The sequence below is a fragment of the Oryza sativa genome, chromosome 4 (assembly GCF_034140825.1).
Source record: "Oryza sativa Japonica Group chromosome 4, ASM3414082v1".
Classification (NCBI taxonomy): domain Eukaryota; kingdom Viridiplantae; phylum Streptophyta; class Magnoliopsida; order Poales; family Poaceae; genus Oryza; species Oryza sativa.
In genome coordinates this window covers 18197252-18341430 of record NC_089038.1, presented here as the reverse complement: position 1 = coordinate 18341430, position 144179 = coordinate 18197252, and the positions used below count along the sequence as shown (strand labels likewise).

Below are 144179 nucleotides of genomic sequence, written 5' to 3'. Positions count from 1 at the left end.
GGCCCACAGGAGGAAAGCGGAGGAAAGCATTACCTTTTTTAAATAATACATTAAATCTAATGGTCTAAAATACAGGGTTCACCAATTTAAGTGAAAATCGATGGTGAGATTAAACAGTGCCATGTGGCGATCTAGGAGTGTTTCTAGGAACGCCACGTGGCGGCTTAGGAGCGTTTGTAGGGAGTTTAATGGACTTTTAGTATATAATAGTATATAATAGATAGATAGATAGATAGATTGGAATTCTCATCACATATGCAGAGTTAATAAAAAAAATTATTTCTACATGCTTCCACTGTATAGTAAATAGATTTTAAATTAAATTTATTCAGATGCTATGTGGAAAGAAATTTACAAATTGTATACTAATCAAGTTATGTGAAGACCTTACGATTTACAATGTGAACATGCTACAATGAGCACACCACTGTTGGCTGTCAGATGAACAACATTGGTATAAAATTTGTACTTTGGAAATGGTTTCATTGGCCTTGAATGATCTGATTGGGCAAGCAAATGCCTCAACTCTTTTTGCTATAGCTAATCCTATCTTGCCAACCCGAAGTGTAAAATCCAAGGTGTTTTTAATTATTATTCTGTGATGAACAATTGGGTATTGGAGATTATTGGTTTTGTTATTTGGAATTTATTCACGAAGTGGTTTTGGAGATGATTGGAATTTACAGGTGAATCTACAGGATATTGCTATTATTTCATGTGACCGGTCAGACCGGGCAGTGTGTGCCGGTCAGACCGGCGGTGATCGCGCGGTCGGACTGGCCAGCCCGCGGTCTTACCGGCCGACGCTGTGTCGGTTTCGGTTTTGGGTTGTTTGTTTAGATATCTGTGATTATTTCATGATTATGACTTCTAGATGGATACTATATGTATGTAATACTGTTGTTTGCTACTAATGAGTCAAGTTGGAGATAGCTTCTCGGAATATGGTTTCTTTGTTTATTTCATGTGTAGGTGACTCGATGTCTCGGGAGGGTATTTGCGGTGATGGACCGGGAGTCGGCTTGGGGATAAGACGACGTCCATGGTGGTCAGAGATCATACGGGATACTAAGGCTAGAGTTGATGCACATGGTTAATGGAGATTCCATATGGCATACGATGGAGGTATTGTGTGCGTATGGGATGCGGAGTCAAATTTGGAAGGAGTCCAAATTTGGTACGATTGGTTATGTAAAGTTTCTTTCTTGTACTAGAGGGTTTCCTAAGGTGTTTAGGACTCTTAGTATGAGTTTGGTTTGTGGCTTTAGGCTTCCTACATCGGGTATAAATATAGGGGGAGCGTGAGGCTTCCCGGTATCGCTTTTGAGAGCAATTGAGTTGAGTTTTGAGTTTCGAGTTTAGTCGAAATTTTTGTAAGGAGTGCTGTTGGTGCACTTTGTAAACACAGAGAGAATCAATAAAGTCGTCATCCACTTGAAGAGTTCTTCGATCTGTGTTTCACCGGGTTTCGGCGGTGTAACCGGCGATATACTGGCAGTCAGACTGGCGGCAAGCGGCGGTCAGAACGGCGGCATACGGGCGGTCCGACCGGCGGCGGTGACAGGCGCGGCAAGCATCTCGGTGGTTCGACCGATCGATCTACATCACTCAGACCGGCGGCATCCACTCGGTCAGACCGGCAGATTAATCTCGGTCAGACCGCGATCCGTTGAATTCGAGGGTAACTTTTATTTCCGTTAAAAGTTTTCGGTTTTTGGGTATACCAACCATTCACCCCCCTCTGGTTGACTTAGTTATTGTGATTCGATCCTACAAGTGGTATCAGAGCCTTGTTTTCTTCTTTGGATTTTTATCGATTTAGAGCTTCTTTGGATTTTTATCGATCTATAGTTTTTGCCATGGCTACTCCTGTTAGGTTTTCAACTAAGCCTCATATTTTCGATGGAACGGATTTTTCTCATTGGTGTAGTAGGATGCAATCTTACATTATGGCTGAAGATCATGATATTTGGAGAAAAGTTTCTCATACTTATGTGATTCCTGAAGCTATTAATGCTGCTGCTGAAAAAACTGCTTTTGAACAAAATTGCAAAGCTCGCAATATTCTTTTGAGTGGTATTTCTCGTTCGGATTATGATCGTGTTGCGCATTTTCGAACTGCTCATGAAATTTAGAATGCTTTGAGTAACTTTCATCAAGGAACAAATAACATTAAAGAACTTCGTCGTGATATTTTCAAAAAGGAGTATATTAAATTTGAGATGAAACCTAGAGAAGCTTTGGATGACTATCTTTCTAGGTTTAATAAAATTTTTAGTGATCTTAGATCTGTTGATTCTTCTCATGATGCTAATTATCCACAATCTGAGATTTCTCGTCATTTTTTGAATGGTCTTAATATGTCTATTTGGGAGATGAAAGTTACATCTATTCAGGAGTCTGTTGACATGTCTACTTTGACTTTGGATTCACTTTATACAAAATTGAAAACACATGAGATGAATGTTCCTTCTCGGAAAGTTGATTCTAAGTCAAGTGCTTTGGTTTCTTCTTCTTCTTCTTTGGATGTTGATGCCTCTTCATCTAAGCCTTCTTTTCTTGCTGTTTTTAATGCCACATCCGATAATCAACTCGAACAAATCGAGGAGGAGGATTTGGCTTTTGTTGCTAACAGAATTGCTCGAGCTATGAATAATGCCAAGAATAGGAAAAGAGGTGGTCCAAATCGTTGCTTTGAATGTGGTTCAATTGATCATCTTCGTTCGCATTGTCCTAAGCTTGGGAGAGGCAAAAGAGAAGACAAAGATGGTGAGAAGACCAACAACAACAAGCCAAAGGGTTCATCCCAAGGGAGGAAGCTGGAGAATCTCAGGAAGGCTTTTCAACAAGTTTGCGCCGCCTTCGAGCCACTAAGTGATGTAGATGGTGAAAGTGGAGATGATGATAAGAGAAAGAACATCTCCGATGTTTGCTTCATGGCACGTGTTGAATCTGACACAGAGTATTAAGATAATGAGGTAGTGCTTTTGAGGAAGCTATTAATATTTTGAGTGAAAAATATAAGAAGTGTGAGTAGATGTATAGAAAACAGGAATTTATCATTGAATCTCTTAAATCTGAAATTGCTAGATTAAAATATCTTATTCCTAATGATGATGATTGCTCAAATTGTGAGGTTTTAATGAATGAGATTTCAAAAATTAGAGATGTTAATGCTGCACATGATTTAAATCTGCTGGTATCATGTCTACCTTGAATGCATCTTCTTCAAAATCCAATATTGTGCATGCAAAACCTCCTGTTGTTGCTTGTGTTGCTAAATCTTCTAATGCTACCAATGTGTCTAATCATCGTGAAAAATATACTTGTTCTTTTTGTGGCAAAGATGGACATATTGTTGGTTTTTGTTTCAGATTAGCTCATAAATAGAAAAAGGAGAGAGAGAGATTGCTTTTACAAAATCAAAGTGGCAAAAATTGGGTTTTCCCTCGAGGAAACCGGTTAGACCGCAGTGGGTCCCGCGGTCAGACCGGCTACTGAGCATCGGTCAGAACGGGCACCGGTCAGACCGGCGGTACAGAGGCGGTCAGACCGGCCCCCGGTCAGACCGGCCATTGTACCTCGGTCAGACCGGCCTCGGAGGAATTTTTCTGAAAATTCTAAAATTGATTTTGCACGTGGATATATGCCTATTGGATCTTCTGGTCGTGTGTCTCAGTACTGGATTCCTAAATTTTTATTATGCTTGTGTGTAGGCTTTGGTGTCAAGGAAGGAGAACGTGTGGATCGTGGATTCTGGTTGTTCGTGGCACATGACCGGTGATAAAAATTGGTTCTCCTCACTCAAAAAGGCATCCAAGACTGAATCGATTATTTTTGGTGATGCTTCTGCAAGTGCCGTTCTCGCTACAGGTTTGGTTAAGGTAAATGAAAATTTTGAATTGAAGAATGTAGCTTTGGTTGAGGACTTAAAGTACAATTTTCTTTCGGTTTCACAAATTGTTGATGAAAATTTTGAGGTTCACTTTAAGAAAACTGGAAGTAAAGTTTTTGATTCGTATGGTGATTCTGTGTTGAATATTTCTCGCTTGCTGATTTTGAAAATCCTGTTTCACCTGTGATAACATGTTTGGTTGCTAAGTTTGATAAAGATGAGATGTTTTGGCATCGTAGACTTGGATATGTTGGTTTTGATCATCTCACTAGGTTAAGTGGTTTGGATCTTGTTCGTGGTTTGCCTAAACTTAAGAAAGATCTTGATTTGGTTTGTACACCGTGTCGTCATGCTAAGATGGTTTCTTCTTCACATGCTCCTATTGTTTCTGTGATGACGGATGCACCGGGACAGCTATTACACATGGACACTGTTGGTCCAGCTAGAGTGCAATCTGTTGGAGGAAAGTGGTATGTGTTGGTTATTGTTGACGATTTTTCTCGATATTCTTGGGTTTTCTTTATGGCAACTAAGGACGAAGTTTTTCAACACTTTCGTGGTTTGTTTCTGCAATTGGATCTTGAATTTCCTGGTTCTTTGAAAAGAATTCGAAGTGATAATGGTGGTGAGTTTAAAAATGCCTCATTTGAACAATTTTGCAACGAAAGAGGTATTGAACATGAATTTTCTTCTCCTCGTGTTTCTCAACAAAACGGTGTTGTTGAAAGGAAAAATCGTGTTTTGGTTGAGATGGCTAGAACAATGTTGGATGAATATAAAACTCCTAGAAAATTTTGGGCTGAGGCTATTAACACTGCTTGTTATATTTCAAATCGAGTTTTCTTGAGATCTAAACTTGGAAAAACTTCTTATGAACTTCGATTTGGACATCAACCCAAAGTTTCACATTTGCGTGTTTTTGGTTGTAAGTGCTTTGTCTTGAAATCTGGAAATTTGGATAAGTTTGAGGCACGTTCTACCGATGGATTGTTTCTTGGTTACCCCGCACATACTTGTTGCTATCGTGTACTTATTTTGGAAACTAACAAAATCGTTGAGACTTGCGAAGTTTCTTTTAATGAGGCTAGTCCAGGTACTAGACCCGATATTGCAGGTACACTATCACAGGTTCAGGGGGAGGATGGTCGTATTTTTGAAGACGAGAGCGACGACAACGACGACGACGAGGTCGGTTCGGCCGGTCAGACCGGCACAGGAGGTGCGGTTAGACCGGCCAGGGTCGTCGGCTGAGGGTTCTGTTAATGCTGTTCGAGATGGTCCTCTGGAGACTACAACTTCGACCAGTACTGATACAGAACGTGGATCAACTTCAAAAGTCGCTGCTCCTTTGCACATTCAACGACGACATCCGCCGGAACAAATTATTGGTAATATAGATTTTGCTGAGACTATGCGCAGGGAATTTGAGATGAGCATGATGGGTGAGTTATCGTACTTTTTGGGATTGCAAATTAAGCAAATACCTCAAGGTACTTTTGTGCATCAAACGAAGTATACGAAGGATCTTTTGAGACGGTTCAAGATGGAGAATTGTAAGCCAATTTCAACACCAATTGGTTCTACAGCTGTGTTGGATCCTGATGAAGATGGTGAAGCTGTTGATCAAAAAGAGTATAGAAGTATGATTGGATCTTTGTTGTATCTAACTGCTTCTAGGCCAGACATACAATTTGCTGTGTGTTTGTGTGCACGCTTTCAAGCTTCTCCTCGTGCTTCACATCGTCAAGCGGTCAAGCGAATAATGAGGTATTTGAATCATACACTTGAGTTTGGAATTTGGTATTTTACTTCATCTTCTATATGCTTAAGTGGATATTCCGATGCTGATTTTGGAGGTTGTAGAATTGATAGGAAAAGTACTAGTGGAACATGTCATTTTCTTGGTACATTATTGATTGCATGGTCTTCTAGGAAACAATCTAGTGTTGCTCAATCAACTGCTGAATCTGAATATGTTGCTGCTGCTAGTTGTTGTTCATAGATTCTTTGGCTTTTATCTACTTTGAAAGATTATGGTCTTACTTTTGAGAAAGTACCTCTCTTTTGTGATAATACTAGTGCTATCAATATTTCTAGGAATCTCGTTCAACACTCACGCACAAAGCACATTGATATTCGTTTTCACTTTTTGAGGCATCATGTTGAGAAGGGAGATGTTGAATTGTAGTTTTTTGACACCAAGTTGCAAATTGTTGATATTTTCACTAAATCTTTGGATTCTAATCGCTTTGCTTTTCTTCGTGGTGAATTGGGCATAATTCATCCTTTTGGCATGGTTTGAGGGGGAGTTTGTACCTCATGGTTTTATCAAGCAATAATATGACAATGAGAAAAATTGAGAAAAGAGAGCTTTATTTATGCATATGGTATTTTCTTGTGCATGCTAGCAATACTTTGAAGGTTTATTTGTCTCTAGCATAGCTTGTATGTATTCTAGTCTTTTCATGAGATCTAGATTTTGCTTTTAAGTGAGATGATGCATGACACTTAAATTCTATACTTGAATTAAGAAAATATGCAATGTCGATGCTAGCATATGGTTTGATCTATAAATGCTCTATATATATGCTTTATTGACTTGTTATTCCTCAAATAGCTTTAATTGCTCATTGTGAAAAAGAGAATAAAAAATATGAAAAAAATGAATATCGAATCCTTGGAAACAGTCTTGACGACAAGGACGTATTCAATATGAGCAAAATAATTGGTGCCGAATCCCTGGAAACAGTCTTGACGACAGGGACGTACCCGGAATAAAAGAGAAAAATATGAGCAAAAAGGCTCAAGAAAAGAAAAAGTTAAAAAATTCTCTTGGTTATTATGTGCTAAAGTTTATTTGAGAAAGAGTGATAAATGCAATAGGTATATGTGTTTAGTGTTTATTCTTCAACCTATGTGCTTGTTAAGATGTTCCATTATAAATCGTATGAAATCATGAATTTTGATTGTTGATTCAGGCTTAATTGTAAAATCTTTGGTTCATGGTTATACTTTAATGCATGCTTGTTATATTATAGATAGGTTTATCTTCTTTTTATTGCAACACATGACTTGATATGCTATATGTATGCTAAGCTCTTGAACATTAATGAACATAATTCCTATGCTTGATGAAATCATTGTCAAAATGGGGAGAAGTAATGTGAAATTTTTTGGACTTTTGGGAGAAGCAAGATGAATTTTTGGAGTTGATGAGAAGAGCATGTTGTTTTTGGGTTCAATTGGGAATTTCTTTCTTTTAAAAAGGGGGAGAAGTTTTCTTTTGGATTTTTGAGCACGATGTGTATGTTTGTACGAAGTATGCTTTTTACCACTTTTGTTTTTATTTTTCCAAACACCAAAATATTTTTATGAGTTTGCCAATGTGTTCATCAACGGGGAGATTGTAAAATCAAAGGTGTTTTTGATTATTATTCTGTGATGAACAATTGGGTATTGGAGATTATTGGTTTTGTTATTTGGAATTTATTCACGAAGTGGTTTTGGAGATGATTGGAATTTACAGGTGAATTTATAGGATAATGCTGTTATTTCATGTGACCGGTCAGACCGGGCAGTGTGTGCCGGTTAGACCGGCGGTGATCGCGTGGTCGGACCGGCCAGCTCGCGGTCTTACCGGCCGACGCTGTGTCGGTTTTGGTTTCGGGTTGTTTGTTTGGATATCCGTGATTATTTCATGATTATGACTTCTAGATGGATACTATACGTATGTAATACTGTTGTTTGCTACTAATGAGTCAAGTTGGAGATAGTTTGGTCTCGGAATATGGTTTCTTTGTTTATTTCATGTGTAGGTGACTCGATGTCTCGGGAGAGTATTTGCGGTGATGGACCAGGAGTCGGCTTGGGGATAAGACGACGTCCGTGGTGGTCAGAGATCATGCGGGATACTAAGGCTAGAGTTGATGCACGTGGTTGATGGAGATTCCATATGGCATACGATGGAGGTATTTTGTACGTATGGGATGCGGAGTCGAATTTGGAAGGAGTCCAAATTTGGTACGATTGGTTATGTAAAGTTTCTTTCTTGTATCCTGAGGTGTTTAGGACTCTTAGTATGAGTTTCGTTCATGGCTTTAGGCTACCTATCTCGGGTATAAATAGAGGTGGAGCGTGAGGCTTCCCGGTATCGCTTTTGAGAGAAATTGAGTTGAGTTTTGAGTTTCGAGTTTAGTCAAAATTTTTGTAAGGAGTGCTGTTGGTGCACTTTGTAAACACAGAGAGAATCAATAAAGTCGTTATCCACTTTAAGAGTTCTTCGATTTGTGTTTCACCGGGTTTTGGCGGTCTAACCAGCGATATACCGGCGGTCAGACTGGCGGCAAGCGGCAATCAGACCGGCGGCATACGGGCGGTCTGACTGGCGGCGGCGACAGGCGCGGCAGGCATCTCGGTGGTTCGACCGATCGATCTACATCAGTCAGACCGGCGAAATCCACTTGGTCAGACCGGCAGATTAATCTCGGTCAGACCGCGATCCGTCGAATTCGAGGGTAACTTTTATTTCCGCTAAAAGTTTTCGGTTTTTGGGTATACCAACCATTCACCCCTTCTCTGGTTGGCTTAGTTATTGTGATTCGATCCTACACCAAGAAGATGTAAATCCAGTACGAACCCAACAATAGATACAAAGGAAAAATCTGTACAGCAAAACTTCTGACTTTTTGGAAGATACAAAGGAAAATATAAACTCAGTACAACCTCAATAATTGATCATATGTTAGCTCTTGAAAAGTACAAGTACAAGGAAAATCAGAGGAATAAAAACCCTCTTGGAATTCAGAAGTTATACTCATATATCCTGTAAAATCAAAGTGTTTTTTGATTCTTATTCTGTAATAAACAATTGGCATCTATGATTATTGGTTTTGATATTTGGAGATTATTGGTGAAGTGGTTTTGGAGATGATTGGTTTTGCAGGTGAATAGGAACTGCTGCTGGAGTTTTGATTCGGTCAGACCGGGCAAGGGTTGCCGGTCAGACCGTGTTAACGACCAAATTTGGTAATCCAAGGATTGGAGATGAAGAAGAAATTGAGATGGAGTTCAAGATGGAGATCGTCCCGGAAACAGAGTAAAGATCGGCTGGAATCCGAATCGGCTGCGACCGGGATCGGCAGAGTTCGAGTTGGACAGGGTTAGCCGATCGAGCCGAATCTGACAATATGACAAGGCATATGTTGTCGGGTTAGGTTGATGTACTTCATGATGATTGCCACGCATGGATAGAGTCCTGAGAAGGCAATTGTATCTATTAATTAGGATATTTTATGTAATTTCCATAGAGATATGTTTGGGCAAAAGTCTGCCGCAAAGACTTATGGTATCTTAGAGTTTGTTAGAGATAAGAGTCGTGTCCGATATGGACATAATTTATAATCTCGGGTATAAATAGACTCCGAGCCCCATGTAATCAAACTAACACATGCTCAATACAATCTTGGCGCATCGCCACCTTTTTACTTTCATTTTGTTTCGACGAGTTCTTGCTTTCGGGTTGAGCTGCATCGGTTTCGATCTTCAACAAGAGGTAAAACTTGTTATGGCTGCTTGCGTTCTCGGGATTAGTGCTTCCATCTTTATGATACTCTAATCTTGTTTATGTAATTCGTCGAGTTATCATATATCTTATATAATCTTTGGCAATATCGCTATCTAACCTTTAATCGGCTAACATCTGTTGCTAGAAGGCAGCCGATTAGGTTATATATCGACGTTGATTTAGATTATATAGGATATCCACCACTCTATGAAACATCCAACGGCTTGATTGTCTAGATATTGTCCTTTTCATATTTATAGCTGCATCAGTTGAGTTTGATCTTATGAGTCGTGATTAGAATCTCAATCTCTAGCCTGTCTTTGGTTGCCGATTAGGGTAGTATCGGGGTTTCAGCCGATATTACCTGATTTAACTACATTTATCTTATATGCTTGATTGACATGTTAAATCTTCCCTTTATGTTAAGATCTTGTCGCATTTAAGTATATTGGGCTTTTGTTTGGTATATTCTACTTGCTTTAATATCTTAATATAGAGTAGTATCGGAGTATTAACGATACATGCTAGATCTATCTGATCGGCTATGCTATGAACATATATAGTCTTGTTGTTACTATATATTTCGATCTAAGTGATTTATATTGTCTCGGCATGGTGACCGATCTATCCCAATTACTTGATTTAAGTATATATCGACATAAGGATTACATATTGTTAATATCTACAGCCAACCGAATAGATTTAGTTCTTTCTTACTTATTCATGATTGCCGATCGATCCACATATGACATAGGCTCAAAGATAAATGATATGTCATCAGCAACTAGCTGATCGGCTATGGTTTATGGATTTAACCACGGTTTCTTTGTCTTTGTTTCTTGTTGATTGCAGGATCAAATCAACTGGCACGCTCGTACAGCCAGAGGCAAGTTTTGGACCTGCACTGGAGTTAAGCAGATCTCACAGGCCTCGTGTTTTTACATCAATAGACCGGCGCTATGCGAGCAGTCAGACCGGCCAGCCGTGGTCTGACCGGCCGATTTTGTGTCGGTTTCGGTTTCGGGTTGTTTGATTGGATATCCGTGATTAATATGTGTTTATGGCTTCTAGATGGATACTATATGTATGTAATACTGTTGTTTGCTAACAATGAGTCAAGTTGGAGATAGCTTGGTCTTGGAATATGGTTTCTTTATTTGATTCATGTGTAGATGTCTTGACGACTCACGAGAGTATTGCTAGTGATGGATCGGGAGTCGACTTGGAGATAAGGCAATGTTCGGAGGTCAGATATCATGCGGGATACTTAGGCTAATCTTCTCCGTACGTGTGGAATTTTTAATCTTCTTCCTTCTTGAGCATTGGCCTGTAGCATTTGGTAGTTGAAAACACAATCTGAAAACAAGTGACCATGATTTTCCTTTTTTGTTGAGTGACTTGAGCATTGGCCTGTCGCATTTGGTTTGAGTGATTTTCGCTGATGTGGTTTCTGATCTCATAGATGGGATTGCATTTTGGGGGAGGAGGAACAGGGGCAATGAGGAATCCGACGACGTCTCCTCCAACAATGAGGATCATGAATCCAAAGCTACGGTGAGGAACACCTGCAAACTAATGGGATCTTTCAGTTTATGAGTCATTTAGTTGCAAGCAATGACTTTGGTGGTTAGGAATGAGGACATATGGCAACGTGTTTGCTTCAGAGTAAATAACTTTTGCTTCCTCACCGGCAAACAACTCTGGTATTTGTTCACGTTATCTCCGTTTCCATTGTTTTGTATTGCTCTGTGGGCTCTTGGGGGCTGGGGCATGGCCTCTGGAGTGGTTGCACGGACTATGGTAATTAGAAAGGCATTTATAGATATAAGATCGTTTATTTCTACGCAACATTCCAACTTAAGAAGTAAGTACTATGGTTGTGTCAGTTTGACTTGGCCAGCTGGAAGGAAATAGTCATATTTTGTAAGAGTGATACAAATGTTATTGTGGCAATTTTTTTTGGCTCCGAATGTTTTCTCATTATAGATTGTAGAAACTTTGTTTATAACAAAATATGCCTGCTTTCTGTTCGATGAAATAACTAACTGTGCTTGGCAAGCTTATAACCTATGTTTGTGTATGGGTTTAATTTGTCCTAGAGCAGAGCTGCTGGATCGTGCAGTTCACCCTGGTAAATATGAAACTTTATTTGCAGATGTATTTACTCTATGAACATTGTTAAAGATTTATCTCAATTATATATAACAAGCTGCTTTCAATTTTATCATGAGTTACAAGGTTAACGTGCTGGGATATTTTTTTTCAAACTACAGGTCAGCATGTCTCAGCAGATGCAAAGACAATGGAATATATTTATTTGGTCAGTGTTAAGTTCCCTTCACATTCATTATGCATAAGTTAAAGGTTTTGATAGAGTTTTTGTTTGTTTGTCAAATCCTGTTCACTGAGCAAGAAGAATAGTAGCGTTTATTCAGTGCCATGCACCAAAATGTAGATTTAGCTCTATTAGTTATTTGGCTGTTCTTTTGACCTTTCATCACGCTTTAGTTCTCCCATGGCTTTGTAGCATAGTTATTAAAACTGGACCGGACCGGCGTTCGGACCGGAAAAAACCGGAACCTCTGCCGGGGGACCGACGGTCGGACCAGAAAAAACCGGAACCTCCACCGGTTTGGTTCAGTTAAAAGACCGGATATGCAATCAAGCCCGTATAAACCGGTTAGACCGGCCGGTTTTCATGAAAAACCGCTATAGAACCGGAGAAAAAACCATGGTTGAACCGGCCTCTGCCTGCTATGTGCGCGGGAGTAGGTGAGCAGTGGGGGGAAAATGATGGAAAAATAGGCTTTGGGGGTATTCGAACACAGGACCTCGCGGGAGAAAGGAAGTGCAGCTACCATGTGTTAGAATGAAATGGGTAATATATTTAATAACTATTGAACCGGGTTAGACCACTGGTTCAACCGATTGAACCACTGAACCATCGAACCAATAGCCTCACTGGTTCAATTACTGGTCCGGTCTCAATAACTATGTTTTGTAGCATTAACATTTTGAAACTACCTATATTTTAGTCCAATTCACTATATCATGGGGCAGCGTTGAGGAAAACAACAGCAGGTACATTGATTTCTGCCCATGCTCCCCGACTGCTTCATAAAATGATTCAATTTACTGCTACTTACTCATTGGTACTTGTAATACTGCAATGAAAGACCAAGAATCCTGATCGTTTTTATTTTCTGATACAGTTTAAATGATTTCTACTAAATTCCATGTGTTCCTTTTGATACTGGATTGACACTATTTCTTTTAACTCAGATCCATGGAAAGGCAGCTAGAAGGTCTATGACCCTTGTGTGGCCTATGAGCACCTTTCCGTGGCTTTTTTTTAATATTAGAATTGTACAAACCAAAATGAATGTTCTTTTTATCTATACTAATTCGAGTGTACCATTTAGTCAAAATGTTATCACTATAGTACTCTCTGGTTGCCGTTGTATTCATCATATTGTAGTATCGAAATTCTTAGTGGTCTCGAGGGGCATAATATTTGTGGAATGTGAACTCTTCACAAGACAATGGAAACAGTATTTGTTCATCCCAGTTCGCACTCTGGTAGGTGTTCACACTAACTCGATCAAACGAATGTATTAGTACTACAACAAATTAGCTTTTCAATCTCTGGATGTTGCTAGGGCTGTAGCCTAGACAGGTTCAAATATAACTAGGGCTGTATTTTAAATTATGTATAAAAAGATCAGATTGTATGAAGATAGCCACCGTGCTATTATTAAAGATGTCAATTCAAATATAATTTCTCTGGAATTTTTACTATGCTGAATGAATTATTTGGAATTAGATCCAGAGTCTTGGAGCAAGAAGCACAAGGTTTTCTTCTCCAGCAGTGCACTCCATCTTATATTGGCACTCTAGGAATACACTGTGCTGTTTTTTTTATAGACCTATACAAATTGTCATCCTACCATGGTCTATGAAACTCTATTTTTATCTGTATAATTTGTATGGAGTGCACTGCATAGAAAATATCTCATTTATTGTTCTATTTTCATATATATATATATATGTATATATATTGCGAAAACGTGCCTTGCACGTGCACGATAACTAGTATCCTGTAAAATAAAAGTGTTTTTTGATTCTTATTCTGTGATGAACAATTGACATCTATGATTATTGGTTTTGATATTTGGAGATTATTGGTGAAGTGGTTTTGGAGTTGATTGATTTTGCAGGTGAATAGGAACTGATGCTGGAGTTTTGGTCCGGTCAGACCGGGTAAGGGTTGCCGGTCAAACCGGCGCTATGCGAGCGGTCAGACCGGCCAGCCCGCGGTCTAACCGGCCGATTCTGTGTCGGTTTCGGTTTCGGGTTGTTTGATTGGATATCTGTGATTAATATGTGTTTATGGCTTCTAGATGGATACTATACGTATGTAATATTGTTGTTTGCTAACAATGAGTCAAGTTGGAGATAGCTTGGTCTCGAAATATGGTTTCTTTGTTTGATTCATGTGTAGGTGTCTTGATGCCTCGCGATAGTATTGCCGGTGATGGATCGGGAGTCGACTTGGAGGAAATTTGATGTCCGGACGATCAGATATCATGCGGGATACTTAGGCTAATCTACTCCGTACGTGTGGAAATTTTAATCTTCTTCCTTCTTGAGCATTGGCCTGTAGCATTTGGTAGTTGAAAACACGATCTGAAAATAAATGACCATGATTTTCCTTTTTTGTTGAGTGACTTGAGCATTGGCCTGTAGCATTTGGTTTGAGTGATTTTGACTTATGTGGTTTCTGATCTCATAGATGGGATTGCATTTTGGGGGAGGAGGAACAGCGGCAATGAGGAATCCGACGACGTCTCCTCCAACAATGAGGACCATTCACCCTCCCCTCTGGTTGGCTTAGTTCTTGCTATTTGATTCTACAAGTGGTATCAGAGCCTTGTTTTCTTCTTTGGATTTTAACCGATATAGAGCTTTAGCCATAGCTAACAAGTTTACTACTACGCCCCATGTTTTCGATGGTTCGGATTTTGCTTATTGATGTGATAAGATGCAATCATACATTATGGCTGAGGATTATGATGTTTGGAAAAAAGTTGCACAGCCATATGTGATTCCTGAACAGATTGACACTATTGCTTTGAAAACTTATTTTAATAACAATTGCAAAGCTCGCAATATTCTTTTGAGTGAAATTTTTTGTACGGATTTTTATCGTGTTTCGCATCTTAAAACTGCCAATGAAATTTGGAGTGCTTTGAAAAACTTTCGTCAAGGAACTACCAACATTAAAGAACTTCGTCGAGATCTTTTCAAAAAGGAGTACATAAAATGTGAGATGAAACCTGGAGAAGCTTTGGATGATTATCTTGGTAGATTTAATAAGATTTTGAGTGATCTTTGATATGTTGATTTTGCTTAGGATATTAACTATACACAATCTGAGGATTTTCGCCACTTTTTGAATGGTCTTGATATGTCTATTTGGGAGATAAAAGTCACATCTATTCAAGAGTCTGTTGATATGTCTACTTTGACTTTGGATTCGCTTTACACAAACTCAAAACACATGAGATGAATATTCTTTCTCATAAAGTTGATTCTAAGTCTAGCGCTTTGGTTTCTTCATCGACTTCTTTGGATGTAGGTGCTTCTTCATCAAATTCTATTGTCCTTGCTTTGATTCATGCCATGTCCGATGAGCAACTCGAACAGTTCGAGGACGAGGACTTGGCTTTGGCTGCTAATAAGATTTCTCAAGCTATGAACAATGTTAGGTACAGGAAAAAATATGGTCCAGCTCATTGCTTTGAATGTGGTGGTCTTGATCACATTCATTCGCATTGTCCTAAGCTTGGGAGAGGCAAGAAGGAAGACAATGGTGAAGAGAAGACCAAGGACAACAAACCCAAGAGCATGTTTGTTGGTATTTCTTACGACCACAGATAAATCCGCAAGCGCACGGAATACTGCTGTAGCGCTTAACCTTCGGGTGACCCCAAAAGGACATCGAACTCAAGGAACGTGTGTAATCTACCTAAGGTTAAGACTATCCAAGGACAACAACTGATGGTAGGCAGGCTAGGCTAGAGAGGACTTTCTATGTGTTTTAATTATCTAAGCTAAGTTAACGGTAATTTCCTCTCTGTTGCTTCAGGCACCGACCCCTGCTGGTCTGCTAGCGTGGTTCCGGCTATAGGTCTATGATATATCCGAACGTGGAGGATTACTAGGACGGGATTCAGGGCTGTCACCACCTGCCGTCTACCTCTGACAAATCCGTGGGATACACAACAAACAAAGGTAATCTCTAACCTAGACACCACATCTAAGTTATTAATTACTACTCTAATACTTGTACAGGAACTTCCTTCTCTATCCGGAGTCCTAGTACTAGAGCACTTAGTATGAATACTAAACAATGAACCCGCAAAGATAGAAATATATCTTACTCAGACTAAGTAATTAAATAACATAAGAAAGGAGCAGAGTGTACCGACAGCTCTGCTACTCCTCCAGAATTCCTGCTAGGAAGCTACACTCATCGAGGTAGAAGTCGGATGAGCGCCAAACTTTCGGGCACTCCTCCAGAGCTTCCTCTCACTCTCTACCTTATTCTAATGTACACAAGATACAATAGAGCCTCTTGTAATTCAGCTCAAAGTTGTGTGTTGGAAATGAGAGTGAGCTCGTCCTTTTATAGGCAGGTATGACGGTTACAGCCTTTGTGAAATAACCAAACCACCTCGGAACCGCCATCAGGAAGTAATCAGGGCCGTCCACGTCGAATCTCGCGATCAATGACCTCAAAAGTGGTTCGGCTGAACCCGGGAGGGCTCCATTCGGCCCGTTTTTCCTCGTGGACACTAATTTTGAGGCCCTCAGCCCATTGGCATGATGGTTGGGCCCATTTGGAGTTGTCTAATTGACTTATGGGGCCTCCAATCCATGTAAATGTATCCTGAATGCGTGGAGGTGCAGTTTGTCGCTTGACGGATGTGTTTTCTTCTCAAAATACATGCATACATGTATTTCACCAACACTAGTGGAAATGATTAGTAATAATCCGTACCACTAAGTTGGATACTATGTTTTAGTTCATAATATGCAGGTATTGACGGTCAAATATTATGATTTTAGGACCATCGACAGTGTTCAAAGGGAAGAAGACTAAGGAGAATCTCAAGAAGATGTTTGATCAAGTCTATGCCGCTTTTGAGCCATTAAGTGATGTAGATGGTGAGAGTGAAGATGAAGAGAAGGGAAAGAACATCTCCGGTGTTTGCTTTATGGCACGTGGTGAATCGGATTCAGAGTGTGAAGACAATGAGGTGCGTTCTTTTGATGAAGTTATTCTTATTTGAAGTGCAAAAAATAAGAAGTGTGAGAAGATGTATAGAAAACAGGAATTTATTATTGAATCTCTTAATTCTGAAATTTCTAGACTAAAATATCTTATTCCTAATGATGATGAGTGCAAAAATTATGAGCTTTTAATGCATGAAATTTCAAAAATTAGAGATGTCATTGTTACACATGATTTCAAAAATAGATCTGCTCTTGCTCTTGGATTTGTCTTGCATACACGCACTTTGAATGAGTTGTTTTTGATTAAAAAGTTGTTGAAAAAATATCAAATTGCTTTTCATGCTAGTTTGATGTTTAACATGATTTGTGCCAAAAAAGTTAAAATAAGAACATGGTGTTTTGGATTGCTCAACATGCACACTAAACAAGATGAAGCTAAAAGATGCATTAGGTCATGTTAAGTACATGGAGGATATTGTGAAGACCCATGAAGTGCTTTCTTGCCCCAAATGTCGTAAAAGCAAAGGTGTCATGGGTGATTGTGAAAATTATGTTATTTTGCAAAGGTTTCTTATTTGAAAAGTTCTTTGAAAAGATTTTTTTTGATGGTAAGAAACAACTTAACATGATTTTGGATCAATCTAAAGTGACTAGCTACAATAGGGGTGTTGGTTTTGATGTTCATGATTGTTTCACCAAAAATCAACCAAATGTTTTGAGTGTGACTGAACATGGTGAAATTTTGACAAAATCAAGTGCTAAGAAAACAATTTTTAAGTCTGCTGGAATGATGCCCTCTCTTTCTACAACACTAAAAGAAACAAAAACAAATCTTTCAAAACCATCTACTTCTAGAGAAAAGTATACTTGTTCTTTTTGTGGTAAAGATGGACATCTTGTTGGTTTTTGTTTCAGATTAGCTCGTAAACAGAAAAAGGAGAGAGAAATTGCTTTTGCAAATTCAAAGTGGCAAAAATCTAGTTTTCTCTCGAGGAATCCGGTCAAATCGTAGTTGGTCCCGCGGTCAAACCGGTGGCTGTGCTTCGGTCAGACCGGGCATCGGTCAGACCGGCCCCCGGTCAAACCGGCTACTGTACTTTGGACAGACCGACCTTGGAGAGATTTTTCTAAAAATTCTCAAACTATTCTCAAACTACCGGTCGTGTGTCTCAATACTGGATTCCTAAATTTTTGTTATCTAACCCCAGTACTGAGGCTTCGACATCTTCTTGTGTGTATGCTTTGGTGGCGACGAAGGAGAACGTGTGGATCGTGGATTCCGGTTGTTCGCGGAACATGGCCGGTGAATCGATTATCTTTGGTGATGCTTTTACTAGTGCTGTTCTTGCTACAGGTTTGGTTAAGGTAAATGATAAGTTTGAATTGAAAAATGTAGCTTTGGTTGAGGACTTAAAGTATAATTTGCTTTCAGTTTCATAAATTGTTGATGAAAATTTTGAGGTTCACTTTAAGAAAACTGGAAGTAAAGTATTTGATTCTTGTGGAGACTCTGTGTTGAATATTTCTCGCTATGAAGAGTGTTTATAGCTGGTTTTGAAAATCCTGTTTCACATGTGATAACTTGTTTGGTTGCTAAGTTTAGTAAATATGTGATATTTTGGTATCATAGACTTGGACATGTTGGTTTTGATCCTCTCACGAGGTTAAGTGGATTTTCGATTTGATCTTGAATTTCCTGGTTCTTTGAAAAGAATTCGAAGTGATAATGGTGGTGAGTTTAAGAATGCTTCATCTGAACAATTTTACAACAAAAAAGGTCTTGAACATAAATTTTCTTCTCCTCGTGTTCCGCAACAAAACAGTGTTGTTGAAAGAAAGAATCGGTCGTTGGTTGAGATGGCTAGAACGATGTTGGATGAGTACCACACTCCTAGAAAATTTTAGGCTGAAGCAGTTAACACTACATGCTATATTTCAAATAGGGTTTTCTTGAGGTCAAAACATGCAAAAACTTCTTATGAGCTTCGATTTGGACGTCAACTCAAAGTTTCACATTTGCGTGTTTTTGGTTGCAAATGCTTTGTCATGAAATGTTTCTTAGTTACCCCGCACATTCACGTGGCTATCGTGTACTTGTTTTGGAAACTAACAAAATTGTTGAGACTTGCGAAGTTACTTTTGATGAGGCTAGTCCAAGTACTAGACCAGAAATTGCAGGTACGTTATCACTGGTTTAGGGGGAGGATGGTCGTATTTTTGAAGACGGGAGCGACGACGATGACGAGGTTGGCTCGTCCGGTCAGACCGGGCGCCAAGCCAGTTAGACCGCCGGCACACCTCCAGTCAGACTGGCTCAGGACGAGCGGTTAGACCGGCCAGGGTCATTGGCATCAGGTTCTGTTGACGCTGATCGAGATGGTCCTCTAGAGGCTACAACTTTGACTAGTGAGGGTACATAACGTGAAACAACTTCAGAAGTCGCTCCTCCTTAGCATATTCAACGACGACATCCACCGGAACAAATCATTGGTAATCTAGGTGAGCGGACTACAAGGTCTAAGGTAACGACTCATGATATTTGTGCAAGTTCTGCATTTGTTGCTTCTTTTGAACTCAAAGATGTTACTCATGCATTAACTGATGAATCGTGGATTAACGCCATGCATGAAGAACTTGAAAATTTTGAGAGAAAAAAAGTTTGGACTTTAGTTGAACCACCTTCTGGACATAATAAACAAGTGGGTTTTAAAAAATAAAAAAAATGAGGATGGTTTGATTGTGAGAAATAAAGCTAGACTTGTTGCTAAATGTTTTACCCAGGTGGAGGGTTTGGATTTTGGTGAATCTTTTGCTCCTGTTGCTAGAATTGAGGCAATTAGACTTTTGTTGGCTTTTGCTGCTTTAAAAGGCTTTAAATTGTATCAAATGGATGTGAAAAGTGCTTTTCTAAATGGTTTTATACAGGAGGAAGTTTATGTCAATCAACCACCAGGTTTCGAAAATCCTGATTTTCCCAACCATGTTTTTAAGTTGTCTAAATCTTTGTATGGCTTGAAACAAGCACCTAGATAGGTTTAAGAACTTTTTGCTTGCGAAAGGTTTTCAAATGGGAAAGGTTGACAAAACACTTTTTGTTTTTAAGCATGGTGATAATCAACTGTTTGTTCAGATTTATGTGAATGATATCATCTTTGGTTGTCCAACTCACGCTTTGGTTGTGGAGTTTGGTGAGACTATGCGCAGGGAATTGGAGATGAGCATGATGGGTGAGTTATCGTACTTTTTGGGATTGCAAATTAAGCAAACACCTCAAGGTACATTTCTGTATCAAACCGAGAATACCGATCTCTTTCACATGGTGACATAGAAGATGCGTCATTATATTGAAGAATGACGGTGGAAATATCAACTCAAAGCTGACAAGGCATTGCACCACGTCCCCCTGAAGGGCTGCTAAACTGTCTGGATTGATGATCTTCTACGAAATTGCGTTCATGAAAGCACATAGCTTTGTTATTGTTGCCTGGACATTATCAGGAAGGATACCACAAATTATAACGGAAAGCAATTGTGTCATCAACATGTGGTAGTCATGAGACTTTTGGTTTGTGAACTTCTTTTCCTTCATGCTTATCATTCACTTTATATTCGAGGAGTATCTAGACGGTACCTTGATGCTCTACAGGCATTGAAACATACTTTCCTTCTTTTCCTTGCTCAGGGTGTAGCTCGCTGGACTAAAGTAATGGCTTCCTTTCACCTTCGGTTTTGGATGAAGGCCCTCGAGTTGTTCCATATGTTTGAGATCATTACATGCTTTGAGTGTATCTTTGGACTACCCATATACATCTAAGAAGCCCAGCAGGTTGACGCAAAGGTTCTTAGTGAGGTGCATCACGTCGATTGCGCGGAGAACGTCCAAGCCTTCCTAATAGGGTAATTCCCAGAAAATAGAGTTCTTCTTCCACATCGCCACGTGACCATCTTCGCTTTCTATAGGTTGGCTGTTAGGCCCCTTTCTAAATATAACTTTCAGATCTTTCACCATAGCGAACACGGCTTTTTCGTTGCGATGTTTAGGCTTAGTACGGTGGTTTGCCTTCTATTCGAAGTGCTTGCCTTTCTTCCATACAAGGTGGTTTGCAACAAGGAATCAATGATGGCCCATGTACACAACCTTCCTGCAATGCTTCAGTTACGTACTTTTAGTTTCATCCATATAGTGAGTGCAAGCCTTGTATCCCTTGTTTGACCGTCCATATAGGTTACTAAGTGCAGGCCAACAGTTAATGGCAACGAACAGCAACGCTCGTAGATTACATTGCTCCTGTTTATCCTCATCCCACACAGGGATGCCTTCTTTCCTCCACAGCACTTTTAGATCTCCAACCAATGGTTTTAGGTACACATCAATGTCGTTACCAGGTTGCTTCGGGCCTTGAATAATGATCGGCATCAAGATGTGCTTCCGCTTCATGCATAGCCAAGGAGGAGGTTGTAGATGCACATGGTGACAGACCACGTGCTATGGCCGCTGCTCATCTCTCCAAATGGATCCATTCCATCCATACTTAAACTGAACCTTACATTCGGTGCATACTCTCCGAAGTCTTTAAATGCTCTGTCGATATTTCGTCACTGCGACCCGTCAGCGGGGTGTCTCAGCATCCTGTCTTGTTGAAGTTCTTCTGCGTGCCACCACATCATTCTAGCATGCGATTTGTTCCTGAAATAAATGTTTCAGCCGTGGTATTATAGGGAAATACCACATCACCTTAGCATGAACTCTCTTCTTCAAAGGTTGTCCGTCAACATCACCTGGATTATCTCGTCTAATCTTGTATTGTAGTGCTTTGCAAAACGGGCATGCTTCTAGGTTTCGTACTCCTCACCGCGATAGAGGATACAATCGTTCGGACATGCGTATATCTTCTGTACTTCTAGTCATAGAGGGCAGACTGCTTTCTTAGCTTCGTACGTTGTTTCGTGCAATTCATTCCCCTCTAGAAGAATGTTCTTTACGAGTTACAATAACTCGCCAAATGCCTTGTCACTCACACCATTTTTGGCCTTCCATTGCAAGAACTCCAACGTGGTACTCAACTTTTTGTGGCCCTGTTCGCAACCTGGGTACAACGATGTTTTGTAGCCCGCTAACATGCGCTCTAGTTTCTGCACCTCCTTTTCATTCGCAGTCCTCCTTTACGTCCCGCAACATCTGACCAAGATCATCTACACCGTCATTATCTTCAACAGCCCCGTCCGCCTCGCCCGTTGTGTTTTCTTCAAATCCACCGTACTAAGCCCAGTCTAGAATGTTATCGTCTTCTACTTTATCTTCTTCCACTGCAACCCCTAGCTCTCCGTGCGAGGTCCAACAATTATAGCTACGCATGAACCCCCACTGAAACAGGTGGGCATGAATAGTTCATACTATGGAATACTCCTTCTAGTTTTTGCACTTGTCGCATGAACAAGACATAAAACCGTTATGCTTGTTAGTATTGGCCACATTCAAAAAATAATGCACGCCGTTAATAAACTGTTTCGACCGCCTGTCTGCGTACATCCATTGCTGATCCATCAACCTGAAATGCATATAAATCGTAAAAATAAAATCTACAAAAGTAAACTAAATAAATAATCATACAATAATTTAAAACATCATCCTTAAACTCAAAACCGACGTTACATATTTTAAATGAATTTGGGATGACATGGAAGAAGGCGCCTATCGCAAGAGCGACAAAGATGGCGCCGAGACGGAAGACTATATTGTACTTATTTCTAACTATTCTAACGATTTTTAAATTAACTTAGGTTTGTATTCTTTCATCTTAATTTTCTATATTAGTTTTTTCCTTTGTCATTTTTAATTTAATGTACTTATTTATAGCTATTTAACTATTTTTCAATTAACTTAGTTTCCCATTCTTTTATACAAATAATCATAAAATAATTATACAAAAATCGCACATATTATTCATTTTTTCATTATTTTTAAATTTCTAACCATACCTTCAATGTATTGTACTTTTCTCTAACCATTTATTAAATTAACTAAGTTTTTACTATTATTTTAACTTAGTTTTCCTCGGCCTTTTCCTTTGCCATCTCTTTTACAACATATTTATCCACATTCTTTTAACCTAATTTTCCCTCAACAAATTTTTCTCTCTCATCATTTTCCACCATAAACCTTGTTGGAGACTATATTGTATACCAACAAAGCTATAAATGTAATATGCTAAGCATACATCATTAGTGTCACGCCCGGAATTTCTATCCAAAATTCCAAACACTTATATGTGCGTTTAACCCTCGTCCAAGAATCAGCCGAGGCACACAATAACAAATTGATAATAGAGTACTATCAAACAGCTAATTAATATTCGCAAAATAAATTATTACAGAGGTGGATAGTTCCTCTCATAGAATAAAATTCTAAGCGGCGGAAAATAAAACAAAGACTGAACAGCTATGGTGACTCCACTCCACAAGCAACTTGACCTGAACAACGCCTAATCCTCCAGATCATCACCTTCATTGATATACTCCTCCTCTGATGAATGAATATTGCAAGAATGAGCATATGACATACTCAACAAGCCACACAGCAAATATGCAAGTGCACAGGATAACAAAGAATGGCATAGGAAAGCTCATTTGCATAAACAGCATTTAATAAACATTTTAAAGAATAATAAAACAGTTGAATAATTAATCAGTATTAAATAAACACTATACAACACACCCGTGTTGCATAGGCCCAACCTCATCTGAACAACCAACCCCGGTTGTACAAATCAAATCTCCATACCAGGAATATACCATTCCAAACCAGGAGTCAAATTAATTAACACAATATTATCATTAATGAGAAGTGTGAGACTAATCACGAAAAACATTGTTAAACTCACCCATAACCGCGGGCACGACTATTCGAATAGTTTTACTCTGATCAGAGATGTACCACTGTACCCACAAGACACAACTCCACAACATGTCACCATGCGCCTCAGTACCACCACAGTACCTTGGAAAGGAACTGTGACAATACCTCTCACACAACACAACTCACCACAGTGCACCGTTCCTGGATCATAATCTCCCCCTCAAAACCAGAGGCAATGGACTCCCCAGCGACCCCCACGGACTTCTCGCCGCTTCACAGTCTGGCACCCCATAGTGAATCATGCTATACAAAAGGTAAAGCTGTTGCCCACGCTGGCTTGTGGTTGGCACGGTAAATGTTTCACAACAGTAGCTCGCGAACCGGTCCTTAATTGTCATGAGCACGACCTTCAAAACCATGTACTCACAACCCACCTTTAATCAGGTTTATGTGTTAATTAATTAACATAACATGATTAACCATCATGAGCTACCATTAAATAACCATAAATAATAATGTAATTTGATTAATCCCATTAATGAGCTAATGTTTCTAAGCATGGCTAAGCAATTATACCTATATATAGCCTTTAGCTGAACCAAACCAATATATAAGCTCCAAGCTAATTCAATTTATTACCCATAGGAAAATAAATTCATCATTGGCCATTAATTAATAGGGAAAAGCTCACCACCCGATGATATTCGAAAATAATGCATAAGTTGAAATAAAACATTAGCTTTAAATAGCTTCAACATGCTCAAAGGGTTGTTTGGGATCTTTGTGACTTGCCTTGAGCTTCTTCAAACGCTTCCGATCCTTCCTCAACAAAAACGCTCTCCTCCGGAACGTCGGAAACTAAAGCAAATAAACAAAATCAACAAAACAGTACAAAAACAAGCATAAACAGTACATGTGGATATTTTTAACATGTAGATCTTGATTTTAGATGAATTTAGCAACTTGAACCACCCGAATCGGAGTTACGACGATTTAGTTATGAATTTCCGAAGTTTTAATCGATTTTCATCTAATCCAGAAAATTATTACGAATTAAATAAAAGATTTATGACGTCACGATGACGTCATCGCCGACCTAGCACTGGACGACGCGGCCACCGGCGATAGAGAGCTCGGCCGGGCTCACCGAGGACACCAACGCGAAGAGGACGACGTCACGAACTCACCGGTGCGAAAAACAACGACGGACGACGACGAACGACGGCCAGCGATGAGGTTCGACGGCGGCTCGGCTCGGTTCCCCGACGGCAACGGCGCTCCGGTGGTCTTCGGCGGCTGCGAAGGGATGGCCGGGGTTCTCCTCCTCCGTGCGCACCCGACGGTGGCGACGGGAGGCGGCGGCGACGGCTAAAGCGGCGGCGTGGCGCGACTGGAGAGGCGGCGGCGGCTAGGGCAACGCGGTGGCGATGCTACGGACGACGAGGGAGCTTGGGACTTGAGGCAAACGGAAGAGGACGACTAGGGGATGCTATTTATAGGCGGTGATTAGAGAGATCGGACTCCAAACGAGAGGAATCGAGCTGGGAAAATCTAAAGTTAGTTTGGAGAGATAAACTCAAAACGAACTCGATTTGGTTTATCCGGGCAAAATTGATTCTCGAAACCTTAGGGGAAAGGAAGAGGATAAGGAGGAGATGCTTTCCCCTCAAACAATCGGACTCGGGGCGACCGGATAGGGCGAATTTGGAGGAGGGAGGCGGCGCTCGGGCTCGGCCGGCTCGGCTGGAGGTTGAAGACAACCTCGACATGTGGGCCCCACATGTCGGTGGCCGGGAGGAGGAGGGTGGGGCGGCTCGGCTTGCGCGAGGAGAGAGGGATGTTGGGCCGAAAACCGGCCCAACGGCTTAGGGGAGGATTTTTAAAACTTTTTCAATTAAAATAATTCGTGAAATGATGTTTCATTTATTAAAAATACTTCCCTTGCTCAAATAATTCCTAGAAAAATCTAAAAAATAGATAAACAAGCAAAGTATTTAATAAAATTTTATCTAGCTCAATTTTATGTTGAAATTTTTCATAGATTATTAGAGTTTAACTTGTAAGCTTTTAAATTAATTTCTAAAAATGATTTAAAAGATGAATTATTAAATTAGGCGATTTTCAGGACGTGACAATTAGAGAATGGAGTTGCTAACCTTATCGATCCCTTCAATTTGTATATTATCACCAAAACCATTTCACCAAAAATTTTGGTAGCACCTCCGTCCCTCACACCTCCAATTTGCATCAATGACTTGGGCTGGAGGAGGAAGAAGTATAAAAAGGTGGGTAACTTTAGTCCCACTTGACCGAGACTAAAGATCACCACTTTAGATCTTTAGTCCGGATTGGTGTTAACAACCAAGACTAAAGATCCCCGGCCCTCTGACAGGACCCTAACAGGCCCTGTCAGGAGGCGAACCGGGCGGTTAGTCCCGTTGGAGTTATTAACCGGGACTAAAAAAGTAGTTTTAGTCTTTTTTTTGGAACCTTGCTATTGTGGTTTTCAACCGATCCAGCAAAGATCAGTTCTCCGGTATCATAGTAACACTAGTACAGATCCTTTCATCTGTGACGGCCCATAACAAGACTGGAATTTGCGGGCCGTCACAAGGAAGTAATCTCAATCGGGCCGGAGGCCGACAGCAAAGCAATTCATGAACCCCCACCGATGAAGAAGAGCAGGAAGGCACACTCTTCCCCTCAGAGAATTACTCTCGATAAACCCGAAGCAAAGGGGAGAGGAAGGGGAGAAAAGGTGCAGGCCTCGCTTCTAGCTCCGAGGAAGCTAGATCTGGGCAAGGGCCAGGAAGAGACTAAGGGCAAAGAGGTCAAGAAGAAATACGTCGCTCCACAGGAGTTCCAACTAGGCATGCCATTGGTTGGAGATGACGTGCTTGCCGCAATGGGCACCGCTTGCAAGGACCTTCACTTATACTACATGGAGAAATCTAACGTCAGGAAGCCGAATAAAGCTACCGATATCCTTGGAGAGCACGATGGAAAGCCATTCCTTGGTTCAACAAATTATATCATGGTCTACTTTAAGGATCTTTTCGACCACTACAGGCTCCGAGCGGTGGACACAAGCCTCCTTAAGTGCTACTTCTTGTAAGTACTGTAGCCCAACTCAATCTGGTAATAACAATCGGTTTAACTTGCTTACAAGATCATTTATCCTGTGTGTAGGTAAAGTTGGCAATGGTGTCAGAAGCATGCACCGGAAGTTGCCTTCCTTGATCCACAAGTGGTCACTGTCACAAATCTCCAGAATGACCGTCAAGGAATGGTCAACTACATCTACGACACCTTGTGGTCCCGCCGAGACAAGGAGTACATTATGTGCGCCTATAATCAATAGTAAGTGTGTTAACTAAATATACACAACAGCATGACACATTCCTTAAGTACTTAATCAACTTTCACTATATTAATGCCGCAGTGCCCATTGGATCCTTCTGGTCATAACACCTAAGTGGAGTACATGTCACCACCTGAACTCCAGAATTGATAAGAACGCATTTGATTGGACCCCAATTCAACTAGCGATAGATGAAGCGTGGGCCCAATATGTGCAAAGAGGAGGCCTCAGGAAGACAGGACATGACACCCTCATCCACAAAAAAAGACTTCCCGGTAAAGTAACAAATAGGTGACCAGTGCGGATTCCATGTGTGCCACAACATGCGCCTTCTGTATAGAGAAAAGGTGAAGACTTTGGCTGAGTTTGAGGTCGGTGGTCTCAATTGTGATAGACTAACTACATTTTAGTACTTATATATGATCGATCAACTAATCTGGAATTATGACAATATAGGGCACAATAACCAAGTCTCTGCCTACCAGCTTTGAGGAGGTTCGCGAGGAGATAGCCAGCTTCATCCTCCGCGAAATAATTAACCCCAAAGGAATGTTTAGGCTTAAACTAAAATGATGAACAATGTTGAACTTTTATGTTTAGGCAATGATGAACACTTATTATGCAACTGTGATGATGTAACTGTGATGTTTATATTTATGTATATATTTCATATGTTTATGTTAAGACTTGCTAAATAAATATTTGATCCAACTAACTTGGTTTTGCAGGTGAAATATGATAAATATTTGAATGGATGTGAAATATGTGAATGGATGTGAAATATGAGATGGCTGTGAATGTGTGGTTGTGTGAAATATGTTGATGTTTGTGTATGTGAATGCATATGTATATGAATGGGTGATGCTGGAGAGCTGGGGATATTAGATATCTGTGTTTGTTTTTGTCATTTTTGTAGCCGGCATGGCTAGCAAAGAAGACCTGAGGCTAGCCAAAAAAAAAAATTTATTTTTTTTGGATTATAGTCATCTGTGACGGGCCATAACTAAATGCCCGATTGAGATGACGGTCATCTGTGACGGGCTTTAGTTTAGGCCCGATTGAGGTCAGGAGTCATCTGTGACGGGCTCTAGTTTAGGCCCGATTGAGGTCAGTAATCATCTGTGACGGGCTCTATTTTAGGCCCGATTGAGGTCAGCAGTCATCTGTGACGGGCTCTAGTTTAGGCCCGATTGAGATGAGTATCATCTGTGACGGGCTCTAGTTTAGGCCCGATAAAGGTTAGTAGTCATCTGTGACGGGCGCTAGTTGTGGCCCGATTGAGATAGGTCATCTGTAACGGGCTATAGTTTGACTGGGCGTCTGGGTCAAAGCTATCGGTGACGGGCTTTACTTAGGGCCCGATTGAGATAGATTCATCCGTAACGGCCGTTTGCCCGATTGGGATAACTTTTCACATCAGTGACTTCTAGCCTGTGACGGACGCTGTGCCCGATTGAGATGGGGCTTACCGCCCGATTGAGATGAGGGTATCCGTTCTAGTGTAACGATATTCATGTACGTTGCATAATTTTTTGATAGTTGTCGACATTTTAAATAGAAATGCGTAGGGACCAAATTATGCCACGTAATATACAGTAGAGCCGCAGATGATTTGAAAAGTCGGAATGAAGTTCTCTACGTACGCTAGGCGGCCGGCTTGCCGAGTTGCTCGCACGCGCGAAGACCTTGACCTAATCCTACTCGCGGGGAAGACTTATACTAGTCCAAGTATGACTTAATTATGAGTTATTATATTTCATGACTGGCATATGTGTATCATATCGCACGTAACTTTAATTTAGACATCAAGCACGGGCTACTGTCGATCTACATCTCTCAAAGGGAATACACCATATATATATACAAGACTCGAGATCACTCGAAGATAGTGCAGTTGTTGCAGCATTCGCTGATAAAGGCTAACTCGAACAGCACAAATGAGTAGTGAAACATCGCCCGTGCCATCTCCCCGCGGGATAACTAGAGCTCTTCTATGGCTTGCTGTGGCAACGGTGGCATGCCTGCCCGCCGTTGCATCTTCCTGCCGTAGAAGTTGCGGCGACGTAGCGATCCCTTATCCGTTCGGGATGAAAGACGATCAGCCAGGCTGCGCCATTCCTGGCTTTGAGGTGAGCTGCAAACGGGACGGCCTGCTGCTCAAGCCGTTTCTCTCGGATGACGTGGAGGTGCGCGGCATCTTGCTAGCAGAATCTCAGGTTCGGATAAAGATGGATATATCCTGGTCGTGCTATAACACGATTAACAGAACAATGGACTCCATAAATTGGTTTCTGTCCTTCAGGGATACACCATACAGATTATCTGATACTGGCAACAAGTTCACGGTCATCGGATGCCGAACACTTGCTTACATCACCATCACAAAGCCGCAACAGCTGGAAAGCAGTAGTTTAACCACCGGATGCGTGGCCACATGTAATAGCCAGGGCGACCTTGCAAGTCTCTCCGATGGAACCTGCTCTGGGATAGGCTGCTGTCAGACCACCATCCCAAAGGGGCTTCAGAACTATGGGATCTGGTTCGATGACCGCTTTAACACAGCGAAGATCTATAACATGAGCCGTTGCAGCTACGCAGCACTCGTGGAAGCATCAAACTTCACCTTTTCCACGAGCTATGCGATGTCATCAGCGTTCAATGACACATACGCCGGGCAGGCGCCGTTGCTTCTGGATTGGGCCATTGGGAACCAAACGTGCGAGGCAGCGCGGCGGAATCCCAATCCCGATCCCAAATACGCGTGCATCAGTAACAACAGTGACTGTTTCAACTCGTCTAATGGACCAGGCTATATCTGCAAATGCAAGGAAGGATTTCATGGAAATCCTTACCTGGATGATCCAGAGCTTGGATGCAAAGGTACGAAATGAACGATTTCTCTGTGTTGACCGTATCAGTATATGCCGCGTCAACCCCTTGCCTACTTAATTTATATAGGATGCTCCTTATTCTAACTTCAGTCTTCTGCTTTCCTATTATCAGTCTGTCTGATATTTTCTTATCCGTCATTCAAGCTAACTTGCACAAGACATTTACTACAGTTACATATACAAGCCATTTGCTAAACTTGCACAGTTGAAAAACTGCAAATTCGGTAAAAATGAAGTGCGACTTTAGTTTGGTTTCTTTCTAGATGAATTATTATACTTGTATAAATCATTATTTCTAGCTAGTTTCCATTCTGCTAAGGAGTTAGACGAAAGCATAATACTTTACCTTTTAGGTTACAACATTAATATTTGCTTCACCACAGGGAGAAAAATATAAAGGTACTGATGTAGTGTTTGAAAGTGATTGATAGACAAGAATAAACTTAGTCACGTTACAAATAAGATAGGTCCTTTTAGCTTTTGTAATCATATTTGCACGTGCTCAGATAGCCTCATCTTTTCGCGTATGCTTATTAGCCAAAATTTAAATTTTCAACCTTAAATTTGAAGTTGATTTTGGGGTTTTTTTCATCGAAATTTATTTTTCAGCCATTGTTTTTAGACCGCTAAGAACACGTATATGAAAGTTTTATTTATAAATTATTTTTCGTTTGCAAAATATGCCGTTTCGCTTATTCCCTCATATTTTTAAACATGTATTTGGTTGCAGATATCAACGAGTGCACTGATTGGTCGAAGTACCCGTGTGCTGTGCCTGGAACTTGCGTTAACACTCCCGGTGCATTCAAGTGCGTGTGCCCTCCGGGTTATCCGAAAGGCAACGCCCAAAATGGGACATGCGAGAGAGATCAACTACCACTCAGTTCTGGGGCAAAAATCGCTATTGGTACTATCATGCTTCCGTCTCATGCTACATGTTTGGACTGTTTATTTTATTTCCCGTACATAACGAGTAGTAATATTGTTCATTTTTTTTTCGCGAGCATATAATAGCATTCATTCTTTATAGTGTCTTCAATTCACGCTACTACATCTTCGGAGTCACTATGAGATAAAGTATTTTTGAAGGCGGACAAAACATGTTTTCACAAGCGACCGACTAGCAATGCCGCCTGTACCACAGTCCCGCCTGTACCACAATCCCTGTAGAAATCATGATTTTCCTAGGCAGGCAACTGGTCCACCAGCGAAGAGATTTTGCAGTGAAGAGATTTTGCTCAGCGTTTCTAGCCCTTACTCGAACATCGTTCTACCTTTCGCTGATTGTTCCATGTACCATTGATGGAATCGGTACATTTGCGTGGAGAGATTCTGCACCTGATCAGGCTTGACGAGAGGTTTACCCAGCTTAAATTGGTATTTCACCTCAGCCACTGGGATCTCTGCGTCGTTGGACTCCCTCAACTGGTCCAAGGATAGACCGGTTTCTTTCATGAATAGTTTGATCTGTCGTTTTTTAGGTGTAAGAAACGCGTCACCGGGATCCAGCTCGGGCTGTGGTTGATCTCCAAGCTGAGGGACTTCTTTGGACTGTCTTTTGGACTTTTCGTCAGCCTTCTTCACTGTTCGCTTGTAGTCCTTCAGCCCTACCTTTGCCTCGACCGGTGCTATCATCAACACGTGACAGTCATGAGACTCTAGATTCGTGAACTTCTTATCATTCCTGCTTATTATTCTCTTTATATTAGAGGAGTACCCAGACGGTACCTTGATGCTCTCCAAGCATTCAAATATACTTTCCTTCTCTGCCTTGCTAAGAGTGTAGCTGGCTGGGCTTAAGTACTGGCTTTCTTTCTCCTTTGGTTCCGGGTGGAGGTCCTCACGTTGTTTCATATCTTTGAGATCATTGCGTGCTTCAAGTGTATCTTTCGACTTCCCGTACACACCTAGGAAGCCCAGCAAGTTGACGCAGAGGTTCTTGGTGAGGTGCATCACGTCGATTGCGTGGCGGACGTCCAAGATTTTCCAATAGGGTAACTCCCAAAAAATAGACTTCTTCTTCCACATCGCCGCGTGACCATCTTCGCTGGCTACGGGTTGGCTGCCAGGTCACTTTCCAAACACTACTTTCAGATCTTTCACCATATCGAACACGGTTTTACCGTTGCGAAATATATGCTTCTTACGGTGGTCCGCCTTCTGATCAAAATGCTTGCCTTTCTTCTGGACAAGATGGGTCGCAGCAAGAAATTGACGATGGCCCATGTAGACAACCTTTTTACAATGCTTCAAATACATACTTTCAGTTTCTTGCAAACAGTGGGTGCAAGCCTTGTACCCCTTGTTTGACTGTCTGGATAGGTTGCTAAGGGCAGGCCAATCGTTGATGGTTACGAACAGCGGCGCTTATAGGTTAAATTCCTCCTGTTTGTCCTCATCCCACACATGGACGCCTTCTTTCTTCCACAACAGTTATAGATCTTCAACCAGTGGTCTTAGGTACACATCAATATCGTTACCAGATTACTTTGGGCCTTGAATAATAATCGGCATTATGATGTACTTCCTCTTCATGCATAGCCAGGAGGGAGGTTGTAGATACACATCATAAGAGGCCAAGTGCTATGGCCGCTGCTCATCTCTCCGAATGGATTTATCCATCCGTACTTAAACCGAACCTTACATTCCGTGCATCCTTTCTAAAGTCTTTAAACTTTTCTATCGATGTTTTGTCACTACGACCCATCGGCGAGGTGTCTTAGCATCCCGTCCTGTTGACGTTCTTTTGCGTGCCATCGCATCATTCTTGCATGCTCTTTGTTCCTGAACAAACGTATAAGTTGTGGTATTAGGGGAAAATACCACATCACCTTCGCAGGAACTCTTTTCTTCGAGGGCTGTCCGTCAACTTCACTTGGATCGTCTCTTCTAATCTTGTACCGTAGTGCATTATAGACCGGGCATGCTTCTAGGTTCTCGTACTCCTCACCGCGATAGAGGATACAATCATTCGGACATGCGTGTATCTTCTTGTCACACCCCAATCTGATACCGCCGTACAACGGCACCTGACAGGAGCGTGTCGTAGGGAAAACGGCGTGAACCGCTTCCTACGAAACCGCGATCTCGGTACCAGTCCCAGGACATAGTGCTGGTACCCACGGTGACAAAAATGAATCATAGCAATCCTTAAAATAAATAGAGGACTTATTTACCTTAGCTTAGGTTGCAGCTCAGACAGCCCGAGAATACAACCGACGACACGGACGAGGCGAACACCAACAACGGCAGCAGCAGCGGAACCAACGGTCTAACACCCAACACCACAGGCGACGGCTGGGAACCAGGACGAAACCCTAATCTTCACTTCACCTCATCTTCAACTTCAGGGCGGAGAAACTATATATATTTATATAGAGCAAGGGTGAGTACTTTCGTACTCAGCAAGTCACGGGAACTTAGGTGTTTAATGCAAGCTTGGAAGAGAGGCAAGGTTGTTTTACAAATCTTTTATTTGAAGACATTTTGAAATCACTAAGTGATTTATTTCTTTCTAAGTTTGGGGCGAAAAGAGACTTGCGTCTCGATTCGACTTTAAGAGATGCTTTTCAACAGCTCATTTAGTAATGTACCGACCTCCCGGGTCAGATCATTACTTCTCGGCTCCCAGAGCCATTCCACTTGATTAATCGGCTCCCAGAGCCTTTTTCATTTTCTCGGACTCCCAGAGTCCAGCTGCCCAGCAGCACAACAATCCGCTTCCACTCGGGAAGCCTAGTCTATGATGCCCGCAGACATCCCAAATCACACAGATTCGTTTCTGACCACTCAGGTTGTCCATCTGCCACATAGGCTGATTCAGGTTACGATTCCCACACAACAACAACTTTTCACAAAGCACAGGCAAACAAATCTACGCAACGGGAACCACCTCACATCCGCCCATGACCGTGGGCACGGCTGTTTGAACAGTTAGTTAACCTCTGCAGAGGGGTACACTTTACCCACAAGATACGAACTTATTCCGAACACCCGTCGATATCGGAGGTTCGCAACAAAGCCTTTCCCAAGCTGACCCAGGGTTACCTCATGCCACATAGAAGGATCAAATCCTCACATAAATATAGGCCATTTTAGTTTTCACAAATCAAACTCCAACCACCTCGATCGGTAATCTGGCAAGCTTCGCGTTCTGGCCTTACCAGGAACCCGGGTTGGCTCCAATCGACCCCGCCCCGGCGTTCCCCAACTATTGGCATGCGAGGTTTCCCTGAACCGACTAGTTACTTAGCTAGGGTGTCCCATTCCACCTTGTGGTTGCACTTTGATTATGTTTGATGAGTTTCCCACAGGAATCGGTCCTTATATGCGAATACGGGACAGTGCCACATAGGCACAACCCCCGCATCGCGAGTTTTCACAATTCATTTTATTTTCAAACACACCGACACCGCATGTCGGGTTTTGAAGGCTTCACAAACCCATTTCCCAAGTTTTCGACAAACAACGGTGTATGTGGGATATTTGGTATACGCGCTCAGAGAGCACGAATACCGAGGTACCACAAGGGTGGAGCGACAAGGAATCAGGGTAGTACGACCTACAGAAATTAGTGCGACTACTGGGTAGGTCCGTCGGTTTGGCACGCAAACCGAGGCCAAGCAAGTTAAGTGTGTGATTCTAATAATGCATGTTGCAAACAAAATAATAATGACTTTTCAATTATAGGGGCAATTGATCAAAGGGTGACTTGCCTTGCTCAAGGTCTTCATGAAGCTTCACGAATCTTCGAGAAAACCCGCGATCGACGAAAATCCGATAACCGCAACTATACGCAAACAATCGAAAACCTAAACAAAGGACCAAAAGAAAGATCCTATTTAGACTAATTAGTAGTGCCATTAAATAGATCTCAATTTTACGGAATTACTGGAAGTTGAACGGAGTCAATCGGATGAGCGGTTTGGAATATATGGATTTTCGAAGTTTATTGGATTTACTAACCAAAGGAAAAAGGATTTAATAATTTATTAAACCCTTTTTGGAAAGAAATTGAAGGAGGGATGGGATTTAGACTTCTTTGGGCGGCTCGGGCTCGACCCAAGGGTCATGCGCAGCGCGGTCAGGCCATTGGGCCGGCGCGGGCGCGGGTGGTCGGCCCATTAGGGGCGCGGGGAGAGAGAGGCCGACGCGGGTGGACGCGGTCCACCGCGCGGGACCCACCTGGCGGTGGTTGGGTTCACGGTGGGGAGGGCGCGGGCTTTATAGGCGAGGAGGAGAGGTCGGTTTGGAGGAGGGAAACCGACATTGGCGGTCAAGGGAGCTCGGCTGGTGTTCACGGGCGGCTGCGGCGGTTTCGTGGGCAGCGCGAAGGCAGCGACGGTGTGGATGCGTTGGGCGGCGAAGGCGGTGGATCGAACGGCGGAAAATCGAACCGCGGGAGCGGGAGGATTAGCGCGGGCTGGCGCAGTCAAGGTGGGGGCGGCGAGCTGGCGCTGGCATCTGCGTCTCTGCCTCCAAGCGCTAGCGGCCAAGGAGTGGAGGCGTGGCGTCGTTGCTTGGGAGGGAAAAAGAGAAAGGAGGACGGTGGGAAGGGGGGGCTTTACCATGCCGGTTTGGGAAAAAGGAGGTGGGAGAGGGAGTGCTCTGCCTCTGGGATTTGGATGGACGCGGGTGGAGCGGCTTGGGCACGCGCTGCAGAGCTTGCGGCAGGCAGCGGGGCCGAGCGGCAGCACGACGCAGGCGCTAACGGCGGCGGCGACCGGGCGGTTGCGCGGCGCAGGCGCGGCAGGGCTGACGGCGGCAACGACCGGCCGGTCGGCCACGCGCAAGCGCGGGAAAGAGCGAAGGCGGTGGCGGGTTTTGGGCGGCGACGGCGGGAAGCGGCGTCGGCGCGAGAGAGAGAAAGAGAGAGAGAGAGAGAGAGGGAGAAACAGCGAGAGCGAGAGAGACAGAGAGAGCGAGCGACGGCTCTCTCTCTCTCGGCTCGCATGCGTGCAACGCACGTGCGAGGGGGGGAGATGATGGGCTGGGAGGGGAGATGGGCCGGGGGAGGAGAATCGGTCCATCCAAAAACACAGGGTGGTAAAGTAGACTTTTACAGAGAAAACTGATTTGGATAGAATTGGAGAGATTTAGGGTTTGGATTCGAATTCAAATTTGATATTCAAACTCGAGGGTTTAGGGATGTATCAAGGGAAACTCAAGGAGAAGTCATGGAAAAGATTCAAAAGGAATACTTGGGTATTTGTTCTCGGGAACATAGGGTGGAGTCAAGGAAAGGATTCGAGGCGGGATTTGAATAATTCTGGATTCGTAGAAGTATTTGGCGAGGATTCAAAGGAAGGATTTGAATTTCGGAATTTGATTTTGGAGACTTAAATTGGAAGAGGAAATTTCGATGAGGATGATTTTGATGGCGACGAGAGGGATCAAGGACGGATTTAAACTGAGATCCACGGCACGACTTAGACTCGCACACAAAGAACGAAAATTTTCGCAATTAGGATTTTGCCGAATTAGTTTTTAACGCCTCACGAAAAGTGGAGCGTTACAGATCCACCCCCCTTACAAGAATCTCGACCCCGAGATTCGACGGTGGACCACACACACGAAACCAAAAAGGGATCTTCAGACTTCTTCACAGCTTCAGACTCTGCTAGTCTTTCTTCAACTTATTGTTGCATACTTGCCACAAAACGGTCTGGTAACTTGATTCACTTAGCATTCTTCATCTTACTGTGGCTTTGCTCTTGCCTGTGGAACCTGTTCTTCTCCTGCTCCTTCAACTTGCTCGAGATTCACAACTTTTTCATTTGTTTCTACTTGCACATGGTTCAGACGACCTTGTCCAACGGGCGGTGAGGTCAACGAGGCAGAACCACTATTTGGTGGCTTTGAACTTTTTGGTCCAGATACGTTAGGAAGGCTTGTTGTTGGTTGGACTCGTTTTGACTTGACTTTCTGAGGGCAGTACCATGAATAGTGTCCCATCTCATGGCAGATGAAACATTCGACTCCTGCCTTATAACCACGTCTTTTTGAAGGTGTAGGGCATGGTACGGAGTTGCTTCCTTTATGGCTATTATTGTTGATCATTGTGGCTTGCTGACCAGGTTCTGACATAGTCGAACGAGACGTAGAACCGGAACCATTTGAATGCTGAGATGCTTTCTGATAGTATTGTGCTGGCGAGTTTGTTTTTCGACACAAACCTTCTTTTGCTTGAATCTCTAGGGACATTACTTTGCGTCTCTTGTATTCTTGCATCTCTTGTTCTGCATCTTCTAGTAACAAGGACTTATCGACCATTTGCCGAAACGTCGGAAAGTCGTGAGCCAAAAGTTTCACTCGCAGTTTCGCATCCATTCCTTTTAAAAATCTTCTGATCTTCTTTTTATCAGTGTCTACACTTCTGAACCGCCAGTCCTAGAGGGCAGACTATCTTCTTAGCTTCGTATGTTGTTTCTGGCAACTTGTTTTCCTCCGGAAGAATGTTCTTCACTAGTTTCAATAACTCGCCAAATGCCTTGTCACTGACACCATTTTTGGCATTCCATTGCAAGAATTCCAGAGTTGTACCTAACTTTTTGTGCCCCTGTTCGCAACCTGGGTACAACGGCGTCTTGTGATCAGCTAACATACACTCTAATTTCTGAGCCCCCTTTTCACTTTTGCAGTCCTCCTTGACGTCCTGCAACATTTGACCAAGATCATCTGCAGCATCGTTATCTTCAACAGCACCTTCTACCTCGCCCGTTGTATTTCCTTCAAATCCACTGTACTGAGCCAGTCCGGAATGTTCTCGTCTTCTACTTCATCATCTTCATTTGAACCCCTTGCTCCCCGTGCGAGGTCCAAACATTATATCTCGGCATGAAACCCGTCCGAGACAAGTGAATCTGAATAGTTCTTACTACATAATACTCCCTCTGGTTTTTGTACTTAGTGCATGGACAACGGATAAAACCATTATTCTGCTTTTTAGCCTCGGCCACTCTTAGAAAATAATGCACGCCGTCAATAAACTCTTTCGACCGTCAGTCCGCGCGCATCCATTGCCGATCCACGAAAGTCAAACCAATTAAACATCATACAATAGTTACATATAATTAATCGTACAATCATTATAAAATAATAACAAAAAATATTCATGTTTTCATACCACATTAAAGTTTTAAACAAATATTGAATGTGTCAGGGTTACGGATAAGGTATACCCTCTATCCTTGGATATACGTTGTATACTGATACGGTATACCCGCGCGTATACGGATAGTTCCTGTATACATTAAGGAAATCTATCACGTGATAGAAACAGAATCCACAGATGCAGGGAGTCCTACTCGAACAAGACTAGGTCGTTACCATATCGTGAGGGGTCCGATATTTTCGAGTCCTACTTGGAGATCAACTGACCCGCGGTATAAAAGGGACCACCTGGGCAGGACCTAACGCATCGAATCTGACCGCCGACACATCCACCACAGCCTATGAAGTCAGAGCCTACAGGAGCCAAGTCGCCGGGAGATCTAGTCGGACCAACTCGACTACGGTCTCGCCGGTATCATCGAGTTCTGTTATTCCCTTTGTAATCTGTAGTTTCCATCATATAATCCCATACCAACTGGATCAGGGCTATTACCTACCAAGGGGTCTGAACCAGTATAATGCTTGTCTTTTGTTTGCTTGATGTCATACTACATAGATCCTCGTACCAGCGTACCCCAATACCCTTTATATCCGGTCTACTGTCACGCCCGGAATTTCTATCCAAAATTCCAAACGCTTACATGTGTGTGAACCCTCGTCCAGGAATCAGCCGAGGCACACAATAACAAATTGATAATAGAGTACAATTATTACTCTAATTAATAAGCGAATATAATGTCATTACAGAGGTAGATAGTTCCTCTCAATCAATAAAGATCTAAGCAGCGGAAAATTAAGATAAACGGCGCAGACGGCTCCACTCCACAGGCAGCTTGACCAAGGCTACACCTAATCCTCCACACCATCAGCATCATTGTAGAACTCTTCCTCTGATGAATGATTGCAAGGTGAGTATATGACATACTCAGCAAGCCACGCAGCAAATATGCAAGTGCACAGGATAACAAAGAATGGCATAATAGGGTTTCATTTGCAAAAGCAGCATTTAGCAAACATTTGAGAATTTAATAAAACAGTTAAGTATTAATTAAACAATATTAATCCAACGCTATACAACATACCCTGTTGTATAGGCCCAACCATTCTGAACAACCAACCCGGCTGCACAGTTCTATCTCTAAACCAGGAATATACCATTCCAAACCAGGAGCTAATCAAATTATTACCAATTATAGCACCATTTAATATGGTGAAAAGTGTGAGACTAATCACGAAAGACATTGTTAGACCCGCCTATAACCGCGGGCACCTATTCGAATAGTTTTACTCTGATCAGAGGTGTACCACTGTACCCACAAGACACAGCCCCACATCATGTCACCATGTGCCTCAATACCACCACGGTACCTCGGAAAGGAGTTGTGACAATACCCCTTGCATAACACAATCCATTACAGCGCACCTTTCCTGGATCATAATCACCCCCTTATAAACAAGGCATGGACTCCCCAGCGACCCCCGTGGACTTATCTCCGCCACTTCTCAGTCTGGTGCTCCGCAATGAACCATGCTATACAAAAGGTAAAGCCGTTGCCCACGCTGGCTTGTGGTTGGCACGGTTAATGTTTCACAACCGAAACTCGTGAACCGGTCCTTAATTGTCATGAGCACGACCATCAAAACCATGTGCTCACAACCCACAATTATCAGGTTTTAGTTGGCACATTAATTAATTAACCAATCACGATTGACCATCGTGAACTATCATTAAGCCATCATTAAATAATAGTGAGTCATAAGTTATCCCAATAGTGTGCTAATGTTTCTAAGCTTGGGTAAGCAATTATGTCTAATATCTAGTTGAACCAGTAAATATAAAGCTCAACTAGTCAAGTTTTAATAACCCAAGGTATCAAGGAATAAAGTAATCAAGAACAAAAGGGCTATAGCAAACAATAGATTAATTCCACCCAATGACATTCGAAAATAAATGCATTAGTTGAATAGAAACAATAGCTTTAAACGGGATCAACATGCTCAAAGGGTTGTTTGGGATCTGTGTGACTTGCCTTGCTGGCCTTGGAACTCTTCAAATTCTTCTTCTGCAAAAACGGACTCTCCGGAAACGACGGAATCTAAACAGAAAGAAGCAAAATCACCAAAACAGCACATAAACAAGCATGAACAGTACATGTGGATATTTTTAACATGTAGATCTCAATTTTAGAAAAACTTAGATACTTGAACCAACTAAATCCGAGCTAAGATGAATTAGTTATGAATTTTTGAAGATTAAATCGGATTAAAACACTTATATTGATTTTAATTGAATTATGACGCAATAATGAATTATTTTTGAAAAGGAAAAAAGGATTTATTGCGTCAGCGGCTAGGGTTTCGGTGGACCGGGCGCACGGCGGCGGTTCACACGAACGGACGGCAGAGATCGACTCATCCAAAACGGACGGCCGAGATCGATCGGTCTATGACCGGCTCACGGGAGAGGGCAACGATGACGTCGGCGATGACGTCACCACCGGCGGCGGCGGCTCGGACGGCGCACGCTCGCCGGCGAACGGCGGCGCTTCGGCACGAACGGAGGACACCAACGGGTAGAGCGCGACGCGGCGAACTCACCGGTGACCAAAGGAGCGGCGGAAGACCAACGGACGGCGACGGTGACGGCGACGAGGTTGAAACGGCGGCGGAGATCGGGTCGACGGCGGCGACGGTGCTCCGGTGATCTTCGGCGACGGCGAAGGGGCGGACGAGGACGGCGGCGACTTGGCGACCACGACGGCGGTCTTCCCGAGCGATGACGATGACCGGAACGGCGGCGGCGCACGCCTGGAGCGACGGCGGCGACGGCGGCGCTAGGGCACACGGCGCTAGGGCGTTTCCGACGACGAGAGGCGAAGGCGAGGGTGGCGGCGGGTAGAGGAGACACCGGGGAGCCTTTTAAAGGGGCTAGGAGGCAGCGGCGAAGGCCCACGGCGGCCGGCGACGGGAAGGAAACTTCGGGGTTCGGAGGAAAGAGGCCGATCCGAATCGAACTCGATTCCACGAACTTCCAAAACGAATTAGCCGATGTTTCCAAAAGAGAAAAGGAAGAGGAGATCGAGAAGATCATTTCCCCTCTATCAATTCGGCCGGAGAAGGAAAGGAGCGGCCGGATTTGGAAGGAAACGGCGGCGGCGGCGCGCTAGGGTTTCGGGCGGCGACGGCGCGACGAAGACGACGACCCTGACAGGTGGGGCCCACCAGTCAGCGGGAGAGAGAGAGGAGAGCGGCCGGCGGACTGGGCCGACTTGGGCCGAGGAGAGAGAGAGGGTTTTGGGCCGACTTTCGGCCCAAAGCCAAAAGAGGACTTTTTAAAACCTTTTTCAATTTAAATTATTTCTTAAATGCAATTCCATTTATTAAAAATACTTCCTTAGCTCAAATAAATCCCAGAAAAATCTAGGAATTATAGAATTAAGCAAAGTATTTAATGAAATTTTATCTGGCCCCATTTTATATTGGAATTTATTAATTAAAATTAGATCTTCTCTTCTAGGCTTTTTAAAAATTATTTCTAAAAATTCCATTTAAACAACAATTTATATATTTTGAATTTTTAGGGTGTGACATCTACGGGTATCTCCCCTGGACAAAATGTGTTGTACTTAATTTAATTTAAATTGACTTAGTTTTCTATTCTTTTAGATTAATCTTCTATATTTTACTTCCTCATCTCTTTTATCACAAGATTTTTTTCAAATTCTAAATAAACTAATTTGATTATAAATTAATACCACATATTATTCATGTTTTAATTAACAAATATTTAATGTATTGTAATTATTTTTGATTTTAAATTAACTTAGTTTTCTATCAAATTAAACAAGCATACAACAGTTATATATAATTATTCGAACAATAATTATAATAATAATAGCACAAATTAATCATGTTTTAATTCCACATTAAAGTTGTAAACAAATAATTAATGTGTTTTACTTAATTTAAATTAACTTAATTAAGTTTTATATTCTTTTAGATTAATTTTCTACATTACTTCATCCTTACACAAACTTTCTCTCTCATCATCACCCAATCCAAATTTCTAGAGGCAAAATAGTATACAAAATATATCTCTAAATCCAAATGCTAACAACAAAAGAGAGGAGGATGAAGTTGCTAACCTTTTTGACACCTCCAAGTTGTATATTATCACCAAAACAAAAAACCAAAAATTTTGGTAGCACCTCCCCTCAAAACTCAAGAAAATTTTGATGCCTTCTCGGGCTAGAGGAAGAAGAAGATGACATATATGGAGGGTAATTTTAGTCCCAGTTGTTGTTACCAACCGGGTCTAAAAATGGCCAAGATTTTTAGTCCCGGTTGGTAACACAAACTGAAACTAAATATCCCATCTTTTGTCCAGGTTGGTGTTACCAACCGGGATTAAAGATCCGGGGGACCTGACACATCCTGACAATCGGCAAACCATCTTTAGTCCCGATTGGTAGTAAAGATCAATTCTTCCCGTTGCATTTTTAAACCGGGAGTAAAAATGGTTTTTAGTCCCGGTTTTTTGTTGAACCGGGACAAATGTGGTTTTTGCCCGACCCGGCAAAGATCACTTCTCCAGTAGCGTATTTTCTACTTATTAAATTTTAATCAAAATAAAAGTATTTCTTCATATACCTTTTATATCAACCAATAACAAACATCCCCAATTTAATTTCATCATCTACTTTATTTTCTTAGCCAATTACAACTTTCTCCCAATCATCTTTAATAACTTTTTTATTACCCATGCTTAACTTACAAAATGTGTACATTTTACTGCTAGCCTTCTCCGACATTGCACATACAACATCACCCACTAGATTGGACAGGAAGACTCTTCAGATGCTTTTAATGGTCAATTTGCACATTGAAACAACATGTTAGTTCTTTTTTTTTTTTGCACATTAGCACTTGTTTAAGCTTCTTCCAATGTACTACTCCCTCCATTTTCTAATAGATAACGCCGTTGACTTTTTCTCACATGTTTGACCATTCGTCTTATTTAAAAAAATTATGTAATTATAATTTATTTTGTTATGAGTTGTTTTATCACTAATAGTACTTTAAGTGTGATTTATACTTTATACATTTGCATAAAATTTTTGAATAAGACGAATGGTCAAATATGTGAGAAAAAGTCAACAGCGTCATCTATTAAAAAACGGAGGTAGTAGTATTTTAAGCTTCTTCCAATGTTTACTTTTCCTACTACCTCTGTCTAAAATGACTTCATCTCTAACTATGTATATTGGATAATTCTCCCAATAGACTTTATTTCTAGTTATGCGTATCACATAGCTAGTCCAGGTGAAATGATGAAGCTACTACTAGCTTTTTCGCAGTGCGACAGCTAGCTTTTTTTTCTTCAGTCTTGGAGAGCGTAACGTTATTTTTAGTACAAACTACACCCTTCGTCTCGAAATATAAACATAACATTTTTAGCATAGTGGTAAGTCAACCATTTTTAACTTTAACTATTAATAATAAAGAAATTAAAAATATCAATCATATAGAATTGATGTTACTAGATTTATTATTAAACAAATTATCATAATATGCAACACTTTTTATTTAAAACATGCTATTTTTATAAATATTGTTGGTCAAAGTAGTATCTCGAAGACTGTGTCGAAGTCTAAAAATACTTATATTTTAGGACGAAGGGAGTAGTAAGAAACAATAATGTACGAGTTAGCAGTACCATGGTACTAGTAACGCGCATACATACATACATTGGTAGCGCTACACGGCGCGACACACGGGCGCAGCGCGCCAGGGACCAAAATGGAGCGACACACAGCGGGAATGTCCCCCCACTGGTGCAACCAACCGAACTCAGAGTTAAAAATTAACTTACATACAGTTGGTGATGGATTACGATGCCATTCGTGATGAGTTAAAGTTTAACTTAGATTTAGCTAGTATTAGTAAACGTTTAAGTTTTATACACATGGGTGGTCGGTTGTGAAGGCATTGTTGTGGAGTTAATGTTTAACTTGATACAGTTGGGATGTGGACTATGGTGTCGAGGATATTGAGTTAAAAAATAACTTGGAGTTTTTGTACCTTGCAAAAATCGATAGATCTTTTAATTTCTATATAGAAATAGGGGCCTGCTAATGTGTGTGATTAGACCGAGCCACGTATCTCGGATATTACATATACACATGCTAACTAATGTTTAATTCATCGGATAGAAATCAACCCCAAGTCATAGTAACTGGGAGGTTAAAAATGAAAATCGTAATGGTCCAAAAACTACATGATCCTAGCGTGTATTGATTCGGCATTAATTTGATAAGTGGTTAGAGGAGGCCCGGAATAAACGGTATTTTGTACTGATATTTTTATTTCACCAAATAAAATTGGTAGTAAAAAATTTCAACAATCACAACGTGGATAATAATTATTTTACGATGCATATTATTACAATCGATCATCACAACGGACATCGACGGTGGCAAGTCGTGTAGGTGCCCGCCGCTGCTCCTCCATGGATGCCGGAGGACAAGCTCACCGCCGCGAAGGTTGACACCGTACGCGTGGTGGCGGAGCAGCGGACGGATCCTCCGCCGTCTCGCTTGCAGCCCGCCGTCGTCACCTGTGCAGGATCCACGCCCACAACTGCGCTGGATCTGCACTGCTGTAGCCGGAACCACGCGCGTGGGACGCGGAGTGGCGGCTGGATCCGCCGATGTGCTCGTTGCCGCTGCGCCTCCGCGCCTCCCGCCTGTAGTCGCCCGTCATCGCCACACCCGTAGTCACGCCGGATCCGCCCCATCTTGGCCGGGTCCGCGCGCATGGGGTGCAGAGCGGCGGCCGGATCCGCCGCCACCTCACCTCCCATCCGCAGCCGCCCGTGGCCACCTCGCCCGTCGACGCTGCACCTGTCCACGCACCTCGGCGCCACCAAATCCGTCGCTCCTTCCCCTCATCACTCCTCCTGATCCCCGAACGGCCACCGCCGCTCCTCCTCATCCCCGAACCGCCGCCGCTGCTGCCGCTCCTCCTCGTTGCCAACCCATCACCGGAACCGCCTCGCCGCCACTCCTCATCCCTTAACCGCCGTCGTCGTTCCTCTTCTCTCCACGAGGAACCGCACGCCGTCGCAGATCCGTAAAATGTGGAGAAGGAGAGTAATGAGTGGGTGGACGGTTTCTTCGATGGGAATTCGTAATATATATACCAGATAAAGTCAGTATGTCGAGTTAAAAAATAACTCAATGTGGAAACACCGTTGGATCACAAGACACACATTGACTATCTCACTAACCGTTAAAAAAACTGGCTTCGTATTTAACAATTCATTGTATGGTTAAGTTAAAAAATAGCTCAATGTACGAACACCGTTGGATCACAAAGACACACATTGGATAACATCAAGTAAAAAAATTACCCGGATTATGGGAGTGGGGGAGGGGCGCAGGGGTGGGATTGAGATTGGTCGTCGGTGAGTTAAATTTTAACAGCATGCTATGGATTTAGTGGGGGCAGGGTGGGGAGTGTGTGAGGGTGGGGCTGGGGGCTGTATCAGTACCATTTAGTACGTAGCACCTTGTCGTGCCATATAGTAGAGAGTGTGTGTGTTAATACTGACTTAATTTCGTCTGCCATCTTCTCCTTTTCTAATAAGAGCATATAATCCTCTTGTTTGTCGTCCCAATACGTTAGGGAAAAGGGTCTGGGTCATTTTGATCTAGTCAACAGGGACTGTTCGATTCATCAATGTCAAAGTGACTGCTTATTTAAATTCTCGTACATACTAACAACTAATTAATCTTCACATCGACAGGAATCTCTGCTTTTGTTTTCCTTGCCCTAGCTAGCTTCCTCATAAGAGAAGTGATCCAGCATAAAAGAAGTATCAGAAGGCAAAATTTACAAAGACAAACTGATGAGTATTTTCAGCAGCATGGAGGCCAGCTCCTGTTAGAAATGATGAAAGTAGAGGGCAATGTCGGGTTCACTCTCTTCGACAGAGTGCAAATTGAGACTGCCACGGGTAATTTCAGCAAGACACACATCATAGGGGAAGGAGGACAGGGAACAGTTTACAAGGCAGATTTAGACGGAGTTGCTGTTGCGATAAAACAATGCAAGGAAATTGACGAGAGCATGAAGAGGGACTTTGTCCAGGAGTTGGTTATACTTTGTCGTGTCAACCATCCCAACATAGTAAAGTTGCTTGGCTGTTGCCTGCAGTTCAAGGGGCCCATGATCGTATATGAGTTTGTGCAAAACAAAACATTGCAAGAGCTGCTTGACCTCCAGAGAAGCAGGAGGTTCCATGTCACACTAGGAACTCGGTTGAGGATTGCCGCGGAATCCGCTGAAGCACTTGCGCATCTCCATTGCCTACCGCATCCTATACTACATGGCGATGTGAAGCCAGCTAATATCCTACTTGCCGAGGGATTGATCGCAAAGGTGTCTGACTTTGGGTGCTCAACAATTGATGAGGAAAATCAGGCTGTGCCCAAAGGCACTCCGGGGTATATTGATCCGGACTATCTACTCGAGTACCAGCTCACATCCAAGAATGACGTATATAGCTTTGGAGTTATCCTTCTTGAGCTTCTAACAGGTAAGAAGCCACTATCAAAAGAAAGGAGGAGCTTGACATCAATGTTTCAGGAGGCTATAGCACATGATACACTCCGTGAGCTCCTTGACATTGACATAGTTGATGAAGCTAGCATGAGGGTGATCTATCGTGCAGCGATGCTAGCGAGTCAATGCTTAGTTGTTCCAGGTACAACAAGACCAGCAATGACGGTCGTGGCGGAGGAGCTTCGGCGGCTTGCCCTAGCAGATGAAGTGCAGCGATGCCCACAGTCGCCATTAGTTCTTGAGGATCTGAGCTTTACGGATACAGGAGGAAGCACAGTGTCCATTTGGTACAATGGGAGCCAGACCAGCGGGGTTTACAACCTCGAGAAAAAGGCCGTTCTGAGTACAGGATTCGCCAGATGATCGATAGATCATATGCTATATTGTTGGCTTCCTTGTGTCATTTGTAGGTTTATGATATATTTAGTGTTCTTCCACACTTTAGAGGCATTCATTGTGAGGAATAAGAGTACACTAACATGTAAAATAATGTAGCATTAAGTGTACCGCAAAATTAATGACTGAAATTTAATTATCTAGTTTAACTTCATGCATGGTAGATCTTCTACTCCGATATGTTGGGAGTTAAACGTATCGTCAAGGAAATCCATGGCGGTCTCTTGTTATTCCCCATTTTGACACCAAGGAGGGTTTCTGAGAAGTCGGAGCTGCTACGTCGAGTATTTGATGAGCTTGGCAACGATGAATTGAACCTTTCGCTTGGTTTCAGGCAGGGTTTGGTTGTTGTCTTCTAGTGAAGTCGGAGTTGCTGCGCTTTTGTGAAATCGGGAACAATAACCCATGCCAGGCGGAGGCCGAGCATGCAGAGGAGCGCGGCAAGCTCTAGCTTGGTGAGACTCCCATCGACATCGAGCTTGAATCGGAGGAAGATCCTGCGCAGCCACTCGCGCTCATAGCCAGCCAGAGCGGGGGCCTTCCCCTTCTCCTTCCCATCGACAATGTCATCACCGCTTGCATCTGCAAGGCAGGCACGAAGCTGGGGTTCAAGAGGCAGGGAAGGAAGCGGCAGCGGAGAAGGCATGAATGGTGGGTCGATGAGGGGAGGAGAAGACGTCATCATGTGGGGAAGGGTCCGGTGCGGTGGTCAGAGGACTCTTTTCAATGGATGTCGGCGGAGGCACCTTGGGTGTTGCTCTCCATGTGCTTGAAGTCATCGTCAAGGGAGACGGAGGCGAAGGCGTGGCGGGAGGAATTAGTGTTGCCAAAGACACCGGGGAATGGGGAGGCGGAGGCTTGGCCGTACATGTCAAAGAAAGGATTAGGTGGAAGAAATGTTAACCATATTGTTTAACTAACACATGGGTCCACAATTTTTGTTTTAATATTAAACTATTAAATTTTGCTTCATGTACCACGTCAATGCCACGTTAGATGAAGACCAATTCAAATTAGCCACGTGGGTGCCACGACAGCTAAAAACCGTCATCCAAACTGTCCTGGGACCAATATTGCACCGGTTTTAATAGTTGAGGAACCCGTTGTATCTAGTATTGCGGTTTAAGTATGAAAATCATACTCACTGTCACAGAGTTGGCAAAGAAAAATCCTCCCACTAGGCCCAAAGCCCTTCGGCCGCATAAAAAGCTGAAGCGCATGTATAGACCTTATTAGGCCCTCTTCTAAGGGAAACGTTCACTTTGGATCCATTAACTGTTGGTCGAGTATCATACGTTGCCCCTCAACTATAAAATCAGATATAAAATGTCCAATAACTATTAAAGCTTGTACAAACTAAGTCTTTGAGACAAAAAAAAAATCCTTCTGATCAGCCTTCCTAAGTATAATAGTATCATCAGCATACTGAATTATTGGAAAGTCACTTTCTTCATCAGGCTGAATAGGCTTAGAAATTAAAACTCTATTGAAGCAACTCAGCCCCTAGAACAAACAAAAGTGGAGACAACGGGTCCCCTTGTCTGACCCTTCTTTTGCATTTGAAGGATATTCCAGGTACACCATTTAAAAGAACTGAAGTATTTGCTGAGTTAAAAATCATTTCTACCTAGTTTAAGCATTTAGCAGGAAAACCTATATGTCTCAATATCATCAAGATTGCTTCATGCTCAATTGAGTCAAAAGATTTCTCAAAATCAAGGTTTATAATAACAATTTCTCTCTTTGATTGCTGACATTGATGAATTTATTCAAAAGCCCATGCTAAACAATCTTGTATTGTTCTGCCTTTAATAAAACCATATTGATTTTGGTGAATTAAATCAGTGATCACTCCTTGTAATCTATCAGCTAAAGCCTTAGTTAGAAGTTTGAGACTTATATTCTTAAGGAAATGGGTCTAAAATTATTAGCTGATTCTGGGTTTATCTTCTTTGGTACTAAAGAAATGAAAGAAGAATTTATAGACTATAAAAATCTTGGGCAACAATGGGCCAACATTTAATTCTTCAAGAAATACCCATTAAAACCATCAGGGTCAGGAGCTTTATCAACAGGCGTCCACTTTACCAAATCATCTATCTCTTGAGAAGAAAAAGGATCCACCAAATAGGACAAATCAATTGTTCTTTGAGGAAATCACTCAGATTGAATGCCATGCTTGTTCCCAGAGTAGAGTTCGACTTTTACTCTATTTTTATGTCTAGTGCAACTATAAGTTTTAAACTGCAACCGATTTTGTACCTATATTCGGCACAAACTCTAACAATCTTCATGTTCTTCTCCCCCACTATCGAAATGTGCATATGATTATCATTGACAATTATATCAACTTATTTATGAAAACATCAAGGGGAAATTGGATGATTGTTTCTAATCCAATGAGAAAACTTGCAAAGCTCCTAACTACTTGTCGAAGTGTCATGTGATTTTATAGATTTTATAGTTTGTACTGAACTGTAACGTTGACAGGTTGGTAGAACGTGGAATTAATTCTTCTGTACAGATTTTTCGTCATTTTCCGTTAGTACATTTTTCAAAATACTAAATAATATATTTTATGTAAAAACTTTATACATAAAAATTGTTTTAAAATATTAGATAAATCTATTTTTCAATTTGTAATAATTAAAACTTAATTAATCACAGGTTAATATCTTTCTTGTTTTGCGTGCCCCCTTTTTAATCTTGGTCTTTAGGAGGGCCTATGTGTCAATTTGCATTTGTGTGTGATGAAACAGATGTTCTGTGGACAATGGACACACTCTGCCTCTAACTAACTCGGGAAAAAAGGAAGCAGTATTCCAAGCATAAAAGAACTTTGCAAGAATGATTATCTTGGGACATAGGCCCTCCTAATTGGTTTGCCATTGATCGATCTTGGGATAAATGGATGGACTTTTCGTTGAAAAAAAAGGGGAAAAGCGATGAAGCATTCAGAACAAAAAACTCCAGGTGCCAAACTCTGTCAGACTACGTGCACACTGCGACACCCAGAGATTAACTCGCACCTGCTGAGGATGCGACGCCGACTTGCCGTGGGCCGGGAGACCCAGCGAGCTCGGCGGTGGCCGGACATACGGCGGCTTGCCGTGCGACGTGAGCCCCTGCACCAGCATCCTTCACGAGTTCGCCATGGCTCTACACCACGTTGCCTAGGAACACCCCCGTGCAGCTCCGCCCGAGCGCCACCTGGTCTAGGCGCCACACGTTCATGGTGGAGAAGACGACACCCGCGACGCCGAGCAGGCTTCTCGCCGGAGCAACTACCGCCTTGTCCTCTTCAGGCAACTATAATTTTGCTCCAATCCAACAGGGTTCAGCGTGACGGCCATGACAAGTAGGCCCAGACATCTGCCACGACAAGCGTAAACATGAAAATTTTTGGGTCTATACTATCGTGTGACCAAGTTACATGGTTTTATATAGTTTACAGATTGAGATTTCTGCTATTGGCGCCGATAAGCAAGCAGGCAGAGGCGCGCTCGGCGCAGGGCGCAGCTACGGGCTGCTGCCATCGGCAGGCAAAGCCGCAGCGGCAGGAGCAAGTTGCAAAGGAAGCCTAGGAGCAAGGCAGAAAAAACCAGAAAATGGAAAGAATGAGGAAGAGAATGGTCTTGGCATTGATTGTTTTTATGATTGTCACAATGAACAACATGATTGTCACAATGTTATGTCCTACAATATCGTGCAGCGTGATTGTTTTTCTCCTTTATTATTGTTCTGTGCTAGCTCTTGCCATGAGCCACATCTATTTTTTTTCCTCTGCCGCTGAGTGGCGCATATGTGTGAGGGAGATGGTGAAAGTGGTCGAGAGATGTATCGGCAAAAAATGAACTGTAGCACAAAAGCAAGAGCTGAGAACTGGCAGCTCGGTGGCGACGGAAGGGTCAACCCTGTTGGATTGGAGCAAAATTATAGTTGTCTGAATTCCCTTTTCCTCTGTATTAATCGTGTTGGTTCCTGACAAACATCATACATTGAAAACTATTTATTGGCAGAAAACATGTTGCATTATTGTTTCTTACAAGATAGCTTGTGTGTTAGTAATACCTGATGATGTAAAGCTTGGCACAGCAATAGCTATCGGAAAACAGCGTTATCAAGGCCTCTAGCCACCAACCTCTCATTTTTCACAAGCATGTGAACGTGCGTTACAAATATGCTAAAAATCAAACAGCATTACAGCGCACAGGCTAACGCTACATAGCTCGATCGGAAGACAATTTCTTATTTCCCATCACACGTATTTGACATATCCGATCTGAAAAATCAAGTTTCAAATATTTTGTTCCAGATGCAACACATAGCTAAACATAAAGGTCTTTTAGAGACAGAATGAGGTAGCAGGCGACAACCAAGCTAGTTAGCTAGAAGATGCAGTACACAGTATAAAGAAGCTGAAAATTAAGCAGGATACAACAACAGCGAAGTAGCGAACAGAGGACAAGAGCTAGTAAAGTTGGGCGTCCGTGCGAGTGTACACCCCGAGCGCATCGAGGTAACACCCCGCGCGGGCGAAGAAGCCGACAATGCACCCGTCGCTCTCCCCCGGAGCCGTGAATGGAGTCCCTCCGCCTCCGGCGCCTTGCCCAAACGGCCCGTAGCTGAGGCATTGGTTCGTGGAGAACGTGAGCGAGGTAATGACGACTGTGTCAGGTGACGCTGCATCCAAGGGACCGAACGTTCCGGTGATCCCCTGAAGTGATTCCAGAGGCATCAGTTCAATCTGCGAGAGACAATGCAATGGGGTACGTTACATTCTACCCCAAGATAAATGTATATACTCTCTCTATCCCTCGACGCCGTTGACTATTTAAACATGTTTAACCGTTTTTCTTATTCAGAAACTTTTGAATAAGATTTAATAAACATGTTTAAAAAAATCAACGACGTCAAATATCTAGGAACAGAGAGAGTATATATCGATGACAGACCGATTGAAAAAATATATATATTCGTCCACTAACCTTATACGCATTGCCACCAGGACCACCCCATGGACCAACAACTTGCTCACTTCCGTCATGGTCGGCATATGAGAACTCAATAGAATCGATGACGTCACCACTACGGATAGTCACACTCACTAGACGATGTGGCTCCGGTGCATCGACGTAGTGGGACTCACCTCCACTTCTACCCCATGGCCCAATCCTGGTAAGCCCAGTCTAATTTACCAAAAATGAAGAAAAACGAAGGATTAGTGTGTGAGCACAGAGGAATGAGATAGATAGGAACAGCAAAATTTTACGCTACTTATATCTCTAGGTATCACATGCATTGCTATATTAACGGCCGTTTGGTTGGAGAGAATTTTTAGGAGGGATTGGGAGTTTAGAGGGATGAGACTATTAAGTGTTTTGTTTGGTTGGGAGACATGGGAATTTTGATGGGATGGAGATTGGGAATTGAGAAAGGAACTCCCTCCTTTTCAATACCTGGGTAGGGGCAGGTAATTGGGAGGGAATTCCTCCTTTACTTTTTCTAAGCAAATCTCATCCATCCGTTTTTAATAATGACTTAATCTTCAACTAAACTCCCTATTAATTTCCATCACCTCTACCAAACAAGATATTGGGATTAAGAATCAAATTCACATCTTAATCTCATCATCAATTCCCTCGTGTAAACTCCCAATCCCCTTCCCTCGAGTTACCAAACAAGTTATAAGTTTAATACTGAAAATTGTGACACTCCTTCTATTTTTCTAAAGAATAATGGTAAAAATAGCTATGTTCAGAATGTCAAATTGTAGTGCTAGTCATGCCTATACTTCTTGTTATTGATGGCCAAATAGGCTGTCTGGCCCCGCCCAGCCAATGCACGACCAGGCTCTGACCCGAGATCAGTTGGGCCAGCACAATCTGACCTAAACATCAGTCTAGGCCCACCAACGGCTCAGACACGACCCAATAAGACTCGGGTTGTACCGGGCCGGCACGAATGCACAGAAGACTGCAGTGCTCCTCGGTATAAATCTATTTTCTCCCTCATCTCTTTGGGCCGTATCTTATATACCTGGAATAAGTATATTCTTGCATCCTTTATATCTTCGGGCCGTGCCTTATAAGGCTAAAATAAGTCTATTTTGGGCTGTGCCGTGCCGAGCCAGCTCAGCATGCCGAGACAGAGGCCTAGTCACGGCCTAACAATCTGACCGGGCCGGCATGAGGCTTTGGACACCAGTCGAGCCGTGCCATATCTAGACTGAACCAAACCCTGTGCCCTGAGTCGGGTCGTCGGGCCCGATCCTTTCTGTCATTTGTACCTGTGGTGCCGGTGCTTCCTGCAGGTGGGGGTTGGCATAGACGCCAATGGCATGGACGAAGGAGTCCGCGCAGCCGAAGAAGCCGACGATGCTGCCGTTGCCGCGCATCGGGATCTGGAAAGGACTTCCTCCGCCTCGTCCGAATGGACCGCGCCTACGGGCGTTGGTGATCAGCGTGAGTGATGTGACGACATCCCTATCCGGTGCCTCGTTAAATGGGCCCATGGTCCCGCATATCCCAGTTAGAAACTCCAAAGGGCCAAGCTCTATCTGCATGGACAAAAAAAATTGTAAGAAATAAAATTGCATCAGGCTTGCTCTACGTCGAGTCTCGTGGAAGATAAATTTAAATCGTCCTCCGTCCCTAGATTATTCTTTTAGAAACACAGAATAAAATAAATATAGACGCTCACAACGCATACATAGTTATCTCTATTAACTCACACGCATATCCTAACTCTATGAGCACATACGAAACACTCTTTTAACGCATATCCTAACTTTGACTAAATTTATAAAGAGAACTATATTATTTGATATGAGATATGTATCATTTTTATAGTTTATTATTTGAAGTGATAGATGTTAATACTTCTTTTTATAAAAGTTTATCAAGCATTTACAAACACTCTAAAATCGTAGATTGGAGGGAGTATAAGGTGACAAGTTTCTTTTTTTTTAAAGAAAATACTAATCCAGCAATAGGAAAAATGGACTAGAACTTGGTGGGCTTGGTAAAATACATTTTAATGAGTTAAGCATGTACTCCCGAATCTATACAATCTATCTAGATTCATTGTATTAGGTTATGTCACATCCAATCTTAATTAGGTTTGTTTTTTTTTAGCGAAGGAAGTACGTGGTTAGATTTTTTGTACTAGGTGACGTCACATCCGATCTTTTTTTGTTTTTTGACAAATGGAGTGCTCACCGTATAAGCGGTTCCACCAAGACCGCCCCACGGGCCTATCGAATGCTTCTGCCCATCACGATCACTGTAGGAGAACTCAAGTGAATCGATGACATTGCCACTATGAATCGTCACGCTTTCCAAACGCCGTGGTGCCACCTTGATGTCCCGATGACTCCCTCCGTTCCAACCCCATGGCCCAATCTTCGCGAGGGAATCCTAACGAGTATATAAACATTCGATAAAAGTGAGAAAAAAAATAAAATCACATATAGATAGATGGAAACAACTTCTCATTTTAGAAGTTATATATATATTGATCACCTCATCATCATCGTCTTCTACTGTTTTCTGCTTAGGGTTAACATAGATACCAAAAGCGTCCACGTACCACCCAGCACGTGCAAAAAAGCCAACAATGCTGCCATTGTCCTGCACTGGGATGTGGAAAGGAGTTCCTCTTACTTCTCCAAAAGGTCCGTAGCTTCCCTTATTAGTGATAAACGTAAGCGATGTAATAACACCAGCGGGTGCCCTATCAAATGGTCCGATTGTCCCAGAAACTTCCGTTACATACTCTATAAGACCAAGCTGAATCTGCAAGAAAAGTTTCAAAATAACATAATACTACTAGTAAACCTATTATAAATTTCACTAGTTGTGTGCAGAGATAATGAATGTATACCAATCATTTTATCTAAAAGAAAAATGCAAGAATTGAATAATAAGATTCATAGTCACCTTAGTACGTTTGTTCCCTTTATTTGGGCCATAGCCGCCCCATGTGCCTGATGTGTGCTGCTGCCCACTGTGGTCAATGTATGAGAACTCAAGTGAGTAGATGACCTCACCGCTAGAAATTATCAAGCTTTCCAACCGGCGGGGTGCCACCTCAATGTCATAGTGACTGGAACCACCAGCTCCACCCCACAGCCCAATCTTGGCTACCTTAGCCTATGTGTTAAGCCATCAAGGGGAAAAAAACACATTGTGAACACCAAATATGAAAATAGAAGTTATGTATATAAATATTTAAAGGAATTATTTATTGGTAATTTTGTTAATGGTGTCGTGCAGACCAATCATCTGTTACTACAAAGTTATAACCCACTGCTTCCTCAAGAATACATGCAAAGATGACACATCATTATTCACTAACAATTATTACATTTAAGCATCATACAAACATGCTATATTGTCTATAATTTAATAATTTATTAAATTTTAAAGATTTTAAATGTAAGCATGTTAAATCATCCCACATAATCATAATATTTCAATATATCTCTCCATTATTTTTTTATAACATCCTATATACTATATATAGTTCATCCTCACTTAGTTCATGTCATTTTTCTTTTATCTTATTAAGTCATATCACATCAATGGTTCAAATTGTCTCTCTTCTTTTCTTCTCTCATCAAACCATATCATCTTACTTTTACATTTGAATCTTTATTCTACATACTATTTAAATTTAAATCGCATCAACTTATATAAAATCATGTTTATATAAGCTTATGTTATTTAAGTTATCTTACACATTATTTTTACATTATTTTTAGTTATTGTTATCATAATAAATTCCCGTAACAGCGCAGGGTTTTACCTTAGAATTATTTGACTGTCCCGTAGATAAATGTCCCATTACAAGAGAACAACAAAATTACTTCCTTCACTGATTCGTTCTCGGTTGGTTAGTAAAAAAGTTGTTCTTCGTGTGTAAATGAACTACTAGAAGTGTAAAATATAAGAGTACTTCTATCATAACGCCTCAACTTTCAGCTAGGGGAAGATTTAGGGGGAAAAGGAAATCCTAGAGCAATCAACAGTAGGGCTAAGAATTTTGATCCCGGTCCAATATATATATATATATATATATATATATATATATATATATATATATATATATATATATATATATATATATATATATATATATATATATATATATATATATATATATATATATATATATATATATATATATATATATATATATATATATATATATATATATATATATATATATATATATATATATATATATAGAGTAAATTTGTTTGGTGCTCCATGGTGCCCGGGCACCATTGTTGAAATTAAGTATATACCCAATTCAAATGAGCATGAAACTTTTTCAATTATTTAGGTATTAATATTAACTACTTTACTAACTAGTTGAAAGCAAGTTTGAACTGAATTTGAACTTGTTTTTGTTAGATTTTGATTCTAGGTATATAGCATCCATACATATAATTAGTTAGGTATGTAATCATGGATTGTGAAATAAAGTTAAATTTGAGTTGTTTTGTTGATAGGTATAGGTATGAATCGAATTCTTATAACTAGGTATATACTCACAATTTGAAAATTTTGAAAAATTTGAGTGATTTTGTGCATTTGAAACCATGGTGCCCGGGCACCATGGTGCCCCATATGAGTGTCCTATATATATATATATATATATATATATATATATATATATATATATATATATATATATATATATATATATATATATATATATATATATATATATATATATATATATATATATATATATATATATATATATATATATATATATATATATATATATTTCCTCCCTTTTTTTCTAGCTTTGACGTTGGTTAGTGCAAACAATAAGGGGTGTATGTAGTAGCTGAGAAGAGAAGGCTTTCAAAAGAAAAATGGTAATGTCATATGGACGCATGCATAGTTCACAAAGATACTATTGGTAACTATTAATATAATAAACAATGGGTGTGTTTAGTTCACGCCAAAATTGGAAGTTTGTGTGTGGGTGTGTTTAGTTCACGCCAAAATTGGAAGTTTGGTTGAAATTGGAACAATGTGATGGAAAAGTTGGAAGTTTGTGTGTGTAGGAAAGTTTTGATGTGATGGAAAAGTTGGAAGTTTGAAAAAAATGTTTGGAACTAAACACGGCATGTGTAGGAAAGTTTTAATGTAATGGAAAAGTTGAAAGTTTGAAGAAAAAGTTAGGAACTAAACCAGGCCAATAGCTTGCTAAGGGGACCGAGTTACACAAGGATTATTCTAAAAACATCCACAATGTATGCCATAAGGGGGTCTTAACCAATTAAGGCTTTAGGGTGGGTAGTATACATTATGAAATTAATCTTTATAGATGACCTTATGATGAGCTAGCATTAGGTATAAGGACCACCCATAAGGAATAAATAATTCATCTCTGTTCTCTCTCCTGCTCACTTGCTCACAAGGTTGTCAGTATCCCGATACGTATCCTAGTATCTTACGATACTACGATCCTACCAAGCCGAAACGATACCGATCCCACCTAGTATCCTAATTTTCATAGTATCTCGATCCTACTATTCATTAGTACACGATCCTACGAAATCTTAGGTGGTATCCCGATTCTACGATCCCTACGATACTACAAAATATTATTTAAAATAACATGGTATGAAAATAATATAAATAAATATGCTTAAATTTATATAAAAATCAGTTAAATATATCAAAACCAACTTGGTTTCTCTTAATAAATGCCTATATTTGCATGACATATACCATTACTACATTTTTTTATATAGAATGGCTACATATAATTAATATAAATATTAATTAAACTTAAAAAAAGAAAATCTCATAGTATCCCGATACTACGATACGATCCTATGATACGATATTACTTTGAGCAAAACGATACTAACAAGTATCCCGATACTGACAACCTTGCTTGCTCAAAACTCTCTCCTACATGCTAGCATTAGGTGATATTTTTATATCTGTGGGGCCCACCTTATTTCCTAACAAGTTCATACCATTGTTGGGTATGTACCACAACTAATATCACCTGTTGTAGGACCCATCTATATAGACCACTTGATCTCATATCCTAAATAAACGATAGAATAACATACCCATGCCTGTTTGCCATAGGAATTTAACACTTATCAATCATTATAAAAAGGGAAATTTAGTGTGCAATTGTAGTGGTGAAAATGGGCAGGTACGATTGGATTATAGCATTCGGATATCCTAACCTATATTTTACTTTAAATTTGGAACCTGAAATGGGTAGTGTCGGACAATATATCACTCATCCCGTATCCTATCCAATATTACTTCCTTCGAATCGGCTTCGGGTACGGATATCTATTTGCATCTCTAATTCATAAATATTAAATATAACGAACCAATTATAGTGTCAAAAGAGATAAATTACGGGAAAATTATACAATATTGCACGTGAGCTCGTAAAATAGTGATTAACCAATCCTTTTATCATGCATGTCCGTAGGTGGACTTGTAATAGATTTTCATATGTGTTCTATAATATGGGACATATGAGTGGATACAAGTCTTCTTGTATCATAACCCATTTTTTTTAGGATTCGAATTCAAACTTGGATAGTATCGGGAATCCTTATTTTCTCTTCCATATTCTTCCCGCGAGTCTCAGATCGGGCAAGCTATCTGGAAATACCCGTCCATTTTCACCCTATGCAATGGTGAATGCAAGTCCACAATTGTGAAATGTAATCAATTCATGCAGTAGTAGGGATGAAAATGATCAGAAACGATGTCATTATTTTATTACTTTTATGGAATCGGTCATGGTATGGTCGTAAATTTTTGGTATTCATGAATTTAACTATTTAGCATCAACTTCGATATGATGTTGATAAAAGTTAGAAAAAAATCTAAATTTTATATATGGCTAGAAATGAAAACGATCGGAAATGATATCATTTTTACATTAGTTTTATGAAATGGTATCGGTATGGTCAGAAATATATGTATCATTTTCACCCTTATGCGATAGTACTTACCACCAAAATTAGTTTTTATGGTTCTTTTTTGTACAAAGTAGGTATAATATTTCTGGCATTTCACCAAGGATGTACACATACGTATTTGTAAACATAAGGATTTCAATCATGGCAAGTAGAGTATGTATTATATTTCTGAGTGAATTTTTTTTTTGCATTCACTGACTTTTATGATTGTGGAAATAGTTTCACTGACTTTATATATGTGGCATTAAATAACTACTTCCTCTAATATTCCCAATTGATCATCATATATTTTTATGTTATTTTCAAATGATGATCATATTAGTATTCATTCACTAAGTTTATTCAATATCTCTGTGTGAGAATAATAAATATCTTGGTCTGTTAGTGCACTGCATTGATCGAGTTGTTACCAAATTAAATATAGTATGGAGAGTTATTGGCTTTTCTTGATTTTCATGTACTTCTATAAAATGTGTGGATCAATTAGAAATGGAATTGAGTATTTATTATCTCCCGCCTCCCGCAAAGCTAACATATACATACATCTCAATCATCGTCATAATTATGAATTTATCATACCTGGTCCTGTGATGACGACACGGCTCTAGTATAAATTTCTGTCTGTTTCAACTCATGGATAATGTCATTTATAGCAGGTCTGCTGTGTCTATCAACCTCGACGCAGCGTACAGCTATTTCAACGCATTTTTTCACTTGCTGGCACTCTTCTTTCGCGTGCATTGATGTGTCCCCGATCCTATTCCTCCAATTATTTGCAACCTACGAATCAAAATATGAGCAATACATTTGTTGATTGAGTACACATAGACATGGTTCCGCCATGCATGCATGGTGTCTGCTTAGATGAAAACTGAACTTGTTCTTCTAAGGGCACCCGCAATGGGCTCTCTACAAGATATCCATGTTAGTATATTTTCCTACATGGAAGAGATTAAATGAAGAGAGAGAGCAAAACTATCTACTAACCTGGAGATAGTCTATAGAGAAAAACGAGGCAATGCATTAGAAAGCTATAGATACCCATGTAGACATACTATTGAGGTGGTTTACTATTAATCTAGTCTATTGCTGAGATGCACATGTTTTATAGAGAGCACCTTACTTTACCATTGCGGGTGCTCTAAGGGCAGTCCCAACCCTCCACCTAGGATGGTGTCTATGGTATTAACTACATTGGCATGTAGGACTTTTAACTTATGTGGCACTATATTAATTAAGAGAGAGAGTGAAAAAAGAAAGAAACTGGGTCTCATGCAAGATACAGCTTCAACACGAGAACCTATGCACTAGACACTATCAAGTTTTGTATTGGGAGATAATAGTGTCTTCATAATAGATGAAGAATAAATATGATTGATAAAGAAGAGAGATGATGTATTTATTAATGGCCCATTTTAAGAAATTACGGGTTATGAAGTGTAGTTTCTATTGTGATGTCTTATTGACATGGCACCATAGACACTACTTATGGACACTATGGGTTGAGACTACCCTAAAGCTACGAGAGGGGTTGGCAACCTATCCTCCCCGTTACGCAAAACAAAGCATATATTATTGCATGATTAATTAAGCATTAACTATTTTTTTAAATAGAATTAATAAGATTTTTTAAAACAACTTTCACATAGAATTTTTTTTCAAAATACAATTTAGCAATTTAAAAAATTTGCGTGTAAAATACAAGAGTTGTGAGTTGGAAAAGCAGGGGAAGAACACAACCTACGAATAGACAAGTTCCGCTAGCCATGCACTTCTTTTTTACTTGGGATGGACGACATCTCTCTTTGAAAGGAAAGTTCTCCAGCTACAAAAGACCCGTGCTTGTTATGCCTTTTTTTTATTGGTCACTTTTGACTAGGCACAAATAACTAGGTAATCATAACTTTTGCACAATATGCTAGTTTCGGCATTGATATGATTATTTAAACTAGTACTCCCTGGATCCTAAAATATATAGTACTTACTCCATTTATTTTTTATAGGTATTTTTTTAAATTAAAAAAACTACTTTTGATAGGCATATTTCAATCTAACCACCTACCATCTTAATGACTTTCTCGTATTTAATGCGTTGCTCTCCATTCTTCCACTTAAGATTGGTTATATGAGCATCGAGAAATGTAAATATAATGAATTGCTTGTTTACGATGAATAACTAGTAGCATATTTAAATGGATGATAAGTAGAATTACTTATCCTTGGTCATTGTGACAAGAAGAAATATGACTATCAAAAATAGATGGGGGAGTAACTTTTAGCTACTAATCTGAACAAGGAAAACTGTTTGGCTAGATTCATATCTAAAATTTGTTATATTTTGGGACAGAGTGAATACATTGATGGGTTGGTGGAGGTGAAATTATTATTAGATAAGGGGTAATAATATGAAAAAAATTGCAAACAAATTTTGTTGTAAAAAATGATAAATAAACAAGAATAGAGGGGGTAATTTCTTACGAGATCGACGAATTGTTGGGTTGATGACATTTCGCCATATTTTGAGTAGCCTTTATGTCCCACCATTATCTGGATGATTATAATACCTAAGCTGAATATATCATTCTTATTTGATATTTTACGTTGTGCCAAGTATTCTGGTGCCATGTAGTACCTGCATCATATCATCAGTGATGTTAAACAAACACCATATCATTCGGTTAGTACTAATAAGAAAGAAAGAGGACATATCTCTTGACGTCCTCTCTACTTACTCTGAACCTACGCAAACTTTAGTGGTATGTGTATGCGAGCCACCGAAGGGCCTTGATACCCCAAAATCTGCTATTTTTGGCACCATGTTATTATCTAGAAGTATATTGGCCGGTTTCAGGTCCAGATGCAAAATTGGTTCTTCCAATCCTCCATGAAGGTAACTAAGACCTTCACAAATCCCCATAATTATTTTGTAGCGTGTGCACCAATCAAGCCCGCGAGACTCTTCTGTTAAAGTGGCAAAAAATATTCTTGAAATGTGAGGATTACTTTTTTTTGTTTACATGTTAAATAATTGGATAGAGTTCGCAAATTACCACCATACTCACCATGCAGATAATTCTCCAGGCTTCCACGCGGCAGATATTCAAAGCATAGAACTTTGTATATCATTTTACAAAGTACATCTTCCCCATTAACCTCCATGAGTTCATGTCTTGCTTCATTGCAATAGCCTATAAATCGTACGATATTTTTATGTTGCACCCTCATAAGGTTGCTGAATTCATTGCTAAATTGCACATCATCAAGTCCTCGCAAGTCATATAGCTTCTTCACGGCAATCTCTGTCCCATTTGTCAGCACTCCCTGTTGCAGTTGTATTTCGATCTCATTATTTCATTAATATGTATTACTACAAGGGTACGCCGTAAGTGGGTTATCGGAGTTCATTATTGATACCACTTGAAACAAAGATATGAGTATCATATCTCACAAACCTTGTAAACCTGACCATAGCCACCACTACCAACTATTTGGTGATCGGAGAATTTTTTCGTAATATCTTCTAGAAAATGTACCGGTAGATCAGTTGGCATTGTACTTGGATGGTTTAACTTCTCCTGTTTACAGATTTGCTACCTCTTCACCTATATATACACATGAATTATTAAAACTTTCGTATAAGAATATTTAGAGTTTACATACCTTAAATTAAGATGAGTGAATTGCACGTTATTAACGAAATTTTCACCCAAGCTAGATATAAAACCTAAAGATAAATATTTACATTTATTGTCATAGTTTCTGGGTAGTCTTTTAATTATATAAATAATATATATCAGGATTAATTTAAAACAAAGTTGTTCTTTTTATGATAATCCTATCTATTAATTAACCATTTTATGCTGTATTGGTCCCCTTCCTTCCCCAGAGGTCTCGATTTGTGTGTCATTAGAAACTAATTTGGAAGTTCCCAAGCATTTTGAAAATTTTATAACCTTTGATGCTGTAACAAAATTTGAAATTATATAAAACATGGGAATAATGTAAGGGAACATTTTACGAAAAATAAAATATCACAGGTACAAATTCCTATTAAATTTAAAAATATATTTTTCATTCAATTTTTTTGTTAGAAATATTCAGGATGCAAAATCTTTTGTACAAATATACCATCGGTCTCGCACAACCATTGCACGAGAATGACGTGAAAATGACATCGTGGCCGGTATCATACAGTGAAAGTGCGAGACCGCGCGGTCTCGCTCAAGCAATCAGCGCTATCGCACAAGCAAAGAGCGAAACCATTCCTAGCCGATTTAATTAGCGATTAATTATCCTGATTAGCGATTAATTAATAATTAATTAATCACTAATCTGGATAATTAATCACTAACTATTATTATTTAATTGTTAATCAAGTAATTAATTACTAATCAAATGGAGCCCTTTGGACAGTGTCGCTGATTGCTTGACCGAACCGTTCAGTCTCAGCTCTTTCATTCCGCGATACCGTGTGGTCTCACGCTGTTGCCGCGCGAGACCGCGCGGTCAAAATTAAACGAAAAGTATATTTTCAAATTTAGTTCTTCGTAATAGTGCCAAAATTTCCCCACCCGTTTTTTTATTTTTTTAAAAAAAATGTTGTAAAGACCCTTTTTTTAGAACTTTGTAAAGACCATAGAAAACTTACTAGGATGACATCTTTGGATCATGCGTAGAGAAAAGGTAAAATTTATTCAGTGCATACACTTTATTTGTTCTTATCTTTCGATCAATTGATGATGGTTTGAGATATAAACATGTGGTATGTGGATGTTGTACTAACCAAAGAAACAAATACACGAGACCACTTGCAAGTAAAACAGACCACACGCTATCTGCTAGCTGTCATATTGATTCAAGTGTATGTTATCGAGGCTAACTACCGTTGCATTAGTACATTTTCTTTTTGCTATAGAGTCTTTTGATGACTTATATTTTTTAAAAAATAATACAGTAATTACTTAAAATAAAGAATATATGTATTTACTTGAAAATCATCTCTACACTTTGCTTGTGAATTTACTCCATATAGTTTCTTATTTCAACTCAATCATGACGTAATTACTTCTAATACTATAGAGAGTTACTTCTATTACATAGCAAGGTTGCATAAATGTTTGAATATATTCAAGATCATCTTGTTTTGTCACATATTTTAAGGGAAGTACATGGTGCAAATAGATCATAAAAATAATATATGATTAAGAAGATATAAGTCATAAAAAGATTAAAAAAATACGTTTTTAGCTAAAAGAGAATTTAGTAGGTTGAAGTGATTGCCGCATTCTTTTCGGGCTATTGGGTTTGCTGATTAGCTACACGTAAAACGAGAAACATGATTAGCATATGATTAATTAAATATTAATTATAAAATTTTGAAAATTGAATTTATTTGATTTTTAAAGCATCTTTTATATAGAAAGTTTTTGCACAAAATACAACATCTAGTAGTTTAAAAAGTATGCTAATGAAAAACGAGGAATAGATAAGGTGAACTAGCTGTTTAGAACGCCGCCTTAACCAAGCAACGACCGGTCGCGCGCAAACTCACCTGAGTAAGACATCTCGTTGTCGATTAAGGCCCTGTTTAGTTCCCACGCAAAAATTTTACACCATGTCACATCGAATGTTTGAACACCTGTATGAAGTATTAAATATAGGCTAAAAATAACTAATTATATAGATTACGACTAATTTGTGAGACGAATCTTTTGAGCCTAATTGCTCCATGATTTGATAATGTGGTGCTACAGTGAACATTTGCTAATGACGAATTAATTAGGCTTAATAAATTTATCTCGTGGTTTGATGATGGATTATGTCATTAGTTTTTTTATTAATGCTCAAACACCCTATGCGACACCCTATATAATACTCGATGTGCACGCCAAAACTTTGGGCCTGTTTAGATCCCTGCCAAAAATTTTACGCCCTATGACTTCAAAAGTTTGAATACCTATACGAAGAACTAAATATATATAGACTAAAAAATAACTAATTACACAGATTGCGACTAATTTGCGAGACGAATCTTTTAAGCCTAATTGCTTCATGATTTGACAATGTGGTGCTACAGTAAACATTTGCTAATGATGGATTAGGCTTAATAAATTCGTCTCATAGTTTACTGACAGATTCTGTAATTAGTTTTTTTAGTGCCCAAATATCTCATGTCATATCCTATATAATATCCGATGTGATATGCTGAGACTTTACACTCAGTACATGTAAGCACCCTCTAATTCAATGCATCTGCAGCTGGATGTACATGCCTGAGCGAGAGCCCCACGCCAGCGCGTGCACTATGCGAACACGACCTGCCACTGGTACTAGGGTCAACAATATTTGACGTCAGTAAAGCAATCGGTTTGAAAAAAGAAACACCACTCCCTTTGGAGACTTGACACTTGTGATGGGACGTGCTCCAAGTCTGCAAACACGTACCGTCATCATAGCTCTCGTGACTTTTAAGGCTGTGGCTGTGTTTTGTTCGGTGCCAACAAATTTTGGAAATACATTTAAAGTATTAAACATAGACTAGTAACAGAATAAATTATAGATTTGAACTATAAACTACGAGACGAATATTTTGAACCTAATTAATCCATCATTAGGAAATGTGGGTTACCGTAGCACTTATGGCTAATCATGGCGTAATCAGGCTCAAAAAATTCGTCTCGCAATTTACATGCAAGCTGTGTAATTGGTTTTTTCTTCCACATTTAATGCTCCATACATTTGTCTAAACATTTGATGTGACAGAAAAGTTGGATGTTTGAAGGAAAAAGGTTGAAATCTAAACACAGCGTGTGTTCGGATGCCCCTTTTCCCAAGCTCGTTTTCCTCACACATGTTTTCTACACTGCTAAATGGTGTGTTTTTTGCGAAAAGTTTTTATACGAAAGTTGTTTAAAAAAATCAAATTAATCCATTTTTGAAAAAAAAACTAATACTTAATTAATCACGCGCTAATGGACCACTCCGTTTCCCGTTGCGCACTGTTCCTTGGGAACAAGCAATGGTGAACACAGCCTAAGTATATTACTTCAAAATATAAGAGATTTTGGTTCGATAAGATATATCCTAGTGTTTGCGTAAGATTCATAATACTAAGATATATTTCTTTCAACTAAAATATCTTACTTCCTATGTCCCATAATATAAGAATATTTAGAGGGATGTGACACAACCAGTAAAATACATCTATATGGAGAGCCTGTCCAGATATAATGTACTAGGATGTCACATCCCTCCAAAATCCCTTATATTATGGGATGGAGGGAGTATATTTTATAAATTTGTGCAAATGTAAAAATGAAAAGTTATACTTAAAGTACTTTAGATAATAAAGTAATTCACAAATAAAATAAATAATAATTCTAATTTTTTTATAAGACGAATGGTCAAACAGTGTAAGTAAAATGTCAAAATCCCTTATATTAGAAGATGCAGGGAGATTAGGATGGAGGAAGTATATGGTATTAGTGTTATTTACTAGTTTCATAATATATATAATCTGATAACAATTTATTTTTCTTCTATAATCTGATAATAGAATCGTATTGTGAATGTTCTTATGCTTTCCTCATGTACATCTTTTTCTCCAGATCGAACTAGCTAGTATCTTTTGCATTATACATCTAAACTAAATTATTTTCATTATAGTAGTCTACATATTTATCGATATGCATCTAGGTAATTTAAGATATACCGATTTAGTTTTTCAAGATGCTACTACAAGATTCCTAACTTTTACCAAGGGGGTTTAAGGTCGGCCACCTATAAAACTGTCGGCCATACATATTACTGAGTGGTTACCCTCGGCAACACGCACATGTGGTCGGTAATTTATCATATTGCCGAGGGTACCCTCGGTAACCATGTACCCGAGGGTTACGGTCGGTCTTTTTTTCCAGAGACCACGCATGGTTCTTTCTTGCCGACACATTTCCCGAGCGTATACCGTCGGTTATTCTTATTCTCACCGAGAGGTTTATTTTCCCGTCAAATTGAGAACCCTCGGTTTCTAATATACCCCGTCGGACACTAATAATCATTTCCGAGAGTTAAATTAAACCCCTCATTTACTAATATACCCCGTCGGCCACTAATAATCATTTCCGAGAGTTAAATTAAACCCCTTGGTTATTAATATACCCCGTCGGCCACTAATAATAATTTTCTAGAGTTAAATTAAACCTCTCAGTTACTAATATACCCCGTCGGCCACTTATAACCATTTCCGAGTGGTATCTTATAACTCTCACTCACTGATATATCCCGTCGGCCACATGCTAAATAGCCGAATGTTCTCGTAACTACCCTTATTAAAATTTCAAACGGTCGGCTACCTAAATCTTCCTGACGGTCTGTAGGATTTTTTGCTTGGACGCTTGGCAAATCTTAGGATTCTAGTAGTGAGATCAATAAAAAAAAGAGTGTATATGTTAACTTTAATAAATCTGTGTTCAAAAGAATGCATAGAGTTGGCGTCCAAGGCTGGCATTTCTTTTGGGTGGGGGCTCGTAGTCCACCGAGTTCATGTTCTTTCTTGGCAGGCACACAATCCCAAAACAAATCAGAACTCGAAACTCTAGCTAGCTATGTCCCATCTGCCGAAGACATTGTCGTTGTCGCCGTCACCGAATACCCGCAGCTCGTCATCACTATCTCCGTCGCTACTACCCCTCCGCCGCTAAATCTGTGCAGGGGAGAGCCGCCGCCACCGGAGGAGCACGGGGGAGACTATTGCCGCCAGATGCGCACGGGGGAGGGCCTTCGCCGCTAGATCCACGCGGGGCAAGGCTGCCGCCGTCTATGCGCCGCTCCTCTGTTGACTGTTGGCCTGCGCTTGAGCCCGCCGCCGCCCGCTCGCTCCTACCGTCTCTGCCTTGGCCGCCGGAGAAGAGAAGTGGGAGAGGGGAGAGGGAAGTAGAAGAGATGAGGAGAGGGAGTGGAGAGAGATGGCGTGGAGGAGTGGGGGAGAGAAGAAGAGAGAGAAAAAGATGTGGTAGAGAGAAAGATTGTTTTTAATATATCTGCCACACCGTTTACATATTGATTTTTTTTAATTGACGAGGGAGTGCGGTAGATCCGATGATCCTGGTTCACTCGTAGACGATAGATGACCACCCAAAAAGAATCTTGGTCGCTCAGACCGTTCAATGGAAAAACGATCAAGGCAGTAGACTTTTTCATGAGTTCTTGAAAGCAACTATTGGTTTTTATGGCCAATTTAATTTGTTGCAGCAAAAGTGTGGCTAGAAATTACTAAGGCTTGCCATCTTAGGCCTGGTTTAGTTCTCAATTTTTTTCTTCAAACTTCTAACTTTTTCATCACATCAAAACTTTCCTACACATACAAACTTTCAAATTTTACGTCACATCATTCCAATTTCAATTAAACTTCCAATTTTAACGTAAACTAAACACCCTTAGTTAAAGAATGCACTAAAATTGGTCTCATGGCATGTGCAACAGGCCTGTTACCCTATACCTATATAATAAATGAGTAGTCTGTTGGAACGTAAAAATTAAAAAATATATATAAACAGGAGAAATGTAGAAATAGAAAGTCATGGCATATACAATCGCCAGAAATTGAAACACTAAATTTTGTCGAACAAGTTGTTTGAATACTTCATAGGGAATTCATAGTAAAATTATAGGGATGATATTATTTAGATAGAGTTGAGAGGAAAGATAAAGATATATAGTGTATAGTATTGGATTTCTCAAAGGAAATCAAAACCAAGGTTTGAGCTTATATTTGAAATCCTAAAAAAAAAGGAAATGAAGGATTCCTATGGAAAATGTCTAGCCAAATCCAACAAAATTCCTATAAAAAATATCTTGATCCATAGGAAAATTTTCAATAGAATTTTAATATATTAGGATAGTGGCTAGATAGGATTTCAATCCTACAAATTTCCTATAAAGTCCCTGGAAACACAGGGCTCTTTTGGAACGCAACAATAAAAAAACATAGAAATACGATAGAAATGTACATGCAAAAACATAGGATTGAAATGTTGTTTCGAATACAAGAATAAAGTAAAACACAATATTCTTTCTAAACAAAGAAGTGTATATAGGGGTGTGTGTGTGTTTCCTTAATGTGTGTTCAAACCGTGATCATTCGAAGCGACACGCATTATGTCTTTGACTTCTTACAAGAAAAGAAAACAAGAGGTCCTAATGCATGCTGAAATTTCTATGAAATCAAGGCCAAACGAAAATTTTGTCTAGGCCCCGTTTAGTTCCCCAAATTTTTTCCAAAAAATCACATCAAATCTTTAGACACATGCATGAAGCATTAAATATAGATAAATAAAAAACTAACATAAGTGCTACAGTAACCCACATGTGCCAATGACTGCTTAATTAGGCTCAAAAGATTCGTTTCGCGGTTTCCAGGCGAGTTATGAAATTAGTTTTTTCATTCGTGTTCAGAAAGGCCTTCCGACATCCAATCAACTATCCGATGTGACATCTAAAAATTTTCTTTTCGCGACCTAAACATGCCCTAAATTTTCTTTACCTTTTCCCTCCAGTTCGAAGGATGCATGAATAGTAACTCGATCAATTCTGTAGTAACCGAGACCTCCAATCCTAGGGAAATCTCCAATTAATTTTCCTTTAGAATTCCTCCGATCGATCTAAAGGAGGCCTAATATCATGCACCATCCTAGCTATAGCATGGAATGCATGTTCATGAAGACATCGATTTAAAAGCTTAAGTTTGCACATATTTACAAATTACAATAGGTTTTCATATACTTGACATTAACCTGTCCTTCACGACGCTAGCTAAGCTCTCATCACGCACATACATGCATGAATAATATATATCCACACAGCACAGATCTAAATCGTTGCGATCCAAAAGATAATTAGGAGAACTCGTCAAATATAGGGAAACATTCGATATATGAAATCAACGTTCAAATATATATATTTATGTACTTAAAAAGGAAGGAAAAACAAACAGATCCTCACCGCTTGGTGGAGCTAGCAACCTTGGTGGGCGTTGGCGCGGAGGATGATATAATACGGCGTGCAAGCTAAGCTAGGCACGGCTGATCAGTGAGCAAAATCGATCGTCGAAATTAAGCTGGGCCTCTGTGCCGGGTGTGTATATATAGAGTGTACGTGTGTTGTTTCTGGTTCGGTCGAGTTGTACCCCCGTACCGAGAATCGTAACGAGCGATCGCTTGCGTGAGGAAGTGGATAGCGATTGGTTGGTGGGCCTCTCTTCCCAGTTTCCACTAGTTCCTACGTTGCTTTTTTTTTTACTGTATTACTTTCCTATTTCAGTAAGTTTATATATTTTAAGTTTACACATTTAAAGTTTGTACGGTTAAACTTTATACACATAGAGTTTATACGATGAAAGTTTATATACTGGATTTAAACTCGAATTCAAATTTAAATATATTTTAAGCAATCGGTTGGTGGGCCTCTCTTTCCAGTTCCCACATCGCTTTCTTATATTTTGGCACCACATTAATTTTCTATTTTAGTAAGTTTATATATTTTAAGTTTACATATCTAAAGTTTGTACTGTTAAAGTTTATACACATAAAGTTTATACGATAAAAGTTTATATACTCGATTTAAATTTGAATTCAAATTTAATTATATTTTATATAAAATATTTATATACACATAGTTTATATGTACAAAGTTAGCAATGTATATGTATATATATATATATAAAGTCTATGTAAATAAATAGTTTTTAGTGTAATATATTTTTCATTCTCTTTTTTCACACTTATTTTCAAATTGATTTTAAATTTACGAAGAACCCACGACTAATCGCCTAACGTCGTTGCCTTTTTTTTTTTTACGTGAGGAAACCGCGTGCGGGCGTGATTTCTGATCGTTGGCCTCCGGCGCCAGCGATCGTTCGCGCAGTAGCCACGGCCAGTTGTAATGTACGAGGGAGGGGAGCATCGAATGAGAGACGGGGGTAATAATTACTAGATTAATTAGTTGACCAAAAGGCATGGAACGAGACGGGAGTAATAATCAATTAACGCATGTGCGTCAGCACCGTAAGAGCAAGTTTGAAAGTATAGCGACTGCTAACTCTAAATCATCTATAGTCAATTTAATATGTAATTTATACAATAATTACCATTATAAATATATAATCCTACCTACCATATACACATTGTATCTTAGAGTCTATACTATAGATGAGTATAAATTTGTAGCCCGCTACTCTTCTCCCCTATTTTATCCTCTCAACATTTGTTTATAGCCACTACTGTACCTGCTCTAAGGTTGTGTTCTTCACCCTTTTTTCTCAACTCACATCTATCTTTTTCTGCGCCCACATTTTGTAAAATGATAAACGGTATTCGCCCTCCGCACCAGAATATAAGAAGTTTTAGAGTTTGACACAGGTATTAAAAAAGTAGGTAGAAGTGAATGGTGCAGGGTTGTGATTGGATGAGTAGTGGAGGTAGGTGGCAAAAGTGAATGGTGGAGGGTTGTGATTGGTTCGGAAGACAATGTTAATGGAGAAGTTGTTATATTTTGGGATAAATCCTGAGGGCTAAAAGTTGTTATATTTTGGGACGGAGGGAGTATGTTTTCCTAAAATTTTCTATGGTAGAGTTGCTTTAAAAAGTCGTGTTAATCCATTTTTCATGTTTTCTTTTGACTGGAAATTTTTCAAGTCTTTTAAGCTAATATTTAATTAATCTCGCTCTAATCTTCTCCTCCCGAACTCAGCCAGTCAGCCTAGGTAGCATATCTCGCCCAAGCGTATTACTAAGCCCGCGTTTAGCATGTACTCTCTCCGTTTCACAATGCAAGACTTTCTAGCATTGTCCACGTACATATAAATTTTAATAAATATAAACACATATATATGTCTAGATTCATTAACATCTAAATGAATGTGGGCAATGCTAGAAAATCTTATACCGTGAAATGGAGGAAGTAACTTATTATAATAACAAAAATAATGTAAATAACTAAGAGTCCAACTGAAAGTTTTAAAATATTAAAGTCGAAAGTTCTGAATTTTGATTGTTTCGACAGTTGAATTAAAAATTTTAAATTTTGAGTTGACAGTTTTAAAAATTCGAGTTAAATTTTCAATATTTTAAGTAAAAAAATAATTTTTTTTCAAATTTAGAAACTTTTTGTTGAAAAACGTCTTATAAATTTTTTCTCAAATTTTACAAGTATTTAAAAATAATTGTAGAGTTTAAATAAAACTCAAATTAATTAAAAATTAACTGTGAAAAAAATGTTTAAATAGCTTTCATTTATTGTAAACTGCTTAATATAAAAAAAAACACTTAAAGAAACGTTTGCTTCGTATCAGGCCCTCAACACAAACCAGCGCGTGGCAACGCAAGATTTAGTTTTTCCGGTCAAGCACGACGGTACCAGGCTAGAATTAAGTTTTGTGAATGTGCAAACATCCGTGTTGTACTGTAATTTGTTCTAAAGGAAAATAATAAAAATGAAAAAAAAACAAGAAGAAAAAGAAGGGAAAATCGCTCTCGCGGACAGCATGTTCGCCGTCAAGCGGACGGTCGATCGAAAGGTACGTACCGTAGACCGTGACTTTTTTTGTACGGAGGGAGCAGGAAATTAATATTTGTAGGCCTCGACTTGACTTCGAATCTTTAACACGACCCGCGCGGCTTCGCGGAAGCTTCCTCACTGAGTACCAGTAGCAATGTGGGGGCACATTACATGTGAACGTTTTCCTGGTGTCTTGGCGGCAGTGAGCCGCGAAGCCGCGTGGTCACCTTGACAAGGCCAAGTGGCCAACACGCCGCGCCCATGCTGTCACGTACGAGGATGATTCGCGGACCGGCGAGGCGGCGACGCGGACTTCCTTGCCTCGCCATCGACATCCGCCGTGTTTAGGCCTGGTTTAGTTACTGCTCTAAACTTTTTCCTTAAACTTTTAACTTTTTCACCATGTCAAAACTTTTCTACATAGGATTTATTTAAGGGCTGTTTGATACAGCTCCAACTCCTAAATATTACTCCAGGAGTTAGGTCTGGAGTGGAGTTATGGAGTTGCCTAAACCCAGCTCCATAACTCTAATATATTTTATGAGAGAGCTCCACCCAAACAGACCCTTAGTTTTAATAGAGCTGAAACTGTTTGGCTGAGCTCCAGCTCCAGGAGGGGTGGAGCTGAAGCTGAAGATGTGCCAAACAAACCCTTAGTTCACATCAAAATTGGAAGTTTGATTGAAATTGGAATGATGTGACGGAAAAGTTAGAAGTTTATGTGTGTAGGAAAGTTTTGATGTGATAGAAAAATTGGAAGTTTGAAAAAAAAGTTGGAAACTAAACCAGGCCACACGCAAACTTTTAACTTTTCCGTCACATCGTTTCAATTTTAATCAAACTTTCAATTTTGGGTGTGTTTAGTTCACGCCAAAATTGGAAGTTTGGTTGAAATTGGAACGATGTGATGGAAAAATTTAAAGTTTATTTATGCAGAAAAGATTTGATGTGATGGAAAATTTGGAAATTTGAAGAAAAATTTTGGAACTAAACTCGGCCTTTGGCGTGAACTAAACATATCCTTAGATTCAAAATTTTTTCTTCAAACTTACAACTTTTCCGTTACATCAAATGTTAGACACATGCATGGAACATTAAATGTAGATGAAAAAAACCAATTACACAGTTTGCATATAAATCACAAGACGAATCTTTTGAGCCTAATTACGCCATGATTTAACAATGTGTTTCTACAATAAATATTTGCTAATGATGGATTAATTAGGCTTAATAAATTCGTCTCGCAGTTTACAGCGAAATCTGTAATTTGTTATATTATTAGTCTACGATCAATACTTTAAATAGGTGTCCATATACTTGGCACACAAACTCAACACAGCCATCGAAGAAAAATTTTCCATTGTAACGTAAAACCTTTTTTCTTTTAAGAACCATAGCGTAAAACAGGTCCGCCGATAGCGTGGCATTCGCCTTGCAGGTATAAAGCGGAACAGTTTATTAGCGTGTGATTAATTAAGTATTAGCTATTTTTTAAAAAGAAATATATTAATTTAATTTTTTAACTAACTTTCGTTTAGAAACTTTTAAAAAAATATATATCGTTTAGCAGTTTGAAAAGCTGAAAATAAGAGAGAGTGGTTGGAAAAAAAAAAGGCATCCGAACACACCAAAGTACCGCACGGGGCCGGACAGGGGCGTCATGCAGCAGTGGTCCAGGCGGTATATGGTCGCGACGTCGCAAGCGCAGGCGAGCGCGCCGGCCAACTTGCAGCGCGACGACTCGTCCCTCCTGCGGAGCAAGAGGGTGGTGCCCGGTGCCGTGGTGGGCGATGTCGGTTGCGCCGCGGACGACGACTTTGCGCGCGGAAGACTTCGAAAATGTGAGTTTTTCTTTTCTTTTTCTTTTTTTAACGGTGGGAGTATAGCACTAGCTGTTGCGTGTGTCACAGGCCCAGCGGCAAGCTATAGATAGCCGGAGTTGCATCCATATCTAGAGCACCCAAGTGCAAGTTTTGTGTTCTGTACGAGACAACTTGCCCTTCTTCTGGTCCTCTCAGGTCTCAGCAGGTTAGTCAATCGCGAGAACTGCATTTTTTCCCCTCTTCCATGCATGCTAATCAAGCTGATCTTCTAGCTTTATCTTCTAGATAGCCTCGCCATTTCTTTTGCATGGTTTCCCCTATTTTTTCAGATTGATCATGCGAGAAATCCGCATCCACACTTTTTTTTTTGTTTTTCTCATTTCTCCTAGTCATGGCATCATGGGTACAATAGCTCCATCGTCCGGCCTTCATTGATGTGCGTTTCAAAAACAAATATGCATACAAGTACCCTATGAGATTGAGAGTGCAACCGTGTGTTATCAATTGTTTAACTATATACTTCCTCTGTTTTAAAATGTTTGACACTGTTGACTTTTTAGAACGTGTTTGACCATTCGTCTTATTCAAAAAAATTAAGTAATTATTTATTTTTTTTGTATCATTTGATTCATTGTTAAATATACATTTATATACACATATAGTTTTACATATTTCACAATTTTTTTAATAAGACAAACGGTTAAATATGTGCTAAAAAGTCAACGGTGTCAAATATTTTAAAACAGAGAGAGTATCAGATTATCCCCAACATGTAGTTATGAGAATATTGCTTTGCAATAGTTATGCTTACACACTTTATAGAAGGACAGTAGGAGATAAATGGATGACAAGGAGAACACGTTAGAGCATGCAAGAGTGATGCCCGTGGACCTTACATACAAAAAGTTAGAAGAAATTACAAATGGTTTCTCTGAGGAGCACAAAGTTGGCAGTGGTGGGTATGGAGTTGTTTACAAGGTATGGTTCATACTTGTATTTCTATTTTTTTGTAAGTAATACAATATATACTACCATTAATACTGGGCCACCAGAACCCTGATGCCATATATGAAACAAATTAAAGCCACTTCATCAAACAGGGAGTACTGGAAAATAACACAGAGATTGCTATCAAGAAGCTACATCAAATGGTAGGACTGGACGATGTGCAATTTAAGAAAGAATTTAATAACCTTATGAGGGTCCAGCATAAGAATATTATAGGGTTAGTTGGATACTGCTATGAAATACGACACAAACATATCAAGGTGGATGGAGATTACCATTTTTCTAGAATGGAAGAAAGAGCACTTTGCTTCGAATATTTGCACCGTGGAAGCCTTGACAAGTATCTTTCTGGTATGACATGCATACTTCTCAATCTACATGGACTATACATGTACTATTTTGTAGGTAAGAAATAGTAGTGCCTTGCATTTACATATATCATATGGTACTATTATTTTTGTTTATAATTATACAGATGAAACATGTGGACTTGATTGGCACACACGTTACAAAATAATCAAGGGGATTTGTGAGGGTTTAGATTACCTTCACAATGGTCGTCCAGAAGATCAAATTGTTCATTTGGACTTGAAACCTGCTAATATATTACTGGATGAGAACAAAATGCCAAAAATTGCTGATTTCGGTTTGTCAAGACTCTTTGGTTCAACACAAACTTTTACGACAAGAACTTTTATTGGAACAGTGTAAGTTATGCAAGTTGATTCATTGTGAAAGTTCCATTGATTTCTATACCCTTTTCTAATCATTAACAACATGCAGTGGGTACATGCCGCCAGAATACATTGAGAGACGCCATATCTCAATGAAGTTTGATGTATTCAGTTTGGGTGTTATAATCATAGAGATAATGGCAGGACAATCGGGCCGTTCTACAAGTGCTGAAATGTCTCCCCAACAATTTATTGATACTGTAAGAATTGTTTTTTTTTTCTCAAACTTTTTATCATTCACTTTCTACTTTCTGCTTTATTATTCACTTTGGATTTGCAAGGTACAAGAGAAATGGAAAAAGAGGATGCAGGAAATTTCGAGTCATACATCATCACATGAGGCAGATAGCCTAGAAGTCAAGACATGCATCGAAATAGCTGTAAGGTGTGTAGAACCCGACCGAAAGAAAAGGCCTACTCTGAGGGAGATTATTGATAAACTGAACGAGTTAGAAAATGTGAGGAAGGCACTTATAGGCCAGGTAACGTGACATTCGCCATCACGACATCGCGGTTATGTCTAATTCACCAGAAAATTGCGTATTTTCCTCCTTTCTTCAGCTTATGACTTAAATTTAATTTGTCAAATTATGCGGACTCAGCGTATATAATGAACTTGACATTTACTAAGGAAGAAATTAAAACAATGCTAGGATACATTTGTTGATTGGTAGCTAAATATTTAAGTAAGGACTTATTTGGTTAATCTCACCCACACCGCAAGAGGATTGAGAAAGATTTAGAGGGGAATAATTCCATATCTATTAAGGCCCTGTTTCTTTCAGTTTGGGATTATTATAATTTAGATTATTGAGTCAGATTACTATAAGCTAGATTGTTATAATCTGTAGTATAATAAGCGATTAGTTATTTCTTTCCTAGATTATTAGAGCCTAGATTATTGGGTTTGCAAGTCTAAAGAGGGAGTGGGGTGGCATGGTGGGTAATTTTGCACCCAATAATCTAGAAAAAGCTCACCTAAATGAGCTTATCAGATTATAATAAGCTGGGCTCCAGATTATAATAAGCTGGGCTCCAGATTATAATAAGCTATAGCAATAAGTTGTCTGTTTCTTTCAGCTTACTCCAAATAATCTGGATTATAATAATCCCAATCTGAAAAAAAACAGGGCCTAAGGTGTGAATTTAATCATATCCCCTCAATCCACTCCAACTCCTCCCTTATTAGGGCATGTACAACAGTTAGAGATAATATGGTTTTTAATCATTAATGTATCCAAATACTTTTTTTTTCTCTTCTTTCCTTTCTTTCACTATCATGCAACAAAATTTACTCTAATAAATGCTAAGAGTCGACTCTGAGCCGTTGTCATGCATAACAACCATACTCCTTTCTCTTTCTTCCATGTCATCAAATTACTTGCATGGCAATAGAGAGAGACCACTAATAAAAACCGTTGTACATGCACTTAGGATTAACTGAAAAAGGCCTAAGAGAGATTCTGGCAAGGTTCCACATTTTGTTACTCAGTTTTGCTAACTCACTAATAGAGAACCGATCTTTCGTAGATTAAAAACCGGTATTAAAGTTGCTTTACTACCGGTTCTAAAAGTCCAATTCCCTATAAACAACTTTAGTCTCGGTTGATGTTACTAACCGGTACTAAAAATGCCTCCAGAGTTAGGTCAAAAGGAAAACGTCTCTATTCAAGTCAGATGTGTAAATATAGTTGGTGAGATGGTTATACGCGTGAGAGATAAGGTGAGAGATCTTGAGTTTGAATCCTACATCCCACATATTTTTTTTCTCTTGCTATATGCATTTTTAGTTTTAACCGGTACTAAAGATCGACATCTTTAATCCCAATTTGCTCATCTCGGTTGCTACCACCGGTAGTAAATGTGGTTGTAAACCGGGAAAAAAAACGTTTCCCCTGTAGCGACTGTATAAACTACGAAGTGACAAGTGACTGAATACCAAATTAAGCCTAGACACAGGGACTAGTATGTATGGCAAGCTAGGTTTCTTCTTGAGTATATAGTATGATCCCTCTGATCGTTGTGACAGAGCTCAGCTGGGTGTAAATCGGAGCGCCTTGTGATCGACCCTCTGGAGGTGCGCTTCCCATTTGAGAAGGACAGGGATGTATCCTGCGTGCTGCAGCTGACGAACAGGTCCGCCGATCGCGTGGCGTTCGCCGTGCAGGTGGACGAGTCCAAGTACCGCGCGGTGCCGGACAGGGGCGTCGTGCAGCCGCGGTCCAGGCGGTACATCGTCGCGACGTCGCGAGCGCAGGCGAGCGCGCCGACCAACTTGCAGCGCGACGACTCGTTCCTCCTGCGGAGCAAGAGGGTGGAGGGCAGCGCCGACGACGACTTTGCGGAAGACTTCGAAAAGCTGATGGGCAAGGCGGTGGATGGGGAGACGATGAGGCTGCCGGTTGTCTATATCGCACTGCCTCTACCTCCTAGCAGTTAAGCGATTTATACGCAGCTGTCTGTCCTCATGTATCAGAGATCCGCTAGCTAGTCCGAATAATGTCCGATCCGTCGACATTTGCGTCTTAACAGCCTCGTGATTTATATATATGACTTTTGTGAAACTAGGAAGATAGCCCACGCATATGTGCGGGCATTTGTTTAATGTGTTTATGTGCAGTTGGTTTTTTTATTGAAATATCATTTATACTCTATTCAAATTTATTTGAGATTTCTATGAATGTTGGTTATGATTTTCTTCTAGCTTGTTACCCTTGCAACATAAAAATTTGGTAAAATTTGCTACGGGACATAAAAAAAGTGTAATTAGCCAGGGGATACCGGAAAAATATGTATTTGCTGGAGAACAAAAAAAAACTGGTAATTAGCTGCTGGACACTCGCGGTATTATTTTATTATTTCAGAAGAAAATAGAGAGATAAACAGCTGTGGAATTACGGTTTTACCCTTCAATCCAGTCAAGTTTCACTCCCCTGTGGGACACACCAGTCAGGGATCTTTTTTTACTTTTTCTCTCCTATTCTACTCCTTCCTTTCTTCTTCATGTCTTCTTCCACAATGGCCTGTACCTCCCCATGACCCCACCCATCGCGGCTCTCGTGGCGCCACCGCCGGAGTGCGACAACACGCAGGACCTGCCCCGGATGTTCGTGTTGCTCACCCCGACCGAATGCAACACGTCGCTCACCTACACGCAGTGGAAGGAGGCGGACGCCTCCATGCGCCACCGACTCTCGCTCAATGCTCGTGCCGTGCTCGGCTACACCGCGCAGAGGATCTTTGCGCGGTTCACGGCAGTCACCAAGCTCACGCTCAGCTGCGTCGGGGCTCCGGGACAGACAGCCTCTCCGACGACGCGGCATGCCAAGTGGCCATCGCATTGCTGTCCGAGCGGCTCGCCAGGCTCAAGCTCCGTGGCCTCCGGCACCTCTCGGACGACAGGTTCGCGTCGCTCGCTGGGGCCACACCGGTGATCCACAAGTTGTCCATCGCGTCCAGCAGTTTTGGGCCCTAGGCCTTCGTGGCGATCCTCCGGTCGTTCGTGTCCTCTCTGTCAAGCGTTCACGGCGTCCGGCTGGGAGCAAGAGCTAGAGAGTGGAGACCACGACGAGCGGCCAAGCATTGGCGGTGGCGTGGGAGAGGCCCACGAGGCCATGGATGCAGCCGGGGCTGGAGACGGCGAGGAGCAGACTGGGGGAGCCGATGAGGAAGGGAGTTGGTGAGGAAGCCGTAGGGGCAAACTTATCTTTAATGGATATTTCTCCCTCTATTTTCTCCGGAAATAATAAAATAATATCGCGAGTGTCCAGCAGCTAATTACCGGTTTTTTACGGTGTCCTCCGGTAGATATGCGTTCTTGCAGTGTCTCTTAGCTTACTACACTTTTTTAAATGTCCTGTAGCCAATTTTGCCTAAAAATTTGTTAACTAAAATTGCGTGAAAGCATGCAATTTTGAATTTATAAGAAAATATTGTGTTATTACAATGAAGTTGGTTTCTATGAAACTATATATATTTTGTACTATGGGTATTTCTATACTTTAAGTAATACTACCTCCGTTTCACAATATAAGACTTTCTAGCATCATCCACATTCAGATAAATGTTAATGAATCTAGACTCATATATAAGACTTTCTAGCATCGTCCACATTAATACAGATGTTAATGAATCTAGACACACATATGAATCTAGATTCATTAATATCTATATGAATGTGGGCGATGCTAGAAAGTCTTACATTGTGAAATGGAGGAAGTAATTGCTTTTATGCTATCTATGTCTTTGTGGATTTTAGGATAAATTAATTTAAGATTTTCTATTAAACATATAGCTAATAGAACTATGTCATATAATTAAAGATAGATTATACTTCGCCGCATAAATGCGAGAAAGTTAAATTTAGCATGCAGTAGTGACTAATTAGGTGGAAACAAAAGGGGGCGGCGTCTAGCAAAATCTAGCATGTAGTAGTGACTAATTAGGTGGTTCAGGCTCTAGTAGACCAATTTGGTCCCACATTGCATATTTTCTTTAGATAATGGAATAGAATCCTAGCCTTTACTTAAAGAGTTACAGCCAATTATTACGCCAATTCGACCAAACACAAAACGCAACACAACAAACCATAAAAACACAAGCGTAATAGAACAGGAGCACACGAAAACTACTAAAAGTCAACACAAGAAAAGACCACAAGATTATTGAATTTTATTTGTGAATTTTCATCCGAAGTTGGCAAAAAGATGCATAACCATTGACTCAAGATTACAACCTGCAGCTTTTATTAGCTTGTTATCTACATTACACTTTTGCAGTTGAGCCTAGGACTGGAGCCAATGTGTTTCCTAAAAAGAACCTGCATATAAAATATAGATGGTGATTTATCAAAACCAAATTATTTCTACTGAACTATACAGCCCAACATATATTGGATGTTCCTAAAAAATAAGTTTACTGGTTTTTTTTATCAATCCCCATAAGCCTATTCTAAAAAAATAAGATATACTAAGTGGAATATTTAAACCAGAAGAAAACTATAGTGCTCTCCAAAGAAATTTTGCTTAATGACACTCCATAAATAAATGATGGATAGTTTTATTTTTCATGCAGAAGCAATATTTTAAACTATCATGCCAATTCCTCCTAGCCAAGTTATCCTTTATTAACACAACCCCTTTTAACAGGTGTTATATAAAAATCTTAATCTTAAGAGGCATCCTAATTTTCTAAATAAACTCATTCTTCTCAATGTAGCCATTATTAATTAAAGCTAAGTACATAGAACGAATCGAGAATTGACCATTTTTATGAAGATTCCATCTAAAATATCATTCTCCTCTGTCAAATGAATATGCACAATTGAACCACACAAATTATGTAAGTTAGTCAGGTTATGCCCTACTAGAGCTTTCTAAAAAAAAATATTCTGTGAAACATAACACATAATATTTGCAACCGAGGAGTTTCTGCTTCGAACTATAGCATATAAAGATGTGTATCTATCATTGAAGGTATAGTTTCCTACCCATTGCGTATTTTATCAAGCGAAAATTTGACTTCGTCTTTTTCATCATTGAGACGGGGAGAAAAAAGAAGAGAAACCTAGCTATCTGTTCACCTATTTGTTCTGTTTCGTGTTGATACATATGAGGACGATAGGACCACCCAACAATTAATTAACTCGACTAGTATAACACTACCAGATATCCCCTGTTTATTAGGTTAGGTGAAGATCAAAAAAGCAGTAGGAAAACAGTTTCGCTACCAATCTTTTGAACAAGCATGATTGCAAAGACCCAAATGACTCGTAGAACAGTCTACCCTTGATGTTACAAGGCAGCTAACCACCAGAATTAAGACGACGAAATGCAAAGACCTGATCGTCGAAGACCCGAACCATATTCATTGCTAAACCTGGTCGTCGCTTACTCGCTTTCCATGTCTCGTTGCAATTATGTTGGGTGCCGAGAAAAAACTTGTGCACACATATACACATGGCCTCCTCCGGTTAACGCCACAAATCGCCAATGTACGTAGCGGCAAACACCACTCAATCCATCGCACACTAGCTAGAACACAAGAAAAATCTCAGCCCCGATCGATCGAAATCCATGGCGTTCCAGTTCCACACGCTACTATCAGCCGTAACAATATGGCTGGGCGTAGCGGCTGCTACGGCGAGGCTCCATGCCGCCGTCGCCGGAGCACGAGCGCCGCCGCCGCCGCCGCCGCCCGGCAACTGCCAAAGGAAGTGCGGCGACGTAGACATCCCCTACCCGTTCGGCGTCTGGAACGGCAGCGAGTCCGACGGCTGCGCCGTTCCAGGCTTCTACCTGAACTGCGACGTCGACGACAACCACGTCTACAGGCCGTTCCACGGGAATGTGGAGGTTCTCAGCATCTCCCTGCCGACCGGGCAGGCCCGGGTGACGAACTCCATCTCCTCCGCTTGCTACAACACCAGCTCCCGCGACATGGACTACAACGACTGGCAGATCAACTTCACCGGCACGCCGCTGACGATCTCCGACGCCGACAACAAGTTCACCGTCGTCGGGTGCCAGACGCTGGCGTACATCACCGACGACGACAACATGGGCAAGTACACGAGCGGGTGCGTCGCCATGTGCCAGGGAGGCGACCTGACGAGCCTCGCCACCAACGGGTCGTGCTCCGGGATAGGCTGCTGCCAGACAGCCATCCCCAGGGGTCTGAAGTACTACCGCGTCAGGTTCGACACGGGCTTCAACACCTCGGAGATCTACAACGTCAGCCGCTGCAGCTACGCGGTGCTGATGGAGTCGAAGGCCTTCAGCTTCCGGACGAGCTACGTGAGCTCGCTGGAATTTAACAGCAGCAACGGTGGCAGGGTGCCGTTGGTGGTGGATTGGGCTATCGGAAACGAGACTTGTGATAAAGCCCGCAGAAAGGTTGACACCTATGCATGTGTCAGCCACAACAGCAAGTGCTTCAACTCGTCCAACGGACCAGGCTACATCTGCAACTGCTCCGAAGGGTACCAAGGTAACCCCTACCTGCAGGACGGGCAGCACGGTTGCACAGGTATGAAAACTGATCCATTTAAGGGTGAGAGAGGAATTGTATACGTGAATATATACACATAAACAAATGAATCACATAGCCAAGTGAGAATTGGTGTGGATATTTCTTGATTTTAAATGCTTTTACGGTACTCATTTACTAGCAGAATTGAAATATATAACAGTTGATTATCATAAGCATTTAAAAAGTTTAGCCAATGCAAGGTAATTAACATTCATCTACTGTAATTTGGAATGATTTTTCAATTTAATTTATTATTTTATTACTATATATTTATTTTAAGTTCAATTTTACCACTTTAAAATTTGTACTACACTAATTAAATTTTGAAATATACTTTATCACAATTTTACGGGAATTTACTAGCTAGATTAAAAAATATTTAAATATACCCGATTCGCCTCGAGAAGGTGACACCTGGAATAAATTAAAAATATATATCTATCTAATTAACTTGTTTAGTTGTAATATCAAGACAGTTAAGATGTACTATATTTCCCTACACTTTTTAACATAGCTTATGAGAGAAAACATGCATCAGAATTTTTTTTTTGCCTTTATCTTTTGATTAGTTTAGTATGAGTCACAGAATCTGAGGTTCATTATATTATTAATATATGATTAATACACAAAACATCACAATTTCCCACAAGAAAATCATATTGCCCATGTATATATGATAGCAAATCACTGTTTATTTTTACCTATGTTTGATTAATGCAGATATAGACGAGTGTGCGGATCCGAAGTACCCTTGTTCCGTGCCTGGAACTTGCCATAATCTTCCTGGCGGGTTCGAGTGCTTATGCCCTCGCAGTCGTCCCAAAGGCAACGCATTCAATGGGACATGCGAGAGAGATCAAACCCTTCATACTGGAGGAAAAGTAGCTATTGGTACTCCATTATCCTCGCTTATCATTCCAAGTTCTTTTTCCTTATCCAAAAATCAGTAGCTAAGATTTTCCTTATGTTAGGCCATAGCATCCACATGTTCCACACCAGTTTATATGGATTCTCCACAAAAGAAAACAAAAACTAATTTTAATCTGTTTGATTAGTCATGGACCCCAACCGATACGTCACTCTCAGAACTTTTCAGAAAAAGAACTGAAAGTGTAACTACATAGAGTTCTAAACCGTTAGTCCGTTACATGATGTCGACCTGTAATTAACTTATTTATTTGGAATAGGAAGATGATTGCATCCCCGCCTTTGCATTTAGGATGTACAGTACACAAGCATGCAGTTTAATTTTGAAAGTTTTTTCTTAAGATAAACAGTATCTGTATATGCAGTGCTGAAGCACTTGTTTCAATTCAACCTTTAGTCTCCTTTACAAATATTCATTTCTGCAGGAATTTCCGGTTTTGCTATCGTTGGCCTCGTTGTTTTTCTTGTACGAGAAGTGATCCAGCACAAACGAAGTATCAAAAGACAAGCTCTGCAGAGACAGACTGACATGTATTTTCAACAACACGGAGGACAGATCTTACTAGAACTGATGAAAGTAGAGAGCAGCGCTGAGTTCACCCTCTACGACAGAGAGAAGATCGAGGTAGCCACAAACAATTTCGCCAAGGAGAACATTGTTGGCAAAGGAGGGCAGGGGACCGTTTACAAGGCTGTCCTCGACGGCACCACTGTTGCGATAAAGAGGTGCAACGAGGTTGATGAGAGCAGAAGAGCCGACTTCGTGCAGGAGCTGGTCATACTCTGTCGTGTCAACCACCCAAATATCGTCAAACTAGTCGGCTGCTGCCTGCAGTTCGAGGCCCCCATGCTAATCTATGAGTTCGTGCAGAACAAGACACTGCAAGAGCTACTGGACCTCCAAAGGAGTAGGAAGTTCCACGTCACACTGGCGACCCGCTTAAGGATTGCTGCAGAATCCGCCAATGCACTTGCACATCTCCACTCACTGCCGCGCCCAATACTCCACGGCGACGTGAAGCCAGCCAACATACTTCTTGCTGAAGGATTGGTTGCAAAGGTGTCTGACTTTGGTTGCTCAACGATTGATGAGAAAACCCAAGCTGTTGTAAAAGGTACACCGGGATATCTCGACCCAGACTATCTACTTGAGTACCAGCTCACAGCCAAGAATGATGTATACAGCTTTGGGGTCATTCTTCTTGAGCTCCTAACGGGTAAGAAGCCACTTTCAAAAGAACGGACGAGCTTGATCCCAATATTTCAAGGGGCAATGGAAAGTGGCAAACTCGTTGAGCTCCTGGACAGTGACATAGTAGATGAAGCCAACATGGGAGTTATCTGTCAGGCAGCATCACTAGCTAGTCAATGCTTGGCTAATCCAAGTTCATCAAGGCCAACAATGAGGCAAGTGGCGGAGCAGCTTCGACGACTAGCATTGGCAGATGAAGTACAACAATGCCCACAACCGCCGCTAGTGCTCGATGGCCTCATCCTCACAGAGATGGGGAGCACAACATCATCATGGTACACAGGAAGTGGAACAAGCGGGGTTTATAACCTTGAGAACAATGTCGTTCTAAGCACAGAATTCGCTAGATGATCCATAGACCCCTTGTGCTTTATTGAGTGTTACAATGTGTTGTTTTATCTGTGTTAGATTATGAGTTGTGTTGTTTTATCTCTGTGTTAGATTATGAGTTAATTCTTCCCAGTTGTGGTGGTTGACGGGCTTCCCAATGTGTGCGGCTGTAACCATGCATTGTGAGGAACAAGTGAAACAATCATGTTTCACAATATATAATAATTCAAGTGCATCAAACACAAGTAGTGGTAGTCATAGATCAAAACGAAATTATCTGCACAAAGTTTGAGTTTGCTATTATGAGTCGAGGTCTAGATCGTCCAGTGTGAAGACAACAATCCTGTTGCAATCAATTGGTGAAAAAGATTTGATGAGAGTAGGAAAACAGACCTTGGACGCATGAGATATACTACATCCCGTTTTCAATATATATCCGGCTAGAGTTAATGTAACATCCTAGCCTAGGGCTTAATAGGATTACTAGAATACTCATAGTTGCAACTTCTTTTCCGGAAGCCGATTTCCAAAGAACTCCAGGGTTAAGCGTGCTTGGCCTGGAGCAATTTGGCATGGGTGACCGACCGGGAAATTCTTCCCGGGTGCGCATGAGTGAGGACAAAGTGTGCAGAAAAGACATGTGTTGGTCTGTGAGGGCAGTCTGTAACCTATGAAAGCTATCAGATGTAAGTGGGCCCGGCCTGGGGGAAGGCGGGACGTTACAAAATGGTATCAGAGCCGACTCTCGCGGTTTCACGGGCGTGTGTGTCGCAGTTGCGCATGGTCTCTCGCGGTTTCACGGGCGTGTGTGTCGCAGTTGCGCATGGCTGGTGTGGATCCGGAGTGGTCACACAGCATGGCACATGCGCTGGCACTGGACACACGGACGTGGCCAAGAGGGGACGTTCCTGGCCTGGGGTTGATCGACGGGGGCGTCGATCTCTCTTAAGGGGGTGAGGATGTAACATCCCAGCCTAGGGCTTAATAGGATTACTAGAATACTCATATCAACAAGTTGCAACTTCTTTTCAGGAAACCGATTTCCAAAGAACTCCAGGGTTAAGCGTGCTTGGCCTGGAGCAATTTGGGATGGGTGACCGACCGGGAAATTCTTCCCGGGTGCGCACGAGTGAGGACAAAGTGTGCACGCTTAACCTGGAGCAATTTGGGATGGGTGACCGACCGGGAAATTCTTCCCGGGTGCGCACAAGTGAGGATAAAGTGTGCAGAAAAGACATGTGTTGGTCTGTGAGGGCAGTCTGTGACCTATAAAAGCTATCAGATGTAAGTGGGCCCGGCCTGGGGGAAGGCGGGACGTTACCATTAACCAATGGATTCCTTCTCGTATTGCTAAAAGTTGAGAATCTCTTTATGGGGAGAAGCTATACAGGTTAACAGAAGAAAGTAAGGCACAACCTGCTTTTCAACTGTCACACCCTAAAAATCGCTAAATTATAAATTGTTGTGAAAAAGGAAATTTTTAGAAATTATTTAATAAATAAAGTAAGTGTTTGAATAAAATCTATGAAAAATTTTAACATTAAATTGAGCTAGATAAAATTTTATTAAATAATTTGAGTGTCCAAGTATTTTCCGGATTTTTCCCGGAATTATTTGAGCATTGGAAGTATTTTTAACAAATGAAACATCATTTCAGCAATTATTTAAAATAAAAGTTAATTGAAATCCTCTCCCTAGTCTTGGGCCGAATTCGGCCCACGCCTCTCCTCTCTCCCATCCTTGGCCCGCAGCCCCTCTCTCTCGGCCGAAGACTGCTTTAGCTTCTTCCTCCATTCCCTCTGACGCAAGGGGCCCACCCGGCACAGTGCCGTCTTCCTCCTTCAGCCGGCCTCCCGTCCCGTGCCCTCGAATTTCGTCTCGGTTCTTATCCCGACGAACTCGGGATAAACTCTAAATTTCCGCCGCCGTTTCCTCTCGAATGCGCATCGATCTCTTCCTCCTCCGCCTATATAAAGGATGACCCAGGTCTCCTCTTCGTTTTTCCCCTCTTTTCCCATGCTGCCGTGCCCTAGTCGCCTCTCCCTCAGCTCGCCCTCTCTCTCCACCATCGCCGCCAACTCCAGCCACGCCGCGCCGCCCCTCTGGTCAACGCGGGCTTGCGCCTTCGCCTCCCTCGGCTCCGCAAGGCCGAGCTCCACCCTGGCCGCCGGTTCCTTTGCGCCGAAACCCCGCCGGAAGCTTTCGTCGCCATGAACCAGTGGGTCGCCGCCGTGTTTCGATCTCTAGCCACCACCCACCGTGGACTCCATGGTCGCCAGACCTTGTCGTCTCGTCCTTTGGCATCACAAGGACCCCGGGAAGCCCGTCCACCCCTTCTCCTCCGCCGGAGTTCGCTGGAACGCTGGTGTCGTCATCATCCCGAACCTCACCGCCGCTGTAAGTGTTGGTAAGCATCGCCGTGTCCTCCTCTTCCTCCCCATTCTATAGGCTTCCGTCGTCGTGCCGCTGTTCGCCGTCGCCACCGCCACCGCTGTCCAGAGCCACCGGCGTCGATCCAGCGTGGCTGTCACGTCATCGCCCTGTTAGCCGCCACCGCATTGCCACGTTGTCGTTCTATCCACATGGCATCTGCGCCAGCGACACGTGTCACCACGTGGCCGCTATCCTAAACGCTATATTGGATTTGATCTCACCTGTCAGATCGTGGTCAAAGGCCTGTCAAAGCAATCCTAGCCATCCATCCCGTGGACCCGTGAACTATCTTTGTGGACTTGGTTCATGGTAGACCCAGTCTACCGCTTGTATCTATGACGAGTGGGTCCCATCTGACACTAGCCCTTTTTCTCTCTTCCTAGGGCTGACGTCATATTCCTCCTTTATCACTTCTAAAATAATTAAATATGATGTCATAAATTACTTAGTTGTTTTCTTTATAGGTTTTAATTGATTAAAACTTCATTAATTCATAACTAATTCATATGAACTTGGAATAAGGTCGTTCAAGTCTCAAGATCTACCTATTTATGAACTTTCATTGTACTGTTTATTTGGTTTTTATTAGTGTTTTACCTCGTTTTGCGTTCTAGGTTTAGTTTTCAGTCGTTTCGGAGGCTCGTTCATCCATTGGAGAAGTTCCTGAAGACGAATTGAAGACGCTTGTTTGCAAAGCAAGTCACACAGATCCTAAACACAATCCTTTGAGTATATTGAACCTATATTTAAATTCTCCATTTCATTCAAATGTGCATTTATTTTCAAATGTCATCGGGATGTGAGCCTTTTCCCTATATTAAGGCATAAGATGACTTTATTTTCCTACGGGTTATAATTTGACTAGCTTGGGCCTTACATATTTGTTCAGCTAGATATTAGATATAATTGCTTAGCCATGCTTAGAAACATTAGCACACTATGGGATTCACTCTAATTCAGTCCTTAATTATATCATGATGTACCGTTATGGTATTGATTTAATTAAACTAAATACGCTTAAATGGTGGGTTGTGGGTGCATGGTTTGATAGTCACAACCATAACAATTAACGTCCGATTCTCGAAATCTCTGGAAGATATACCTGTACTTACCACATACCTGCATGGGCTCTAGGCTAAACTTGGAGTGTAGCTTAACCTAGCCAATGTACCAAGGCAAGGATGGACGTGATGGAGTATGGATGTTCCGTGCTGCGGTCTATGCTGCTTCCGGATTCACCTAGGCACAAGAGGGGGATGCCCGCTGCCTTTTGAGGAGTGGGGGTGAAACCTGAGGTGTGTATGATTGGTTAGGAAGGGTTATACAAAAGGTTCTGTCACAGTCTCTTTCCTGTATGTCGTGGTGGCATGTTGGCGCTTGGTAACGTGTTGTGAGGCTGTGTCTTGTGGGTAAAGTTGTACACCTCTGATCAAAGTAAAACTATTCGAATATCCATGCCCGCGGTTATGGGCGGTCAACCAGCTCACCGTGATTATTCTCACCTTAATAATTTGACATATTGAACTGAGTTAGTACAGGTGGTTTGGTTGGGCCTATGCAACGAGTATGTTGTATAGCGTTGGATTAATAATGTTTAATTAATTGCTGTACTATTTTACAAATACTTAACTCTTTGCTAAATGCTGCTTTCACAAATGAACCCTATATTATGCCATCCTTTGGTATCCATATGTACTTGCATACTTGTCGTGTGGCTTGCGGAGTATTCCATGTACTCACCTTGCAATAATCAATCAAACCTCGGTTGAAGAAAGAGGATCCAGAAGGAGAAGACCTTTGGCTTAAATCCCAGTTGAGCTGCTTGTGGGAGTAGTGTTGAAACTTTGCTAGATTTTATGTTCTGCTGTAGTTTTCTCCGTGGTAATAACTAAGTACCTCTTATGTAAGTATTTATCGCATTAGTTATTATGATGAATCTGTATATTAAGTTGTCAGTTTGTGTACCTCGGTTGATTCCTGGACGAGGATTTAATGCACAAATTAGTTTGAAAATTACTTATGAATTTTTGGGCGTGACAAGTTGACATCAGAGCCATCTCGATTGTAGGTCAAGCCAAACGGTTAAACCCATAAGGACATGTCTTTGCCAAAACAAAAAGTGCATGTTTCGAAGTCAAGATGGAGGCCCAAACCAAGTCGATTTCGAGTACGTTTCGGAGTCGAGGACCAGTATGCACTAAAATGGGCGCCCAGGTCGCATTCATGCTTGGATTGGGGCGTTCTTTATGCAGATGGAAAGCTAAGAAAATAACCTTTCCAATGGTTCTAGTCCCATATTCAAATTCTTTCCTAGTCATCGGGAATCGAGCGAGCAAGTTAACGTCCAGAATCTGTTCCGGTACTGCGCCGCCGTATTTTTGCCTTTCGGCCGCGTATCGTGTTGGAGCCCATTAGGGTTTGCACGACCCTAAACTTTATATATTAGTAGCAGCCTCCACCTTTAGGGTTTGGGTTTTGCTTACATTAATATGTTAAGAACAGTTTCATCGATCCTTCGGTTTGTAAGACCTCAACTTGTGAGCTTAATCATTCATATACAATTTGGTTGTATTCTTTCTTGTTCTGGTGTGTGTTCTTCGATTTGCAATTAGGGATTAGCCTTCTCAGCGAGGCCAACCGGGTTTCGACACGGTTGATAACCAGAGGAGACGTGGTGCTGCGATTACGGGGCTCAAGAGCGTGTTCATTCAGAAGCCGGATCAATTTGTGTCGCGACTCCACCAAATCGACTGTTTATCACAACATTTCGGAAGATCGGGTACCCTACATCCACATCAAGTGGTATTAGAGCTCCAGGTTATACTAAATTAGTTTTTGTTTTCGCCGTAATCCTAGAGTCTACAGAAAAGCCAAAAAACAAGTGTAGTCATTAGTTTCTTCCCATCCCAGACAGTGTTTAGCCTTTGCATAATTCTTTTTCAGAGTCTGTAGTGTTGAGTTTTAGTCCTAGTTTAAGTTTTTGTTGCTGGTTTAGTGCGTGTTTTAGTCTAGGCTTATGCGCCATGGATTGGATGGCAAGGTCGATCGGTTCTGATGACGTGTAGCAGATCGATCAAAGGTAGAGCCCGACTGGGATATGGATTGGATTCATGTTGGATGAGTTTTGATATTGTCCTACTTTGAGCAGGAGATATTCGGTATAAATAGGGAGGGAGACTATGCCTTGAGTAAAACCATGTTTGAGAGATTAGATAGGGTTTCGTGAGAAACTTGTGAGGGGTGCTAACGTGCTGTGGCTGCACCCTGTGAACAATACTTGAGTAATAAAGAACATATTCAATCATCAAGGCATCGACGATCTCTTCTGGTTTCTTAAGTTTTACATTATTGTTCGGTTTTGGCATTAACTTGTGAGTCTTTGTTTTGCTGCAATTTTGTTCAAGTTAATCCATCCAAAACCTTTATAATACTTCATAGATCAAATCTGCAAAGTTTCGTTGATTGATTCTTGTTAGATTCGACTTTGCTTAAGTTTTAGGGTTTGTTCAGATTTACTGAAATTCTGAGACAGCTGGCTTTTGAGGGTATTTTCTCTTAAACCGTTTATCAGTTTGCAAATCCCTCCGGTGGAGTTGTTCCTTGGTTTGTCTAGTTTATTCCTAGGCTGACGGTTCGACCGCGAGAGGACCTGTGTTCAGACCGATCCTAATAGGTAGGATAGACCATCGGACGTGTGTTCCATTGGTTTTTGAGGATGTGGCGTGTTTTGATCTATCAAGATTTGGATATTTGACTTGCGTTGAAATAATCTACCATTCACCCCCTCTCTGGTATGCTTGATTACTTGTGTTCGATCCTACAGCTGCTGCAGCTTGCTTAACATCCATTGCAGCTAATGCTGGGCTCCTGCATTGGGCAAGATTTTGGGATCGATTTGGGGCTAGGGTTAAGAAGGTCAGCCGGGGTATTTTGATCCCTACGAAAATACACAGTAGACAAAAAAAATGATTCATATGGCGTATCAGGTTATACATATCATGGTATGGATCCAGCTTTTATAATGTTGAAGTGGCATATCGTTCCAATCTATCTATTATATTATTAAAACAACTTTGAAAGGAGGCACCACGTTCGCTGTGAGGGCTAGTAAATCCCACATTAATCGGAGAAAAAGAAAAAAAAAAGAAAAGGAGAGTCCAAGTAGAAGTACAATATAAAAATAGCTGAAATTCGGAACTAAAAATAAGTAATATTGAAAGAAGTTTCCATATATATAAGAACCCAATACGAGATTAACCATAAATCGAAATAAAAATAAAATAAAATCTAAAATTAGAAAAGGAAAGGAGAGTCCAAGTAAGAATACAATTTAAAAATAGCTGAATTCGGAATTAAAAATAAGAAATATTGAAAGAAGTTTCCATATAAGAATCCAATATGAGATTAACCAAAATTCGAAACAAAAATAAAATAAACTCTAAAATTAGAAAAGGAAAGGAGAGTCCAAGTAAGAATACAATTTAAAAATAGCTGAAATTCAAAATTAAAAATAAGCGAGATTAACCAAATTTCGAAATAAAAATAAAATAAAATCTAAAATTAGAAAAGCAAAGGAGAGTCCAGATAAGAATACAATTTAAAAATAGCTAAAATTCACAATTAAAAATAAACAATAATGAAATAAGTTTCCATATAAGAACCCAATACGAGATTAATAAAAATTCGAAATAAAAACAAAATAAAATCCAAAATTAGAAAAGGAAAGGAGAGCCCAAGTATGAATACAATCTAAAAATAGCTGAAATTCGGAATTAAAAATAATGAATATTAAAAGAAGAGTCCATATAAGAAGCCAATATGAAATTAATTAAAATTCGGAATAAAAATAAAATAAAATCCAAAATTAGAAAAGGAAAGGAGATCCCAAGTATGAATACAATCTAAAAATAGCTGAAATTCGGAATTAAAAATAAGGAATATTAAAAGAAGAGTCCGTATAAGAACGCAATACGAGATTAATTAAAATTCAGAATAAAAATAAAAATGAATCCGAAATTAGCAAAAGAAAATAAAATAAGAGTTCAAGTAGGAATACAATTTAAAATTAGCTGAAATTCGGAATTAAAAATAAACAATATTGAAAGAAGAATCCATATAAGAATCCAAAATTAGCCGACGGTTGACGGGACTTCTAGAAAATAAATAAAATGAATTCCAACGATAGTTATGTTTGATTTTTAGAATCACAATGACAATGAAGAGTAAGTGGCGGACGGGTTGTACAGGGGCACAGTGGCATCGTTTGATGAGACTTCTAAAAATTATAAAAAATAAAACTACAAGTCCAATTTTTAAAGGTTCAGAACTTCTAAAAAGTAAAAAAAACAATTATAATCATGTTTGATTTTAAAATCTCAATGACAATAAAGAAGGGAGGCAGCGCGCGAGCTGTAGAGGAGTACAATGGTAAAGCCGCAGACTGTTTGGCGGGACTTCTAGAAAGTAAAAATGAACACAAACGATAATCATGTTCGATTTTTAAAATCTCAATGACAGTAAAGAGAAGAGACGGTGGACGGGCCATAGAGGAGTATAATGGCAACAATTGACGGGACATCTAGAAAATATATAAACGAAATCCAACATGACAATAAACTCTAAAAACTATAAAATCTAATTTTTAAAGGTTCCAAGAAGAATAAATAGAAATAGTGATAGATCGAGTAAGCAAATAAATGAGATGACATAAGGAGTAGCGACTGGTGTGACTTTTAAAAACTATATAATTAGAAACACGAGGATGATAAGGTTTGGTCTTTTAAAGTCTTAAGATAATGAGATAGCTATTTAATAAATTTTAAGTAAAATCATATTAAAAAATATATGATTTTGTTTGGGTGCTAGCCGCGCAATTGCGCGGGCCACCCAGCTAGTTATACAAATACTAATGATATTTTTCAAAACAAGCAAATTTACACACATGCAAGAATCCAATTAACCATTCCATGTAATATAGCCACGTAAACTTGTAATTGAACAAATGGATGCACGTTCCATCATGCAACCAAAAAGACAACTTGAACCGTCTTGCTCAGATCAACCTCATTGGCTATACTTCTGCATCATCCAATTCCGATCTCGTGAATTATTGCACCAAAGTCTGAAGTCCCGGCCCTATTTCAACATTGAGTGTCGAATTGTCTATGGGCCTCATTAAGTTGATTCCATCAACATCGATCCATCCATCCAAACTAGAGTAGTATTCTGTAAACTATTGGTCTACGGGGTATAACAATAAGTTATTTCAAGCAACGGTAACCATCACTGATCACCACCGTGTTTCCAACAATGCATATATTAATCCTTGTGCTTACTCGGTCGTATGCCGTCATTAGATGATTCTTCGATCCAAAATATATATTCCACTATCGATGACATAGTCTTGCGTTCTATTTTTTCTTTGATTGCATGTGCATACGACATGTATAATTATTTTTCTTTGATTGTGCATACGACCTGTAATTATTTTTCTTTTATTGTGCATACGACCTGTCATAATTAATTATTTAAAGTGCAGTATACAAGCTATGTTGTTTGTTTTACCTACTAAATTATGGAAGGCACTTTTACCAAGACATTGTTAATATCCCACAAAATTTTCGTACAATGGAACATTTCAACAGTTGCTACAAGAAGATGCATGCATACTGATCAAATTAAGATGCAAAAGCGACTTTGACCGGTCGCAGGTCTTTGGACCAAATTGTTGAAAATGGTCAGTGTGCCATACAGAAACGTAGCACTGTTCATGCACGCATGGATGATCGACACTAATATTATACTTTTCGCAGTTAAAAGCGCGTCTTAATTAATTACTTGCGATGAATTGATGTATAACATAACTAGTATTCCCCGTTTCACGAAGTAAGACTTTCTAGCATTGCCATATTTGTCTAGATTCATTAACGTCTATATAAATAGCACTACTACAGAATGAGTTTTTGCAAATGGGCGAACACGATTTTCGCATCTGGTTGGGCCATCCGCATACGCGAAATCGTCTGCAAAGATCGTCATCTTTCCATGCGGCCAGGGCACCCGCAAGCGAAAATCCAATTTTCACATACGGGCGCTTACGCCGATCGCATGCAAAGAGAAAAAATAGGGAAAAAAATTTCAAAAACAACAACCCTAGCCGCAAGCGGCGCCACCGCCGCCCGATCCCGCCAGACGCGCCCGCCTCCTGATCTGGGCGGGATGAGGCCCGTCACCACCGCCCCCGCTCCTACCGCCGGCCGCACCCGCCGACGACGCCCCAGTTCCGCCGCCGGCCGCTCTCGCCTCCGGATCTGGGCGGGACAAGGCCCGCCACCGCCAGATCCAGGCAGGATGAGGTCCATCGCCGCCGGATCCGAGCGGGACAAGGCCCGTGTCGCCGCCCACTCGTCATCGTCGTCGGGGTCGCCCCAGCTGCCCCCACTTGTGTCGTCGTCGTCGTCGGGGTCAACCCCTCCTTGTCGTCGTCAGGGTCGCCACCGCGGAGGGGGCAGCCCGAGCGATGGGGATGACGTGGCCGCCGCCCGCCACGCGACGCGCCGCTCTCGGCTGCCGGCGCCCGCCTCTGCCCCATCCCCACCTCCGCCCTGCGCCTCTGCCCCGTCTGCTCTATGCCGTGAGAGAGAGAGAGAGGAGATAAGTGTGTGTGAGAGAGAGACTCAGTAGAGAGGGTTGTGGTTGGCGTAAGGATAAGGTTGGGGTTGAAAACTTTTGAACTGTGGAGAGGGAAAGAGCCGACTTCATTTTTACATGCGGACCACTTAAGGATCCGCATGCAAAAATTAGTTTTTTAATTTTTAAATCAAATTTATGGCACTAAATTAATTCTTATGAAAATGTTGTTAAAAACAAAGTTGTAGAACTCATTGAGATCTACCATTTTTCTTTAGGTTATTTCTCCATTTGAATTTGATTGAACTATATAAAATATGAATTTTAAAATATAAGAATTTCAAATAATTTTTCGAGTAGTAAATATTTTCAGATAAAAAAAATTGTCAACAACAAAGTTGTAAAATGCATCAAGATCTACAACTTTTGTTTTGGTCATTTTTCTATATGACTTTGTTTCAACAGTTTGATTTTGAATTTTAAATTATGACAACTTTAAACAACATATTCAAATAGTAAATGATTTGAACTGAAAAAGTCATCAATAACAAAGTGGTATAACTCATCAAGATCTGTAACTTTTCTTTTGGTCATTTTTTTCATCCGATAAAATGATTTGTAACATTGTTCACAGAATATACATATCTCTTATATAGTTTTATAAACTATAAGAGAGATATGTAAATTTTGTGAAAATTTTACCATCACTTTATCGGATGAAGAAATGACCAAAATAGAAGTTATAGATCTTGATGAGTTATACAACTTTGTTGTTGATGACTTTTTCCGCTGAAATCATTTACTCCTTCAAAATAGTATTTGAAGTTTTAAAATTCAAATTTTTAATTGATAAAACAAAGTCACTACAAAAAGTGCCCAAAATAATAGAAGTAAGAACACAATAACATGACAGAGTATGATTTTAGAAACATTAAGGGAAAAGAATCATCCAATTTAGGTTCATATGAGTGAGATAATCTAGTTTCAATTTTTTTCAAATTTTATTTCCGCAGACGGCTACTTAACACGCCCGTATGGAAAAATTGATTTTTCCATGCAGGCGCTTAAGTGAGCCATATGCAAAAATGACCTCATTTTTACGTCCGGACCTCTTATGAGTTCCTATGGAAAAATCGATTTTTTCATACGGGCGTCTTAAGCAGCCATATGCGAAACTGCCGCTCGATTTTTGCAGATGCCACTAGTTATGGTCCGTTTGCAAAAATCATGGGGGTCTCGTACAGAAAAAACACTTTTGCAGTAGTGTATGAGCCATGCTAGAAAGTCATACATTGTGAAACAAAGGAAGTAGTATTATGTATATTCGTGCGAGATGTATACTTTGCTTTGTTTATACATGGAGTATGTGGTAGAGATTTTTTGATTATGGCAGTATTCGTTATGCCATAATCTTTCGTTGGGTTTTCCACGCGCTACCAAGCGTTTATATGTATACAAAATTTCAGCACAGTATGAACGTAATATACCAGTAGTGAAATTCCATATGTATGTTTTATATATATACTCCTAGCTAACACAGCTTCTTTCTTGCTTTAATAGTTACTTCCTGTAGCTGATCTCGCCCAAGTGAGGATCCTATCACAAACAACTAGAGCTCTCACGTGAAGATAATCAATGTAGGATTTAGGGATTTTTCTTCTCGTCAAACCATATATTACCTTTGGCATGATCGTGTAAAACAACGTATGCGCATCCACTAGAATGTGTATTCCTAAACCCAGTTGTAAACTCAATAACTAATAACCAAATTACAAACATTGTTCGTCAACCCGTGCCAGCTATTATTATTGCTATCTATGTATCTATCTATTATATTATTAAAACAGCTTTGAAAAGAGGCACCACGTTCGCTGTGGGGCTAAAAATTCCCACATTAATCGGAGAAAAATAAAAAAAAGAAAAGAAGAGTCCAAGTAGAAGTACAATTTAAAAATAGCTAAAATTTGGAATTAAAAATAAGCAATATTGAAAGAATTTTCCATATAAGAACCCAATATGAGATTAATCAAAATTCAAAATAAAAATAAAATAAAATCCAAAATTAGAAAAGGAAACGAGAGTCCAAGTAGAAATACAATTTTAAAATAGCTGAAATTTGAAATTAAAAATAAGCAATATTGAAAGAAGTTCCCATATGAGAATCCAATACGAGATTAATCAAAATTCGAAATTAATATAAAATAAAATCCAAAATTAGAAAAGAAAAGGAGGGTCCAAGTAGGAATATAATTTAAAAATAGCTGAAATACAGAATTAATAATAAGCAATATTAAAAAAAATCCATATAAGAATCAAATACGGGATTAGTTAAAATTCGGAATAAAAATAAAAATAAATCCGAAATTAGCAAAAGAAAATAAAATAAGAGTTCAAGTAGGAATAAAATTTAAAATTAGCTGAAATTCGGAATTAAAAATAAGTAATATTGAAAGAAAAATTCATATAAGAACCAATACGAGATTAATTTAAATTTAGAATAAAAAATAAAAATAAATCCAAAATTAGAAAAACTAAAAGAGAATTCAAGTAGGAATACAATTTTGAAACAACTGAAATTGAAAATAAAAAATAAAAACATTAGAAAAACGTATTAACTAAAATTTTTTAAAAAAATTCTGAAATTAGAAAAAGAAAAATAAGATTTCAATTATGAATACAATTTATAAATAACTAAAACTTGTGATAAAAATAGAGAATATTGAAAGAAAAGACCATCTAAAACACATGACGAGATAAATTAAGTAATAGGCCTATAAAAGAGTAGAGTGGTGGCGGTTGATACGACATATAAAAATTGTTAATAAAACACCAAATAGAATCCTAATGACGATTAAAAGGAGGGACGTCAGGCAGGCCGTGAAGCAAACGAGTAAGGCGGTTGCTGGGACTTCTAGAATGTAAACCCCATTGATAATCATATTTGATTTTTAAAATCTCAATGACAATAAAAAGGAGAAGCAGCGGGCGGGGTGTATAGGAGTATAGTTGCAGAGCCGCTGACAGTTGACGGGACTTCCACAAAATGAAAAATGAATTCCAATGATAGTTATGTTAGATTTTTAGAATCACAATGACAATAAAGAATAGGCGGCGGACGGGCCGTAGAGGAGCATAATGGCATTGTTTGACGAGACTTCTAAAAATTATAAAAAATAGAACTACAAGTCCAATTTTTAAAGGTCTGAAACTTCTAAAAAGAAAAAAACCAATGATAATCATGTTCTATTTTAAAATCTCAATGACAATAAAGAAGGGAGGCAGCGGGCGAACCGTAGAGGAGTAGAATGGCAAAGCCGCTGACGGTTTGGCGGGACTTGTAGAAAGTAAAAATGAACCCAAACGATAATTATGTTCAATTTTCAAAATCTCAATGACAATAAATAGAAGAGATAGTGAACGGACCGTATAGGAGTATAATGGCAATGTTTGACGGGACATCTATAAATTATAAAAATGAAACCCAACGTGACAATAAACACTAAAAACTATAAAATCCAATTTTTAAAGGTTCCAAGAAGAATGAATAGAAATAGTGGTAGATCGAGCAAGCAAATAAATATGGAGATGACATAAGGGGTAGCAACCAGGGTGACTTTTAAAAACTCTATAATTAGAAACACGAGGATGATAAGGTTTGCTCTTTCAAAGTCTTAAGATAATGATATAGCCATTTAATAAATTTGAAGTAAAATCATACTAAAAAATATATGATTTTGTTTTTGGTGCTAGCCGCGCAATTGCGCGGGCCACACAGCTAGTTATTTAAACAACAACAGTTCATACTAATTTTTTTCTGCGGGGCAGTTCATACTAAAATTAGAATCCATTTATATTACAACTCGCTAATTATTAATTTCATCTCAACTCACATGGGTCCACGACCGATGACAGAAACTTTTGAATGTTTTAAGTAGTAGTGATAGAGATAGAGATAAAGATAAAGAAGTAAAGATAGAAATAGAGATTAATATGACATTAAATTTATTTCTTAAGAAGGGTCTATCTCTTACAATTTGCTAAAAAAATATTTCAATTTGTTAATACCACATTAATTTTGAATTCTAGAAACTAAATTAGTGAGTCCATGGTATCTCGTATGGCATGTTTTGTTTAACACAAACTCTCGATACGATACGATCTATGTGTTCAAAAAGATATATGATTCATCTAATCGATGAATTTTTTTTTCTAATTATGAAAGCAACCGAGAAGTGCCCAATGAATATAAATAAATATATATTAGGGGAAATGGTAGTGCGAAGACTTTGTTGAGTTGCATTCAAGCCGTTGGGTCCTTTTCGTTTATTTAAAATTTATGGCTGGCTAGTGTCCAACAGTCCAAGTAAGATCCATCAGGCTCCGCTCCTCTTCATATACTCCCTCCGTCCCAAAATGTAGCTATTTCTAGCACAGTGTTTTGTCCCAAAATGAAGCTATTTCTTCACCTACCTCCTCCTCTCAACCAATCACAACCATTTTTCTTCACCTACTTTCTCTTTTCAACCAATCACACACTTCCTCCAATCATTCTCACCTACTTTCTTAATACTCGTGCCAACCTCAAAAATGGCTTTATTTTGGGACGGAGGAAGTATATACTAGCATTAATTCGTCGGACTAAGGTGCACAAGTACGCGTACGATCAGAAGAGAAACACATCGACAAATAAGTTCATACTTCCATGGCTTCCTATGGTGAGCTAACAATATCATGTCTCACGGCCATAGCTGTTGCTGGGGCGGCGTTGCTCGCCGGCGGCGCAGAGGCGCAATGCCTGCACACCTGCGGCGGCATAGACATCCCTTACCCTTTTGGCATCGGATCTGACGGCGACTGTGCATTGCCTTTTTACAATATCGACTGCAACAACAAAAAACCATTCTACCGAGATGTGGAGGTCCTCAGCATCTCCCTCCAGCTTGGTCAGATCAGGGTGAGCACCCCCATATCTTCTTCTTGCTACAACCCCTTCTCTAAGAGGATGTACTCCAGCGGGTGGGGGTTCAACCTGTCATACACACCTTTCATGCTGTCGGACTCCAACAAGTTCACGGTCGTCGGGTGCCAGTCATTGGCCTACATTTCCGACCCAACCAGCAACTACACGAGCGGCTGCGCGTCCTCCTGCCCGGGTGGTAAAGTGGTGAGCGCCACCAACAGAACCTGCTCCAGGATAGGATGTTGCCAGATAACCATCCCCAGAGGCATGGAATTCTGCAAGGTGTCGTTCGGGGAGAGCATGAACACATCGGGAATCTACGAACACACCCCCTGCAGCTATGCAGCGATAATGGACTACTCGAATTTCACTTTCTCAACCAGCAACTTGACTTCTCTGCTAGAGTTTAACAACACCTACAGTGGCCGAGCGCCGGTGAAGTTTGACTGGGCTATCTGGGGTCCCCGAGACTGCGTGGAAGCGCAGAAAAATCTCACATCGTACGCGTGCAAAAGCGACCATAGCGTGTGCCTCAATTATTCCAGTGGAGCAAAATCAGCCTACATGTGCAACTGCTCCAAAGGATACCATGGCAATCCTTACCTTCAAGGCTCAAATGGTTGTGAAGGTAAAATATGCCTATAGATTTATTCTCATCAAAGCTACAAGTTTTAAATAATTATAGGTATTTCCTGACAGTAAGTATAATATAGAGTTGTCATGTATTGCAATAGAGTGTATAAACAGCTATCTTTTTTCTCTCAATATTTAACGGACACATCTATACAATTAATGAACCCACTTCTGGTATACACCCTCCGTTCTAAAATGAACTAATGCCTTCTGCTACGAGTCCACATTTTAGTTATTAGAGGGACGTAGGCTTTAAAAAATAGCATAGCACACTGCTTATTTACCCATCTGCATTTCTCCTCAGATTAGAGATGACAATGGCCCCATTTTCCGTGGTGAATTCACCCATTAGGAGCAGGCATGGTTAGAATTGGTTCTTCATGGGGACATAAAGGGGAGGAGGCTTGTCCCCGTCGGTTTTCACGAGGGTGGGGATGGTTCTTCATTCCTTGTCCCCACTCCCCGTGGAGCTCCACATAGGTATCCAAGTTTAATGTGATTATATTAATTATTATATTTGATAAATGATAATCATATGTTTTTATCGTGTGAAATAGTATATAATATTTCTAGATATATGTTGATATATTAATATAAAGTGCGTATATACGTTGCATTGCATATATAATTTGACATGTGTATATTGCTTTAAGCGGGGACGAATATCCTGCGGGGATTTATTTCCTGTGCGGGGTGGGGATGGGAACAAAGTTTCCCCGTTGTTTTATCGCAGGGATGGCGATGCATTCCCCGACGGTGAATTCCCTGTTGCCATCTCTACCTCGGATCCAATGTGTTTCTATGTACTTTAGCCTCTCAACTATGTGAATGCGCGTTGCTGCTGCTTCTTGTTATTTTTAAAGTACAGAGTGCTGTTAATACCATAAAAAAATTAAAATGAACTCCATGAAAGTCATGTCGTCTCGGCATGCATAGTCGCCAAGTATAATTTCCTATAGTTAGCATGCCTTTTATAAACCAACTTTTTTTTCCATGTAGCTTTGTCCTTTAATTTGTGTGCATATCATCACTTTTTTTTTTGCGGGGTGCATATCATCACGTTATAAATATTTCTATAAAAGGTTTATATTTGATTGCAGATATTAATGAATGTGAACATCCTGAGAGTTACCCGTGCTATGGAGAATGCCACAATAAAGACGGCGGATTTGATTGTTTCTGTCGTGATGGTACACGAGGAAATGCCACTATTCCAGGAGGGTGCCAAAAAAACTTCTTAACGCGAAAGGCACGAGTTGCAATTGGTACGTACTTACTCCAATACCGTGTTGCCTCATATTATGATATGCTCGATCAGGTATAGACACACAGATGTTGAAATAGTACCTTGATAAACCTTTTCACTAATGAAAAAACATTATCTCTCAAGGTGTTGTTGCCTGCATATTATCTATCCTCTTCGGTTTCCTTGGATGGGAAGTGATACGGCACAAAAGGAGCATAAAAAGACAAGCTTTATTAAGACAAAACGATGAGTTTTTTCAACAGCACGGAGGACAGCTATTGCTAGAAATGATGAAAGTAGAGGGCAATGCAGGGTTTACACTCTACGGTAGACAAGAGATTGAGACTGCCACAAATAACTTCAACAAAGCGAACATCATTGGGGAAGGAGGGCAGGGAACTGTTTATAGGGCGGTATTGGGTGGAATCGCCGTCGCAATTAAAATGTGCAAGGAGATTGACGAGAACAGGAAGATGGAATTTGTGCAGGAACTGGTCATACTTTGCCGTGTCAACCATCCCAACATTGTCAAGTTGCTCGGTTGTTGCCTGCAGTTTGAGGCACCCATGCTTGTGTACGAGTTTGTGCAAAACAAAACACTGAAAGAGTTGTTGGATCTCCAAAGGAGCACGAGGTTCCATGTCACACTAGGAACCCGCCTAAGAATTGCTGCGGAATCTGCCGGGGCATTTGCGCATCTGCACTCATTGTCGCACCCTATACTCCATGGTGATGTGAAGCCGGCCAACATCCTACTGGCTGAGGGATTGGTCGCAAAGGTGTCGGACTTTGGCTGCTCAACAATTGATGAGAGTACTCCGGCTGTGCCAAAAGGCACGCCAGGGTATATTGATCCAGACTACCTACTCGAGTATCAACTCACAGCCAAGAATGACGTATATAGCTTCGGTGTTATTCTTCTTGAGCTTTTAACTGGTAAGAAGCCATTCTCAAAAGAAAGGAAGAGCTTGACCTTGATGTTTCAGGAGGCTATGGTAAATGGCACACTCCAGGACCTCCTTGACAGTGACATAGTCGATGAAGCTAGCATGAGAGTAATCCATCGAGTTGCAGTGCTGGCAAGTCAGTGTTTGGTTGTTCCAGGTACAACGAGACCGTCAATGGCTTTAGTGGTGGAGGAGCTCTGGCGGCTTGCGCTAGCAGATGAATTGCAGCGATACCCGCAGCCACCACTGGTGCTTGAGGAGTTGAGCTTTCTGGATACGGGAAGCACCAGTGGGATTTACAGCCTTGATAATAAGGCCGTGTTAAGCACAACATTCGCTAGATGATCAGTAGATCTATCTTGATTGTCTTCGTTGTGTCATTTGTAGGTTTTTGTATATTGAGTGTTGTTCTCTATTTTGGATGTATTTGTTGTGAGGAATGAGAATATAAGAACCTGTAAACACAATAAATCATTTAGTGTACTGTAGAACTACTGATGGTTTGGCAGAAATGTAATGAAACAACTAGTAGTGGTAATTGCCGCATCAACTCTTTGACTTCTTGGCTCCTGCTTTATGTTTCTTTCACCCGAGAATGTCGCCGAAGTTCCCATGGGCGCAAGGACGGTGGTGACGGGTTCTTCTTTCTCCCATCACCGCGGTTCAAATGGTGGCTGTGGAGGTGGCACCATCGGTTGAATCTGGAGTTCTGGTGAGTTGCCTCGGTGTGGTGGTGACGTCAACAAGTTATACGCACTCACACCAACATCCACGCATATTCTCAAACCAATTTCATCAAATAAATCATTTACAAAACCAATTATTCGTTACAAAATATTAATCACGACAATCATTAAAAAAGAAAAAAGTCCTGCACAGCAAGTTCTGACGCATGAAGGTGACACACTGACAGTGCGCACCGGGCCAAAGCGGTGTTGCGACGGATCGCGCCAAAGCAGGATACTTGCACGATACTTGCAGCTGACCAGGGCATGGAAAGCCACACGGCGTGCTCGCTATGTGATTGGGAGAAATAGACAGCAAATCACGTGCAAAAATGATACTCAAGGACAAAAATGACTTTTCACCCATCTACTAACGGTATATGTGTTAAATAAGCCTACTGGAAAAGGTCAATAAAACATAAAATTTGATGATGCATAATATAAGTGCAAAAGTGAATTTTATCGGGGCAAATAAGGCTGAATTTTTTATTTATAATAAATAATTACCCTTAAATTAAACAATTAGTAAATCGTAGGGGGGATTTACAGGAGTAGGATGGACGTCACTACAGAAAACGTCTAGAACTACTGGATGCCGTTTTAAACAACGTCCATACTTGGACGGTGTTGGAAACAGCGTCCACCTCCCTGGTGCAGCCAAGCCACGAATAGAGCGAGAACAATCAAAAGAAAACCCTGACAATGAAAAGAAAACCTAACTGTCGCGATGAGCGCTGATCGCGCATGCCGGCAGCCGGCCACACACCGTCGTAAATCGTATACGAGTTTGCCCTCTCTACGACTTTGATCCATCCGCTTCGTCGTACGTCCAAGCCACTCTCGCCGTCGACGCCGGTGCCTTCGATTTGTCTGTGTTTTACGGCGCCACCAATCCTGCAATCCGGCCACGGCACCGTGTGCATTGGCATCTCTCGTCGTGAGGCAACAGGTTTGCCCTGCAATTTATATCACGCATGCATGTCTTTTCACTTATAGCATGTCTCTGCTCACACTCATCTAATTAGCATTAATTGATATGTAATACATTGTTCATACCTACTTGATATATGACATGAGTGTTTTATTGAATATATATATATATATATATGTATAGATTATTATTCAACTAGTAGACATATAACCTGCCTTTGTTAATTGGTGAGTTCGTTTGGAAGACACAGCCAGGAAATAAAATGATTATTGTTCATTAACATTTTTATACTAGTACAGATTCTTTCATCTGTGACGGCCCCTAACATGCCTGAAATTTGTGGGCCGTCACAAAGAAGTAATCTCAATCGGGCACACAGACAGCTAGATCGGCATAAAACTAGAGCCCGTCACGAATGACACTTATGTGTGACGGGCCATAGTTGAGGCCCGATTGAGATGATGGTTCAATATCTTAATCGGGCCCTAAAGGAAGCCCATCACAGATGACCGTCATCTGTGACGGGCTTCAACTAGAGGGCCGATTGAGATAAGTTTAATGCCCGTCACAGATGACTCTCTTATTTGACGGGCTTTTATTAAGGCCAGATAGAGATTACTTCTATGCCCGTCACGGTTAATTGTTTTAGGGCCCTTACAAATATTTGTTGCACAGTATAAATACCCCCCACCACCTAGTGTAATTGTATACTACTGTTCACTATTTTGGTGGGAGGCTATAGAGGGCGATTTTTTGTCTTTTTTCCAAGGAAAACAGAACATTACCAAAAGTGATCAAAATGGAGCACTCAAGTGAGTAATACTAATGATGAATTCAGCAATTTCATCATAACTTACTTTAGCAATACTGATATTATAATATGTGCCTCTAATTTATTTTTTTATTTTGTAGCAATGGATCGAAGTTGGATGTATGCGACAACTGTGAAACGTCATTTTCCGGAGTACAGAAATGGCGTAATAAAATTTATGAACGCCGCAGAGGAGGATAGGAAAAGAAGAAACAATGATTACATGCGTTGTCCATGTGCAGATTGCAAGAATGAGAATATGTTTGATAGCGAAGAGGTTGTACACGATCATCTGATACAACGAGGATTCATGAAGGACTATACATGTTGGGTGAAGCATGGAGAGCAAGAATCAGGAAGTGGTGCAGCAACAGACAGAAGTGGTGCGCATAATCAGGAAGATGAAGATGAGCATGACATGTTTATACCTTCTCCATTGGGCGGTGAAATGTGGATCACGATCTGCTACAAGACATGTTACGTGACGTTGAAGACCCAGCCCAGAATGAGAGAGATTTCATGAAGTTTAGCAGGTTGGTCAGTGATTCCGAGACGCTTCTGTACGCCGGATGCAAAGCAAAACACACAAAGTTGTCAGCGACCTTGAACCTAATGAAGTTGAAGGCAAGTAGTGGATGGACAGACAAGAGTTTCATAGATCTTTTAGGAATTTTGAAGACTATGCTTCTTGTTGAGAACACATTGCCCAAGACGACATACGAAGTAAAGCAGATTCTATGTCCACTGGGGTTAGAGGTCCGTAGAATTAACGCTTGTCCAAACGACTGCATATTGTACCACAAGCAATATGCGGACTTAGATGCTTGTCCTATCTGCAAGGCTTCTCGATACAAGCGAAGAGAAAGTGCTGACGAAGCAAAGAAGTCAAAGAGTGGTGGTCCGGCAAAGGTTGTGCGGTATCTAACTATCATTGATCATTTCAAGAGAATCTCTGCCAACCCCAACGAAGCGAAGTTAGTACGTTGGCACGCCACGGAGAGAAGGAATGACGGTATGCTTAGACACCTAGCGGATTCGATTGAATGGAGGAATATCGATGGAAAACACAAGGACTTAGCTGCCGACCCTAGAAACATTTGGATATGTCTGTGTACGGATGGCATGAATCATTTCGGTTACATGAGTAGTACTCACAGCACTTGGCTAGTTCTTATTGCGAAGTATAACCTCCCGCCATGGTTGTGCTTTAAACGGAAATATATTATGTTGTGCTTGTTAATCCAAGGTCCAAGGCAACCCGGCAAAGATATCGATGTATTCCCGGAGCCTGTTATCAATGATCTTGAGATTCTTTAGAAAGAAGGTGTGAAAACTTGGGATGCATATGGTCAGGAGAACTTCAAGCTAAGAGTTCTATTGTTCTGCACCATTAATGATTACCCTGCACTCGGTAATCTTTCCGAACAAACTATAAAAGGAAAAAAGGCATCTTCGACTGCAAGGAACATACACGAAGCCGGTGGCTGAAGAAATCACGAAAGATGGTATACATGGGTCATCGGAGGTGGCTCCCGCTACGTCACGCATTTAGAAGAAAGAAGAATATTTTTAACGGTAAGAGAGAACTTCAGCCTGCTTCCAAGGATTTGTCCGAAGATGACCTAGTGTTGGGGGATTTTTCTTTTTTCTTTTTTCCGAATCACAACGAACAGCACCAGGTTATGACCGCACCAACCTGGACGTCGATCCAATTGGTGTCCACATTTGTACGTTAATTGTAATAGCGCACACATCTTGACGCTGTTTCTAGTAACGTCCACCTTACTTTGGTAAATGTTATCCTCTAATTACTAATAATTTAATGTAAAGAATATTATTTATTATTAATTAAAAAATCGGCAAATAAGGGAAAGAGACCTGATTAATGGGAAGATAAAGAAAATCACTTATTACTCATTTTTGGAGAAGATGTTGCCGCAAGCAGTACTATAATACCCGAAATATATATGTTTGGGAACTCTTCGTAGATTTCGATTTCCCAACCGGTACGTATGGGGTGTACGGTTTGAAAAAAACTAGCCAGCTCGGCTCAGCTGAAGCTTCAAAGCCACCAAAATCGAATTAAAAAATCCAAAAAAAATTAAAGAGAATCAATAACTTCACATTACGGATCACAGAATCAAGCATTCATCAACAAGTTCATAACGCCTAATCAAACATTCAATAAAAATGGACAAGTCTAAAAAACCAAATTAAATGCACCAATCATGGTAGGGGATGTGACATCGCTTGCCGAGGAATCGCTTGCCACTTCCTAGCTGTGACCTGTCAAATCTCGACGCCTCCACGAGCAGGTGGAGGCCGGATCAGGCTGCCCCCCTGAGCCAGTTGTCGAGGAGATCTTCTGGCCGTCGCCGGGGTCGGGGTCACTCGGGACAGGCCACCATTGCTATCCGTGGACACAGCCCAAGGCCACCCTCCACCTCTTCGATAAGGTTTTTGCTCGGCTCGGCTCCTCAGATTTTTCTTTTCTTTTTGTAGCTGTTCGATTTATAAGAACCGTGCCAATTTTTATCTAACCGGCACCTTGTTGCTCAAACATGTCAGTTTTATTTTTTTTATCTTGATAAGGTGAGAATTAAATGTTAATAGCTAATAAGTATAGGTTTTAAATGAACCAACAGAGGTGATACCTATTTTGTAGTAGTGGCAATTCGAGGATGTCGTCGCCTGCTACCCTTACGCTAACTGACTGGAAGCAGTATGAGTGCACGACTAGCTAGATGGTATAGCTGCCCACATGCGAAGCGGCCCCACGGGCTATATGGGCTTGTTTAGTTTGGTGTCAAAATCAACCTTACTAAAATTTAGCTTCGTCAAAAAGTTGGCATATTTTGACGTTAACAAATTTTTGGTAGCATTGGATGTGTTTAATTTGTTGTCAAACCAATTCTTGGATTGTTTGTATGAGTTTCTAGAAATACCAAATTTTGGTAAGGTATCAATGGCAATAAAATATTTAGTTTGTTAGCTTACAATGTTTTCGTAATACGAAAAACTGCTAAGGTGGAAAGTGGTACCAAACTGAACAACCCTACACAGCCTGCGAGCAATGCCACAGTAGCGTAGCCGGCTACTTAGTGAAGAAGTGAAAGTTGAATCCACCATGATCTGTGCGGGAGGTGACCAAAACAGCGGAATGGGCTATCCTCCGGTTGTTAAAAGGCCTGTGATTCTAACACGGTTTAGGCCTTGGAATACAAGAATTTTCTCCGGTACCTTCAGTGGGGAAAAAGTGCACGCAAGGTCCCTCAACTTGTCATCGAGTAACAACGTCGTCCCCCAACTATAAAACCAGATATCTAGTGTCTCTTAATTAATCAAAACCGATCGCAATGATCCTTTGGTGGTTTTGACCCCAGTTTTATCCTACGCGGTGGCCGAGTCAGCGTGAGACCCACGTGAGCCCCACATGTCAGGATGCCACGTCATCTCTCTCCCTTCCTCCTCTCTCTCACTCTTCTCTTCTCTCAGCCGGTGGCTAGGGAGGAGCCCGCCTGGGCGAGGCGGGAGAGAAGGGCGACGCCGCGACGGCGGCCGCAGTGGGGAAGCACGGCGGAGCTCTGCGGCAGCCAAAGATGGGTGAGGGGGGCTCATGCCAGCGACGGCGGCGCACGCGCACGAGGGGAGTAAGGGTGTGGGCGTGGCGGCGGCGGCGTCGATGATGGAGACGTGTTGCTGCCGACGGTCCACTTCGGCGGGCTTTCCAGCAGCAGCGCAGGCCCGGAGGGCAACGTCGGTGACGAGACAGACCCAGGGGTGGCCGTCGGCGGGCGCGCGTGAAGATGAGCAGTTCCTCCAATATGTCGATGGACGAAGGTCAAACAAAATTGTTTTCTTTAGACACGATCCACCTGGACAGATCGAAGACAAGAAGATGTTATGGAGAGGCGGCGTGCGAAATCTTACCTCCATTATTCTTCTTGACATGAGACGCGAGACCCCGAGCTCAGTGGGTACAGGGTGTCATCGGTCTGCAGGGTTCCCCACGCAAGAACAGGATCAGGGACCTTTCACATTTAGTGAGAAAAAGGGGATGAAAGCGAGGGCACAAATCAATGGAGAGCAACATTTTGCAATAACTGGTAGCTTACCAAATAGCAGGAAGTCGAATTTGGGCTCTTGGACCTTTGTGGCAGTGCTTGTGGTGTGGGTGGAAAAAAACCGAAAATTTCTCCATAATCCAAGACCCTGTCCTGCTATTTATTCCTCGCCGTTGTCGTCGTCATCCGAGCAACCGGAGGTGGCGGCAGTGACGTCGAAGCGGCAGTAGCAGTTGCTGCTGCCATGGTGAGGAAGAGGAAGCTGCCAAGATGGCGGAGCGACACGCTCCTTTGAGAAGCACGGCGGAGCTCCGCGGCGGCCAAAGATGGTAGGGGGCTCATGCCGACGACGGCGGAGAACGCGCACGAGCAGAGTAAGGGTGTGGGCGCGCTCGGCGACGGCGGCTGTCCCTCTCGCTCCACAGGCCGGAGGCGGCGACGTCGCTGCTGATGCAGCAGTAGCAGCAGCACAACCACCACCACCTCCACCACCAGCCGTCGCCACCGGCGGGCGCGGCGTCGACGTGGCAGCTGCAGCAGGGCGCGTGGCATCTCCGCGGCTCAAGGTCCCTCCTCCCGACGCAGCAGCTCTTGCAGGAGTTCTCCAGCCTCCTCGTGAAGAGCATCACAACCCATCATCGGCAAGCAAGGCACCCAAGCTAGCCACTTCGCCTTGCTCGCCAGTGGCGGCCCCCCCCCCCCCCCCCCTGGCGACGCCACCCAGCTGCCTGCCCAGCCTCCTCCCGTGCACGCCTGTCGCTCGTGGAAAGGGCAGGAGAGAGGAAGGAATAAGAGGCTGACATACGGGTCTCACGCTGACTCAGCCGTCACGTAGAACAAAACCCGAGTCAAAATCACCGAAGGATCTATTGTGACCGGTTTTGATTGTTAAGAGACGTCAGATATCTGGTTTTGTGGTTGGGGGACAATTTTATGACTCGATGATAAGTTGAGGGACCTTCGGTGTACTTTTTCCTTTCAGTGGAACATACACGTGCTTCCCAAGTTAGAGATAGGGGGATTGCAGTGGCCGAGCCAAGGCCTGGACATCATGGGCCAGTGCTCGGGCTCTGCCAAACGAACGAGTGATTGCCCCAGCTAAATTATGAGACAAACCAGTGATTACCCTAGCTAGGTTACATGGCAAATCAGTAAGGAATGTATGAGTGCTTACTGCCCAACTAAGTTATATCTTGAAATGTTTTTTTTCTCACAAATCACAATTCAATAGTGTTAACTTTTGTTGCATTATGTTTAAAAAAATTTGTTGCATAATGACAAATGACTCATAAAGTAGTATGAACATGTGTGTTACCATTAGAATTTCCTGGGCTCTAAAAAATTTCTAGATGGATCACTAAGAGGGAACAAAGTGGTACAAGGGCAGCGTATAATGCCACGGGAGGTAAAGCACAACAGAACACTCAAACCATACCTGACGATGACCTTGATACAGTCACCTACACACTATACAAGAGGCGACTACAATACATCACGATATAGCGGAACGACGACTAACCTTCCAATTATTGACCATCTAAGACATGCCAGATAATGATACAGGAACACACGATATTATTTGTTAACGAAGTTCAGTCGAATCCTACATCTCCCGAGCTCTTATTATGTACGCTCGTCCCAACCAATATAGTACTTAGCCGTTACGAGTAAATGGTCTCACCGCCATCCTCTTCCTGCGTGACTATGCTATATTTTAGTTGCCATGCTTATATTGTAGTGCCTTGCTCTCTATTTAAGAGAGTTGCCAGGTTACAGAGTTCGACTCTAATTTCACCCCCGCGCCACCTATTACAACTCCAAGTCTAACTGTAACCAAACAGGACTAGTATATTCGACACATAATCTAGCAGGTACAACTCACCAAATTCAAAACCTCAAAATGTAAAGATATAACATCATCATTCATTAACAATTACTACAATTAAACATCATACAAGTAATGTTATATTATCTATAATTTTATAATTTATTAAATTTTAGAGCTTTAAAATGCTTGCATGTTAAATCATCATGGCATATAATTCACATAATATTTCAATATAACTCTCTATTATTTTTTATAATATCCGATATACCTATTTAGTTCATCATCACTCAGTTAATACTACTATTTCTCTCCTCTCTCTAAGCCATATCACATAATTTTTTCAGTCCCTAGATGACTAATTTATGGTACAAATTATCTCCCTCATTTTCTTCACCTCAATTGTTTTTAGCCCTTAATGATTAATATATGGGAAACATATCCTATGCACACAAGCTCTCACGTGTACACACGTGCACACCAACTAACAAATATCACCAAAAAATCTAGAAAAAGTCATACATGTTATTTCAATAGTATTACACCCAGGCATAAAATCTTAACCTCAAATTCATTATAATTTTTAGCCGTAACAAAAAAAAATCTGATAATTTTAAGGTTATAATTCTGTTAGAATTTTGTCTTTTTTCTTACTCTCTATGTAGAATGAAATTGAAGATGCGACTTTGCACGTAGATGAAATACTATTGGAAGTAAATGTATGATTTTTTCTAGAATTTTTTGTGATAATTTTTAGTTGATCTACACGGTGTGTACACGCAAGGGCCTGTGTGTATAGGATACGCTCCCTAATATATGATCTAAATTATCTTCCCCATTTCTTCTCTCATAATTTAACTTTGATAAATTTAAATGATCATAAACCACATCAAATTATATTGTCTAGCTATCTTACATATCTTTTTATTTATTATTATCATAATAAATTCTCATACAGCATCACGTGGGGTTTCACTGGTACAAGGAAAAAAAACGGTCGAGCTACGGAAACAATCCAGCCATTTTTCAGAAAGTGAATCGTACCAAATCGAATTATTTAGAATCTGCTGGTGTCGGGAAACATTCTGAAAAATACACGCTCAGTGCTGCCAGACTTTTGAATGCTATTGCAGCGGATCTCTGTTTGATGTGTCAATGGCTTAAAGAATACTATGTAGAGTGAATATAGGTGGTGTTTAAATTTCGTGAAGATGAAAATAAAGGTAAATATTAAGTGGATCACGTAAAACGATGTGATGTGTGATTAATTGAGTTTTAATTACTACAAACTTAAGAAATAGATTAATATGATATTTTAGAGCAACTTTCATATAGAAAGTTTATATACGAAAAGTACCGTTTAGCCGTTTAAAAAATGTATCATGAGTATCTAAAATTTTATCCTCCGCTTGTAGAAGAAACGAACAGAGCCATAGTCACTCCAATTTGCCGTCCACATAAAAAGACTGCAAAGGATTGAGCCAAGCCCCAAGCATAAAGAAAACCGAAATTTGCCCACAATTTTGTCCGTTTGGACACACCGTACAAAATTACAGACGAAAACTATTAATGGCATCGATCTCAACAGGAAATGCATCTAAGACAATTGAGCCCCCTGATGTTTGCATTTGACAGTTGACACGACCTTGGCGTTGATATGGCAAACCTGTTTACCTGTCCACTGCCGCGGTGCACCACACCCTTCACCGGCAATTCCACAACAGCAACCTAGCGCTTTCCAAGTTCCAGCAATGCCGCCGCGAGGTCAGACATGGCGAGGGACTAGAGTGTATAGTGGCGGCAACTACCACAACCGCGAGAGCCTAGGACGTTGCCGGCCGGCTCGCCGCCCGTGAGCTAGGCCTGCTCCGGGGCCTAGTCCCTCGGCCACACATGAGCTGATGAAGCGTATTCAAGATCACCTAAGCACGGTGGACTCCCAGTTAAAATAAATGATTGTGAAGTACTCTCTCCGTTTCTAAATATTTAAATATTTGACATCGTCAATTTTTAGTACATGTTTGATCGTTCGTCTTATTCAAAAACTTTTATGAAATATGTAAAACTATATGTATGCATATAAGTATATTTAACGATGAACTAAATGATACAAAAAGAATTAATAATTAACTTTTTAATAAGACGAATGGTCAAATATATTTTAAAAAGTCAACGGTATTAAATATTTAGAAACGGAGGTGGTTGTTGTATTTAGTTAGTTCGCTACATACGTACTTACATAAAAAGTTGGCATTACAAAAGTCAATATTTGTGTGGTAACCGGGCAAGCGACGTGGACATGGAATCTGATCTGATGGGCAGCCATGTGTGATGACATCGAAAGAAATATTCACTTCCAGCCTCGTGGTCGTGGAGAGGTCTCACGTCGTAGTCACGATCGAAGATGAGATGCAACGGTGACTTTGACCGGCAAAGTCTTTGGATCATCGTCTTTGTTGGAAATGGTCAGTGTGCATTCAGGCATCGATGATCTGTGATCCATGTGTTAGCTTTTGCCAGTTAAAAGTGCATCTATATTACCTGTTCTAAATTTATATGGATAACTTAATTACAAGGAGTATGTGCTGGTGGATTTTTAGATAATTTGATCGTCGTTGTAAAATCTTAGCAGCTCTACCTCAAATTAGTTTTCTTCAAACACTCCCGCATAAACTAGTAGATAATTAACCAATTTGGAACATGTGCCAGAAAGCAAGCTAAGCTAGGGCAAAGAAAGTGGTCCAGACTAAAATTTACTCTAAAATTAACACTAAAGATACAGTAAGCGAAGACTTGTTCAAGTCGTTGGGTCTTTTTCTTATATTTAAAAGAAAGTTTGTCTAGTGTCCATGTTGGATTCATCTCAAATTCTCAACGCTGGCTCTACTCATCTTCATATACAAGCACAAGTCCATAATCACCTATCAAGAAACAGAGGTTTAAGACACAAACAGATAGCTAGGACTAGCTAGTTCATCCATCCACCATGACTAGCCACAGAGGACTAACAACAACAACGCTGTGCCTCGCCATAGCGATTGCTGCAGAGCTCCTCGCTGGGAGAGCAGAGGGGCAATGCCAGAACACCAAGTGTGGCGACGTTGAGATCCCTTACCCATTCAGCACCAGCTTGGACAAGTGCGCCGCGTCCGCCTTCGAATTCGACTGCAACGACACCGGCAACGGCGTCTACAAGCCCTTCTACGGAAATGTGGAGGTGCTCAGCGTCTCCCTCCAGCTTGGCCAGGTCCGGGTGATGAATCACATCTCCTCTTCCTGCTACAACTTATCTTCTAAGGAGATGGACTCCGACACGTGGCAGCTCAACATGACTGGCACGCCGTTCATGCTCTCCGACTCCAACAAGTTCACGGTCGTCGGCTGCCGGACACAAGCCTACATCGCCGACCAGGATTACGTGGGGAAGTACATGAGCGGGTGCGTGTCCGTGTGCCGGCGAGGTGATGTGTGGAAGGCGACAAACGGCACCTGCTCCGGGATAGGCTGCTGCCAGACGGCCATCCCAAAGGGCCTGGATTACTACCAGGCCTTCTTCGACGACAGCAGCATGAACACGTCGGGGATCTACAACCGCACCCCCTGCAGCTACGCGGTGCTAATGGACTCCTCCAACTTCACCTTCTCGACCACCTACTTGACTACATCGGAATTCAACAACACCTATGATGGCCGGGCGCCTATGGTGCTCGATTGGGCCATCCGGAGCGCCAACAGTTGTGAGGAGGCATGGAAGAAGATGGACTCTTACGCGTGCAAAAGTACCAACAGCGAGTGCTTCAACTCAACCAACGGACCTGGCTACACCTGCAACTGCTCCAAAGGGTACGAAGGCAATCCTTACCTCGAAGGACCCAACGGCTGTCGAGGTGAATTTTCCTATAATCCCATCAATACTACATCTAGAATTCTAAAATTGTGACAGTTCATATGAAATAGCTTTCAGCGTGTAGCTTTCATGATTTTGTTTTCTTACTCCATCCGGCTATATTTTTAAGAAATAAGTTTAGTTGGTCCATTTATAAAATTTCCAATACATAGTCTGTTTATGATTCTGACTTTTTTCCATTAATCCCATTTCATATTTGAAATTCTCCCACGTTTCCATTTTCCAGATTACCAAATTCTTTTCCCCACATCTTACAAATTCGTCATTTTTATTTTGTAGATATTGATGAATGTCAAGATTCCAAGACTCATCATTGCTATGGAGAATGCCGTAATAAACCTGGCGGTTTTGATTGTAACTGTCCAGCGGGCAGCAAAGGAAATGCTACCATTCCAGATGGATGCCGAAAAGACTTCCGCTTGCCGCTAAAAGCACGACTGGCAATTGGTAGGCACATGTTTTACAATCTCTTTTTTTTAAGACTATGTTTTACTGCTGCATATCTGGTCGACATCCATGTTAAAACCTACACATGCTCAAATATTTCCACTAATGTCAGATATTTGTTTATCCAGGAGCGGTTATCTGCGTATTAGTTGGCCTCTTTAGTTTCCTTGGATGGGAAGTGATACGCCACAAAAGGAGCATAAAAAAACAAGCACTATTAAGACAGACTCATGAATTTTTTCTACAGCATGGTGGCCAGCTACTTCTGGAAATGATGAAAGTAGAGGGTAATGTTGGATTCACCCTCTATGAGAGAGGGGAGATTGAGACTGCCACAAGTAACTTCAACAAGGAACACATCATCGGTGAAGGTGGCCAGGGAACTGTTTATAGGGCGGCCTTGAACGGAGTTAATGTTGCAATAAAAAAGTGCAAGGAGATCGACGAGAGCAGAAAGATGGAATTTGTGCAGGAGTTGGTCATACTTTGCCGTGTCAGGCATCCCAACATTGTCAAGCTACTTGGATGTTGCCTCCAGTTTGAGGCGCCCATGCTTGTGTACGAGTTCGTGCAGAACAAAACACTACAAGAGTTACTAGATCTCCATAGGAGCAAGAGGTTCCATGTAACTCTTGGAACCCGCATGAGGATCGCTGCAGAATCTGCCGAGGCACTTGCGCATCTTCACTCGTTGCCACACCCTATAATCCACGGCGATGTGAAACCATCCAATATCCTACTTGCTGAGGGATTGATCGCAAAGGTGTCTGACTTTGGCTGCTCGACAATCGATGAGAATACTCAAGCTGTACCCAAAGGAACACCAGGGTATATTGATCCAGACTACCTACTAGAGTACCAACTCACATCTAAGAATGATGTATATAGTTTCGGAGTTATTCTTCTTGAGCTTCTAACTAGTAAGAAGCCGCTGTCAAAAGATAGGAAGAGCCTCACCTTGATGTTTCAGGAGGCAATGGCAGAGGGCACACTCTTTGAGCTCCTTGATAGTGACATGGTTGATGAAGCTAGTATGAGAGTGATGCATCAGGCAGCTGTTCTAGCAAGTCAATGCTTGGTTGTTCCAGGTATGACAAGGCCGACAATGGTGCTGGTGGCAGCGGAGCTCCGGCGCCTAGCACTAGCTGATGAAGTGCAACAATGCCCACAACCGCCGCTTGTACTTGAGGATTTGAGCTTTGTGGAGATGGGAAGCACAACCAGTGGAGTTTATAGCCTTGAGAAGAAAGCTGTGTTGAGCATAGAATTTGCAAGATGATCTATAGACAGTTTGTTGTATTGATTCCCGCGCGTGGTTTGTAGGTGTGTGTTAGATTGAGTTTTCTTCCTAGTGATGAACTGAATCTGTAAAATAGCATAGTAGCATTTAGGTGCGCTTTAGAATTAAAGATAAACATAGTTGTAATAAAATAACTAGTGATGGTATTTATACAGTTCCAAAGTGAGCACAATTTAATTGGTTTGGTTACACTACTACACAAATGTTTTCTAGGACGAGCATCCCAATAGGTTGCAGGCATACCATAAATGCCCGCATCTGCAAAAATCGACCCCCCCATTTTCGCATACGCTTCTTAAGAGGACCGCATGCAAAAATAAGCCTATTTTCACATGTGGTTCTCTTAAGTAATCTGCATGTGAAAAAAGACCCACTCGTTTTCTTTTATTCTCCCCTCCTTGCTCTCTCCTACTAAGTCCTCCTCTTCCCACTCTCTTCTCCTCCACTCCTCTCTCGGCCCTCCTGGCCTCCTCCTCTTCTCCCCCACTCCATCCCAACGGCGGTGGATGGCTCGTGCGACAGGCGCGAGCTCTAGCAACGGCGGTGGGGGAGGGCATAGGAGGTGTGCAACGGAGGCGGCGGCAGTTCCCCACGGGGAGAACAGTGGAGGAGGCACCCATCGGCGGCCCTCCCGCCACGTGGATCTGAGGACGGCAGTCCCCCCATGCGCGGATCCAGAGGCGGCTGCCCTCCCCCGCGACGACGATGACCTCGATAGCGACAATGACGAGACGGCCTAGGTGGAGGCAGCGGTCTAGGGTTTCGAGTGGCGGTGGCGACTAGATGGTGGCAAATCTAGGGTTTCAGGGTAGGGTTTGGTTTTTTTTTTGTTTTTTCACAGACGGGTGACTTAAGCGCCCGCACCCACATGGAAAAATGACGATTTTTGCACATACCTGGGTGCAGATGGGTCAGGGCCCGCACGCGAAAATTTGTTTAGGCCGTCTGGAAAAATTGTTTATGTACTAGTGTTATTTATGATGGGACATGCCTTTCCGTGTCTGCTCATTTTTTGGCTAATTATTATTTTTAATGCCAGTCGATGTACTTATTGACATTGATTTTTTTTAAAAAAAAGTTATATAGTTGAAAGAGAATTCTTTATCTCCATGTTCATCACTCATCAGTCTTGTATATCGTGTGGAGCCAAACAAGTTGCCGCACCAGTCGTGGATGCAATCTGATCGAGGCTATACAAGTTTCGACGAGCTAACATACGCTTCTTGTTTAGGTGTGATTGGCTTTCTTACCTTTCTGCTTAAAATAACCCGAGGTAGGTAGCTTGATGGGGTGGCCTTCACAGCTCGTTGTTCCACCCACGTTCTGATTTGCTTTGCCGAGAAATAATTGATGGCTTCGAGAGGTGCCTGCCGCGTACTCTGTCTGCGTCTCAAGAAAAGCCTCTAGCGGGCGACGACTTGACTTGACACGGGAATGACCGTCCACGCGCGCCGGGCCAGGTTGACGCGCAATAGTGCCCACCAACACTGTGACGCCGAAACCGTTTTTTTTTTTTTTTTTTGAGAACCAGGAATTTATTAAACTTAGAAGCATAGTACATGCTTGAGAGTACAATTAAGGGACTCGAAATGATTGAAAAGAATTCTAGCACAACAGTCCCTTGTTGGATAGGCAATATGGGAAATGTTTTGACAATTGAAGATTAGTGCCCACCGACACTGTGACGCCGAAACCGCTAATTAGCAGTTGGCTGCGCGTCCTTCTTCCGCGTGGACAGGAAACTCGTCGCTCGTTAGCTCGTTCGACTCGCGACAAGATGGACTTAGCTTGGATCGACTCGTTTCATTTTTCTGACGAACCGAGCTGACATTTTAACTTGTTATATATAATGAGCCAACTCGAGCTAGCTCGCGAGCTACTAGCCTTAACAAGCTAGACTAACCCTACCTTAGCAGGTCACAGGCCCACAGTCACATAGCACGTAGGGCTATATTTTTGGAAGACCGAGCCCAATAGAGCATCAATCAGATCAAAACCCTAGTCACCCCATCCGATCGTGCCTCTGTCTCCACTCTCTTCATCCCTCTGCCGCCCTAGCGTAGCGCCGTAGCTGCATTGCAGAGCGCGACCACTGCGCGCCCCCACATCTCCACCGCTTTGCCGCCACGCGCCCGTGCATCTCCTTCTTGGGCACATCTCCTTCTTGGGTACAAAAGTTGTAATATGTAATGAAATGGAATTAATGCAGGGTGTCATAGACTGGATTTGTGTAAAGCACTCCTATTTTCTGGCGTGGTATGAAGCAATGTAGCGGAGCTTGAGCCGGTTTGGCTCTGCACGAATTTTATGTGATTTGCTGCTTTTTTTTCCTTCTTTCTTAATGTACACTATTTGAGTTTTTTATTTGCAAGCTATTTTCCTCTTGTTAGGTCAGTATTTGATGCATTGGCTCACGAGCTAAATGATCAAGCTCGAGCTTTGCAACGAGTCGAGCCGAGCTGGGTATTTAGCTCGTGATAATAACTACTTAACGAGTCGAGCTAAGCCAACTCGTTAATTATCTTAACGATTTAGATCGAGTTGAGCTGACTCGCTATCCACCCTACGCGCGGCACAGCCATGTGGCGCGCGAGGAGACCCTGGCGGCGGGAGGGCGCGTGGTAAGGTGACATGTGGCGGTTTTTTCTCGCTTTTCTTTTTTTTCTAGGTTTTTCTTTTTTCCTTTTTTTGTTTTCTAATATTTATATATATAGCACATATACAAACTTTGTATAAGTAGCGTTCTTTTGGTTTTTTAATACGTACGTATACAAATTTTATATACGCACATAATAATGCATATATTTTTTTTACACATTGAAATTTTACCGTACACCGAGTTGCTTGAAGGCTTTTGAAGCCCAATCGTACATTCGTACCGCTCGAGCGGAGGACCGAGGACACGTCGGCGGTCCAGAGGCCCAGAGCACAGTGTTGCAGCCCACATGCCGATTGTATAGGCCGGCTGAGAAAAATTCCAACTCGGGCACTACAAAATAGACTTTTTTCTTTCTCCTGTCCCAATTGAGTCCACTTCGAGCTGGCCCAGTGGACGGGAGTGCCTGGAGTGGTCCAAGCAGTGGAATACTGGAATGGGGCGCCCCTAATGCGCGATCAGTCGCGCGGTCACGCGGGCACGCGACCATCAGATCCACTACTACTACTCGTACACTACTACTATAACTCATACACTACGGGTTTTGGTACAGCTCCAACTCCTAAATATAACTCCAGGAGTTGAGTCTGGAGTGGAGTTGTGGAGCTGCCTAAACCCAGCTCCACAACTCTAGCACATTTTGTGAGAGAGCTTCACCTAACTCCACTTCCAATTTTGGTGGAGCTGAAACTATTTGGCTGAGCTCCAGCTCTAGGAGGGGTGGAGCTGGAGCTGGAGCTGTGCCAAACAGGCCCTACTACTGCTACTACTACATGTATATATATATATATATGTACATGTATATACTTTGTATACATACATATAAATTTGTATTATTGTATACATATGTATAAATTTTGTATTAATAATATAAAGTTTCTATATATGTATACAAAATATATACATACGTGTATATATAATTTTTATGTGTACCAAAAATCGATGTATACAAAATATACACATATACAAACTTTATATACACGTGTACAAACTTTGCATACGCGTATACAAACTTTACATACGTATATATAAACTTATATAAACTTTGCATATATGTATACAAACCTTGTATATGTACATATTAAAAACCGAGAGAAAAAAATACGAATACAAAGTTTGTATACGTATGAATACAAACTTGGTATAACACGAATACAAACTTTGTAATATGTACATCTTAAAAAAAGGGGAACCAAAAACGGAAGAGAAACGAAAAAAACAAAAAAAAAGGGAAGAGAAATGAAAAAAACAAAAAAAACGGAAGAGAAACGAAAAAAACCAAAAAAAGGGAAAAATCGCTCCTCAGTCGCGGCGCGCCGTCCGCCGACCTCTCCGCGCGCGACACATGTCCAGTCGCGCGGAGGAGGGCGCGCGCAACTAGCCGCCCCTTAGCTTTTTCGACTGGAATGGGCTGGCCTCTTGTTGGAATGCTTGCTTGCAACTTTCAGCAACCCACTCTATAGCTCACTTGCCTGTCCTTTCTAGTGTAGTTATCAAGATTGGATCGGATATCGACGGAAGATATAGGGTGGAAACAACGTATCTATAGTAATAACCTGAAAACTACCGTTGAATTAAAAATTGAACGTCTGAGATTCGTCCACGTCATAACGAGTAAAAAATTTTACTCATAGATTTACTCATGACGTGGATGAATCTTAGACGTTTATTATTCGATCCAACGATAGTTGTTTCCACAACATATATGGTTTGCACTATATATATTTTCTCGGATATCGAACTGGTCAAAGGCCTCGATTCATGAAAATCGATTTTTACTTCATGAAAATATATATCGCTCTGCAGTATTGCGATCGATCAAGCGACAAATTAATTAGAAACCACTTGGCGCAAGAGTACTGGAGATCGAAGGATTATGATCAATTCAATGTCTTTTCCTAAGCAACAAGAGGAGGAAGCGAATCAAGAACTCTCCCAAGTGATTTCCATGAGCCATTCCACTCGACCACCCGTCCATTCATCACACAGCTCAGCTCCCAACTCCCTGTCACAGCTCCACGACTAGTTCCGGCAACAGCCAGCTGGCCGTGCCGATCGACCAGGCGTCTCGCCAGGCCACATGTTTTTTCCCGGTGTGTTTACTCCCATTTATTCAAAGTAGCAGTAGCAGTAAAAAAATTGGGTTCCCATCTAAAGCACTGACGACAATTAAAAAAAGGGGTATTCAAGTTTTCACAAGGGAATGAAAATCTGCTTGTATTAATTATTGGCACAAAGTTTTTACATATGACAGAAAATTACCGTCAGAAAAACGTACGAAATCATAAAAATGTTGCGTATACACCCTAATTTTCTAGGCAAGAAAAAGATGCATAATAGTCCATGTACCCCCTAAACTCTTGATATAAGTCTATCTAGCATCTTAAACATTGAAATGAGACATCTAACCTCCTCTAAACTAACTTTGTAATACCGTTCAAATTACTCTCTAGCATTGTTTTGGATGGTAGTTTTGGGTATCTTGGAAACTAAATGAGTGGTTTTGAATATAGCAGGTTTACACATCATCGTCAATAATAGGTCGCCAATATATATTCTATAGTGATGTCACCTTACTATTATATTAACATCTGTCTACATTAAATGAGAACAAAAAAATAAGGGTTAAAAAGTCAAAACTAAAGATTTAGGTGGATATTTTAACGCATATGTCCAATTCATATATCACGTAATAAAACTCTCATCCAACGTATACGTAAATCAGATAGAAAGCTATCTATAAAACCTGGTCAAGGTGCTAGATGGATTTTCAACCAAAATTTAGGGGGTTATTTGGACTTTCTCCTATGAAAATTGAGTACTAGTACGAAACTGTGAAGGCTCCTGCAGATACTAAAATCCACTGAAAGCTACGTTGAAGGCTTATACCCCCTGGCAAGACTTGAAAATTCAAGTCACGCATGCTAGTTTGTTTCACACATACACTATCATCAAGCCGTTTGGTCATTTCCACGCCAGTGCGTATAAACGCCAGTGCATATAAACGGTCAGGAAGACGCCGGATCATCCGACAATTGACGAGTTATTGAGCCATGCAGCTCCAGAAATTAGCAGCAATATTGTTGCTAATTAGTATAGGCCATTCGGCACTGCTCGCCGCCGTTGGAGCGCCGCCGCCGCCTCCTGGCAGCAGCAACTGCTCGACGGCGTGCGGCGGCGTCGATATCCCCTACCCGTTCGGCATCGGCCCTGCAGGCTGCGCGTTGCCCGGCTTCGAGCTCACCTGCCGCGACACCAACAATGGCGGCAAGAAGCCATTCTTGGGGCACGGCGGACACTTCGAGCTGGCCGGCGTGTCCCTGTCCGATGGTCAGGCCCGCGTGTGGAACAACATCTCCTCCTACTGCAACGACACCTCCCAAACCATCATGGATGTGGTGAGCTTCGCTGATCCGTACAGGCTCTCTCAGGCCGGCAACACGTTCGCCGTCGTCGGGTGTCAGGCGGTGGCCGTCGTCGGGGTCGGAGATTCCGCCGATAACATCGTGCGTTTCCTGAGCGGGTGCGTGGCGACCAACTGCGGGCGACGCGGCGATCGCCTCGCCGACGGCGCCTGCTCCGGGGCAGGCTGCTGCCAGACAACGATAACGAAGGGGTTTAACGCCTACCAGGTCGAGTTCCAGAACTACTCGACAGTGTTCAACAGCTCGAAGGATATCTACAACGTCAGCCGCTGCAGCTACGCGGCGCTGATGGAGTCGTCGAGCTTTAGCTTCAGGAGGAGCTACGCGACATCGTCGGAATTCTTCGACGCCAACGGCGGGAGAGTGCCCGTGGTGGTCGAATGGGCCGTCCGGAACGCGAGCAACTGCGTGGAGGCGCGGAAAAACCGAGAATCGTAAGCCTGCGTCAGCATGAACAGTGCGTGCGTCAACTCGTCCAGCGGACCAGGCTACATCTGCAACTGCGCCAAGGGATTCGAGGGCAACCCTTACCTCTAGGGATGCACGTGGGTCGGGCTGGGTCGACCCAAGGTCTGACCCACGATACCCAAGGCGGTGATTTGTGGGTCATGGGTCAAGTCGACCCACAAAACATGCTTAGCCCACTGACCCAAGAGCCATCCATGGGGCGGCCCGCGGCCAACAGCAGCAAGCAAACTGGACCGCATCATACAAGCAAAATGACAGCAGCACAGCAGCACGCAGCACAGCAGCGCGCAGGCATCATACAAACCAAAAATTCGTAGATGATTAATCATTTGACATCAGCTGAAATCGAACAAATACAAGCAAATTGTAGAGCTGAGGATGCAGAGTCAGTTATACAGGTAAATGATACTATTGATAAAATCATCGCCATCAGATGCATAAGGGGTTTCTTGGTTCATAAAAAACTGAAACTAATCATTTTTCAATAGCAGATTTGACCAAACAAATGGTTACAATTATCATTAGGTCATCAACATATCTATTGTCAAGAACATGAGTTGAGGATAAGTCTTTGACATCTCAGCATAAATAGGTGCAATGACACGACATGGTCCACACCAGGAAGCACTGAAATTTTCCACAACCTACAAAACAAAACAGTGAGTATGTCAAAGGTACTAGTTTGCATCAAGAATTTACCAAGTGGATGAGAATGCAAGTGATATTCAGAACAGCTGAGAGTACAATATAATGTTGTTCAACTTGTTTGGATGAGATACAAAATCAACATAAAACAGTCCTAAGTAACAGACAAATGAGGTTTGAATCTTTTACAAACAAACTAGAACAATGGAAAAAAACAGTTCTACACATCAGCATAACTAGAAATGATGTACAGGGTACTAGATAGAATATCTGAATGCAGTTTTCATGGATCATTTCTGTCTTAATAACTAGAATATCAGATTTTTTTCACTCTCATCCAGAGTCAGTTATACAGGTGCATTTCAGTAGCAGCTAATTGATGCCAATAGTAATTATATGTCAGGTAAAAGCCTGGAGCACAAACAGAGCTATCGAACAGTAAAAGCCTCATTACATAACAATTTCCGGTAAACAACACGATTACTAATGCACTGGAATTACCTATCAAGGCATCAAGTTTCTTCTTCTTGTGATAAGACCATCCCAACAGAAGGGCCTAGAACATTAAAAAAACAATTAACTACATAAACTCAATTGGCACTGTCATACTAATAGTTTTCAAAGAAAAGGGGATAGACTTACAATCAACGACTCTCATCCAATCCTGTAGACAAATGAGAGCCTCAACTATCTCAGGCGTCAATCTACTTCTGTAGTCATTGATTACCCTCCCTCCTGTACTGAAAGCATTTTCAGATGGAACCGTTGATGCTGGAATGGCTAACACATCACGTGCTATGTGTGAGAGTACAGGATATTTTAGTGAGTTTGCCTTCCACCAGGTTAAGATATCAAAATCATCAACTCGAGGCAGTATATCTTCTTTATAGTATAGCACCAACAACGATCTGAGGGGTCTCCATGCTTTGACCACCTTCTGCATACCAACAACATAACATATTGCAAAAATTAATTTCATTATTACGCACTTAATCAACATCAGCAAAAAAAAATACAAATTGTTAATGCCAAGGAATAATACGATCCATTTACACACTTCTACCCTGGCCACCGGCTAATCGAGTCACCGGCTGGCCTGGCAATAACTGAAAGCATCCTACCAGCAAAATTTAGTGTTGTGTAGGCGTGTAGCACATACTTGCAAAGATATAACTAGAGTTTCTTTTGGAGTAGTATCTATTAAGGAGGAGTAGTATCATTGTTGGCTCTGCTGCCGTACAAAATCAACCTAAAACCGACAAACTGATAGGAACCAAGTACCATTGCTAGCATTAGTATTCAAACATAAGGCCAAGCAGAAATTTCTAGATACTATTCAGGAGGTCACTAGAGAGTAGAGACATATTAGGCAGGAAAAGACCAATTTCTCATTGTCTGTAGAAAAATCTTAAGGCAGCCAAGGAGACAAAATCTACCTCTGCTTAAACAGGTCCAAAAGAAACAGATCAAGGTCCAGGGCAAACTGAATCACAGTTCTCACTATAATCTGATGATACTCACGTTTCCTTTTGGAACCTGACTTAGCTTTCATTGAATCTTTGCCCTTCAGGAACTGATTCTAAATCTATGCCAAATTCCCAATATAATGCACACGTCCAATCAATTCCTCCCAATTTCTTGATTCAAAGCAAATAGAGAATCTTGCATACCTGCAGCATCAACACATGTTGAGGTCCGTCGTTGGCGGCGGCGCGGCGAGAGTGATGCTGGGTGTGGCGCTGAAAGGTGGAGCATCCGCCCATCTGATCCATCCCCTTCTTCTATGGCCGGTTGGGAGGTCTGCTGGTGGCGGCTACGCGGCAATCTTGGGGGTGCGCATGGCGCTGCAGGGAGGAGAAACGGAGCATCCAAGCGGCGATCTTGAGGGTGCGCATCTCGCTCTTCCATGGTAGACGGCAACGGCGGAGGGGCGGAGCTCCACAACATGATGCGGCGGAGGAGCGGAGAGCCCCAGCGCGATGCGGCGGCGGCGGAGCTGGTCGTGCCGCCTGGTACTCGACCTGAAACCTAGCTAATGGGTCGGCCCATAATGCTCCATGGGTCACTGAGGGTCGACCCATGATGACCCATGAAATTTCATGGGTAAGCCCATGAGGTTTTGACCCCATGTTTCATGGGCTGGGTCGCTGGGTAGCTGGGTTAACCCGACCCATGTGCATCCCTACTTACGAATTTTTTTCGTTTTTAGATTTTTTTTAATATTTACAGAAATAATCTATCGACCAAAAAAATTGCAGAAATAGCCCCTGCCGCCCATACAGAGGGCGGCAAGGGGCTAATTGCAATTTTGGCCGCCCATAAAGAGCTTGCGGCCGTACTTTTTCATCTGGGTCCCTTGCCGCCTCAATAGAGGGCGGCAAAGGACCCAGATGAAAAAAGTACGGCCAAAAGATTTTTCTATGTTATGTTAATAATAAATAAAGAAGTATTTATTGGTAAAACTTGTTAATATTGTTATAAAAATGTGTTGAAGTTGGTTGTTGCGCAATTTCATATGTTAAGTGAGGTATTATTTTGTTCCTTATTCGACGTATTAGTACTCGGATAATTTATATAGGCCTATCGCAGTCTGGGTCGTAGAAACATTATATGGACTTAAACAAGGAGAATTATGTAACATGAAGAAATAGTAGTACAATTTGAACATGATACAACTATTTGCATTGCGGTTACATAGATGATATTAGATTCGAACTAGGAGGGAGGTAGTGCAATAGTTGAACACAACGACGATGTAGTAATGGGACAAGGAAGCATGACAGTAGAAATTTCAATATGCCCCTAACATGTGAACGTGGTGGGGTATGGTGGGTACGCTTGATTGGCACCGAAAGATACATGCATGATCGGCGCCGAAAGTTACATTGGTCGTATGCGCCAAATGGCGGGCAAATACTCGTATCACACGCGAATAAAGGAGGCTGCATCGGTGCGGCAGAAAGTAGTCGTGCATGCGCCGAAAGGTATCGTGCATGCGCCAAAAGGTATCGTGCACATATAACAACAACGTAGTCATTACACAAGCATACAGTTCTGGAAAGTGAAGCAAGTAAACAAAGAGAAGACTGCTCTACTGGCGCTGCCCCGCGCCGCGACCACGCTTGGTCCTCCGGGCCTGTGCTCGCACGTGGTCCTAGGAGTAGGTGAAACGATCCGGTGGCACAGCACGGGTAGCACGAGTGTCCCGCGGAGGAGTGGCCTGCGCCTGATCCTGCGTCTGCACCGGCGGTGCGCCTCCCAACTGTGAGGGGCCGATGACGTCCTCTGTCGAGCCTGAAGCGAAGTCGAAGTCAGTGATGTCGAAGAGGAAGGTGGAAGGCAGCAAGCGGTCCGACGAGGTCCCAGCATGGTCCAGTGGTGGACCCTGACTCGACGTGCCGGCTGCCTGTGACGAAGTCCCGGTGTACTGCCAGAACTGCGCTGAGTGCGAGGTCGACACAGCTGCCTGAGACGCTGACCCTGCAGCCTGGGAGAAGTGGGCGGCCTGCATCATAGCGAACTGGGCGAAACCTACACATCGACAACGGGACCCTTGTAAGCTAAGACATAAAATGCATGTAAATTGATTGTCGAAGTAATATTCTTTTTTTAAGTACCTGTGGGGGGCACAACAGAAGGCCTAGCCGAGGAAGGCGGGGTGCTGAACGGTGCACGAAACCCTGAAGCAATCGGCAAGTGAAACGACTCACTTATATGTGCGAGGCATGTACAGAAATAGTAATAAAAATACTTACCTCCGTGCGGAGGGGGTCTCGGCCTAGGAACGTGCGCAGCTGGATGGGGACCAGTCGGTTCGGGTGGCCGCTGTACAGCTGCGTCTGCCCGAGCAACGTCGTCTGCACGACAGGTGAGCACTCGAAGAATCGAGCGCATCGACTCCACCATCCACGTGTACGTCGTCAGGTGCTCCTCTACGGGTACCGGAATCCCTGCATCTAAATGTTGGATCGTCGTTGAACCATCAACGACGACCCGGTTGATGTCGTCGACCTGCATGGTTAATTTGTTCGTAAATATTCGTAAAATTTGACGAAGAGAAAGACATGAAAACATAAAGGAATGGTGCGATGCAGGGTACTCATAGCACGAGCGAAGTCCTGGTCGCGGTGCCTGGCATAGAGGTCTCTAGTGCTCGCAACGTGGGGCTGCTGCTCCAAGGGAGCGAAGGTGACCCTAGTACGGGTGCGTGGCTGGTACCAGCGTAGGTAGGCCTGGTACGACTCCTCAGTGTGTGGCTCTCCCTCGTGGTCCACGACCTCCTCGGTTGCGAGCAACCAGTCCTCAACAAAAGTCGCCAACTTGGCGGGGCCAGTCGCCAGCTGACTGCTGACCCTTGCGCGAGTACCTGCGAATTAATGTGTAATATTAGTGTGAAACGACAGATGTTACAAATTATTGTGAACAGGCGGATTTTAATGCAACAACGGAAAGCGTAGTGCAAGATCTTACCGGTGAACAGCAGCTGGGACGGTGGTCGGAAACGGTACTGGAAAGGGCTGACGGAAGCCGAACTGCCGCATTACGCAGAAAGGGGCGTGAGGCTCAACGCAGATGTCGAATACCATCGGAACCATAGTCATCCAGTACGCCTGGTCCCTGGTGCAGAGTGTGGACAGACCCAACGGCGCACGAGCCTGGGTAGCTGCGGCACTGTTGGGCTCCCACACGACGTCAGTCGGCAGAAGGCGGTCGAACTCCATAACAAACTCAGGATACGACCGCCTAACCTGGACGTGAGCCCATCGGCGCTGCAATACGAGACGATCGATGTGATGTACAATGAACTTAGCAATTAACTTAACAATACGATAAGATCGATGCAACGTACCTGACGACGGCACCACAGAGTACCCATCGTAGGGTAGTCGACCTCTGGTCGCTCCTCGTACAGTGACTCCTCGTACGCGTGCTGGTCCACCTCAGGGCGGCCGATCGCAATCCTCTCAGCTGCCCAGATAGAAAGAAAGAGAGGGCACCCACCAAAGGTCGCGCTGGGATCCGTCTTCATGCAAGACTCACAAAGTGCACGGTACAGAGCCGCCAACAACGCGGAACCCCAGCTCCACTGAGGCACCTCGCCTACCGCGGCGTCGGCGATGCTCCTGGCGTAGTGCACGAGTCCCTTGTCGACCGCGTGCCCGTGACCGCCACAGAACATCACCCAGCCAAAAAGCCAGAGCAAGTACGCCTCCAAACATCGGCTGTAGGAGTACTCGTCGGCCTCCGCCTGTAGCTGCTCAACCTGCAAGCCGTCGATAAAATGTTAGGCACCTTAACTGCGGACTAAATATGTAATACGATTGTCATTTCGGTACAAAAACACTCACGGTGAATTGAAGCAGCCACCTCTTCGTAGGTCCGGTGTTGCGGTGGTGTGCCAACGGCTCGAGCGGGAGGTGCGGTGCGCGCTGTAATAGTGCGAAACGTGCCGTCAGATCGTCCTGTCAGTCCACAGCCATGGTCACTGGCCCAACAGCGTCTCCCGCGAGCGGTAGCCCCAACAAGTACGATACGTCCTGTAGGGTAGGGGCTATCTCACCGCACGGCAAGTGAAAAGTGTGCGTCTCTGGCCTCCATCGATCGACCAAAGCTGCTAGGAGGGACCTGTCCACAGTCCATCGTCTGGGCGGGTCCGCGTCGCCGGCCGCAGCCTCCACCAGCCGACACATCGGTAGGAGGCCGGCCTCACGTAGCCTGCAATAACAAATTAATATGTAATTATAAAAAATATTACAGTGCAACTAACTTATAGTAAAACACTGTTCGTACCTCTCGACAAAGGAGTCGTGAACCGTGAGTAGCTCACCGCACGTCCGTGCCCGGAACGTCCCAAGCTGAGCCCCCTGCACCGCAGTAAGGTGAGACCGGTGTCGGAGATCTATCGCCGGGTCCAACAGCTGAGGTGTATCCTGACGTGCCATCTCTGAAAAATATAGTGTTTCGTGTTAGAACAATTCAAAAAGTAGTAATGTAAAACAAAAGATGACTCGCAAATTAATGAAATACTCAAAAAATCATGAGAATAATTACGTACAACAAGAGTACAGCTTATTTAAATAAAGCAAACGTTAGTAATGGTACATAACGATGACGTGCAATTTAACATATATGTAGAGTTCGATAATATAACATAACATAACATAACATTACGTGTCGAAGTCCGACATACATCAGCATACCTAAAGACACTATGTGCCTTAGTCTGACGTTACATCACGAGAACTAAAGACATGACAAGCCGAAGTCTGAAATTACACGACGAAACATAAACACATCGATAAGTTCGAAACAAATTACAAGCAAACCCACATGCCAACATAGAACATAAGAACTACACCATGTAGCCAGACGTGGCACGACGACGCCTAGGACGTGGTCGAGTGGAGGTAGTGCCTTCACCCGTAGGGCGAGCTCCATCTGCTGCTGATCCTGATAGTCCTGCCTCCGCCGCACTTGGTTTCTCCTTGTCTTTAGGACAATGCTTATAGGTGTGCCCACGTTAATCGCATTTGCTGCAACGCTTCACCCTGCCAGCCTCCGACTCGTCCATATTGTTGCGGATGCGACGAGTCCTCCTCCTTCCAGCCTTGCCTCGGAGCTTCGATGGGTCAGGAATATTGAGTACTTCATCGTTAGTCTCTGTGAACTCCCCAGCTATGCCGAACCCGTAAATCTCGCCGCTCCATGTATGATATATTGCTTGCTTACTGAAGTACTGCGACACATATACTGCATCTGGTATGCCACACTCCGCTGCGGCAGCAATGACATGGGTGCATGGCCTGTGGAGCAGCTTCGGCTTTGAACAAGAGCAATGACATGTGCCGTCGGCTTTGAGAACACACTCCTGCTTCACTCTCTTGCGGTAGATACCCCTGCCTGCCTTATCTTGACATAGTATCTCGAACCTATGTTGTTGGGTACCTTGCACTAGAGCTCGATGTTTCATGGCCTTTTTACGCAACTCCTCTAGCTTTTTCTGCATGAAAGTTCCAAACAAAATGCTGTTGTTCGGCATAGAGGGAAGAACTGCCTAGAACCGATCCCTAAAATACCTGCATGTCCCATGTAAAATGAACTCCACTATGCCAACTAGTGGCAGTCCACGGACACCGCGCATCACCCAGTTGTAAACTTCTGCCAAATTTGTTGTCATTATTACATATCTAGCACCACCGGTGTCATACACCTTGGCCCATTTCTCTTTTGGTTCATGCAGAATCCACTGAGAAAATTTCCGAATCTCCAATCCAGTTCTTCTAACCAAAGTTGGACTATCTGTTGGGAGAGGTCCAAGAGCTTGAGGAGGGTCATCAACGGCAGTCGATGGAGCCGCTGCACGCTGATTACTGCATTTGGCTGTCAACTCATCTAATCTCTTCCAAAGCTCATTGAATTTTTTCTCCTGGTTCTGATTGCACAGCCTCTTGAACATGTTCATGAGCTCCTTGTTCTTGAATTGCTTGAAGAAATTAGCTCCCATATGACGCATGCACCACCTACTCTGTACATCGTCCCAAACACCAGGGTATCCTCGTTCCATGCTCCCAAACAGAAACTCTTCTATCGCTCGCAGAATGCCAGCGTGCCTATCATGTATCAGGCACACATTTGGCCTCATACCAACAACTTTTGTTTTAACCAATTTCAGGAACCAGTACCAGCTGTCGGTATTCTCACTCTCAACAAAAGCAAATGCCAAGGGCAATACCTGATTGTTCCCATCTACCCCTATTGCTGTCAGTATCTGGCCCCGATACTTTCCTGTCAAGAATGTCCCATCAATGCAGAGAACTGGACGACAGTTCACGAATGCCATCTTGCATGCATGTAGAGCTAAGAACGCCCTTTGCAGCACACTCTTGCCAGGATGTTCAATTGATGGGAATTTCTTCACTTCGTAAGAGCTCCTAGGGTTTCTTTCCTCGATAACACCAAGCAGGCGTGGCAAATTGTCATACGAGGCTTCGTATGTTCCAAATCTCATCTCTATTATTTTCTGTTTGGCCCTCCAGGCCTTGGCATAGCTAATAGTATACTTGTATGTCTCCTCGATGTGTCGGATTATTGACCTTGGTTCGTATGTGAGATTATCGATGACATGCGCATACATCTCAGATGCGACAAATGCACATGTAATGTTCCTGTGGTATTTCTGAACACCAGGTAGAAAACATGTATGCTTGGTAACGACTGACACTGTCCAATAATCCTTCCATTTCCCCTTGTACGCGTGCACTCTCCAGGGACAACCATCTTTTTCCTTAACACACCGAACTTCATATTGCGACCGGTTGGACTTGGCAACCCAAAACTCTCTATGAAGTGACACTGCAAAATGTTTTACCGCCTCCTTCATATCTTCTGCTCTACTATAAATCGCTCCCTGAATAACCTCATTTTCTTTGTACTCCCATCTCACACTATCCTCTTCAGAGACGATCAGCCCAGAAAAATCCTGACTAGCCCATTCTGCTGGATTAATATCCGTCTCCTCATCTGACGAATCACCTTCCTCTACACGCTCGTTGTCAAAATCCTCCCTCTCCATTTCATCCACAATGGCTGCGACAGTCTCCCCCTCGTCGGCCACTCCACCTGGTTGAATGCCCACTGGAGCTACTACGCCCCCGTCCACTCCTGTGTTGACCTCCTCCACAGAAGTCTCATTTACTTCAGCGCTTGGTTCCTCGCCATCATCCATGTTCATCTGCACACCTGGATCCTTCGGGTGCACAAACGAAACCAAAGCTAGAGGCCACCCACGTTGCATTGCATTTTCCACATACCATCTCCACACTTGAGAGTTTTGAACTGGCATTAGTTCCCAATAAAAACCCTCAGTTGCCCGACTTACTATAACATTGATTGTTATGTCACTTGTCTGTGGATCAACTTTCAAGCCCCTCATTAACCATCCTTTTACAGAAGGTACACTCCTCTCAGCCGGTCTCTCAATTCCCCTTTCTGATACAATAAAATCTGACAGATCTACCCCAGTTGGCCCGTAACGGACGTTTCCTGGTCCATGGTAAACTTGGAATATTGGTTTGTTCGACATATCTGTCAACGAATTAACTAGATCATATTACTCTTTCATGCAATAAACATCTATAACGTAATATCTTCTTGTGTAAGCCAATGCAATGGTAAAGTATTGATTCCAAACTGTCACGCCCAGAAATTTAGCCCAAATTTCCAGACTATTTTGTGTATTAAATCCCTGTCCAGGACCAGCCAGGGTACACAAAACGACAAGTAATATACAGTTCCAAACGTAAATAAAGCGTAAAATACTTACAGAAGAGGCACTTAGTCCTCACACCGAAACAAAAGCAGCAGCAGCGGAAAAGGTGATCCTAGCGGGCTTCAGCTCCACTCCACAGGCAAAACTCAACTGAGGTCTGAGCCTTGGTCTTCCAACTTCGTCTTCAGCTCAGAAGCACTACACTTCTGAAAAGGGGGAATAATAGCAAGGCTGAGTACAACCACCGTACTCAGCAAGCCACACCAATGATGCAGACGTGCAAAGGGATACAAGGACGGTTTGTGGCTATTTGCATAAAGGCGGTTGTAAAACATTTTATTGAGCAAAACAGTAAAACTGTTGAGTAATTAAAGTAACATTAAATCTCCACTGATCAACGCTACACCACGTTGAACAGGCCCAACCAACCCACCTGTACTACAGTGTATTGGGTCGATTTATTAAGTGTGAGACTAATCACGGTGAATCTGGTCGATCGCCCATAACCGCAGGCACGGCTATTCGAATAGTTTTACTCTGGCCAGAGGTGCACAACTGTACCCACAAGACACAACCCACCGACATGTCACCGCGTCATCATGTGCCCATGATGCACACGTCACCATGTCGAGTGATTGTGACGAGATCCTTCGCATAACCCTCCCCTAACCATCCACACCACGCTAAGGTTTCACCCCCACCCCTCAAAAGGCAGTGGGCAGTCCCCTCTTGCGCCGCGGTGAATCCGGCAGCTGGACAACCGGACACCCCGGCCGACCCAACTCCATCACGCCCACCCTCGCCACCGGTGCCTAGGAAAGGGTCGAGCTATACTTCAGATCAAGCAGTTACCCATTCCCGCTTGTGGCAAGCGCTGTAAGTCTTCCAGGGTTTCCCGTGAACCGGTCCTTAATTGCCATGGGTGCGACTCACAAAACCATGCACCCACAGCCCACCATTCAGTCGCATTTTAGTTGGATAATTACGACCATAAAACATGGCCAGATGTCTCGAGCACGCGGCTCAACAAGATACTAGAATGTCTAATACTGCAATTATCCCATCGACTGAGCTAGTGGTAATTAAGCATGGCTAAGCATATAGTTCTAGCTAGGTCACATAAGTAACATGAGCTAGTCGATTTATCACCCAAGGTTGACAAAGGATAGATATCAAGTAAACATGGCACAAGCGAGCAGATAGGTAAAACCTGATCCCATGTAATTAGCAAAACATGCATATTTATTTGCAAACGGTAAAACATTTATAAATTAGGATCAACATGCTCAAGGGGGAATGTGCGACTTGCCTTGCTTCTTCACTTTGATCTTCCGAACTCTTTTCCTTGCGACCGCGGACCTCCGAAACGACGGAAACTACACGCTGGCACGCAAAACGAGGAAAAACTCTAATAAAAACCAAGGAAACAGTACATAAAAACTAAACAAACATGTAGAGCTCAATTTTAGATGAATTTTGCAAGTTGAATGGCTCAATTCGGAGTTCGAATGAATTAGATATGAATTTTAGAAGTTTTGAGCCATTTAAATGAATTTCTATAATTATTCACGAATTATTGCGCAATTATTATTTATTTTCTCAAAGGAAATGACAAGTGCTGACGTCAACAAAGGGGAGGGGCGGCGCCGGCAAGCGGGCCCCACCGGTCAGCGGCACAAGGGCGCCGGTCCACCGTGGACCGGGACCACCGAGGCGGTCCACCGCCGGTCCACGGGAACCGACGGCCCGGATCGGCCCAAAGCCGATTGGACGGCCACGAGGCAGCGTGGCTGGGGCACGGGCACGGCATGAAGCCGGCTCGGCCGAGACATGACGCGGCGGCGGCAAGGGGGAGGCGGCAAGGGGGAGGCGGCAACCGGCTGCAGCAGCCGGCGACGTGGAACGGCGGCGGGCGGCCGGAGGACAGCGGCGCGCACGGGGACGGCGACGCACCCCAAGAGGCGGCGGTCGGCAAGAAAGGGGACGGGAAAAAAGGAAGGGAGGAGAGATCCTCACCGGAAGCGGCGGCCGACGTGGAGGAAGAGGACGGCGACGACGATTGCCCAATGGCGGCTTGCGAGGACGGAGGGCGGACGGGGTCGCCCTTGACCTTCAGGAGGAGAAGAGGGAGTTAGGGAGGGGAGGACCGATGCGGGGTGACTGGAAACGAAGACCGATGGCGATGACAAGAGGTAGAGCTCACCGGCGACCGAGGAAGGAGGAGCTCCGGCGGATTTCCGGCGAAGAGGGGCGGCGGCCGAGGTCCTCCTCGTCCTTGCGGAGCTGAGGGAGGCAACGGCGCGAGTCGACGTCGACCGAAGCGGCGGCGCGACGCGGCTGGAGGCGGTGAAAGGGGCGGCGGCCTCGGGTGTGCGGTGGGAGTGGTGCTCGAGGGGTGGAGAGGGGGAAATAAGAGGCGGCCGGACTTCCCCTTGCGGTGGCGAAGCTGGCGGTGGCGGTGGCTCGGCGCGGCGACGGCTGTGGCGGCGGGAAACGGCGACCGGAGCTCGCCGGAGTGTGGCAGCGCGTGGGTGCGGCGTGGGGAGAGCGAGGGAGAGTATGCCGGGCTCGGGAAAAATGGGGAAACGGACGAGGGGAGCACGGGGATGCTTTTTATGGGCTCGGGAAGGCGGGATCGAGGCCGGACGTGGCGGAATCGGCCGGCGAAGTGGGGCGCCGACGTGGGGTGGTGGAGGGGTTAACCGGCGCCGATTTTCGCGGGGAGAGTGGGGGAAATGGTGGAGGGCGTGGAGGGGATCGTGCCCACGTCGTTGGATGCGAGCTCGGGTGCGGGAGGGCGCCGGATTTTGCGGCGACGTGGACGGCTATGGCGGTTGGGGTCGGCCGGCGAGAGGTAGGAGGAGGAGCTGACGGGTGGGACCGCCGGTCCCACCTGTCGGCGAAGGGAGAGAAGGAGGGACGCAAAACAGACTTTTGCGAGCGGGCCAAGTGAGAGGGGAGCCGACCCGAGAGAGGGAGAAGGCGCGCGGGCCGCGGGAGAGGAAAGAAGACTTGGGCCGAAAATGGCCCAAAGAGAGGAAGGGGGAAATTTTATTTGTTTTCTTTTTATTTTAATTGATGCAATGATCTTTGTGTTATTAAAATTATTTCTTGAGCTCCGAAAATTCACGGAAAATTCCGGAGAGTATTTTAGGGCACAAAGAATATTGCAAAATATTCCCGGCCAATGATTTTTAAGGGAAAATTTTAATTCTCCCATTATTTCACTTGATTAAATTGATTTAACTTTTATTTAATTTCTAGAAAATGCATTATTTAATGATTTTTAAACCCGAACGAAAATCGGGGCGTTACAAATCTACCCCCCTTACAGGAATCTCGTCCCGAGATTCTGGGATGGCTAGAAAGAAAGCCGGTGCTGGTGGGCTGTCTGTCTGATCTGCACCTTGAACTGCCACATTCTGCTTCGAACTGATTGATTGACTGGTTGATCAAACCTGCACGATTGAACTGGCTGGAATCAACCTTTCTGCTCCTTTGCTTTGCCAAAACTGGACCGACTCGTTCTGCTTGAACTGACCTAGGCCAGAACTGCGGATACTCCTGAAACTTACTTATCTTGGACTGAACTGTTGAGGTTGGCAATTTTGGTAACCTGAGAATTCACCACGCTGGCTATAAGAGGATGAAAATGGAATCTGGCATTTGTAAATCATTTACCCTATGTCCGCTTCGACTGGTCCCAATTCAAATGACAAGTAATTCCAGGAAAACCTGCTTGACCTGTCTTTCGTCTGAACTGCAACCGTCCCTGATGCTGCTTCTCAAAGCTGAGCTATTGACCTGGCCTCACCGGTGTACCTCAGAATTCAATCAGATAACTTGAGATCGGTGTAACTCTGCTGACACCCTGTAACTGGCTACTTCAAGTACTACCCGGATTGTTGCACTGGGTTGAACCTTCAACTAAAACAGTGATGAGGTGAGCCAAAACTCGTCTCCGAGACCTATCCCCCTTACAGGGAGTAGTCTTACTTTCGCCTGACTGGGAACAATTGGACTATTGTCCTTGAAAAAAAAAATAACCAACACTTCTCTGACTTACAAAGACCCTCACTTTGAAAACTGAAACTTCGTCGATTCATCAAAATAGAGCAATGACGACTCACTTTCATCCCAGCAAGATTTGGAACTTAACCCTCAGTTGCTGATAGGAAATTCCACATAAAGAAATTCTCATTTAGCTCCTGATCTTACTAACTCTTAACTGACTTTCCCATCAGTACTAACTGCTGGCATGACTGTCCTTCTTCTGACCTGACTTCGGTGTCGTCCACCTAAATGGGTTGTGTAGTTGATATCTCAAAACTAAACTGACCGACTCGCATTGGAATTGACACAACTTGAGGAACTGGGGTGCTGCGAGTAGAGCTGTTGTCTTGATGACGCTAACGCCTTGCCGTTGAACAACCTTGCAAGAACTGACCTTGTAAACCATAACCACTATAGATAGCACTTGTTGCCTCAGGGATTGGTGGTGACCTTGCTATGCTGGTCTACTGAAGACTTGGTGGCGTACTGTCGGAGGTTGCAGGTGCTTGCTCTTGGAAAACAAACTGACTTTCGCTCTGATCCTGATTCCGGCTTGCATCTGAGCTTGTACTTGTTGTTGGAGACATTGTCGTTGCATCTGCTGCTTTGGACTCTACGGTTGCGGTATCAACATCTGACACATCCATCATTAGATCTTGGCTAGCCAGGATCTGACCAGAGCGAGGTGCTCCTACTCAGCTGGTAGCTTGTTGTCTTGAACTGATCCACTGACTCTGACTGCAACACACTACTGCTAGAGTTGCTTCCGCTACATTCGACCTTGCATCGAGCTTTGCATCTCCTGCATCAATACACCCATCTACTGATCCTGGATACCAAATGTTGATCACGAGCAGGGGTTCTTCTGGCATCGGGAGTACCTGGTAGCTTTCGACTGATCCATTGTTCTGTGACTTTCATACACCGTTGTTGTTGCTCTTCTCTTTGATACTGACCATCTGCTGCCAGAACGGAAGAGAGGTGGAAGAGAGGGGTTGCTAAAGATAAGGTACTAAACCACTTGCCTATTGATCTGTTGTGAGTGGATTTTATGATTCAAGTTGTTTAAGCAAACAACCTAGTATGGTCGCATCCCCACCAATGACGCAAACCATACCCCTACACACAAGCAAACAACACACGATCTAGAAGCTAACGAAACTACTCTTCGGGACAGATTGGGTTTAGGTCAACTTCGGGAAAACTCTTCATGATCTTCGCGGAACGACGACTCTGAACTGATCTTCTCGCTCCTTGCACGAAGCTTGAGGCTCGACTTGGCTTGACTTCCGAACAGACATGAAGCTGACGGCTGGTCATCTAGGTGTGACAACTAAAAGAATTGGAGAGACTGGGAGGAGAATTTTGAAAAACCGTTTCGCAAAGAAAAGCCGAAGGGCGAGGGGAGACATTTTGCAAATAGGGTTTTCAGAAAGCTTGTCCTTAGGGTTTGCCCATTTGGCTCAACCTACAGTCGAGTTGGCTCTGATACCACTTTGTCACGCCCAGAAATTTAGCCCAAATTTCCAGACTATTTTGTGTATTAAATCCCTGTCCAGGACCAGCCAGGGTACACAAAACGACAAGTAATATACAGTTCCAAACGTAAATAAAGCGTAAAATACTTACAGAAGAGGCACTTAGTCCTCACACCGAAACAAAAGCAGCAGCAGCGGAAAAGGCGATCCTAGCGGGCTTCAGCTCCACTCCACAGGCAAAACTCAACTGAGGTCTGAGCCTTGGTCTTCCAACTTCGTCTTCAGCTCAGAAGCACTACACTTCTGAAAAGGGGGAATAATAGCAAGGCTGAGTACAACCACCGTACTCAGCAAGCCACACCAATGATGCAGACGTGCAAAGGGATACAAGGACGGTTTGTGGCTATTTGCATAAAGGCGGTTGTAAAACATTTTATTGAGCAAAACAGTAAAACTGTTGAGTAATTAAAGTAACATTAAATCTCCACTGATCAACGCTACACCACGTTGAACAGGCCCAACCAACCCACCTGTACTACAGTGTATTGGGTCGATTTATTAAGTGTGAGACTAATCACGGTGAATCTGGTCGATCGCCCATAACCGCGGGCACGGCTATTCGAATAGTTTTACTCTGGCCAGAGGTGCACAACTGTACCCACAAGACACAACCCACCGACATGTCACCGCGTCATCATGTGCCCATGATGCACACGTCACCATGTCGAGTGATTGTGACGAGATCCTTCGCATAACCCTCCCCTAACCATCCACACCACGCTAAGGTTTCACCCCCACCCCTCAAAAGGCAGTGGGCGGTCCCCTCTTGCGCCGCGGTGAATCCGGCAGCTGGACAACCGGACACCCCGGCCGACCCAACTCCATCACGCCCACCCTCGCCACCGGTGCCTAGGAAAGGGTCGAGCTATACTTCAGATCAAGCAGTTACCCATTCCCGCTTGTGACAAGCGCTGTAAGTCTTCCAGGGTTTCCCGTGAACCGGTCCTTAATTGCCATGGGTGCGACTCACAAAACCATGCACCCACAGCCCACCATTCAGTCGCATTTTAGTTGGATAATTACGACCATAAAACATGGCCAGATGTCTCGAGCACGCGGCTCAACAAGATACTAGAATGTCTAATACTGCAATTATCCCATCGACTGAGCTAGTGGTAATTAAGCATGGCTAAGCATATAGTTCTAGCTAGGTCACATAAGTAACATGAGCTAGTCGATTTATCACCCAAGGTTGACAAAGGATAGATATCAAGTAAACATGGCACAAGCGAGCAGATAGGTAAACCCTGATCCCATGTAATTAGCAAAACATGCATATTTATTTGCAAACGGTAAAACATTTATAAATTAGGATCAACATGCTCAAGGGGGAATGTGCGACTTGCCTTGCTTCTTCACTTTGATCTTCCGAACTCTTTTCCTCGCGACCGCGGACCTCCGAAACGACGGAAACTACACGCTGGCACGCAAAACGAGGAAAAACTCTAATAAAAACTAAGGAAACAGTACATAAAAACTAAACAAACATGTAGAGCTCAATTTTAGATGAATTTTGCAAGTTGAATGGCTCAATTCGGAGTTCGAATGAATTAGATATGAATTTTAGAAGTTTTGAGCCATTTAAATGAATTTCTATAATTATTCACGAATTATTGCGCAATTATTATTTATTTTCTCAAAGGAAATGACAAGTGCTGACGTCAACAAAGGGGAGGGGCGGCGCCGGCAAGCGGGCCCCACCGGTCAGCGGCACAAGGGCGCCGGTCCACCGTGGACCGGGACCACCGAGGCGGTCCACCGCCGGTCCACGGGAACCGACGGCCCGGATCGGCCCAAAGCCGATTGGACGGCCACGAGGCAGCGTGGCTGGGGCACGGGCACGGCATGAAGCCGGCTCGGCCGAGACATGACGCGGTGGCGGCAAGGGGGAGGCGGCAAGGGGGAGGCGGCAACCGGCTGCAGCAGCCGGCGACGTGGAACGGCGGCGGGCGGCCGGAGGACAGCGGCGCGCACGGGGACGGCGACGCACCCCAAGAGGCGGCGGTCGGCAAGAAAGGGGACGGGAAAAAAGGAAGGGAGGAGAGATCCTCACCGGAAGCGGCGGCCGACGTGGAGGAAGAGGACGGCGACGACGATTGCCCAATGGCGGCTTGCGAGGATGGAGGGCGGACAGGGTCGCCCTTGACCTTCAGGAGGAGAAGAGGGAGTTAGGGAGGGGAGGACCGATGCGGGGTGACTGGAAACGAAGACCGATGGCGATGACAAGAGGTAGAGCTCACCGGCGACCGAGGAAGGAGGAGCTCCGGCGGATTTCCGGCGAAGAGGGGCGGCGGCCGAGGTCCTCCTCGTCCTTGCGGAGCTGAGGGAGGCAACGGCGCGAGTCGACGTCGACCGAAGCGGCGGCGCGACGCGGCTGGAGGCGGTGAAAGGGGCGGCGGCCTCGGGTGTGCGGTGGGAGTGGTGCTCGAGGGGTGGAGAGGGGGAAATAAGAGGCGGCCGGACTTCCCCTTGCGGTGGCGAAGCTGGCGGTGGCGGTGGCTCGGCGCGGCGACGGCTGTGGCGGCGGGAAACGGCGACCGGAGCTCGCCGGAGTGTGGCAGCGCGTGGGTGCGGCGTGGGGAGAGCGAGGGAGAGTATGCCGGGCTCGGGAAAAATGGGGAAACGGACGAGGGGAGCACGGGGATGCTTTTTATGGGCTCGGGAAGGCGGGATCGAGGCCGGACGTGGCGGAATCGGCCGGCGAAGTGGGGCGCCGACGTGGGGTGGTGGAGGGGTTAACCGGCGCCGATTTTCGCGGGGAGAGTGGGGGAAATGGTGGAGGGCGTGGAGGGGATCGTGCCCACGTCGTTGGATGCGAGCTCGGGTGCGGGAGGGCGCCGGATTTTGCGGCGACGTGGACGGCTATGGCGGTTGGGGTCGGCCGGCGAGAGGTAGGAGGAGGAGCTGCTGTCGGCGAAGGGAGAGAAGGAGGGACGCAAAACAGACTTTTGCGAGCGGGCCAAGTGAGAGGGGAGCCGGCCCGAGAGAGGGAGAAGGCGCGCGGGCCGCGGGAGAGGAAAGAAGACTTGGGCCGAAAATGGCCCAAAGAGAGGAAGGGGGAAATTTTATTTGTTTTCTTTTTATTTTAATTGATGCAATGATCTTTGTGTTATTAAAATTATTTCTTGAGCTCCGAAAATTCACGGAAAATTCCGGAGAGTATTTTAGGGCACAAAGAATATTGCAAAATATTCCCGGCCAATGATTTTTAAGGGAAAATTTTAATTCTCCCATTATTTCACTTGATTAAATTAATTTAACTTTTATTTAATTTCTAGAAAATGCATTATTTAATGATTTTTAAACCCGAACGAAAATCGGGGCGTTACACAAACTAGCAGATCTACGTTGTTACCGATATCTACAATACGCACTTCTAAATTAGTACAACTAAAACCATAAAAATATAATGCATTTATTCAAACAAATTTTTTAAAAATACACACTATTTAACTCAATAGTCACATATAGGATCTGCGAATATTACCTGAAATCGGCGTCTGAATCCGGCAGGGCTTCGCCCCTTCTTCTCTTCTCCTACCCTCTCTTCTTTTTTTTCACTGGAGTTGAGAGGTGAGAAATGAGGGCTGGGGCTGGGCGGCAGGCCTTTTATAGGTAGCGAGGCCTGCCGCCCGGCCAGTGGGCGGCAAGGGGCCGCCTGCAAAATGGCTGGCCCCCTGCGGCTCTTTTGCATTCGGACCCCTTGCCGCCCCACCAAAGGGCGGCAAGGGTTTTCATGCAAAATACCCACCCTCCGTCACAGCCCGTTCCTCCCCCGTTTGCCACGTCAGCTTGCTGCCCACCATTGGGGCGGCAGGGTCTATTTTTGCAAATTTTCTCGCCAATAGATTATTTATGTAAATATTAAAAAAAAATCTAAAAACGAAAAAAATTCCCCTACTTACCTCCCAAACGGCTGCCTAGGTGAATATGTTTCCTCTAGATTCTAGTCCCATCCCATCGTTTTAGCGTGGTTCTAATTCGTGATATTTCCTACAGTTTCATATATGCACTTACCGTATAGGCTAGTTCTTTCTTCTCTCATAAAGCCGTACATATTGAATTTGATTATTATCACAAGGTTTATATAGAACGCGATGATATTGTTGAGTCCGTGGTATAGTTTGAACACTGAGATCAACACGAAAATCCTTGATATTTTGGAACGAATTTTGTTTATATTTTAGGACAGATGGGTTATTTGGGAAGTGCTATACCCAGAAACCATCATGCAGTGGCGGAGCCAACGTGGGGGTGGGAGGGGGGGGGGCTCGAGCCCCCACTACCCCGCTGGACTCCTAGAAGTTGTGAGAGAGGAGAAGGGGGAAAAGAGGGAGAGGAAGAAGAAGGGGGGGGAGGGGGCTGGAGGAGGAAGAAGAAGGCTGAGCCCCCCTCTCCTCCAAACCTAGCTCGGCCACTGCCATCATGCAAGTAGCGCTTTTTCACATGATTGTAATTAAATATGTTCCTGCAAAGTACTAATACATCGTCAAAAAGTTGTAAATACTTGCCAGGATTACAAAGACGTCATTACTAGTAAATACATCTCCATAATGTTGTAAATGCATCCTCGTGTAACTTTAATCGGCGAGGAAGCGATAGCACCCAAGAGCTTACTATATATCTACCT

At 42.3% G+C, this 144179-nt stretch overlaps 7 protein-coding genes and 1 long non-coding RNA gene across 13 annotated transcripts; 6 read left to right on the top strand and 2 right to left on the bottom strand.

Moving 5' to 3' along the window:
• The first annotated feature begins 28836 nt into the window (after positions 1 to 28836).
• LOC107277118 (wall-associated receptor kinase 5) lies at positions 28837 to 47161 on the top strand. Its single transcript, XM_015781134.3, has 3 exons — positions 28837 to 29854; positions 30596 to 30772; positions 45785 to 47161. The coding sequence occupies exons 1-3, from the start codon at positions 28912 to 28914 to the stop codon at positions 46963 to 46965; spliced, it is 2301 nt and encodes a 766-aa protein (XP_015636620.1). The 5' UTR covers positions 28837 to 28911; the 3' UTR covers positions 46966 to 47161.
• Positions 47162 to 51281: 4120 nt separating this feature from the next.
• Positions 51282 to 70101, bottom strand: LOC4335589 (uncharacterized). 3 transcript variants are annotated; one of them, XM_015781129.3, is made up of 12 exons: positions 69983 to 70101; positions 62437 to 62586; positions 62047 to 62305; positions 61717 to 61945; positions 61463 to 61616; positions 59564 to 59764; positions 54939 to 55151; positions 54522 to 54794; positions 54219 to 54416; positions 53288 to 53557; positions 51987 to 52187; positions 51282 to 51745 (listed from the first exon to the last, which is right to left on the bottom strand). In XM_015781129.3, exons 2-12 carry the CDS (start codon positions 62533 to 62535, stop codon positions 51470 to 51472), a joined length of 2373 nt encoding a protein of 790 aa, XP_015636615.1. In that variant the 5' UTR covers positions 62536 to 62586; positions 69983 to 70101; the 3' UTR covers positions 51282 to 51469. The 3 variants fall into 3 exon arrangements, with proteins under 3 accessions (XP_015636615.1, XP_066165395.1, XP_015636618.1); XM_066309298.1 differs by having other exon boundaries at positions 51282 to 51715; XM_015781132.3 differs by lacking the exon at positions 62437 to 62586.
• A 4392-nt stretch (positions 70102 to 74493) lies between these two features.
• On the top strand, positions 74494 to 78790 carry LOC4335588 (cysteine-rich receptor-like protein kinase 44). Of its 4 annotated transcripts, none has more exons than XM_026025237.2 (7): positions 74494 to 74563; positions 75189 to 75336; positions 75459 to 75771; positions 75842 to 76073; positions 76150 to 76300; positions 76382 to 76582; positions 78130 to 78790. In XM_026025237.2, the coding sequence occupies exons 2-7, from the start codon at positions 75199 to 75201 to the stop codon at positions 78538 to 78540; spliced, it is 1446 nt and encodes a 481-aa protein (XP_025881022.1). In that variant the 5' UTR covers positions 74494 to 74563; positions 75189 to 75198; the 3' UTR covers positions 78541 to 78790. The 4 variants fall into 4 exon arrangements, with proteins under 4 accessions (XP_025881022.1, XP_015636625.1, XP_025881020.1 ...); XM_015781139.3 differs by having other exon boundaries at positions 75181 to 75336; positions 75459 to 75717; XM_026025235.2 differs by having other exon boundaries at positions 75181 to 75336.
• A 3235-nt stretch (positions 78791 to 82025) lies between these two features.
• Positions 82026 to 85873, top strand: LOC4335587 (wall-associated receptor kinase 2). The gene is made up of 3 exons (XM_015781135.3): positions 82026 to 83126; positions 83850 to 84020; positions 84482 to 85873. The coding sequence occupies exons 1-3, from the start codon at positions 82175 to 82177 to the stop codon at positions 85657 to 85659; spliced, it is 2301 nt and encodes a 766-aa protein (XP_015636621.1). The 5' UTR covers positions 82026 to 82174; the 3' UTR covers positions 85660 to 85873.
• A 14529-nt stretch (positions 85874 to 100402) lies between these two features.
• LOC107275485 (wall-associated receptor kinase 2) lies at positions 100403 to 103831 on the top strand. Its single transcript, XM_015779325.3, has 3 exons — positions 100403 to 101288; positions 102394 to 102558; positions 102684 to 103831. Exons 1-3 carry the CDS (start codon positions 100403 to 100405, stop codon positions 103829 to 103831), a joined length of 2199 nt encoding a protein of 732 aa, XP_015634811.1.
• Positions 103832 to 108881: 5050 nt separating this feature from the next.
• LOC112938621 (uncharacterized) lies at positions 108882 to 110679 on the bottom strand. Its single transcript, XR_003241792.2, has 2 exons — positions 110069 to 110679; positions 108882 to 109948 (listed from the first exon to the last, which is right to left on the bottom strand). It is a non-coding gene; the product is annotated as an uncharacterized lncRNA (long non-coding RNA).
• Positions 110680 to 114699: 4020 nt separating this feature from the next.
• LOC9269553 (wall-associated receptor kinase 2) lies at positions 114700 to 117658 on the top strand. The gene is made up of 3 exons (XM_015778853.3): positions 114700 to 115729; positions 116029 to 116196; positions 116325 to 117658. Exons 1-3 carry the CDS (start codon positions 114829 to 114831, stop codon positions 117473 to 117475), a joined length of 2220 nt encoding a protein of 739 aa, XP_015634339.1. The 5' UTR covers positions 114700 to 114828; the 3' UTR covers positions 117476 to 117658.
• A 5547-nt stretch (positions 117659 to 123205) lies between these two features.
• LOC107277307 (wall-associated receptor kinase 2) lies at positions 123206 to 124015 on the top strand. The gene has a single exon (XM_015779324.3). It carries the CDS (start codon positions 123206 to 123208, stop codon positions 124013 to 124015), a length of 810 nt encoding a protein of 269 aa, XP_015634810.1.
• Positions 124016 to 144179: the final 20164 nt, after the last annotated feature.

What these genes read in the sequence shown, in the direction of transcription:
- LOC107277307 (XM_015779324.3), top strand. Translation starts at nt 123,206, where the DNA reads ATGCAGCTCCAGAAATTAGCAGCAATATTGTTGCTAATTAGTATAGGC.
- LOC4335588 (XM_026025237.2), top strand. Translation starts at nt 75,199, where the DNA reads ATGGATGACAAGGAGAACACGTTAGAGCATGCAAGAGTGATGCCCGTG. An exon ending in ATACATGTACTATTTTGTAG is followed by an intron (nt 75,772 to 75,841) that starts GTAAGAAATAGT and finishes ATAATTATACAG; the next exon opens with ATGAAACATGTGGACTTGAT. An exon ending in AGAACTTTTATTGGAACAGT is followed by an intron (nt 76,074 to 76,149) that starts GTAAGTTATGCA and finishes AACAACATGCAG; the next exon opens with TGGGTACATGCCGCCAGAAT.
- LOC9269553 (XM_015778853.3), top strand. Translation starts at nt 114,829, where the DNA reads ATGACTAGCCACAGAGGACTAACAACAACAACGCTGTGCCTCGCCATA. An exon ending in AGGACCCAACGGCTGTCGAG is followed by an intron (nt 115,730 to 116,028) that starts GTGAATTTTCCT and finishes TTTATTTTGTAG; the next exon opens with ATATTGATGAATGTCAAGAT. An exon ending in AAAAGCACGACTGGCAATTG is followed by an intron (nt 116,197 to 116,324) that starts GTAGGCACATGT and finishes TTGTTTATCCAG; the next exon opens with GAGCGGTTATCTGCGTATTA.
- LOC107277118 (XM_015781134.3), top strand. Translation starts at nt 28,912, where the DNA reads ATGAGTAGTGAAACATCGCCCGTGCCATCTCCCCGCGGGATAACTAGA. An exon ending in TCCAGAGCTTGGATGCAAAG is followed by an intron (nt 29,855 to 30,595) that starts GTACGAAATGAA and finishes ATTTGGTTGCAG; the next exon opens with ATATCAACGAGTGCACTGAT. An exon ending in TGGGGCAAAAATCGCTATTG is followed by an intron (nt 30,773 to 45,784) that starts GTACTATCATGC and finishes TCACATCGACAG; the next exon opens with GAATCTCTGCTTTTGTTTTC.
- LOC4335589 (XM_015781129.3), bottom strand. Translation starts at nt 62,535, where the DNA reads ATGCCAACTGATCTACCGGTACATTTTCTAGAAGATATTACGAAAAAA. An exon ending in AAAGTTTGCGTAGGTTCAGA is followed by an intron (nt 61,617 to 61,716) that starts GTAAGTAGAGAG and finishes GATATGATGCAG; the next exon opens with GTACTACATGGCACCAGAAT. An exon ending in CTGGTGGCAATGCGTATAAG is followed by an intron (nt 51,746 to 51,986) that starts GTTAGTGGACGA and finishes TGTCTCTCGCAG; the next exon opens with ATTGAACTGATGCCTCTGGA.
- LOC4335587 (XM_015781135.3), top strand. Translation starts at nt 82,175, where the DNA reads ATGGCGTTCCAGTTCCACACGCTACTATCAGCCGTAACAATATGGCTG. An exon ending in CGGGCAGCACGGTTGCACAG is followed by an intron (nt 83,127 to 83,849) that starts GTATGAAAACTG and finishes TGATTAATGCAG; the next exon opens with ATATAGACGAGTGTGCGGAT. An exon ending in TGGAGGAAAAGTAGCTATTG is followed by an intron (nt 84,021 to 84,481) that starts GTACTCCATTAT and finishes TCATTTCTGCAG; the next exon opens with GAATTTCCGGTTTTGCTATC.
- LOC107275485 (XM_015779325.3), top strand. Translation starts at nt 100,403, where the DNA reads ATGGCTTCCTATGGTGAGCTAACAATATCATGTCTCACGGCCATAGCT. An exon ending in AGGCTCAAATGGTTGTGAAG is followed by an intron (nt 101,289 to 102,393) that starts GTAAAATATGCC and finishes ATTTGATTGCAG; the next exon opens with ATATTAATGAATGTGAACAT. An exon ending in AAAGGCACGAGTTGCAATTG is followed by an intron (nt 102,559 to 102,683) that starts GTACGTACTTAC and finishes TTATCTCTCAAG; the next exon opens with GTGTTGTTGCCTGCATATTA.